Below are 144,179 nucleotides of genomic sequence, written 5' to 3'. Positions count from 1 at the left end.
GCATTCATGTCTCAATAGCCGTGGCTTTGCTTTCTGCCAGGAGGCATTCACTCTTGGAATGGGCCAGCTTATAGGCTAAATCTTTGATTCTATTTTTTCTAGAGCAATCTCCTCCTCCTCCTGTTGCCTTGTTATTCCTTCTCTTCTTGCCTTTTTCTACGCTCTTCTAGTTTGTTCGATTCCTGCTCCACACTTTGCATCTCTCTATTTTCCTTGGAGGTGGATTGAATTCTTCTTATGGGGATTTTGAGAGTGATATATTTCCTCTCCCCTTGGCTGGATGATTTTGAGCCTTGCTACTCAGTGTGATTGTCTCCTACTATTTGATGTAATCAGCCCCGTTGTTTACAAGCTTGCTCTTGAGAGATCTTGTTGGCGATCAATTCCTTAGCTACCTTGTGAATCTTAACAAACACGAACTCATATTCCTCCCAAGTGCATGGCAAGAAGCATACTTCCATTGATAAAGTCTTGTCGAGGAGGTCTATCCTGGCAAGCATGGTGAATGTGGTGTCCAATTGTTTGATGTAGGTGAGAGGTCATCCCTTGTGTTTGTAGCAAGGTCCAAGGCCAAGATAAGGATAGCTCTATGCTTATAGGAGCGTCTAAGGCATGCGGAAGGTTGGGATTTGGTTGGGACTGGATAACTTAGGAATTGATGCATGTGCTGTGAATTGGTTAGCAAAGTAATTAGTGGTGGCCACTTGTGCGATGGGGTGGTCTTGGGGCTTAGATGATGCACTGCTTTCTACTTGGGGAGCCGTTCGGACACTGGGAGTGTTAGATTGAATTGGTCTAGGGGAAACTGGTTGTGGTTTTGGTTGATAGACTCATTGAGGTTCTATGGGTTTTGTGCTTTTTGGGTTAATTGGTTTATCATTCCTCACTGGCTTAGCATTTTCTTGAGATGGGGCCTAGATTGAGGGATTTAGCTACCTTCATAGTAGCCTTGAGCGTGCAACAGGTCTTTGGGCACCCATTGTAGCTTGACCATTCATCTGCTTCAGTAGCACCAACTTTGCCTCCTAGGCCTAGGGTGTGATGTTTCCTATGGTTACAAGTTCATGCGATTTGGCTTCTAAATGATTGTAGTTGGCATTTGGGAACCCATTTGAACTATTGTTCAATGGTCTTGGATGTGGCTCCTTTAGGCTGCGGGCGGTTTGTCTTGGTAGGGTGGGACAAGTTATGACCCCCTCCTTAGATCTTGCACTTAGTTCTTTTACTAATGGCACTGCAGGCTGTGATGGAGCCATACTATTCTTGATGAAAGCCATCACTATCGAAACATTGCCAATGGCAAGGTGAATGCATTGTGAGTCATAGTCAACATTGCAGTGTGATTTTTTCTTGAATATGCATCCTAGCAACGATTCCTTACCAGTGGTCTTAGTGTTAGGCATCACATAGAATATCATAGGAAGGCTTTCAGTCTCAATAGAGACCACTTTTTTGCACTTTTCCAGTAGTGAGTAGAACTGCCTCCAAAATGAGTTGAGTTTAGCATTAGTAGGTTGCAGTTGGGGTTAACCAATGAGGATCCAATGGTCGTGTGTAAGGATATTACAGTCAGCCCCCTCGTCAATAAGCACATCAATGACATATTGTTGAGAAACACGGATCTAGAGCTAGTTAGCTATGGTGGATGCAAATCAAACACACGATACATTATCAAAATGAGAGATTGTAACTCAAGTGAATTAGGTTCCAAGATAGATTAGCTTGGACTCATAAACACAATCTTGAGTGAATCAAATTGATAGTTCCATTACATTGAAATGAGCATCAAGTACATGCTTATATAGCCTTTTTGGATAGTACCACTCTTTCTCTCTGTGCTTATGGGATTTTGGACATCTCTTCTGGAGCATACAACTTTTGTCATCTCTCTTATACAAAGCCTCTTCTAGACATACATCATTTGATTTCTCAACACCCCCCCTCAAATGATGAGTCTCTACCCTTGCTGGCTTTTGCCCCCCCTGCATGAAAACATGGACCAGGAGACTAGCTCTTTGGCAGCCTAGTCAAGTTAAGGCTTGAAACTTTACATATTTGGTAGGGTTTTAACAATATCCACTATGGGAACAAATTCCTTAAAACAGTTTGTCATAGTTGTTGATGGTAGCGGAAGTATTCTTTTTCTTCTTCTTCATTCATGAATTGATTTTGGTGGTGGTTATTCTGCATCTGCTATGCTCTTTTCTTGTGAAAGCATTCACTGGCAATATGGTCAGTTTTACCACAATAATGACATGTCACCCGATTCCTGTTGTCGGTGTTGAATCCTCGACCTCTTCCCTTGGGTCTAGTAGCTCCTCTAGTGTATAAGAGGTTTTCCCTTGAGCTGGTCTCTTTTACATCTTTGCTTTTAAATTTTCTTTCTCCATCAAGTAGTGAGTGCTCAATATCTTTGAGTGAGAAACTCAGAACATTACTTAGACTGGACACAAGGTTCTCATATGGATCCTTGTTTACAATTGCAAGCAGTACGGCTATTGCTTCATCTTCATCAATATTCTTTTTAAGAGTTGCAACTAAGTTTTTAAACTCTTAAACTTATTAATGTGTATGATCATAGAAGCACTGTCTTTGATATCTAGTTTATAAAACTACATGAGAAGTTTTACCTTTGAATTCTTTGCTTGGGTACCAAACATTCTATCCAGTTCATCCCATGCGGTTCTAGCATTTCTTATGCTAGACATATGATGTAGCACATCATCACTTAGTCCCCAGGCAATGATGCCTAGTGCCTTATTATTCATCTTCTTCCATTCTTTGGATTTGAACTGGTCTTCTTCAACAAACCCGTCTTCATCATCTTCCTTCTTGTTATCTGCATCATCTTCAAACAAGTCCCATAAGTCTTTTCACATAAGATGGGGTACATGGTCTTCTCCTTCCAGGCATGGAAGCCTTCACCAATAAATTTTGCTATATGTTCCATTTCAATCATCTTTAGTATGAGGTCTTACCAAGAGAACTCTCGGGCAGTGTCTATCCTTTTTACAAGAAGATAAGGGATTCGATAATTGTGCAAGAAAATAATTTCATGCGGGAAGTCTTACCAATTGGCAATCTTGCTCAATGGCAGTGTCTAATCCCGTACAAGTGCTTCAAATATTGAAGAAATGGCAAAAAATGCTAGTGTCTAAAGAAACTAAGATCACCGCGAATAGCTTAGAGTGTGGGAGAGTTGGTTTGAAACAAGAGAGTGTGAAGAGGGGTATTTGAAAAAGGCTTATTGAAGCCTTAGAGATAAGTCTCTTTAAAGCCTTTAAAAATTTAGTCGTGAATTGTTGGAAGAGCCCGTCGATTTTGCACACGTCGCCGTGAAACACCAGGTTGTAGATTAGCAGGGCAACAAGCATGACTCAAAGGGGCACTTTGTTAGATCCTCCTTCGCCTGCAGCTTGCAACATGGCTGATTACTGGTGCTTTCCGGAGAGAGAACATGCTTTCCCGCCGGTCTCTGTCAAGCGTCCAAGAGGCGAATTTGAAGATGCAGCACCACATGGAGTTGCGTTCTATCCTCGAAAGAGCTTCATTATGGTGAGCGTTTCTCATGGAGAGAGCTGGAGCCTCTTGGGATTGCACTGGATATCAACAGAAATGGGGTTGCATATGCCACAGGCTCAGAAATACCAAGATTAGGAGGGGGAGCAGTTATGGGTGTAGGCACACCTGGTCTTGGTGTTGGTGGCCTGGTCTTGGTCTTGATTGTTTTGTCTTCCTCAATCACAACTGAGGAGTAGAAGAAGAGGTCTGCCCCATCATGTTTGCTTTCCCTAAAGATGATTTTAGGGACATTGAGAGTAGCCCTGCTCTACAGCAAGACAGATCAGTCTAATGTGAGGTAGTTCCAGACTCTCCACCTAACAACCCAAACACCAACTCTTCTCAACTTGAGCTCTCTTCCTTCCTCTCTATTTCTCTGTTCAAAAAAAAACATCCCCTTCAATATAAACTCTAAACTGATCTTCTTGAGTAGCAACACTTTCTTCCTTGAGCTCCTTTGGTAGCACCTCCTTCCTTAAGCTTCTTCTCCTCGTACACACAATGGATGTTGGATGGTTTGAAAGATTGGGATTGGAATGAGCTTGTAAAAGGAGAAGAATGCAGGGAAAATCCTAGAGCATGCACAGAAGAAGAGATTCCACCTACTAGCTTCCTAGCTCGGCCATGGCTCTGATACCATGTTGAGAAACACAGATCTAGAGCTAGTTAGCTATGGTGGATGCAAATCAAACACACGATACATTATCAAAATGAGAGATTGTAACTCAAGTGAATTAGGTTCCAAGATAGATTAGCTTGGACTCATAAACACAATCTTGAGTGAATCAAATTGATAGCGCCATTACATTGAAATGAGTGTCAAGTACATGCTTATATAGCCTTTTTGGATAGTACCACTCTTCCTCTCTGTGCCTATGGGATTTTGGACATCCCTTCTGGACCATACAACTTTTGTCATCTCTCTTATACAAAGCCTCTTCTAGGCATACATCATTTGATTTCTCAACACATATGTCATGTGACCTTGGCTGATATATGTGCAAGTATGTGGGTGCTACTTATTCCTCATCCTCTTCCTCAATCTGGATGATAGTGGCTACTCTTATGTTTATAGGAAAATTCAGCATTAGAGGCTCGTGTGGTGGATGTGTTGGTGTTGATCGATTACTAGAGTTCCTGATCATGATGCTAAGTAGTATTAATGGTGGGGCCCTAATCTCTGGTAGCTGAGATGGTGGCACTTTCTGGGACTCATCGACTACCTTAGTAGCCTATTTATAATCCTCCTTTTCATATGAGAATAGCAGATCTTGATGGTGGCTAGCACATGCATCCAATCCCACTAATCCTCGAGGCAAGGAATTTACTTTAATAGTGGCCCATAGAGATTCCTAACCTATGAGTCTCCTTTCAAGATAGTGAGGATGGTATCTAGGTTGACCGACATGGTTGAAAGGTATCCATCTTGACTCTTACAGCTTCCAATATATTGCCTAAGAATATAAGAACATTGCCCCAATATTCTATCACTCATGGGTTTCGCATCCAAGGTTGGCCTAGCAAGATGTCATAGTCCACTCCCTTCATGACTATGAAGTTCACTGAGAATTGGACTCCCGCTATCTTTAAGGGCCAGTCTTTTAGCACTCCAAATGGTTTGACCTTCATTCTGTTAGCTAGTGTGACATTAAACATTGTGGTCTCTACAGGTGGGTTACCCAAGCCTAAAGACTGCATGGTTGAGCACACTTACTCTAGCTCCCGTATCTACAATTCCCTTTCTTGTAGCATCTCTTAATGCATTGATAGGCAAGATTGTGTGCATCTTTGTGCCTTTCCAAAAGGCATTTACATGCAAAGATGTAGGTACTAAGTTCAAGGTTAAGCTTGGTATGTGCATTATTGCATCGTGGTCAGGCAAGCCGATCACTCCAAGCTCATCATGTTGTTCTACCCACTGCTTCAACCCTTACCACAGCAGCTCTCCCAAAGGTAGCGTCATAGGGGCTGATATTACCTCACGAGAAAGTTGGAAAATGCCTACTACTTGTTAGGCTTTACACTCTTTTGTCAATGATCTTGGGCAGTCTACCCACTTGTGGCGTCTAGGCTCTGTCTATGTGGTGTTACGTGGGGTGCAAATGCATCTCTTGATTTGAACTGAGTAGGCGAGATTGCTGTGCTCGCACTAGAGAGCTCATTGATCTAATATTTGATCATGGATTTTGTATCCTTTAGATACACTTGGGCTTCTCTCACCCACTCCTTGACCTTATCCACTACTTCCAATTGGTGTCTCAGATCAAGATATTCTCCAACCTTGACACTTTCCTTTTCTGTTGTCTTAGGAGCACACGTCTTTGCTTATGAGCCCATGCATTGCTTCCCCTTTGATAATATGGTTGCATTGTATCTTCGTCTTAGTCCTCTTTTTACTTCTTCTACGACTTTTCTTTCCTATTGAAGTTATCTCGAGGTTGCTTTGTCCGGGTTATGAAAGACCGACTTGCTTTGCCTATGCTCGAATCATGACATTCAACAGAATTGGCATGGCTTTGCCATCAAGTGTTTCAACTCCAAACAGTCCCAACAGTACAGATGGCACAATAACCAGACTAGTGGAAGGTTTTCGCCTAGGGCACTTGGTGTACAAGTGTGTGATCCCACACTTAGGGCATCTTAGCTTGACCTTCTCTCGATTGTCTTTCTCCCTATTGGGGCATCATGATGAGATGTGTCCTAGTTAACCACAAGTCTATCATGCGATGGGTTCCTAGTTTTGTCCTCCTAGACCTCTACCTCTTCCCCTATTCAACACCATCGCTGGCACTGGTCTAAAATCCATCAAGTTGGTATGGCCCTCTTCATCATATGAGATGTAAGGGTTTGCATATGCTTCATCCTCATTTAGCTCCTCTAGGTAATGTATTGAAGCATCGCTCCATGGATGGGTCATGATGAGTCCATGTAGTCTAGGTATCCCTGTGGGATTGATGTCCATACTAGGAAAGTGAATGCCTCTATCCATTGACCAGATCTAAGGGACTACCAAAGCAAGTGATGATATTCTCACACAAAAACATCACCATGCTATTACCATCATCTCATTTGAGAGCTCTAGCTTAACATCACTTCGTCACGTAGTCCATACATACCAAGATATATCGGTTTTGTTTCCTTCTAGTTGGCGGATCAATGGGGCCCACAAAATCAATAACCCACTTCTCAAATGGCTTTGGGGGAAGGATGGGTTGTAGTGGCATAGCCCTGGATTTGGTAGGATTTTCCATCCGCTGACAATCATCACAACATTTGCAGTACTTATAGGCATCTTTGTGTAATGTAGACCACTAATAACCTATGAGCTAGCCTTTCTAATTGTTGCTTCTCCTATAAAGTGTCCGCCACAAGGCTCATCATGGCATACTTTTAACATTATCCCAACCTCATCACCCACAACACATCTCCGCAACACTTCATATTTACCTCTCTTGTACAAAGCGCTGCCTAGCAAAGTGTAGGGGGCTGATTCCAATAAAAGCTTCTTCTTCTCTCTGCTAGAGATGCCAAGGGGGTATTGTTGTGTGACTAAGAGCTTGGCAATGTTTGGATACCATGGAACTACTATTTTGACTAGAAACAAGGAAGCATCAGAGAAGTTTAGATCATCATGCTCCTCTTCTTCAGTCTGAGGGATACATGACAGATAATTAGCCAAAACATGGGAATGCCCAGGCTTGGTAACCACTTCAAAATCAAACTCTTAGAAAAAAAGGAGCCATCTCATCATTCTACCTTTAACATCTGCCTTATTCATCAAGAAAGATAGTGCCTCATAATCCACATAAAACTTGAAGTGCATTGACAACAGGTAGTGTTGAAACTTCTCTAAGATGCATACCATGGCTAGGCATTCTAACTCCATCATTGTGTAGTTTCTTTCTTGATCAATGACCTTATAGCTTGTACAGCAGATAGGCTGATCTAGCTTCAAGAGCCTTTTTGGCGCAAGACTGAACCTAATCCTTTGATAGATGCATTAGTGTGCACATGGAATTACCTTGTCCAATCAAGAGGTTGCAAGATGGGTACTTCAGTTAGATACTACTTCAAAGTGTTGATTTTTGAAGGCTTCTTCACAATCAATAGTCCAAGTAAACTCTACATCTTTCCTTAGGAGCTTATGTAATGGGGACTTTCTTTGTTGCAAAATGAGAAAAAAACCACCTATAAAATAGCCCACATGGCCAAGAAATCCCCACAATTATTTGAGGTTAGTTGGAGCTATTAGAGTTGCAATCTTCTCAATCTTCATGGGGTCTGTTGTTGCCATCCCTTGTGTAGAGACAATGTGGCCCAAAAGAACTCCTAAAGTGACTCCAAATATGCATTTATTAAGGTTGAGGAAGATCCCATAATCCCAACATCGATCAAATCAATGCTCCAAGTGTCCCCAATGCTCATGGATTATGCTATAGACATAGAAGTCATCGATATATACCTCAATGAAATCATGTAGGTGATTTTGGAATGTGTCCATCATCACTCTTTGAAAGGTAGCAAGGGTGTTATAGAGCCCGAATGGCATCACTGTGTAAGCACATGTTCCCCATTCGACTATGAAGGATTTTTTGGATTAATCTTCTTCTACTAGCAGGAATAGAGTGCCACTATGTCTAACATTTGGTTTGTGAAAAGAATAGGGAAATGATCCTTCTTTGTCTTGGAATTTAACTTGCAAAATTCCACACATATTCGCAACTTTCGATTCTTCTTGGGTACTATCACAATGGGTGAAACCCATTCACTATTGGTCAATGGATAGATGAACTCAGCTTCAAGGAGCTTCAACAGCTCTACTTTCACCAGGCTAAGTAATTTGGATTCATGCACCTTTGTATTTACCTCAAGTTTAGTGTTAGACCGATGTGTGATGCTGATACATTGTGGGATCAATTCCCTTTAGATATTTATACAACCATGCAAACACATCCAATTTCTCCTTCAATAGTTCGTGTGGACTGATACCTCCTCTTCTGGAAGATTGGTATCTACCTTCAAGTGACATTCGGTACCTTCCACTTAGTAGATGAAGTTTCTATGAACTGCTTCTTGGTATAGATCTAACTCCTTCAAGGGAGTGGTCTTCTCATCTAGTGCTTTGCTTGAAGCAACTTCTTCTTTCCATAGGGACTCGATCAACTCTTTAGGATTCTAAAATGGTATCATAGTTGTTTTAGGTTTTATAGGAGAGTACTTTCCATAGGGACTCGATCAGCTCTTTGGGATGCTAAAATGGTATCATAGTTGTTTTAGGTTTTATAGGAGAGTTCATTATCTCTTGACTTGAGGACTCATCTTTCAACAATCTCTCCAAAAACATCACATAACAGGGACCATCTAAGTTCTGCTTTGGGCTACAAAACTGATGTTTGTTGGAAGGTACATCATCATCGTCCATTCCTGAGAAGGGTAAATTATGATGATAAGAGCCGTTGTTGAAAGAATACTTATTCTAATTAAGCAATTTCTTAAATTTTTTTTGCATATGATGTGATTCATTTACCAATCCAAAGGATACTAGAGTCATTATGTCCAATAGTATGGGAACTTCAGCTTCTAATGCCTCTAAGACTTCCTCATCATTTCTATCCTCTTCTAGTTGGATAAATTCCTCCTCCTCACTTCCCTAATCTTCATGTAGAATTTTATCATCATCCTCTTCTGAGTTTGGCTCTACCTCTATAAGAGCTCTATAGGAGAAAAATAAACTCTCTATTGTATCTTCTACTTCGGCTTCCATCTATCTCTGGTTCTGTCTTTGTCTCTGTCTCTACTTCTGTCTATGGCTTTGCTATAGCCATGTAATAGGGAGAAAAATACATCTGTATCTTTATCTCATTGTCAAAAGCAATTTCAGAAGTCATTCTTGGTTCATGCACAATAGATATTCACCCATCGACAAGGTCTTTCCTTCTTTTGGGAGTCAGCTTATAGTGCCCATTGTCAAGGACTATGCCTCTATTTTCTTGGGAAATATCTATTTGATAGCTTCTTCCTCTGCTAATTTACCATCTATACCTTTGTTGAAGAAGTCTATTAAGACTTCAATAAAGGTGGACCCATTACCTTTTTGAGATCCATACAACTTCATACTACCTTGTTATGTGCGCTTCCCAAGGTCAAGGTTCCCTTGAACCAATGTATTTGTGCTTTTACTTTAAAAATCCATGGTCTTCCCAACAGCAAAGGTATAAGGTCAAGGTTCCCTTGACTTGAACCAATACGTTCATGCTCTTGCTTCAAAGAGCCATGGTCTTCCCAGTAGCAAAGGGTATGAGGTCCCATAGGAATTTGGTATTACCACCAGATAGGTCATCCAATAGTCTTGTCCTACGAGAGTTGTCTTCACATATGGGAGAATGCCCAAGGGCTTAATTCTTCTTTGGTCTGCTAGTTTTATAGCTGTGTAGGCTGCATGCCACCTTGCAAGCCTAGATCCTTCATTATCACATCCGTCATTATGTTTATTGATGAGCCATCATCAATCGATGCATCTACAATGAAACATACTTCAATCCAAATGCTAATCTCTAGGGTACCACGATATAAAAAGGTGTTAGCAACATCCACTTCTTTCACAAGATCTGGGACCTTATTGGACTTAGTGGCAACTATGAAAGCAATCCTTAGGCCACGTCTTATCAATATGCTTCTAAATATCTTTTAACAGAGCTTGGAAATAACATTAACAATTGTCAGAATACTAAGTTTGGTTTGAAGGTATCTACACTAAGTCATACTCTTTGATGGGATCCACATGCTTCTCCAACTAGCTAGAAAATTGGGCAACACCCACTTTCATCTTTCCTCTTTCTTTTAGCAGTAGTGGAAATATCTCCACTTGTTGTTGCTCTTGCGAGTGAATGACCAAGATCCATGGACCGCTTATTGCTTCAATTGTTTCAAGCTAAGTGGCTACATCTCACATAGCTATGTGCACTCTTCCACCCATAGATGTTGTGAGCTTATCTTTGAATCCAATTGAGTGCCTCCTCCCATGAATCTACCAATAGCTCTATGACTCAAGATGCACCCTCAAACAAGCTACATCTCCAAGCTCCAAGCTCCAAGCTTCTATCTCCATAGCCACATGTGCACAATAAGGGAAGAAGATGATGATGAAGAGAGGAGAAGAAGAGCTTCTCCATGGTCTATCACTCTCACACACTCTCTGTCTTCCTCTTTCAGACACACACTCTCTCTCTCATGTGCAAGAAGGAAGCAAGAGCAAGAAGCAAGATGAGAAAAATTTTGGCCACACATAAGAATGAGCTTTTTCATTCATTTCTTGACTTTTATACATGCCCTATCCTCTCCTTGGTTATCCATTCCCTTTTTGGTCTCCATTCCTTTATTATCTTTCCTTCTCCTTCTTATTAGCATAGCCCTCAACCTACGCTCTCATTCTTTACAACTTGCACGGAAGAGAGCTTGATGCTCTTTTACAAAAATGAATTGCAATGGGCATGACTCTTTTCTTGCTAACATATTAGGGTATGCTTATTATTGTGTGCTTCCTTTTACATTTGAGATCTTTTCTTGCATTTCATGTCTTTAGATTTTTTTGAGTATGCATTTATCCTCTGTCTTTCTCTTACCTTGGGATTGTCTTTCATTTCTAATTTTTTAACTTTTCCATCTTGGTCTTCTAAGGATGTAACATTACCCCCTCCTAGTTGGTGGGTGCCAGTCCCATGGCACTTGATGGTATGTGTTAAAATTATAGAGGGTCGGTGTGGAATGGTTCTTGGGACCTTTGGAGAGGTGGGTCACGTTGGGAATGATCTATGAAGTGAGTTTGGGAGGTTACCAATTAGCGAAGATATATGATTGATTGAAGAAGGCATCTGTAGGTATTAGCTTGCCACACTGGATACAATGTGCTTGAAAAGAAAAAGTTACAAAGAATGACAGAGTCTGGTGGTGGCCAAAGATTAGAAGTGGAGTGTTATAGATACAATTAGTGCAAAAGAGAAGGCCACACTGCAAAAGACTATCCCAATTCAACTCCTGTGAAAGCCAACACCACTGATAATAACCAATAAACGACCTAAGAAACTGCCTTCGACTTGGTGGAATTAGAATTTGCTGTAATAGCATGGGCCAAGAAAAGAGAACCCATAGTTTCAAAAGAGAATTCTCCGTCTGCCAAAATGATGAAGTTCAATCTTCCAAAAGAGAAATAGAATAGTACAAAACAAAATAGTGTAGTGTAGAGAAGTCCAGTGTCACAAAAGAATACAGAGACTGTTAGAAGCAGGACTAGAGGTCCAAGAGATAGAGGATGCCAAAGTACCCCTAGTAATTGAAGAAAGATAGATATTGCCACTGCTAGAAAAAAGAGGAAAGATGAAAGTGAATGTTGCTCCATTCCCTAGCCAGCTAGAGAAGTCTGTGGGCCCTATCAAAGAATACGACTTACAGTTTGTTGCTGATGATATCCCCTAGCTGAAAGAAATTTAAAAGCATAATAATAAGAAGATGTGTCCTAAGTATTGCCCCTATAGTTGCCAGTAAGTCATCCAACAAAGCCCTACAGCCCGTGAAAGAAGTGGATGTGGCTAACTCCTTCCTAGATCTTGGTACCCCAAAGATTGGCATTTGGATTGAAGGATGCTTTATTGTAGGTGCATTGATCGATGGTGGCTCATAACTAAATATAATGATGGATGTGACAATGAAGGATGTAGGCATGTAAGGCATGCAGCCTACATAGTGTTTTATTAGACTAGTAGACCAGAGCAGAATTAAGCCTTTGGGCATTCTCCCATATGTTAAGATAACTCTGGCAGGAAGAGACTATTGGCTGACCTATTTGGTGGTAAAACCAAATTCCTATGGTACCTCATATACTATGTTGCTAGGAAGACCATGGCTTTTTGAAGCAAGGGCACAAACAGATTGGGGAACCTTGACCCTAGGTAGAGGACCGAACAAGGTGGTAATAAAGTTGTATGGTTGCAAAAAGATAATGGATCCTCTTTTATTGACAAACTCCTCCAATGAAGTTATAGATTGTACATCAACAGAGGAAGAAGCTATCAAATATATCTTTTCCAATAAAATGGAGGCATAGTCCCTGATAGTGGGCATTATAAACTAGCTACCAAAAGAAGTAAAGTCTTCGTCGATGGGTGAATGCTTGTTGCCTAAACCAGGAATGAATTTTGAAATCACTTCTAACACTGAGATGGATGCATGGATATATTGTTCTCCCTGTTACATGGCCAGAGCAAAGCCAGAATAGAAGCATAGGTGGATATGGAAGGAGAGCGAAAGGTAGAAGCAAAAGCAAAAGATACAACAAAGAGTCTATTTTTCTCTTAAGTTCATTTCCCAACCCGAAACGGAAAAAATGCTCATTTTTTCTCTTAAAAGACATATTTCAGGTTTTAAATTATTTATTATGACCATGTGTAACTACAGGTTCTGCATTTTATCATGTGTAGCCTTCAAACATGATTCATACAAATATTCTTTCCATGCGCACATAATTTAAGTCATCAAACATATAAAACAATAAAATTTTCTTTGTCAAAAATGAGCATACCACTTCTTCGCGTGTTGGAGTTATTATAAATAGCTTCGGGGCAGCCAGCGGATCCACCATCAATCATCCAACAGTGTTGGACATCGCCTCTCAGCATCATCTTAGCCTTGCAGCAATCCATTCCATGCCGGACAAGCATTCTTTATCCCATTTTCTTCTTGATTCTTTACATGTGATCAACCTCTTGGAGAAGAGAGAAAGACTTAGTTTGAATCTCTCTGATCAGGTAGCCAGTTCATGAATGAAAGGCGGTAAATAGAAGTGAAAAATTGTTGAAGTTCATTGTTGATGTTTGATCCATGGCTTACTTTCAGCCAGGCATTGCCCCCCCCCCCCCAAAAAATTGTCATGGAGGAAGAAGGCGTCATTTTGCATGGTGCCGCCATTTTGAAAAAATGAGTTATCATGTGATATGCACAATGCAACGGTAAATGACACACCTCACACTCAAGCATTTCATGATAAAAAACCAACAATGTGAGATGCAAAGTCAATCCTTTGATGATGTCCAATCTACTCATAATTACGACGTTGCTAGAGACTAGCACCGAGTTTCCTCGTGCTACTAGTCTCTCTTAAATTTAAATGGTGATCAGCATGTATGCTATGCATAATTAAATAAAGTATAATTTAAAATATTTCCAGCGACCACTCACTTTTACGATCCCTCTTTTCTCCTACCGTTTAAGTTTTGCATTTGTAGGATAGGTGTGGCATTCATTTTTGTGTATTTTCTCATGTACAAATTGATAAAAACCATACTCTAACATAGAAACAAGGCTGAACCAAGGTTGATTTCTCATACTCCATCCTTGTTATACATTCACAAACATAAAGTATATTTTTCCTTAATTTTCTAGCAAAAAAACTAATTTTTTTCCCTTATCCACTATTTTTTCTCATTTATTTATGCATAAAAATGTGATATTTTTTTATTTATGTTTCTTCACTGATCATATTGACTGAAAAATGGTATTTATCAGTTAACTTCATTCCCAACCCGAAACAGAAAAACACTCATTTTTTCTCTTAAAAAATGTATTTCGGATTTTAAATTATTAATTACGACCATGTGTAACTATGGGTTCTAGATTTTATCATGTGCAACCCTCAACATACTTCAAACATGATTCATACAAATTTTCTTTCCATGCGCATATAATTTAAGTCATCAAACATAAAAAACAATAAAATTTTCTTTGTAAAAAATGAGCATACCGCTTATTTGCATGTTGTGTGTTATTATAAATAGCTTCGGGGCAGCGAACAGACCACCATCAATCCCCCAACAGTGTTGGACATCACCTCTCAACATCATCTTGGCCTTATAGCAATCGGATCCATGCCGGACAAGCATTCTTTATCCTATTTTCTTCTTGATTATTTGCGCGTAATCAGCCTCTTGGAGAAGAGAGAAAGACTCAGTTTGGATCTCTCTGATCAAGTGGCCATTTCAGGAACAGAGGGCGGTGAATAGAAGCAAAAAATTTGCTAAATTTTGTTGCTAATGTCTAATCCATAGATTACTTTCAGCCAGGCATTGCCCCCCCCCCCCCCCCCCCCCCCCCCCCCCGCGCCCAAATTCATCATGGGGAGGAAGAAGGCATTGTTTTGCCTCGTGTCATTGTTTTGAAAAAACAGCCCCCCTCCCCAAAATCAAAAATTTTAATTAGGGGGCTCAATTGGCCCCCCAAAGGGCCATGCCCAAACTTCCTAAAGTTTTGGCCATTTTAACCTTTAAACCCAACCAGCTTCATATCTCGACCATCTGACGTCCGTTTCGAGCTCTAAAAATTTTTGCATGACTCGCTCGACATCCCGAATGGCCAGGGAGTTGTCTCCCTTCAATCCAGTGGTTGAAAATTTTATCAAAAATCCACAACCACCGCAACAGTCGAAATTTTGCATTTCTGTCTTCCTTGGTCTTTAAAATTGTCGAATCTTCAGGTTCCGCTTCCATCGTCTTTAAATTCCTGCCTAAAATTTACACATATTAGCTTCTTTTTTGCACTTCGCATGGCTTTAAAATCTGCTCTCAGAAGCCTAAGTGGAAGCACAAGCAAGCAAAAGTAAGAGAGGTGTGAGCTATGGCGGATGGAGCAAGAGAGCAAGAGAGAGATACTCAAGATGTGGGAGCTCCACCAGTCACAATGTTTGATTGACCTTCCTTTATTCAAATGTCACTTAAAGAATAAATAATGAAGCAATAGTGACCTACTGCTTGCAGTGTTCAAATGTGAGTACTGTCAGTGTAGTAATACATAGGTAACTAGGCACAAGTACCTTTAGCCCCCAACAACCTCCCACTTAAAGGTGAATGTGTCTCGAGTGAAGAGGGAACAAGAAAAAAATGACAAAGTACAATGTGTACATAGAGTACAACAAGATGAGGAATATAGGTAATCTCATCCAACACCCATCAACTTCCTAAGCAAGGCAAAACACTCTATTGAGAGACTTTTTGTGAGTAGATATGCAAGATTTTGGTCAATTGAGACCTTGGCAAGGTCAACAGACTTGTCCTCAATGACCTCCTTGATAAAGTGGTACTGATCCAAGAAAATCACCAAAAAATATTTGTCTAACACTTTCTTGATTTTTCGTACATTTGGAGCTTTGAAATAAACAAGAGAGTGGGAATAACCTCTTGGGAAATCCAAGAAATCACTGGATGAAAATATTTCATGAACCGGTTTACCAAGGGGGTGTGAAGAGTAAAGATCAATGAAGGAAGGTGAAGGGAAAATGTATAATGTGAAAAGAAAAGATATGAAATGGATTTGGAGCCATCCAAAGGGCATGTGAGGCTCATAATATCATGACTTTGGAGCCTTATGATAATTCAACCAAATGGGACCCTTCTTGGAAGCATTAGTGGAAGAAAAATCAGGCACATGATTTTATAAGATTTTTTTAAAATACTTCCACTCTGATCCAAAAAACTTTTCAACATGAAAGTTGTAGCGCGTGAGCTGCAGTTTTGGCTTGTATTTTTTTATAATTTTTTGGAGCTACGATTCAGGAGATATGGCCAAAATTGTGGATGCCAAATTTTTCCAACTGCAATGGAGACCACCTCCCAATTTTATACACATCCATACTTTCTTCCCCACACTTAACACTTCCATAAAACATCATTCATTAGACTCCCAACGCTTTCCCCTCTCTTCTCCTCTCTCTCAAGCTAATAAACCGTTAGAATTCCCCTCCTAAATCACCCTCAAATCATCCTTAATTGTAGTAGTAGTGTATGAACTCTCACTACTCTCTCTCTATTATTGCTAGATATGATCTTATTTTATGAATATTCTCTATATTTTTTTATAGGAGAGCTCTTGGACTCAAGCTATGGGGCAGAGAATTGAGACAACTCACCTATGATGAAGCTTGATTAAGTACAAATTGGTGAACAAAACATCTAGATGGAGCTTTCACATTGGTGGAACCGCCTTAATACAGCTTTTGTGGTGTTAATTCCTATTATATCTTAACTTCCTCCCTAAACACCCTCAAGGCCTATATAAAGAGGCCTTCTCCTTTGTAATTTGCAAGAAGAGAGAGAGCCAAGAGGCCTTCTTCAGCCCTATTGAGCATTCCCCATTCTCTCTCATGAGCTTATGCAATTCCTTCCCTTACTATAGCTTATGTATGCTCTACAATGTAATAAGCCCATGATATTGGTGTCCATATTGTGTATATTGGTTATGTCCCAAGGGTCCTTCCCTTACTATAGCTTATGTATGCTCTACAATGTAATAAGCCCATGATATTGGTGTCCATATTGTGTATATTGGTTATGTCTTGAGGGTTCTCCATCTCTTAAGGTTATTGATTCATCTATTTTTTTGTAGTTCTCTCTCTCTCTCTCTCTCTCTCTCTCTCTCTCTCTCTCTCTCTCTCTCAGTTTTCCTCTCTTCTCCCTCACAATCTCCTCTCCCTCTTGCATAGCGTCCTAGTCCGCTCTTCCATGACTAGGTGGTGCCCTTACCTCATTCACTTTGTGGCAGAAGGGAGTTTGGCATAGTATAGAGGCTGCCATACCAAATTTCTTTCGTCATAAATTGGTGCCCCCGCTGTGAGGACATTCTCATCCATGCGGGACGATACAGCACATGGTGGTGCATCCTCTACAACAAGTGCTCCAAGTGGCTCGTCTTCAACGCCTTCACCAACTCTTTTTGAAGCTAGTCGAACTCCACGACTCCCACAATGGTCTCCCAAGGAAGCCCAAGAAAGGAAGTATGCCTATCGGATGACGGCACGTATGCGGGTAAAAGATGTTCACCTTAGAAATTTCATTCTCTCACAACATAATTATGGTGAGTGTTTTGCAAACAAAGTAAAGGCCCTTCTAGGAGGTCCTCGTCTCCAAATCATCAAATCCCTCTCTCTCTGTGGCCTAATCCACATCAAAGGAGGACAACTATGCATGAACAGTGTGGAGTTTTGTAGAAGTGCAAAGTATGAAGACTACCTTCAACTGTTATTAGCTCGAAGATTGGGTGTGGTTGAAAAGGTGGCCATCACACCTTATGAAATATATGTCACCGAGGATGAACACACTAAGGCAAGAACAATCACTGGTGAGCAAATTCTCCATATAGCAAAGTTGGTGGGCTCCAAAAAGAAACACTCTGGGGAAAATCCTTCATAATTCAAGAAAGTACATTCCCTCTACTCCCTTAAGTAGTCTCCACTCATGAATAATAATAATGGCCCGAATTTCTACACCTTCCACTCTGTACAAAACATCCAAGTTAATGTATGCATCAGTAGGAAGATTTTCTTCCAGTAGCGTCTTGTCATGTACTTTGGGGCTGAAAGATTAAGGGAGATTATTGTATCACCAGAACCTATAATCTTCCCAATGCTAGACTACAATGCATCCTTCAATGTATATATATTTATCTTATTATAATAGTTTCTCATGAATCACCACGAGTTGTATGGACCTATCCGTCCACTTGCTATGCAAACTGTGCATATTGTAGCTAGCATAAAGCTTAGATTCCAAGGCATTATTAGAAGCATATTGGGGCCTAGACGTCTTGCTGAAATCAATGCATCTGTGAACCCATTCATCCTTCTCCTCATAAAATACAACTTAAGTCTAGACATGATCATCTTTGTACTCTACTAAGGCAACATGGCATTTCCAAGCTTCTTTGGGCGCAATGGGAAAAATGCAGTGGATTTTTTGGACAACCTTGAGATGGCTTTCCTTGTCTCTGGGAGGAATGATGAAGCATTAAAGTTGAGGGCTTTTCCTTTGGTGCTCAAGGAAGAAGCTAGAATGTGGTTCCAAACTCTAAATCCGGCCCAAAGAGCTGAATGGGAGGGATTGAATGCAGCTTTCTTGCAGAGATTTCAATAAACTAACTCAGCTAAAGAGTTATGGCAACGGCTTTTGTCCCTCCATCAAAGTGATCCTTATGGTTATGCAACTTATGAGGAAGGATTTTTGAAGCTTTGGGGAGAGTGGTCAAACTCACTGAACCCTGGAGAGAGAGCTCCAAACTGCCTTCAAAAGGATCGATTTATTTCAGGTTTGTACCCCTTGCTCAGGGAGAAGGTAAAGGTGAAATTTTCAAACACTTTTGAAGATGCTTTGAGAATCACTAGGGAAAAGAATCGAAAGATTCTCTACCAAGCCCACGCTAGCCAAGCAGTTTTGGGAAACAACATCACAACTATGGAGGCCTCTCAACTTCCCCCAAATGTATCTAATGCACCAGGCCTTGTTAGAGGTCAAAAAGACATGATCCAATAAATAAACAATCTTACTAATCAACTAGAGGGTTTGAGAGTGAATCTTGTGCAAGGTGCAAGAAGACCTATCGAGGGGAATGATGGGAATCGACCACAAATGCGATGACAAGCAAGGGAGATGTTATGTTACAACTGTGGAGAAAATGGACATGGCATGTATAATTTTCCTCACCCTAGAAGATATGATCACCCTGTTAGAGGTCCTCGACAACAAGCCCTCCTCGTGCTAGGACTCAAGAGCAAGAGCAATCACGACCTGCAATTTTACAACCACCTTATGTTCAAGTTGAAACCCCTGCTGTTCAACAAAATGTTAATGTCATAAAAATAGAGGAGGTGGTCAAGAATAGAAGGCTCCAAGAAGAAATAGCGAGAGGTAAGAAGAAGGTAGATGTAGTAGAGACCATGCCTATCAAGCGGGTACGTGTCCAAAGTGAGGCAAGCAAGGAAGCAATCAATGAGGCAAGTACATCACGGGCACCTAGAGATGAAGGGAAGAAGAGAAAGACTCGAGCTAGGTCTAAAATTGATATCTCCGACTTCCCTTTGGGTTCTCGGACACAACCTTATGATCTGGTAGCAGATGTGAGCTCTCAAGGGCCAAAAATTACTTGGCCACAACTACTTCGTGTCTCTCCAAAGCTACGACGACAATGGTCAAAAATGGTAAGCACGAGGGCAAGGCAAGGTAAAATGGTTAGTGCAATCAAGGCATATGGTCTCAAAGATATAGCGCCTTTAGTGGAGTCTCAAATCAAAGGTCAATGGATTCGAAAAACATACATCGATAGTGGAGCAGAGGTTGTGTCATGACAAAAAAGCTTATGCATCAATTAGGTTTAGAAGTAATGGAATCCTCAACCTTTAGGGCAAAGATGGCCAACAATGATGTGGTCACATGTGTGGGTGTAGTGAAAGCTTTGAGAGTTTCTATTTTTGGAATCACTGCAGCAGTGGATGTTTATGTGATGCCAGTAAAAGGAGAAGGATATCCCCTCATCCTAGGGAGACCTTGGCTTATGGGCATCAGAGCTAGGCAAGATTGGGCAACAGGAGATCTGGAGTTGAGGCCACGTAAGTTGGGTGGGCACGATCAAAAGGTGGTTTACAACTTGAAAGTGGGCATCAAGAGAACCTTGAACTAGAAACATCTGCCGATTAGTGGAGCTCAAGTGGATGTTCCTCATTGGTAGAAAAGGAAGAGAGTTCAAGTGGAGAGAGTGATAGCACTCTCGAAGTTATGGGCGTCACCTTAAAGGAACCTACCTCATCATAAGACAACCCAAGAATCCAAGGAGAAAATGTGTGGGATGCTAGCCTAGAGAAGATGATATCCAAGGATATAAAGGATGAAGAAAGGGAGGGTTATGTGAATGTTCTCAAGAAGCATGCATCATTGTTTATTTCTAATTATACTCACATTACAGGTGTCACTGTAGTGAAGCATCACATCCAACTCAAAGAAGGAAGCAAACCTATAGTACAAAGATTGAGAAGACTGGGAGTTGTGCAACAGGATGCACTGTTGACGGAGGTGAAGAGACTCTTGAATGTAGGATTCATATACCCAGTGGAAGATTCAAAATGGGTCTCCCCAGTAGTAGTGAGGCCAAAGAAAAATGGTAAGTGGCGAGTATGCATAGATTACAAGCCACTAAATGCTGCAACGAAGAGGGACCACTTCCCTCTCCCATTTCAGGATGACATCTTGAATGAAGTAGTAGGACATGAGTGGTATACAGTGTGTGATGGCTACTCTGGATACTTCTAGATTCGCATTTAGAGGAGGATCAAAAGAAGACCACTTTCATTACACCATGGGGTTGTTTTGCCTTTCGGGTCATGCCCTTTGGTCTCACAAATGCCCCAACAACCTTTCAATGATTCATGAATATGGTATTCCAACCTTACTTTGGTAAGTCCATAAGGGTTTTTATAGATGACTTTTGTATTTACAGCTCAAGAAACATACATCTACACAAGGTTGATGAAGGATTTACTCACTTAGCTAGGTTGGGTGGACAACTAAATAAGGATAAATGTCACATTGGGGAAAGCAAGGTTACACTACTAGGGCATGTAGTGTCAATTGAAGGAATTGAGGTAGATCCAAATAAGGTAGAAACATTGCTAGCTCTACATTCCCCAACCTCCATCAAACAATTAGTCTCCTTCTTACAAAAGCTAAGATATTTGGGTAGATTTATACACTTACTCTCTCAGGCCATATATCCCCTGCAGCAAAACTGACATGCCAAGAAACACTTGTATGGAGTGAACAAAGTGAAGGACATTTTAAGGAGATAAAGAAAATGTTGGGGTCACTTCCTATAATCCTCTAGCCTTATTGGGAAGAAACATTCCTTGTAAACCCTAGTGTGGGAGAAGAGGCCATTGGTGCTGCTCTCCTACAAAAAGATCCAAAAACATCCTTCATGAGGACTGTGTATTTTGCCAGCCGCCTCATGAAAGCCTCAGAGAAGGCTTACACCTCCCTGGAACAACTAGTGTTGGCCCTCATGTTTGCAGTAACCAAATTTCAGCCATATTTGCTTCCAAAGAGGTTTGTGATCATCACTGTGGAGGATATGTTTCCCTATGTACTACAACATATGGAAATCTCTAACAAAATAGCAAAGTGGGTGGTCCGACTTCAAGAGTTTGATTATACAATGCAGGTTGAAAAAACAACTCGGGCATGCTTGGCTAATATTTTGACAAACAGGTGCTATGAGAAAAATCTCAGGGTGAAAAGAAAGAACCTTCCACCACCCCCATCCATAAAGACTATTGTAGATGCTTATAGCCTCTACTTTGATGGTGCATACAAGAGAACTAAGGATAAGGCAGTCGCAGGCATCGTTGTTTTCTTTCCTTTAGGAGAGAAAATCTATGGTGAAGGAATCATCTTGGAAGGTGTCCACTCTAACAATGAGGCAGAATATCAAGCTTTAATTCATGGTCTTTGTTGGTGTCTTAGTAATTCAATCGAGAGGTTGAATGCTTTTGGAGACTCCATGCTATTGGTAAGGCAGATGCAAGGTACATGGGCATGCAAAAATACAAACCTCTCTAGTAAAATGAGAGAGGCCAAATCTCTTATGAGAAGATTTAGGGAGGCACAAGTACATCATGTGCCAAGAGACCAGAACAAAGATGCCAACCATCTGGCATCATCAAAGCTGAATGAGTCAATGGTGGGAGCAGTGGCTATCAAACCCCCACTTCGGCAAGGCAAGGAAGACTTAGAAGATATTCTACATCTCTTAGAGAGAGGAGAAGCTCCCAAACACCTGACTAAGGGAGAAAGACAGTGGCTAGCTCGGAAGGATACAAGATATCGCATGGTAAATGATAGTTTGTATTGTCTTGGTAAGGATAGTGTGCTTAGGAAAGTGCCTTCAAAATGGAAAATTGAAGAAATCTTAAAAGCTTGCCATGACGATGTGTGTGGAGGCCACTTTGCACATGACATCACAAGTAGAAAGGTTCTACAAGCCGGCTTTACTTGGCCCAATCTACACCGAGATGTCAAATATTGGTGTCAAACATGTGAAGAATGTCAAAAATCAGGACCACGACGACTCATAGCAAAACCCCAAACCCCAATCAAGGTCTATGGATCCTTTGAGAAGTGGGGAATTGATTCCATAGGGCCTCTACAACGCACTCCATCAAGAAAAGAGTATATTATCATGGGGATAGATTACATGACTAGATGGGCCAAGGCTATGCCAACTAGAAGAATCACTGCTAAGGAAGTGAGTAAATTCATCTTTGACCACATTTGTTGTAGGTTTGGTACCCCTCTTGAAATACTATCAAATAGAGAACCAGGGTTTAGAGCTAATGTGGTGAGTGAACTCATGCAAAAGCTAAATATTCAATGACGACACTCTACCCCTTACTACCCTCAATGCAATGGATTGGTGGAAAAGGTAAATGGAATGATTTGTAAAATCATCAGCAAACAGGTACATTCAAGGCCCCGGGATTGGGACAAGCACCTTAGTGGAGCTCTATGGGCTTACAGAACCTCCTTCAAAACCATGTTAGGGTTCACATCTTTTCATCTAGTTTATGGACAAGAGGCTCTTTTGCCTATTGAGGTGAAATTAGCTAGCCTCCGGGTATTAATTGGCACAGTAGGCTCTCAAAAGGAGAAGTTACATCAAAGATTACTGGACCTAGAGAGGCTACAATTGGATCGTGAAGAAGCCATCAACCACTACTCCCAGGAAGCTGAGAAGCATAGAGAAAAGTTCAACAAGAAGCTAACAGATAAAAACATCAAGGAGGGATCTTTAGTGCTTTGATATGACAATCGCTTTGATAAAAGAAAGGATGGCAAGTTTCTCTACCAGTGGGAGGGACCGTTTTGGGTCACAAAAAATTTCAGCAATGGCTCCTACAAACTTCAAGACATTGAGGGAAGAGTGCACAAGACCAGGGTAAATGGATGGCGCTTAAAACCCTATCACATTAGGGTGGGGTTAGCTCAAGATACCAAAGAGTGTCTAGAGGCATAAATACCTCTAGCTAGGTTGGGGGGGCTATATGATCCGAGAAAATCACAAAAAAATATTTTTCTAACACTTTATTGATTTTTTGTACATTTGGAGCTTCGAAAAAAAGAAGGGGGTGGAAACAACCTCTTGGGAAATCCAAGAAATCACTGGATGAAAATATTTCATGGACCGGTTTACCAAGGGGGGGTGAAGAGTAAAGATCAATGGAGGAAGGTGAAGGGAAAATGTATAATGTGAAAAGAAAAGATATGAAATAGATTTGGAGCCATCCAAAGGGCATGTGAGGCTCATAATGTCATGACTTTGAAGCCTTATGATAATTCAACCAAATGGGACCCTTCTTGGAAGCATTAGTGGAAAAAAAATCACGCACGTGATTTTGTAAGATTTTTTAAAAATACTTCCACTCCGATCCAAAAAACTTTTCAACATGAAAGTTGTAGCGTGTGAGCTAAAGTTTTGGCTTGTATTTTTTTATAATTTTTTGGAGCTACGAGTCGGGAGATATGGCCAAAATGGTGGATGCCAACTTTTTCCAACTGCAATGGAGACCACCTCCCAATTTTATACACATCCATACTTTCTTCCCCACACTTAACGCTTCCATAAAACATCATTCATTAGACTCCCAACCCTTTCCCCTCTCTTCTCCTTTCTCTCAAGCTAATAAACCATTAGAATTTCCCTCCTAAATCACCCTCAAATCATCCTTAATTGTAGTAGTAATGTAAGAACTCTCACTACTCTCTCTCTATTATTGCTAGATATGATCTTATTTTATGAAGATTCTCTATATTTTTTTATAGGAGAGCTCTTGGACTCAAGCTATGGGGCGGAGAATGAAGACAACTCACCTATGATGGAGCTTGATTAAGTACAAATTGGTCAACAAAACATCTAGATGGAACTTCCACATTGGTGAAACCGCCTTAATACAGCTTTGGTGGTGTTAATTCCTATTATATCTTAACCTCCTCCCTAAACACCCTCAAGGCATATATAAAGAGGCCTTCTCCTTTGTAATTTGCAAGAAGAGAGAGAGCCAAGAGGCCTTCTTCAGCCCTATTGAGCCTTCTGCATTCTCTCTCATGAGCTTGTGCAATTCCTTCCCTTACTATAGCTTATATATGCTCTACAATGTAATAAGCCCACGATATTGGTGTCCATATTGTGTATATTGGTTATGTCCCGAGGGTTCTCCATCTCTTAAGGTTATTGATTCATCTATTTTTTTGTAGTTCTCTCTCTCTCTCTCTCTCTCTCTCTCTCTCTCTCTCTCTCTCTCTCTCTCTCTCTCTCTTTCATTTTTCCTCTCTTCTCCCTCACAATCTCCTCTCCCTCTTGCATAGCATCCTAGTCCGCTCTTCCATGACCAGGCGGTGCCTTTACCTCATTCACTTTGTGGCAGAAGGGAGTTTGGCATAATATAGAGACTGCCATACCGAATTTTCTTCGTTAGCACCACACCTCAATGTGCTTTTTCTTTACATGAAAGATCAGATTCTTGGCTGACTGGATAGCACTCATAGAATTCGAATGCAATGTAAGGACCATGTCAATCATACCAAGGTTTTGCCCACCATATGTCCTAACCAAAGAGCCTCCTTGTAAGCCTTAGTGGGGCTACAATATACTTGACCTTTGTAATACAAAGAGCTATGCATTTTTCAACATTTTTGCACCCTAGACATCCAAGAAACATCACCCCTAGCAAAGACTATGGACAAACGGCCTAGCTCACCTTCACATGAGAAGGCAAAGGACAACCAATATGCTTAACATTCTGCATATGAAACTGCTCAAGGACCTTCTGGATATACTCCTTCTATGATGACAAGTAAAGGAGCCCCTGAGAGCGGCATTAGGGGAGATTTGGACTCAAGTTTGAGCCTTTTAGTTTTAGAGAGAGAAAACATCTCAACCAATAGGAGGAGAGCTATTGTTACGATAAAATAGGGTTTTTCCATTTTTGAAGTCTTTTGTCTCATTTTTATAGATTTTTGAAACGAATCGTTTTTATATATTTTTGGAGCATAAATTTGTGGAGGCACAAGAAACAAGAGGTACTGGCACAATTAAAGACATTAGATAGAGACATTTCTTATCAGTCTCGCACAACCTTACAATATCCTAATAATTTTCTCGAAATTCTTGAATAATATACCCAAACGTTTTCCCTCTAATGTAGTATTCCTTCATTTTTTCTAAAAAATCAAACAGTTCAACAAAGTATGTGTTATCTCTTCACATTTGCATATTAAGATTTTCTATTCCATTCTCTCTTTTCACTCAATGTCTTTTTCTGCTTCATCCACTATGCCAATGGAAGCCTCACATCCTCAGTGTCCCTCCTCTTCTATCAGAGTAATCACAATCTATAACAATTTGGAACTTGACAAGAATAGGTGGATTCCTACTACCATTTCTATTGGTAGTTGTATTATGTTGCAGACAAGGAAGAGAAGATTATGTGGAAATGAATTCATTGACACCTACAATGGGAAAATCAAGGATTTCAAGGTCGAAGGATCGAGGAAAAGAATCAAGGAGGTGCTTATATACATGAGTATATGCACTCAAAAACTACGTTTATAGAACTTGCCTATTGACGTGCCACGTCATAGACCAAACTATAAGCTCAAAAAAATTCAACAGAATTGAAATCGAGTTTTTATGTTTCATAAATTTACTAAATTATGCATAGGGTTGTAGATATATATCCATCAAACCTTGAAGACTGGCAACTTATCGAAAGCATACTTAGAATCTTTTATGCCATTCGTGGCTCTATTGGCGAGCAATTGTACAAAGTGACCTCTAACAGGTCATTGGCCAAGGATGGGTTTTTTTTAATGACAAATTTTACAATGAACCATTAAGCATAATAGGATTTGGATCTTTCAATCCTCTTCCACTCCTAGCATTGGATAGTGCCGAGTGGCCAATCCTAGAAGCGAAAACATGTGAATCTTATATATTAAAGATTTATGCAGATATTCAAATATATCTATGGCCTAATGTAGCTAGCAAACATGTGAAGATCACAATCTTCATGCCATTACATGTTTATGTGGATGTTTCTTAATGATAAGAAAGTTCGAAAAACAACATCAATGTTCATATGCAAATCAAAGAAATGTATGGACTTACTAGGTCAAAGTTGGGATATAAAAGAAGTGTGTGGGATTATGTCCAAAGTGGAATGAAAATCTATTGTTTCCAAATATATGATTACATCACAAAATTTCATTTTGACTTTATATTACATGAGATGGCATTATATGAATGGAAAGATCATGGCAGTTGATCAAGACCTACAAGATGATGCTGATAATCATGTGATGATATTAGAGGTTTGGTTGGAGGATGAGCTCTTAATGACACTTAGCGTAAGGTCAAATGACTCTTTATATCAAGTGCAAATGAACCTAACGAATGAGGACCTAAATATCCCTACTTCTTATTTGTTCAAGTGCAATGGTTACAAGGTAAATAGAATATGTAATCTAAAAGCGTAGTACATTGTCTAACATACATTTTTCCTGTTTGCAAATAACGTGAATCACGATGAACCTTATGTGCAGGTGGCCCAGAGAAAAGAGAGAAATATTTTATGTAAGGGCATTCACACTACATAAGTTTTCCTCTTGCCTCAACCTATCCAACTGTACAAATGGAAGTGCAGATGCAAAGTTGTAAGAAGAATGAAAAGTGATACAAAAACTATTTCAATTCCATTTTCCATTATGGCAATTTGATTACAAAAGCTCTATATTATGTACAAGAGGGCAATTTCTAATTTGAATACTATAATGTTGGCATAATGTTTACCACACTAAAATGATGTTAAAACTAGGTAGACACCATTTGATCAGAAATGAAGGGGTTGTCACATACCAAGAGTGCAATAGAAAACTTAAAATTCGATGCAAACTATTCAAAATAGTACTTCTGTCTAGCAGAAATGAGGTAAAAACTTCGGGCATGGCTAGCTCCCACGTCCCTCTATATCAGAATTGTCCAAATAGTCAATGTCATCAATCAACTGCTCATCATCTAAGTCAATGGCATTGCAATGGGGATATGGCATTCCGACTCGGGGTTCTGGGCGTGGAGCTAGAGGATCATACGTAGGTGGTATTGAGAGATTTTGATGAGAAGCACAGTTGATTAGATTTTGATGACACCAAAAGAAGCATAAAAATAAGGCACAAATATGTCTATGTATACATCACATTTCTAGTTTTTGCAAAGGAAATAATATTCATTTTGTTGCAAAAGCACTAAAATACACCCTACATGAAAGGGGGGGCGGGGGGGGACATCCACATCCATAATTAATAAATGGTATACACAAAAGTGTACATGCATGCATTTGCAAAAGGTTAGAAAGAATTGACATGTGAAGGCTAAAGTTTTACGAATACAAATGTATCAAAAAAATCAAAGAAATAATAAAAATATGAAGGGTTGTGTATCTTTTGGGAAAAAGGTGGAGTGGAGTGCATGGCTGATTGTGTGCCTCTTTGTCTCCTTTCTTCCAAGATACACACGCTCTCCTTTTGGATGGTGCCTAATTTTTCTCTCATCTCTCCTATGTGCAAAAGTTCTCCTCTTTTTCTATTTTCCCTTCCCCTTTTATGTTGAACAGGGCCCCAATTAACATGGGCGCAATCGCATCATAAGGAAGATGAGTAGAGGAGTGTGAAACTATGCCCGTGAGAGGCTGCACCCATTGATGTATCATCCGGAGAAGAAGCAAATTGAGGAAGAAGAAGATGTTTCACTTCTTTGGCTCCCCACATGGCCAAAAATCCAATTGTTAAACACCAATCCATCATTGAGCCAATACCAAGAAGAGGAAGGATAAGGGCACCTTCTCCTCGACATCAACAACCGTATTACTGCTTGTCTCTACAAGGCCATTTTATACCAGGTTATTTCAACAAGAAGAATAACAAGAAGAAGAAGAGCATAAACGCACAAGCAGGCACGTCTTTAGCCTTGCGGGGGATGGAGAGAACAAAAAGAAGAAAAAGAAGGCCAAGAGGTCGATGGAGAGCTATGAGATCTACATTTCTGAAGTGTTGAAGCAGGTGCACCCAGACATTGGCATCTCCTCAAAGGCACTGGTTGATGGAGAGCTATGAGATCTACATTTTTGAAGTGTTGAAGCAAGTGCACCCAAACACCGGCATCTCCTCAAAGGCAATGGTGGCATATTTTAAGGGAACTTGGAGAGTTTATGTAGTGCCCTAAAAATGAGGGTACTATGTAACCTCCAATAAGTCATTCCATGCAGCCTACCAAAAATGGGTTCCAAGTTATCCATGAGCCATTTATCTCTCTCTCTCTCTCTCTCTCTCTCTCTCTCTCTCTCTCTCTCTCTCTCTCTCTCTCTCTCTCTCTCTCTCTCTCTCTCACTCTCTCTCTCTCTCTCTCTCTCTCTCTCTCTCTCTCTCTCTCCATTGTATGTGCATTGGGATCCACCAAGCTTCGACTCTTGTGTGTCCGTAAATTTGCAAACCTTCACTTTCTCTCTCTAAAGTTGATAAATTTGCCTTGTGATGGGGCTCCAAATATGCTCGGGCTAGTTACACACCAACCAATGGACACTCACCTTCTATGTCTTAACCAATCAAAGTACTTATTTAAGGGTTGGGCATTTGCAATCCTTTTTTATGCACTAGAGAAGTCACGACCTATTGTTTACCTACTAAACACGTGAACCACTCACCAACTTGTGAATGCTTTAGAATGTACTTTTTATATTTGTAGCTAGTAAAAAAAATGATGATTTTTCACCCTTTGACATAATGTATCCTTTTTGGTGTGTCAGGTTATTGTGCCCAAGTCCACACCAATTCAAAATGTGCATGCCCACACTCTGAGCAGGGGTTGTGGGCATCCATCACTTGGTGTAGTGTAACCAATGGGATAGTGCTTTAAACTCCTTTTGTATGGAAATTCAACATTGTTATTTGATTTACTATACACACACTAGGCCCATGAAGTTTCCTTGAATCCACAAGTGAAGTTGTGGTGCGGTTTAGCTCGGCAATCCATTTCTCCTCTTTCTCTCTCTTCTTTTTCTCCTCTCTCTCTCTCCAATCCCCTATGTCTAAAATTCTTTCTCTCTCTCTCATCAAACGTAAAAAACTCTCTTTCTTCTCTCTCCCTCTCCTCTTTTTTTCTTTTTTTATTTTCTTCTCTCTCTTTTTTCATTCCCTCTTTAAATTTTTCTCTTTTCTTTGTCTTTCAAATGTTATATTTCCTCTCTATATAGTTCTCTCTCTATATGTTCATATTCTCTCTTCTTCTTCTTCTCTCTCTCTGTCTTTGTCCTTTTCTTCCCTCTCCCCTTTTCTTCTCCTCCTCTCTCCTCTCCTTTCCTTCTCTCTCTCTCCTCTTTTTTCTTTTTTTATTCTCTATTTGAAATTGTATCTTTCCTCTCTCTATGATTCTCTCTCTCTCTCTCTCTCTCTCTCTCTCTCTCTCTCTCTCTCTATGTGTTCTCTCTCTTCTTCTTCTTCTTCTTCTTCTATCTCCCTTCCCTCCTCTCTCTTACATTTTATTTTGAGCTTTTCTTCTCCCTCCTCTCTCCTCTCTATTCCTTCTCTCCGTCTTCTCTTTGTTCTTTTTTTCTTTTTCTTCTCTCTCTCTTCATTCTCTCTTTAAATTTTTTCTTTTCTTTCTCTCTCCTTTAAATTTTATATTTCTTCTTTTTATAATTCTCTCTCTATGTTCATATTCTCTTTGTTTTTCTTCTTCTTCTTCTCTCTCTCTCTCTCTCTCTCTCTCTCTCTCTCTCTCTCTCTTCTTCTTCTTCTTCTCTCTTTTCTTTCACTCTCTCTCCTCTTTTTTATTCTTTTTCTCTCTCTTACATTTTATATTTCCTCTCTCTATTCTTCTCCCCCCTCTCTCTCTCCCCCTTCCCCCTTTTCTTCTCCCCCTCTCTTTTCCTTCTCTCTCTCTCTCTCTCTCTCTCTCTCTCTCTCTCTCTCTCTCTCTCTCTCTCTCGTTCTTCTCTGTCCCCCCTCCCTTGCTCTCTCAAAGTATGTGAAAAGCTATCATAAAATTTTTAAATTAAAAAAAATAAAAATATTGAATAAAAAGAATATTTTTTTAAATATTTAATTAAAATAAGAAAAAATAGAGAAATTTTTGAATTAAAAAATTGTAATCCAACTAAAAGAGAGAGAGAGAGAAACTTTTGATTTAAAAAGGGAGAGGAATATCTCTCTCTCTCTCTTTTCCTTCTTTCTCCCTCTCCTCTTTTTTTATTTTCTTCTTCTTCTTCTTCTTCTTCTTCTTCTTCTCTCTCTCTCTCTCTCTCTCTCTCTCTCTCTCTCTCTCTCTCTTCTTTCTATAAATTTTTTGCTTTTCTCTCTTTCTTTTAAATTTTATCTTTCTTCTCTCTATAATTCTCTCTCTTTGTATTCACATTATCTCTTCTTCTTCTTCTTCTTCTTTTAAATTTTATCTTTCCTCTCTCTAAAATTCTCTCCCTCTCTATGTTCATATTCTCTGTCTTCTTTTTCTTCTTCTTCTCTTTCTCCCCTTTTCTTCTCCCCCCTCTTTCCTCTCTTTTCCTTGTCTCACTCCCCTCTTTTTTCCTTTTTTATTCTCTCTATTTTAAATTTTATTCTCTCTCTCTCAATGTGAAAAATTATGTCGAAAATATTTTAAATTAACAATTATTTTTTAAAATATTTAATTAAATATTTTAAAAATTTAAAAATATTTAATTAAAAGACAATGAATGAAAAAGGAGAGAAGTTTAAATTAAAAAGTTTAATCTAACTAAAAGAGAGAGAGAGAGAGAGAGCATACACGTGAGAGAGAGGGAAGGCTAAATTAAAAGGGGGAGGGGGATGAGAGAGGGAGTGATTAAACGTGAGAGAGAGAGAGGGTTTGAATTAAAAAGTGGAGGTTTGGGAGGGGGGGTAGGTTTGAGAAGCCCTCTAGAAGTTTGGGGCTTTCCAAACCTACAACCAAAATAATATAGTAGTAAGATATCTAATTGCATTTTTTTTTAAATGAAGAAAATGATCGTTCAAATTTTGAGAATTCACCACCGAGGACTAAGCTATGTCTTTTTAGTTGGCCTTTTTAATTAGCTACTAAGACTCTTCTACAAAGCTTCTCACGCCAAACCAAGCATCGCAACTCTATCAAAGGAGATCATCTCCCAATTTCTTCATCACATATAAGAATCAATGCGCAACCTTGATAAGTGAATATTTCTTCTTCCAATCAAAAGGAGTTGCTTATGCTACTGTTTTCATGTCAAATGGTGAATTCTATGAATAGATGTGTATATGATGAGGGCTCTATTAAACATAGTGTCTGTTACACAAATGAATATCATACTAGGGACTTGCTTATCTTAATGTTTTCTTGTCAGATGGTGAATTCTATAGATGTCTTACATAGATGCATTTCTTCTCCCAATCAGAGGGACTTGCTTGCATTACTATTTTTATGTCAAATGGTGAATTCTATAGATGTCTTAGAAAATAAATCTCTTCTTCCTATTAGAAAGAGTTGCTTATGTTACTGTTTTTATGTCAAATCGTGAATTTTATAGATGTCTTACATAAACAAATCTCTTCTTCCAATCAAAGGGACTTGCTTTTATGTTACTACTTTCATGTCAAACGATGAATTCTATAAATGTCTTCCATAAAGAAATTCTCTTCTTCCAATCAAAGGGTCTTTCTTTTATGTTACTTGCTTTCACGTCAAATGGTGAATTCATAGTGAATTAAATACAGATGTCTGGTTACATAAACAAAATTCTTCTTCTTCTTCCAATCAGAGGGACTTGCCAATGTTCCTGTTTTTAATGTCAAATGGTGGATCCAATGAATAGACATGTACAGGATCAGGGCTCTTTAAACATGTTGCCTCTTCCATAAATCCACATTGCCAGGGAGAAAAAGCGTTGATCATAATCCTACATTTGAGGTGCATCACTTCTGTCGTCACATGATCATGGCGTTCTAGCCATTGATGCCTTATGCTCTCTGAAGGGGGACATGTTAGGTGGTGTTAGCGACTTAGCCATATAAGGATTGTGGTGGGTGGTATTATGAACGGCAGATTTCTTGGTTCTGAGAGCGCGCTGCGCAAGCTTGCCTCTGAGCCATGGAGTAGCATTCTCCTTGAGCTTGATGACAAGGAAGAAGATGAACCTGTACATGACTACCATTGCGTAAATGGTTGCAAGGTCTGCCCACTTTGACAGCCGCATGTCGATTTGGAAGACATCTGTGACTATCTGCTCCCCTGTGAGCTTGGACAGTAAGGAAGACATGTTGTCAAAGACCAGGCCTAGAAGGTCATTCTTGTATTGGCCCTGCAAGAATGGAAGGGGTGAGGAAATGTTTGCGATATGGGTCGCAACTTCAGACACCGCTGTTGCTAAAGAACTGTGCAAATTGACTGCATACCTGTATTGCCCAGTAATCAAAACTGAGATAGGATAGAGGGTATCTCCACACAGGTTTAGGGATATCTTGAGGTAGACGGAAGTAGCCCGCCACATGCATGAAGATGCCCTGCGATTTTGTGCAGCCCTTGTTCGTTACTGCCCTGCTGCTTATGCATGCATGAGCTTCAACCCAACTAATTGTGCAACATACAACTAAACCATCCATGATCCCAACCAGAGCTTTTCTTACCCATGTCATTCTTTAAAGCCGCATAACATGGTCCACAAAGGAACAATGCCATGTATCTGCATCCGACATGTTGTATCTGACCTAGCTCTTCCATTTACACTACCTGAGTGGTGTTAACCAATACCGGGATAATTGCTCCATGAAGGGTGACTAGACGTTGTATTAGTTGTTTTTAATGGGCTATAACAGAAAGGCATTCAATGTGTTAACAACCACAAGCTTGTGAATACTTGTGTCCAAAATATTTTTGACAGCTATCACCCACCATGAGAATCTCCTCTGGCATACCTTTGGTATAATTATAGCTTTCTCAAATCATTGAAAGGTTCTTTTCTTTGGAAATACATATAGGCAGCAATAGGCCTGTGAGGACTAGTACCATAAAAATGTGGGCAGTCCTAGGTGTATATATATATGGTGGCAGTCCCACTCTAGGGTCCCAGCTGCCTATTAAGCTGCCTGAGCATTATAACGATTGAAGATTCACTTCTTCTGTGTTTTTGTAGCTGCTGTTAAATGCAGTGCAACGCCATGGATGTCTCAGACTATTAAGTGCAGACAAGTGAAAACCTTGTAAAACGAAGGATTATTTAGACTTCTGTTGAGATGTTAGGAAACTTGACCTGAATTCCAGCTCCTGTGTTAGGAAACTTGACCTGAATTCCAGCTCCTGTGATGATACCCATCAAGAAATTTGGAACAATGCTCGCGATAGCCATCATTAAACCCTCTACAACCATCACACAGGCATATAATCCCAAAGCGAAATAGAGAAAGTGAATGAATCCTGGGTGAAGTCCGACCATGAAGTAGCATATCGATGAGGAGACCACTGAGATCAGAAGCAAGAAAGGCATGGAGGAGAGAGAGTTGCCAATCACAAATGCTACCACTCCATAGTGTCCGTTCAATCTCTCTTTTTGGAAAACCTGTTATGTGTCAATCCGTATCAAAGCTTTGATAAGTATTTGTGATCAGATAACTGTGAATGGAAGAGACTGAGGACAAAGAAGCTAAATAGATAGATGTGTGACCTTCATGTCTTCCACAAAGGATGGAAAACCCCCTATGGACATAAATGTGACAAAGCCGAAGATAAATAATCCACATGAACCTCTGGCCTGAATAAAATTAATGTAAGGTTGTCAGTAATAATTAGCAAACTTCCAGAATTTGATGTACTAAACAATGTTACTAGGCCATTGATTACTTCATCTTACCAAAATAGCATCATAGCCGGTTCCAACATTGTAATAGATGGTGCCAACACAGAGATTGACTACAATATAGATGGCAAGGCGCATCCAGTAGTACCCAACATCCCGGGACATATTTGTGAAAGAGCGTCGAGTAAGGGTGAACATCTGCATCCAGAAGCTGGCTTGACTGCCACTGGACTCCAGCAAAGTTCCTTTCTGAGGAAAAATGGGAAGAGTGGGTTGTTAGATGAGGCACAGAAGGCCTCTGCAGATTGAGAACAACCTTTATGGGGTCCATATAGAAACGTCTCCATCTTCACACTGTTGTTGTGATATATATAACGGGGGTTTTCTGTTGCCAGCTTGTGTAGCAATATTGGAGTTGGAAGAACTACGAAGTTTATAAAACAGTTGCTTGAAAGTCTACAGCGAAGGTATTTGCCTCCGAGGTTTCTTGACATTCTAGACATGAATAATCCCCCTGCCTAGTCAATTGGCATGGCCAATTGGAGCTACTGGTGTTACCAGGGACCATAGTATTTAGCTTACTTGGCAGGCTTTTATACTCACAATTTGGGAGAGATCATGCACTTTTGCTGCTGCCTGCATTGCATATTCAGATGTGTGGTAGGCCTCAAGAAGCACTTCAATGGCATCTGCAGTGGTAACTCTATCCAGAGGATCTAGAGTCTCGTGATCCTGTTGATCAGATAATTTCTATGTGAACATTGACTGCAACAGTTAGATATTAGTTTGAAACATTACTAATATTTAAACGTTTTCCTATCATTTTGCAATTCTCGTCTACATGGTTATTGGTTCATGATCATGATAATTAACTGATTCAAATCTAAAGACAACATCATACTTTACTCACTGCACCTTTTTCTGCTAGAGCAAAGTATAAAGGGGTTACCCAGCTTTTACTCAGGTAACTACAGTATATTCTGTGTAATAGCACATTCAAGGTCTTGATTGGCCATGGTTGTTGAAAAGTATGCTCCATGTAAGAAAACAGACCTAATTGCCAAATTATGAGTGATGTGAGTAATGTGTCTTAGCTCATACCAGCAGCCGGAATGAACCCCTTATGGTGGCCTTTACTCTGTCAAAGTCAGAATTGATACACCTGAGGAAGTGATCCGATGGGTTCCGAAGAGTAGGGCAAGGGAAACCGGCACTAGCAAAAAACTGCAATAAACAAATTATTGTTTGCTTATACATTAGAGAAGCTGATGATAGCAGGTGTTCCAAAATATGTTTAGATTTGTATCAGTGAGTTCATACATTGCAAGCTTCTGATGCTTGGCCAAAGTACATAGTCTTTCCCCCGAGAGGAGATACAAGTTGTGAAACAGCTCAAAAACCTCACTGCTGGGTTGGTGGATGGATGCAATCACTGTACGCCCATCCATGGCCAAGTTTCTTATTGTTTGAGTGACGAAGAAGGCAGAGGCACTGCAATTCAATTGAAACTGTGTACAATTAGACTCGTTGTTTCTGTAAATGGAGAAAACATGTGTTGCAAGACAGACTACAGACAACGCTGTCTTTTCCATGCCTATCAAATTTACCAAAACACTTGTCAACGATTAACCATTATGGTTATTGTTTCAGAGTTGTCTAGGACGTGTTGCTTGGTCGTGTAGAAACATGGAGGCCACCGCACCATTTAGAGTGCAAATGAAGGACATGATTTTAGTCAGTTCTCGCCTGTCTAAACCGCCAGTAGGCTCATCAAAGAACAGAAGGCGAGGGCGCATGAGTATCTCAAGTGCTATGCTGACCCTTCTTTTCTCTCCCCCACTTATCCCCCGCATGTGCCAGTTTCCCACCGGTGTGTCTGCACATTCTTGTAGACCCATCTCTGTCATAACTCTCTCCACTATTGCTGCCTTTTCTTGATAAGGCATCTTGTCTGGAAGGCGCATTTGGGCTGAGAAAGTTATATTTTCACGGACAGTAAGAGTTCCAATGAGATTGTCTTCCTGAGTAACGTAGGCCTATGCATCCATGTAAACACAAACAAGGGCAAGAGCTAGTTAGTGAAGAGTTTAAGAACCCATGTCAATGCCGGAAAAAATTAAAGGCTTAAGAATATTATTATTGTTGTTATTATTATGAGATCATCATGCCCAAGTTTTTCCTGGCACTGGCATGGCTCTGATTGAATTATTGAAGCATTAGACGTGCCCCGGCAAAACAGCAGTGGAGCTATGCATCACAATAGTTACCGCAGCACCGTAGCAAAGCTTTCTTTTACTTCCGTTCAAGAAAACATTCCCCGTTTGCACAGTATTTGTGGCCAGTCTCCCTGATTCACATAAGTAGTACCTTTGGTAGATTCAACAAGCTCTACAGACTATCTCACAGAGAAAAATCGGTAATGCTGAATGCAAGGAAACATATGGGGCACTGTTAAAAAAGAAGAGGTACCAAAGCGGCATGGTCTCCAGGTTAATCTGGCAATCAAATTATCAATGATTGTCTTTGTCAAAATAGAGAGGAGTGAAGAAAGTAAAATTTACACAAGATTGTGTATCATGTAACATGCTAAACAAGTTGACTTTTTACTTTGCAGATAAGAGTGACAGTAATGAGTGTCAATGTTCAAAAAGATTCCCTTTTGAAAGATTCATGTAGATACATAGTTTTGGAAGCCTTACGTACATTTTCTTTCAAGATTTGATCTGAAATAGGTCTAATAATTACTGTTCAAAATCAAAAGCTATGATTCAAGAATGTAGCAACAGTCAGCTAGAAGTTGCTTGGGATACAAGCAGTATGACCTGCAAGTGTGTCTAATAGAGTGGATTTTCCAGTTCCAGATGGACCCATAATCGCTGTGAAGTCACCGGGCCCAGCGTACCCAGTTAGACTATCCAACACGGTTTGTGGTTCTCCCTTGTGATTCAACACCTTCACAGTGAGATCATGCCAAGCCAACCATGCTGATGCATCCCCTATGATCTCTGTATCAGTGGTAAGCTTCCATAAGCTTTGGCTCAGAGGACTCAAATTCCCATCAAACCCTGCAAAGCTACTTCTCCTCGATGTATCATGCTCTGCATGGGTAAAGGATATCTGGGATGAAGCTTCAGAATGATGACTAACAGCAGGTGCAGGAGGCACAGCAGCAGACTCGGGATCATGGAAGGCATAGGAGTTGTAGGTTTGGAGCTTACTGTTAGAAGTACTCATGGCTGCTTGGGAGAGTGGCAGTGTCAAGAAGAAGTGATCGATTGATCCTTTATTCAGGCCTAAGAAGTGCTGGGGTTCTGGCGTGGATATGTACTCTGCAAGCTGGGTAGCTGATGGAGTTCCACTTAAGATTGACAACCAGGCAAAAGGATCCTTTTGGCATTGAGTGGATTGATGGGGTTGCAACTACATGCTGGGGTCATTCATGAACTAGAAGGCAATGTGACTGGAATGGATGTCATGAGAGTCATGTCTGATCTTATTGTGCAGTTCATCCATACAACTGGATGCACTTGAATTGAATTACACCATTCTGAGAGTACCCTTTAGTCCATATTAAGGTCGCATTGTTTTGTTCATGCATGGAATTGGATGCAATTGAATTGAACTACACCTTTCTGAGACCCTTTAGCGCATAAGGCGATGGGCATTGTCGGGTTACATTAATATCATACAAGGATTGCAAGATTATGTACGACTCCTCCCCTGATTAATATCAGGAATGACAACTGAATGCAGTTGACTTGAATCGCACCTTTCTGAGACCCTTTAGTCCATAAAGCGACGGACATGATCGAGTTACAATATCATACGAGGAATGTAAGATTATTTACGATTCCACCCCTGTCAATCAGGAATGGCATGTAAGAATATGTAGTAGCGTGCCCTCATTTTCAGGCAATTCCCTCCCTGACGAGGGAGGTGGCATGTACGAAGATGCAGGCATGTGTTCTTCTAATTCTTCTAGTAGTGAGTTCTCTTTTCATGCAGTACTGAGAGCCCATGACGCAGGCTCCTTTTCATGCTGGCGGGGATCCTTTGGCTGGCTGGCTTGTATCATGCAGTAGCAATAAGAGAAGCTCGGTGTCATAGAATCTTCATGTGGGCGAAGGGTATATCAGCATTGAAGAGGCCTTGGAAATCATTTCTGTGCTTTTTCTTGCATGAATGAAGCAGAGGAGTGTGGCAAATTCACTTCATAGTGCAGAAAGTTATTGAAATGACCCCTTCAATGCTAACCAGCAAATTATGTATAGCCAGTGGAGAAAAAGGACCCGCTTGATAAGTGATGTCTATTCCTTATCAAATTTTTGTAAGTAGCCAGCTTTTATATTCAAAAACACTAAAACATGACCCTTATCGGGTAAATCCATATTTTAAAAGCCAAAAATGGCATACTCTAATCAATCTAAAGTACTTTGTGCAATACCATTGAATGTTATATTTTATTTTTATTCTACGGGTCTTGGTGTAACTTTGGTCCCGATTGATGCTCGTGATAACCCACCATTCATGAAAATCCAAAAGAAGGCCAGCAAACGAAGGGTTGAGTCCCAAACCTATACTGTGGTTGTCAATGCCACTTCGTGGCTACGCAACTATATCTTTGGCCCACAGCTTGCTGTTTGAATTATATACAATACAAGCATGTTGATGCAAAAGGAAATGTGTGTCATGGTGCCCTATACAGTTGATAGTCCAATGCAAGGATGGCCTTTGCACCATGGCTGTCAGTGAGGATGAAATCATGGATTTGTGACATGCTTCACAAAGGGTATACCCTGCAACAAGTTTTGCAACAAAATATACACATAGTGCAGAGGGGTGCCAAAGATGGTATATTGAAGACCACAAGAGATATTTTTCTTACATTGCGGGATATTTTAAATATTTCAAGCAAGTTGGAAGTTGTCACTTTGCAAACGGACTTGGATGATGCATGCAGCATGCACAATTGGGTCCTTACCAATAAGAGCCAAACGTTTATTTATCAGCTCTTTGATAAGGCAAAAGGGAATGCGTTTGCACTCGGTGTGCAAACTGATTGGCAACTAGAGATGGCAAAAGTGCATGGGAACGATGGGTTGTTGGCAATAGATGCCACATTTGGAACTAACAAATATAAGGTATAGTATTAGAAAACAAATTTACACTAATTTTTATGTTCATTGAAAAAAGTTAATTAATATTAACAAGAATGGTCTTCTACAGTTTCATCGACTATACACCATCTTGGTGTTTGAGTCTCATCATAATGGCATCCCTGTTTCATGGGTCATTACATCTTCAAGCACCATGGCTAACATTCGAGCATGGCTATTGGCCTTTCGGGATCGAATGTTTGATGCAAAAAAATCATGGCAGCCTTATGCATTTATGGTAGATGATGCACTTGCAGAAATACAAGCTATCAAGTAAGCCATCTATAAAGCGTTCCTCCATATTATTTGTTTATTTATGGCACTTTTATTTTGCATTGTGCATGGGATTGGAGGTTCGTTTGGTGGTTCATGGGATTGGAGGTTCACTATATTTTGTTATTTGCAATAGGGAGTTTTGGCGTGCGAGTATACCTTTGCATTCAGCATGTCCGATGGGATTGGTTAAAGAACTTGATCAAGAAGGTTTCTGATACTTCAAAATGGGCGGACATGTTTAGGGCTCTAGGCCAAATAATGAACATGCAAAGCCAAGTGCACACCGATCACGTGAATACAGAGCAAGAAGCTAGAGATCTGGTGGATGACTTTATACATAGGTATAGGGAGGAGGAGGACTTCATTAAGTACTTTAAGGACTAGTGGATGGCATCAATAGGTCATCATTTGTGGCCTAGTTAGTACTTTTCCCTCTCTTATTTGCCTAATTTTTATTGTTTACTTTCCAAGGAATTTCCAAGGAATGTGGACTTGAGCAGCTCAGAATTCGCCACACTCAAATCAAGAGACAAATGGTAGCATCAACTTCTATATCATGGGATTCTAAAATCACGATTTCTTACAAGATGTAAGACAATTCATGGTCGTGTAGATTGGCTTCTACAAAAGCTATTGGGCCCTCGTCATTCTTATTATTGGTATCAGGATATGTTGAAGGAAGCCAGGTTCAAAAGAAACTTCAATATCTTGGATGTTGTTGCAAGCTCAATGCAACGCACCAAAGGAATCCCAGATGATAATGTAAGGTTCTTGGATGTTAATCACAAGGTTGCCTTGGTGAAGAGCCAAAGTAGAACCGATCTATGGCACAAAGTTGAGAATGCAAATTGTGAGTGGGCATGTTGCTCATGTGAGTGGGCCATGCGTGGCAACCTTTGCAAGCACTAAGCAAAGGTGTTGATGATCGATGGGTTAAATTTTTCCCACGTCATCAAGGCATCCATGGACTTGTACGACTTGTCCAACAAAGATGTACCACGTGAGTCATTCTATTGTTGCTAGAAGTTCCTTGTTGTGCTTTTTAGAATCTAAGTTGCTAAGTATTGTGATTCGAGAATTTTGATAGGTCATGGATTCTAATGCCACATGGACCCAACCGATGTTGAGGACCCACTTCCCATGTCTCCCCATGGGGTTGGTGCAAGTATAAATAACTCTAATCTATCATTGTTAAATTATTGCAATCCAGTATTCATTGATTATTGGAGGTTTATTATTAGGCTCATCGATGACATCAAATGAGGACAAGATTGCACAAATACGCTAAATTGTTGATGAGACACTCTTCTAGTGTGGTAAGTGTTGGGTATGATCAATCTTAGCTTTGACCACCTATAAATATTATGGATGTCTTAAAATAATGTGTGCTTGGCATATGGTGATGTGGAACTACTAGAGTTTGCTTGACGTCTTACTCTTCAAATGCAAATGTTTGTCCAATAAGCAAAGGTTTCGAAGTCGCAACTACCACATCCACTTATTAGTTTGTAGCATGTCAATTTGGGAATTCACTAGTTAGGGCACGTCCATTCTTTGAGGCAAGTTGTCGCAAGAAAGTTTTGAGGTCTAAAGCACAGGTGAGGAAGATCCCCTCTTTCCCAAAGCCTCCTTAAAAAATCAAGGTCACAATGCAAGGCAAATCAGACAAGGCATGTGAGAAGGAAGAAGCAGGGAAGGCTTCAAGTTGATTGATATTTTGGTTACTTGGCACATAAGATGGACAAATCTTTTTATGACATTGACTATCAAAGAACCAAAGGGGGATGATTCTTACCTCATTTCCACATGACCCATTGTGCCAACATCTCTACCCTTGTGCAACATTTAACCATTTGAAGATTTTTTCAATCGTATGGTTTTGGGGTCCTATTTGGACTTACACTCAAGACTAGTCATGAGTTACCTATCTCTAGAATTTGTAATTAATTGAGTTGTGTTAGAGTAATATTCCTCTTTCAACTATTGGATTTTGATCATAAGTTTGTGATAACCTTCTTAGACATTGGAAATTACATAATTAAATCAAGGGAAGATATTACATGTAGATTGGAAAGGATTAGAGATTATAATTGTTCTAACATTCAACCAAATTTTATTTAAGATTGTTGAGAATGCATTCCAAATTTCACATCACAAGTTGATTAGAGGATGTTCAATTAAAATAAGTATAACATATGGATCATGAGTACACAAGTGAGGGTATTAAACTCTTGAAAGATTTTAGTTATGAAATTAGAGTAAGATAATGTTAGCTTTTGAGGTAGAAAATGGTCTAATTAAGGGAGACATTAGCATGACTTAGCAAAGTCCTAGATAAAATAGGGAAATTTGTTTCTTGAGAATCGATTAGTGACTTTAAAGTAACCTTATAACCATAGCAAGATAAAGTATCTAGTTTTTGTAGGATAGCAAGGGCATAAATGGAGTAGAATGATTGGAGGGTTAGGACATTCGCATGACTATGAGGTGAGTCATATCATGCTAAGCTTGTCTAGACATGCTAGATGTCGAGCAATGGCGAGTAGTGCGACATGAGAAATTTGAAATGAGGTTGACACATGATTATGAAATATCAGAAGATAAGTGCTAGCTTCAACATAAATTGAAACACTTGACAACTTGAATGATGGAAGGTGAGCCCTAGACTCCGGTAGACACGGGTTGTATTGATCATGTAGCATACAATAGACTATGGGTACCCAAGTCTACCCAGGTTGTATTGACCATCTAAGTTATAAATTGAATAGACTAGAGCTACTGAATCCAACAATATTAATATAAGGAAGTACATCACAAATTCTATTGAGATGTCAATCCATCACATTAGCAAGGTGAGTCAATAGCCCATGTTTAGAATGGAATTGAGGGTCATAAAAGCCTTCTAACCTCTAACATTGCTCAAGTCCCTAAAGCATCGTATCTAACATCAAAACTAGCACATTGGTTTTTCAAAGGAATACATACATAAGTGCAAAAAATACAATGTGGGCTCCATGAGAACTCCCTCAAGTGTGCATATTGTACTTAAAATTCAAAAGTATGCATGTTCTCAATCAATAAAATCATGTTGAGCTAACCCTTATCATCAGACAAACCATAATGATATAGTACATGCTTAAATATCTAGAGTTACTAACTCTGAATCAATTAATGCTTATATTGAATGCTTACTAAAATTGCTAAACCGATACCTTGATTAGCATTGTAAACACCTCCCTCATGCAAGGACAATGTAGTAACCTAGAGAATGCACAGTTTCTCACACATTGAGAGCCAACAAGGTTGTCCCAAAGAAAGTGCCTTACACAAGAACTGATCCAATACATTTGTGTTTTAGAAAGGAATTGATCCAATACATTTGTGTCTTACACACGAACTGATCCAACACATTTGTGTCTTATACATGAACTAATCCAATACAACTCTATATGGTGGAAAAGAATTTAAAAAAACATTACATCAAAGGCATGATATGTAAAAATTTACATCAAAGGCATGATACCCATAACTTAGATACCCAATAATACGATTTTCAGATCAAGCACCTGTGCATCCCTTTCCATCAGCATACTCATCTCCCTTGTAGCTTGATGAGCACGAGGAAGTGTAGCGAGGAATTGAGGAAACAACATTAACACTGTACCTATGATTGGCAACCACCTGAATCACAAACATAGGCAAATATAGCAACTCTTGAGCATACAGTTACTAGAACATAAAAGCATAAAGTATCTATCATCTGCATGCATCATGTATCAAACCTAACATATTTGATCGAATTATAATATCAACAGGTAATTTGCATCTGTATATGGACAGTATGTAGATGTGAAACTAAGTTTTGGGCAAATATAAACCTGAAACCGAAACTTGCGCAGTTTGCTCCCAAGCATGCCCTAACTGCGCAAAATCTCCTTCTCCAATCCCTTTGCATTGGCATATTGCCAAATCCTTAACCTTCTCTAGCTACCATGATCCTAGAGTATGATTTGTAAAGCTTGTTTATAAGGGCAACTTAATGCCTCACCAATAATAAGAAAAGGCTTTAGGTCCATGATGCAAGCATGTTTACTGTAAGACTACATTATGTAATAATATTTTACGAGTGAGAGTTGGAGAGCTGTGATAGATGGAGCAAGAGAGTAAGAGAGAGACATCGTATGTGGGAACTCCAATAGTCACAATGTGTGATTGACCTTTATTTATTTAATAGTCAATGAAATAATAAAGAATAAAGTGATAGTGATAAACACCTACCACCTGTAGTATTGTATAGGTGTATGGTTATGTAGTGTGAAGTAAATACAGAGCAACATAGACACATGTGCCTTTACCCCTAACAATCTCCCATGGAAAGGTGAATGTGCCTTAGGTGAGGAGGAATTAAGAAGGGGGAAAAAAAGGACAAAGTACAAATGTACATAAAGTATAATAGGATGAGTAATAGATGTCATCTTATTCTACGTCCATTACCATTCTAAGAAATGTTGGTTATGGTAGACTACGAATCACATACATAAAATTGCATCACATTCTCCCTTTGGCCAAGCTTTGAAGCTTTTATAGTCATCCTAGAGACATTTGTTGGGGTATGGGGCCCAACTTACTAACTAGACAGTAGTATAAGCCAATTTCCTTGGATCTACAACTAACTCACATGGCAAACGAAGTACACCAACCCATGCTTAGATCTTACATTTAAGTTTAAGGATGTAGCTCTAGTACAAGAGTGAGTCAATCTCAGTGAGAGAAATGTTATGCAAGATTGAAGAAAGTAGGTAGATAAACCGATCCTCAAGGCCAATCTACATTAATCATGAAATGCTATACGTAGTCAATATACACCCCAAACTGCATGTACTAGCATTGTTTCTCGTTCGACTTTGATATTTTATATTGATGTGCTTCACTTGTTAGGAAGGTCTTTGATTGTTAAGCGTCACAAATCAATATTCTATTTATGATCTCAACTAGGCATGAGAGGCTCTCCTTGAGTAGACCTTGTATTCAAGCTGCAGCATTTGCTCTTTGTCGTGTCGAGGCCAAGCTTGATGTTGTTCATTACGCAAAAGAGGCTGGGGATTACAAGGAGGGGTGCACTTCAAGCTTGGCCTCAACAGGTGTAAAGACAAAGACTTGTGGGTATGAATGAAAAACCTTTGTCTTTACAAGTCTTAGGCACTTCATTCATACCCACAAAGAAGAAGGAACATCTGGCAATGCTTATAGTCAACTTGCAAACACTTCTACATATATAGGCCTCTTTACTTATTTGCATTGAACTAGATCGTGCTTTTACGAGAATATTCAAGCAACCATATTCACACTGACATATTGCTACATCAATTCTCTGAAGTGGAGACCTTAATCCCACTACCACCCCCTTCTCCTCATAGCATCTCTTTTATGCAACAACTTTATCACCTACACCATCTCATTTTTCTTCTTAAAATGAATGGAGAAGACTCCTTTCCTTTTTCACAAGCTACTTGTTTACCAATTTCTATTACACCTTAACATTCTAACCTAAATCCATGTCAAATTTGTAGTCAATGGCTATTAAAGAAACATTTATCACATTGTAAGCCACATCGTTGTATATTATTATCAATGACTAATGTCAAATTAAAATGATTTTTCAAATAGCAATTTCCATGAAAATCACCAAGGTTATGGTGTCTAATTTGTGATCTACCCAAAAAAAATAACTTGTGTAAGTAATATGAGTATTTTATTCCAACCCAATGAACCACTATACAAAGGTCCATTTTGGTTCAACACATACCATGAAACGCCTATAGGCCTTCAAATGTGGAAGCATTTCAATCCAAACTGATGGACCATTATATCTCTAATAGAGGTCCAAGGAGACCACAATCAATGTATTTTTGCATATAAATGCTCATGTGGCATATGGTGGAACTCCACCATATGCCACTACCACTGAGCTCAATGTTTGGCAAGCATAGCAATTGTCGCATGTATTTTTGTTCTTCAAAAAGATGTCAAATTTCCAAACTTTAAATCTCTATCTTGCTACTTTTTGCAAGGATGGTGCATAATCTAAAGTGTAGGAAACAGCTACATAACCTCTTTTCTTACAAGATGCTCATTCATTCAAAGGTCCCCAAAGAAGTCCTTTAAAAAGCATGTCACCGAGGACAACTAAGCATGGCTCGTTATGCTTTGGGGTGTAATTGTCATGCTTCTAGGATAGGTTGCATTCATTGTGGCCTTTACCTCAAGTGAATGCCATGTTATGGAGGGCAATCTAATCATAAAAGACTGTACGTTTCTCATTCTGAATCCCAAGAATTGGTTGTTTTTAATTCATGGAGATAGTTAAGATTTTTCATATCCCATTGTATTTGGTGTTTAAGCATATCTAACATCAAGGCCCAAAGTTACAAGAGATGCTAAATCCCCATAAATCCAAGTGATTTCTTAATCATTCATGTACAAAGTATCTAGCTTTAAGAAGAGAAAATTAGAATTCCAAATCATGCATTATATTGAAGTTCCAACATGGAACCTATAAGGTGTTGTGAATTTATGGTCACACTAGCGTTTCTTGCAAACATTGTCAACTTCTATGAAGTGTTAACTTTAGTAGCACAAGAGATAAAGTCATTCAATTTTTCCATGTCAATTGATTAGTAATGTTGACAAAAAAAGTAATGTGCAGTGAGAAATAGAGGACATTATTGAATGAGCTAAAAACATATTTGACCACCAACTTATTGATAGCTATGCAATGTAGATTGATTGCTATGCAATTTAGTGTAGGTTGTCATAGACTCCTATGTTGCCTATCCTAATACATTTAAGATCAAGGCAAAAGAGTGCTAGTTGTCCCTCTGCTAAGATGGCATTCTTTTATGGAGTGCTAAGTAAGGCACGATTTCATCGAGTTCAAGGCTTTCTTAGGAAAATATGAATTTACCCCAACTTTTATGCTACCCTAAACATCAAGGCGGCAAGTTGTCCCAAAGGTAAGAAAACCTTGTTTTAAGTGATTTTTAGATCAAGACGTTGCTTGAAAGCACATGGTAGGCAAAAGGTCAGTTGTTTTAAGTAAGTTTTAGATCAGATGTTGCTTGAAAATACATAGACCAGATGTTGTCCCAAAAGACAACGCTTTCTGGGAAAACTGAAGCTCCATCATGAAAGCTTTGGTCCCGAGCATGATGACCATGCATGAAATTTGAGAATGCTCTTCTAATTGGATTTGAATGATGCCACTTCCGATCCTGTGAGACAATAGACTATCTACATTCATTTCACCAATATTGCATTTTGGATTGTCAACCAACAAGACCATGTTTTAGACAATTGTGTATGATTTCAAGAGCTGCGATCATTCTGGCAGTATACCTTTTTCTATATAGCATGGCATTATTCAGCAATCTACCCAATGCCCATATCGTAGTTTTGCCACCAAGAGCTAACATCACTTGTCACCTAATTCGAAGGCACCTTTCCAAGCACCTCACACTAGATTTTGCTTTCTGATTGACGCAAAACCTTGAAGCAGAAGAGAGTATTCCATTGTATGTGGCAAATAGCACAAGATAGGTCCACAAAGTCCAAAATATGTGAACTAGAAAGACAAATAACATAAAGGATGTTCTCCTACAGTGTCACAGTGATTTCCCACCACGAGATATATATCCTATGTTATCATCTGTTGAGACATGGCAAAACCCCTCCAAACTGTCAAGAATGTGATGGCAAACACTCCCAAGGTTTCCTGTAATAGCAAAAACACTTTTATAGAGTCGATTAGAACCAGTGTTAAAAGCTTACTGGTCAGAAGGTAAATGAACAATAGATGGAATAAGGTCATAAAAAGGGATGAACATAAGTGAGAGAGAATTGGAATCGGCAGCTGATGACAGCCAAAAACTCAAAACAATGACATATGATGATTCTCTTCAGACCTGAATCATGTTTTGCTTCACCAAGAGACCAAAGGATTTCATTACAGATGCAGATTGAAGCATGACATCATTGTTGATGCAGACTTCTTATTGTACTGGCCCTACCCTTTTCTTAGTCGACCGGCCAGGTGATAATCTTACAGAAATAGCTGAGGAAGTTCCAAAAGATGAGCCTTACAAGTGATAAGACGTCTGGCTGGTAACACACTCTGCAAGTGAGGCAACAGCCTTTACCTTCACACCCATCTTTGATGAATGTCAGTGGAGGCCAAAGCCTCAGTCGAATGGCTGATAGAATTTTTATGAAGCAACAGAGAGCTCCATGGTTTTAGACTACAAAGTCTGTATCAGATAACTCCATTGTTCTGTGCACACCAACAGGCTTAACACCAGGACTGAAGTTATTTCCATCAATATACCTGCAAAAACAAGCAACAGCAGAACAGCTAGTCACTACATTTCTGGATGCAGGACATATGGCATCTACGTTTTATCATCCTGTAAGCTGAATTGGGAAATCTGCTCACATTTCCTTTAAGCTTTGGTGTTGATAAAATGGTTCCGGGATCCGTCCATTCAACATATTGTTGTTGAGATACCTGTTCAGTATAGAGTTGAAAGTCAATATCTATTGCTCCAATGTTTGGTGATATCAGCAACCCCAGATATTCAAACCATTTGCCATGATGCCATTCAGAGTCATCTGTTGCTCACTACAACTAGCAGCTATACAGCTGGATATTCCCCTTTTGAGAAACTTAGCACACTTCCCATTTAAATATCATCACTTACAGACAAAAATCACAGGCCCAAAATCCTGAGTCTCTCATAGATAAAAGAGGAAAAAACACATTTCTTGTGCTGCTAAAAACTTTTCACAAAAGCTTCTGCAATACCTTTCCTTCGTAATAGCTTTCGCTATATGTTTTCTTGAAGGTAATTTCTCAGTCTGCTCTTGTTATTCTTGTTATTTCAAGGTAGAGCTTAGCGCGTAGCATTGTCACTATGCGCGCGGGGGGGGGGGGGGGGGGGGGGGGGGGGGGGGCACTTTGTTTTCGGAATTGGATTTTGTGTGCGCGTTCCCCTCTATGTTAGCCAAGAAAGTGGGCAAGAGCCACGTTCACAATTTTTCTATGCACACATAGAATAGCTCACAAGCCAATAGAGCTTGATCGCACCAAGACCCTCCTCAGTGATCCTATCAAGGAGGATGTCCGATCGAGTGTTTAAGTGGGGAAGAGCCCATACTCCCACAAATGCACTGCGTGAATGTAGGTGTTCAACGTAGTGATGCACCCAGAAGACTTGAACCCACAACCTTTCAAATATGATCCCAAGTATTAATCACTAAGCCATCACCGTTGGGGCATTGTCACTGAGAGCGACTGGAAAGAAGCGTCAAAATATGAGCATCACCCTTCTTTTAGAATCTCTCCCCTAGATGGATCACAAGCCTCAACTCATATATGGAAACAAGAAAATGAATCGGTGGAAATCTTCAGCGAATGATTTACCAACTCTCAGGGGCCCACCTCAATCTTTTCTGAGGTGAAGGCAAGATTATCTACAATAGCTGCATTAACAATTGGGTTTCAGCTGATCTTTGAATAAGGATTTTCAAGTTCTCGCTCTCTTGGAGAAATGCTTCAGCAAGTGAAAAGAAAAGCCTTGTGAAACCCCCATGGAAGAAGATTGAGAAAGTTCGTAGTATATGTTGAAAATTTAACATACTTCCATTTCCTTCTTAAACTTCAGAAAATTCAATTTTCCATCACCCTAATGACTCTTGTCTGACATGTAATAGCAGTCCGTTCTTGTTTCTCTTAAGACCTTTCAAGGGCAAACTTCACCAATGTCATCACTTTCCGCAAAATCATTTGCCAAAAAGATTTAGTGTCAAGTATGAGCGGTAACAAAGAGTTCCCATATATTATTTCAGAACACCATAGGTTCTTATTATCAGCAGCAACAGCAGCTTCCTATGAAGTGTCTTAGAAGCAGATTTATGCTTGAGCAGTCTTGTACAAAGCATCTTTGCCAACAGGTCAAAGACCATCTCAATTTTTGTCCATTGTTCTGGGGATAATAACAACAACATAGTCACCAATACACACGCACGCACGCATCCCCCTGCCCCCCCCCCCCCCCAAAACAGGCACATACATATATTAAAAGAGAGACAGAGAGATGCTCACAGATAGGTCAGCCTGGGTAAGAATGCTAAAGCCTCAGGAACAGGCCCTGTCAACTTATTATGAGAAAGATACCTGCAAAAATATTATACCTGGCATTGTCACTCCACATTTTGACAAGATACTATAAACAAATTTGAAAAGCCATCAATTTTTGTTCCATTAGACTTCATGGTTGAAGCCTGCAAGAAATAGCTTACAGGATTTCCAAGTTCACTATCTGTGCAAGTTGGGAAGGAATACCCCCTGTTAACCAATTATCATTCAAATACCTGCAAAGCAGGCAATCAAAAATCTGAACAATTCAGACCCAAATCAAAAGGTATCACCAAGCAAGGTACAATATAATCTTACTGATACACATTATGTTCTACAAGCCACAAAACACATAAGACTTGGAATTAGACTTGAGAGACAGAGAGAGAGAGAGAGAGAGAATGTGGAAACTATTACGAAAAAAAAAAGAATGTGGAAACTCCAACAATCACAATGTGTGACCAGCCTTCCCTTATTCAATTGTCACTAAAGAGTAAAGAATAAAGTAATAGTGATGGGCACCCACCGCCTACAATGTACAAGTGTGCAGTCATGGTATGTGAAGTAAATATAGGGCAACGTAGACAAAGGCGCCTTTGCTCCCAACAACCTCCCACTTAAAGGCAAATGTACCTCTAATAAGAAGAGAACAAGAAAAAGTGACAAAGTACAAATGTATATAAAGTACAAATGTATATAAAGTACAACAAGATGAGGAATAGACATCATCTCATCCTAAGCCCATCATCTTCCTAAGGCAAAATTTAATGTTGAGAGACTTTTAACAAGCAGACCTATAGGATTCTCGTCAGTCGAGATTTTGACAAGCTCAATAGACTTATCCCCTACCATCTCCCTGATGAAGAGATAGTGTATCTCAAAATGCTTTGTCTTCACATGGATGACTGGATTCTTGGCCAATTGAATAGCATTCATAAAATCAAAATGCAATGCAAGAGTAATCATAATATGAAGGTCACCCACCAAACGGCCTAACCATAGGACCTTCTTACAAAACTCAGTGGCTACATCATACTCTACCTTAATAGTAGATAAGGCTGTGCATTTTTGTACCTTGGACATCCAAAAAACAACACCTCCAACAAAAGTGAAGACATACCGAAAGGTGGACTTCCTACTATTTGCATGTCTTGCATAGTTGGAATTAATGTATCCCACAATTGTAGTATCCTAACCACCATAGCAATGCTCATATCTATAGTGCCTTTCCGGTACCTCATGATACCCTTCACATTGTCCCAATGTCGCCGGCCAGGTATAGCTATATAGCATGCCACAACTCCCACTACAAATGCAATGTCAAGGCAAGTGGCTATCATAACATACATCAAACTGCCCACTATGAATGCATAAGGGATCTTGGCCATCTCGGCCTTCTGCTCATTTAAGTGGAGACAATCTACCAGACTAACCTTCACATGAGAAGGTAAAAGACAACCAATAGGCTTAACATCCTCCATATAAAAGCGCTCAAGGACCTTCTATATGTCCTCCTTCTATGGCGAGTAAAGGTGCCCCTGAGAATAATCGCACGTAATGTGCATTCCAAGAATATGTGAGGCATGCTCCATGTCCTTCATCTCAAAGCTCTTTTTAAGCTAAGTTTTCAAAGCATTCAGCTCATCATGAGCTCTCCCAACAATCAACATATCATCCACATAAAGTATCAAGATAATAAGCCTTCCATCACGAGCCTTCTTCGTATAGAGACACAAATCCATATCATTGCAGGAGTAAGACTACAACTACATAAATTCATCAAACTTGTGATACCATTCTCCAGGAGCTTGCTTAAGACCATAAAGGCTCTTTCTCAACTTGCACACTAGGTGTTTCCTATCATTTTCCTAAAAGCCCTTAGGCTACTGCATATAAATCTCATCATACAAGTCCCCATGTAAGAAAGTCGTATTAACATCCGTTTGATAGAGATCTAGATCTAACTGAGCAACCAAGGCCAATTCTAAGCATAGGGTAGTCATTTTGATTACAAGAGAAAAGACCTCATTAAAATCAACACCATACTCTAGCTTAAAACCCTTAGTAACCAATGTAGCCTTACATGCTGGCTTGGGGTAATCATGGGTACTCTTCAACTTGTACACCCACTTACACAGCAATGCATATTTTCCATTGGACAAAGGAACCAAATCCCAGATATGGCTTTTTAGCAATGAGTCATACTCTGACTGCACGGCCCTCTCCCAAGAGTGACTAGCAGCTCTGCGCATGGCCTCCTCATAAGTAAGGGGCTCTTTAGCAACTATTCTCTTCCTCTCACATAGCATGAGCAGAAGCTAGTGGCAACAGGACCTCAAGCGAGTCTGTCACCATAGCATAGTCCATGGAGGACTCAAATCAATCAAACTGATATCTATCTCTAGTAGACCATCTCAAAACAGGTTGTGAGTCTATACATCCTCTCCAACATCATAATCATGAACCACTGGAGCATTAACTATACATTGTCTAGCTGATTGTACAGTAACAGGAGACTCCTAAAATATCACCTTGCATACCTCAACTACTTGTTGAGGCTACTATATATCTTCTCATAAAAAACATCATCATGGCTACAAATGATCTTCCTAGCCTATGGATCCCCATAGGCAATAGCCCATCTCACCTACATCCCCATAACTAAGAAAGATACATTTCACTAATTTAGGATCTAGCTTATTGTATTTGTCCTTAGAAACATGGCAAAAAGCCTCACATCCAAGGATATGCAAATGAGCAAATGACGAAGGTTTTCCAAACCATACCTCCTCTCAACCTGACAACTAATAGCAGTGCATGGGGATCTATTTATCAAGTATATTTACGGCAATAGTAACTATCTCAACCCAAAGATATTCTGGTAAGCATACTTGGCTAAGCATACTACAGTCTCTCTCCTGAATTATTATATTCATGCGCCCTACAACACCATTCTAGGGTGGGGTGTAAGGGGCAATCAATTGACGCTTAATACCTCATTTATCCCAAAACTACTCAAATGTCTTAGAGACATATTCACCCCCATTATCTGACCTTTGCATTTCAATCTACACCCATATTGGTTTTCAACAAGAGTAAGCTAATATTGAAAGGTAGCCAATACATCTGAATTCTACTTTATGGGATATGCCTAGACCTTATATGAATAACCATCAATGAAAGTCACAAAGTACTTCGTGCCACCTAGTGATGAGTAATAAGGCATAGGACCACATACATCAGAATAAACAAGAGCCAAAGACTCACCCATACACATAATGCATATATTTTTATGAGCAGAGTTGATAGCATATGTTTTATACTTCCATATGTGTACGGATATGAAAGTATAACTAAAGTATGATTCAAACCCCTGAGCTGAATCAAACGTTGCTCTAATTTTTTGCTTTAAAAAGTAGAAATATGTAAAATTGATCAATTGAACCTCGATAGGAATTGTACACATTTCAACAAAGCTTACACTTTAAAAAAACAAGCATAAAAGAAAACTAGATTTGACAAGGAAACTGTATGAATTTTGAGAGAGTGTAGACTATAGAGAACTCAAAACTACAGCACGGGAGAGAGAAAGAGGATGAGGTTGAGCACTCAATAATGAACACACTTCAATATGCATGGGTTGAGCACACACTACCCTATTTTTGCACATGTTGAGCACACTACCCTAAATCTAATTTTCTACATATATTGGCCTAGTTCTGCACAGTGCACAGGCTAACAATTGATCTTGCCGGTTGCACACAAACAGGCCAAGGCACGTAGGCTGCGCATGCAAGTAATCTACAAGGAAAAATATTGAGGCTGCATCAAAAAATGTCACCAAGCACAAAACAACAATTTTGACAAGTTGGGAGCCATTTTTTTAAAACCCAAAAAATGAACAAGTATGAAATGGCTTTTCATATGTTTGCATACCAAATATTACAGGGAAAAATATTGAGACTACACCCAAAAATTTCACCGAGCAAAAAACAGCAATTTTGACAAGTTGAGAGCCATTTTTTAAAACCCAAAAATGGACAGATATGAAATGGCTTTTCATACGTTTGCATACCAAACATATACATGTTGGGTGTAAAGGCCCTTTGCTACTCCCATGTATAAATTTACTTGTACATGTGACCGCACTCTTGTGGGTGTAAGTGTACCGTACCCTAAGTATAAATACATTCTTTTATTCTTTGTGTGTACCACACTAGTACACACCCACCTCGAGTCTCCACTCTCTCTACACTCTCTACTGCTGAACACACCTCATTTCTATCATGCACACTACCTAAGCACTTCCACTCACATTCCCTTTCAAACTGGTATCAGAGCTGCAGCAAGAGTGCGTGAGCAAAGCATATTGCAGATCGTTTTCAGCAAGCAGCTACACATGCATTGAGGCGACACGTTTTAGCAAGTCGTCACCTCCCACAGGTCAGGTCATCAGTTTTCTGACCTGTGTTCACAGTTTGCAGCAGGTGTGACTAGTCAGCAGTCAGCTTTGACCAACGACGGAAGTCAGGCATGATCAGTCCACACCAGCATTTGACCAGCGGTGGCAGGCAGGCAGTACCAGCACTTGACCAGCGGTAGCGGAAACAAGTCACAAGCAGCTAGCAGCATCATTGCGGATAGCTTTCGTCATGCTTCCAACTGCAGGTGGCAACCGACAGCAGCCTGCATGACCAAGTGGCAACCATCACAATGATCACGGCGGCACATTTTAGGCCTTTTCATCAAATTTTTTTATATATTATTTGATTTCCCATAAGTAGGCCCCCTGCTCACTGACCGGGGTTCACGCACATAAGCACAGCACTTAGATTTGTGAAGACTTGTGCCGAGAAATTTGGGCCTTTTCCCAAATTTGATGATGTTCATGCAAAATAGAGATATTTGACCTAGAAATTGCAGACATTGTGTGCATTTGCCCTAGAAATTTTAGGGCTTTTCATGTACAAGTGAAATTTTGCTTAGCTGTGCCAATTTCACTCAAATTTGCGCACATTTGAACCCCAATTTTTGGAGGGTTTTGCAAAATTTGTGAAATTTCTGCAACATTTGCCCGTATTTGACACTCTGGATGATGTATTAATGCAACTGGGGCAGATTTATTGCACAATGTTTGGGGCTTTTTTACATCGGTGATGTATTTTGAGCCAATTTGTGCTTTGACAGTGAAATTACAGCAGATTCACTGCTGAGTGGGAGAAATTTGGACTTGGGATGTCTCAAATGTTGTAAAAGAGCAGCTTCTCTTGGTACGTGTATCGCTAAATGCTCATTGTGCAGTGAAACAGTGATACATAAGGCACTTGGGTTATTGCATTTAGGCATTATAGTGATGTGTTATTGAAGCGGGAGCTGTATTTTATGCATGTGTCAAATTTGGTTCATGTATATGCTGTAATCAGCCCTAGAGACTGAAATTGCAGTATAATATATGCTTCTTGGGCACTTTTGAAAGTGCGAGTTTGAATACTTGCTGTTATATTCAGCAACCTTGGTATTGGCTGAAAGTATTCAGCATTTTATTGCAGTTTTTATTGCTGTAAATGGTTGGCAATGCATACATCTGACACAAAGAATCTTTTTGAGATTCAAGAATTTGATGCCAATGGCTTTGATCTTTGGAAAGATTGTATGCAAGATATACTTTTTCTAAAGGATTGTGATGATGCTTTGGCAAAACATAAACCTATTGCTTTGTCAAATGAGGATTGGGCTAAAATGAATAAGAAAGCCATCACTTATGTCAAAATGACAATCATAGATGATATCTTGGTTGATATCAAGAGACTCACCACTACATATACAGTTTGGGAGAAACTCAAGGCTACATATGAGAATACGACTCCTATCAATCAAGTCCATCTCATGCAAAAGTTGGTCGACTTGAAGCTTGATGAGTTTAAGTCCACCTCACAACATTTAAATGCTTTCACTGGTATTTTGAGTCGGTTACAAGATGCAGGATTGCCGGCTTTTGATCCTAAGCTGAGGGCTATCTTCTTGCTCATGACTTTGCTAGATTCATGGGAAGCATTGGGTGTGTCATTGAGCAACAACCCCAACTTGACATTTGATGGTGTGCGTGGTTTTATTTTCAATGAGGAGATTAAATGCAAGCCAAGTGGGGAAAGCAATGGGTCAACCTATAATGTAAGAGGACGAACTGAAAAGAGATCAAATGTTGTAAATAAGAACAAAAATCACAACAAAAGCAAGGAAAAACAGCAAGATGTCACTTATTATGACTGTGGATGCAAAGAGCATAAAAAATTTTAGAAGAGAGCAAAAATATGTGAAAGAACACTGGTTTATAACAAAAGGTATTGCATACAGGGAGAGCCTGACTTACAAATTACGAAGGGCAGGAAAACATCCTTCGATCCGGATAAGCTCTCGAAGAGTTCCAACAAGATGGTTGTTGCTCACATCTCTGCATGGGAAATCAATGTCAAAACATAGTGACAACTTTAACTTCAAATCTGAAACGCTAACCAGTACTCCCAGAATAAATTCTCTAACAAGTCTAGAGGAGTTAAACTTACAAATGACGAAGATTTGGTAAATTTCCAATCTCTACAGGAATACGACCAGTTAACCGATTCTCATGCAAGTACAAATATCGTAGCTCCACTAGATTTCCAAGCTCTTTTGGGATGGGACCTTTTAGATTGTTGAAACTCAGATACCTAAAGCAGTCAAATGCATAGCTTGTTACTCGTTAAACATGAAAAAACTGAAGCATACAATGTTGAGGAGAACGCACAAATTTCTCAGCTTCTTAAGTTCTCCTATCTCAGGAGGTATGAAATCTTGCAACTTGTTCCATCGAAGGTTCCTGGAAAAACTCAGGTAAATATTTGGCACAGGTAACGAAGGCATAAACCTTGCAGCAACACTACATTCAACATATTGGAGCTGAGAGCAGAAGACACTTAGAAATGCTCACAGTTAGATGTAACTTCTAGCACTCACATTTTAAAGAGAGGACTAATATTAAGCTCCTCTTTACCAGGTAATAGATGTTACAACTAACCATAAACTGTCCCTTACAAAAACGAAAACAAAAAGGCCAAATCAAATCACTCAAACAGAGGCACAGGATTGTTCACAGTGATTAAACTCAGCAGCTTGAATTTGTTCTGTCATGAAAAATTAGCTTTCTGATACAGTATATACACAAACCAATATTTCAAAACATATGCAAATCATTCAAAATCAACCTCATATTCTATATTTTCCTGGCACCAGTCTTGAAAATCAAACATTCGGAATCCAGTGGCATTTATTTCACTTTGTATGAACTAGAATCACTCTGTATGGCCTAGAAAAGATAGATATGTAGCCTCACAGATTCCTGATAGGATGGACAGAATGTCTAGTCCTGAAAGATCTAAATCATCAGGACATATCTATTCTCTTGGCTTCAAATGCCACACTTCCAGCCACATTTCCTTTTTACATATAGCCTCATAACTTATAGGAGAATATATCAATGTTCATTCAAAGCCAATTCTAAATATCGTGTGTCAAATGTCATGGTTAGAAACCCAGTGTCATGAATGGATCTGAGACACAGTTGAAAATTAAAAGAAGCCCACTTACAAAGTCTCAAGGTTTTTCAATCGCCCAATCTGAGGAGGTATTGATCCAGTCAATTTGTTACCATGGAGATCTCTGCAGTATCAGTATAAGATGTAAGGACTAAGACCAATATCAATTAAAAATTTTGTCTAGAGAGCAAACATGACATTGCAAAGAAACTCGCAGAATAGGACTCACAGTCTTCTAAGGTCCAGTAAGTTTGTGACAGCAGTCGGAAATGGGCCAACAATGGACACTCCAAACAGTTCTCTGCTCAACCAAAAACATAATGTGGTCAAATGAATTTTCAAAGTGAAAGGTTCTTGAATAGCTCTCAATTTGATCACAGGTTTACATATAAGGGAAGTAGTAAACAAAATCCCACAACACAGATCAATCATCTTGAAAAACAGCCATCCCATGATGTCTTGCAAAACTCACTAAGAGGCAAAACAGATGAGCTTCTCTATACACAAAACAGAAGACTACAGAAAAGATGCCTCACTCCTGACAGGAGACCCAGACTGGCTACACAATATACAAAAAGCACAGAGAAGCTGCTGAAAAGCTGACTTTGTTTAACAAGCACAATTCACACATTGTATCAGGAGCTTTTGCAAAACAGTAGGAAACCAGATGTGCAAAAGCTGAGGTTCTCAACACTTGCAGGATGCATGCGGCAAGATAACCATGAACACTGTTGTAAGTAAAGAAGAACTCTTAACTACTTACATCAATGCCAGCATAAAAACCCAGCTTGTCTCCATTTTATGCAAAAGTACCCTACCTTTATAGATATTTCCGAAATTACAGACAATCTCAGGCTGTCCCCCACCGTTCTAAAGACTTGAAAACTGCCCAAAATCAAGGGCCATCAAAAGCATCATTTGAAATGGCCCAAATCTGTGGACTTACAAGTTGGGACACCTCTCTGAATGTCCTGGATTCTACCTGCATCTGGTTTCCAGACACATCATAGCACACTCAGGTTGAATAAACTTCGCACTCTCATTGGCTACAGATACCAAAATTGAATACAGGTCCAACTTTAGTAGGATCCAACTGTTCACGGGTTGGTGATTTGTCCCAATCCATGTTACACCAGCTCAAAGGCATTGCTAAGAAAAATTGTTTGGCTTTGGCACAAGTCAGGGGTCTTAGCAGTCATTGCCCAAGAATTTCTTCTGAAATTCCAATATTGAATGAGAATATTCCAGCATTGCATGGGTTCGCCCTCCTAGAGAAGTTAAGTACTGTGCAAGTTGATAAGAGAGGAACCAGCATACTAGACTTGCGAAGACTATCCCTTTTTGCATGCTGGATCATGAACGTGTCAAGATGCTCTCTTTCTCTCTCTATGTGACTGTTTGTTTGTATGTCTATTTCTTGGAATATGGGATATGCCCAAGGCATGTTGGGATTGTCCATACCATGCTAAAAAGCTGCTTCTTCTTCTTCTTCTTCTTCTTCTTCCAGTATGAAATCAGCCTTCCTTCTCAGATAGGGTGGTAAAACTTCATCAGCCACTTAATTACGTCAATTAATAAAAGAGCATAAACTGAAATGCACACTTTATCTTAACAATCTTGGACAATGGACAACCTATTGGCCCCAAAACAGGTGCCCCTTGCAATTTTTCTTTAACTTGAATTGCTAATGGATTGAGTACAAGCTGAAATTTAACAATCTCCTTTGCTGATCGAAAAGCCCCTTGTTGTACAAACAATCAACAAGCAATTCGAGCCAATTGCCCCTTGATTTTCTATAATGAATGACGCTAAGAGAAGAGAGAAGAATGAGAAGAGAGAGAGAGAAGAAGGAAGAGAAAGACTAGAAAACGAGAGAGAAAGACGAAAAAAAGAGGGAGAAGGAGGAAGAAAGCCATGGAAGCTAAAGGAGAAAGTAAAGAGTCTGTTGTTGATTATCCTTGATGCCCTAAACTAGGTCTCTTACACCTTATATACCCCCGTCAGTGTGACTAGGTATCTAACCCCTAGTTCCTATGTATCCTGCTCATTACATTCCATCCTGATCCTCAAAGTTTTTGCCCTCAAAAACAAAAGACAAATGGAGGGACTTGACAAAGTGGCGAAAGAGTGGGGGTGCAAAGTACTATTTTGATCCACATTACAATGAGAAGAGTGGGTGAAGACTAGGGACAACATATTGTCCACTACATGCCTGCTGAGGTAAATCTGCCATAACTTTTGATGGGCTACTCCGAATGGGACATGCTGCATGTCAAAACAACCCATGTAGGAAGCACATAGCTGTAATTCAAGCAGATACAGAACTCATCTAAAACAGTGTGCAGTTTGCAAGCAGTGTGGGGTCAAAAGGGAACATAACCAGCTAGTCTTCAGCCCATTGGGCCTCTTAGAGGTGAGGAAACTCATCCACAATGGTGGTTGGGCGCCAGCAGGCTTCTTCCAAGAGTAGACCTTGCCATTTGATGAGGTATTCCTTACTTGATCGAGATCTCAAGTGTTTATCTCGCTACCCAATGAATGCCTCAGGGATATACTAAATGATGCCTTCTTCGTCTATGGAAGGTAGCTCTTCCACATAGTCCACTCAGGTGCCAATGAAAGGCTTCAACTAGCTGACACGAAACACATTGTGAATCTTGGTGGTGGGAGGGAGCTATAATTGGTAAGTCAAGCCACCAACTCTCTTCAGGATTCAGTAGGGGTCATAGAAACGGTGGGCCAACTTGTTACTACTACCATCCTTGAGAGTGAAGTAACGAGACTTAGGAACTTTCTAGAGGACCAGCTCTCCCTCCTAAAATTCTAAATGCCTTCTTTTCTCATCAATGTGTTGGCATGGAACACAACTAGTCACAAAATCCTTGACATCCCTCCAAAGGCCTTTCCAGTGAAAGCTCTCGACAATCCTATCGTATGTTTTGAAAACACCCAAATAACTAGCATATACTCGTGCAATTTTACATCATCACTAATGCTCTCCACATACATAGTCAAGTTCATAAACTGATTTGTGTGTTTCGGTACTGTGAGATTGCGTCGGCAATCAAGAGTGTACCATCATCGAGCCAACCGTTCTTTTTCCACGAGGGATACAAATACTTGAATCGTGTGCATCTTAAAGTCTTCCCAATTGATAAATCGATGATTCTCTCGATTAATATAGTGCCACCATGTGTGAGCAAAGCATTCCAAGTGGAGTGACACAAATATAATTTTCTAATCATCCGTGCGGGGGTAAATATTAAAATAAGACTTCAATTTGGAAGTCTATTCTTCCAAGTCCAATGGAGATAGGACTACCCATTGTACTTGGTAAAAAGGATCTTGTTACGAAGTTCATTGGGGTCTTATTGCCCATAAAAGCTTTGTTGTCCATACATACCTTGATGTCCATACACACCATGATAGCCATACATACCATGTTGTGCATTTATCCCATGATGCCCATTATAACCATGCTGCCTAATATTGCCGTGTTGCCCATTATTGCCATACTGGCCATTAATACCATGCTGTCCATGATTGGGCTGAGCCATACAAGTGCCATTGGGTCTCCTAGGGAGAGTGTTGGAGCTTCTACTAATGATGGGCAGAGGCCTCACTAAAGGGTTGGCTGCATGGATGATAGGGGGGGAGCTGGGGAGCTCAAGAGAAGCTCATCATTAACATGAGATGGCTCACCAACCTCATAGGTGAAGGGGGAATACCCTTGGCTCCAAGAATGCCCCATGAACCATGTAGTAGCTCCAACAGTGGAGACTGTCATGACTTGCGCTTGGATTTGTTTGCCTTTTCTTGTGCCAGAGTGGTGGCTAACTGGGCTACAAGAGTGGTGAGGTGCTCTAGGGTTTGTTGAGTTTGAGAATTTAAGGGGGTCATTTGCTCAATCGCTAAATCGATTTTAGACAGCATCTAGTGATGATTGGCCACCATGTCATTATGCCTCTCCATGTGATGAAGCTCATGCTGACATAAAGTGTGATTGAGCATGATGTAGGAATCCATATCGGGCATTTCCTCTTGCATATCACCATGATAATCTTGTGCCGAGCTAGGTTCATCGTTCATTGAGGTCGTGGAGTCCCTATATCTCTCTAGACCTCCTCATGGGCCTTGCTTTTGCCTTTTTGTCATGCCATCTAAGTGCAGTCCATAGGACCCACTGTCAATAAAAGGGGCGTAGCTTCTAGTAAGGAACTAGGATTGAGGAGATTTTTTATTTAAATCGAAGGGGAGAAAGCCATCTTTTGAGATGAGCTATCAAACTTTGTGACAAAAAATGAATAGAGAATTTTGCAATTGGATTTTTGTGCCTCTCCTAGAGCGGTCTGCACCTTGTCTACAGTGACCTCAATGCACAAAAATAGCCATATCTTTTAGACCATAACTCCGATTGGAAAGATTTTTTATTTAAATCAAAGGGGACGAAGCCCTCTTTGAGAGGTGCTATAGGGTTTACTCCCAGATGCAATAAAGAATTTACTACAGCAAGCTTTCTTTGATTGTTTCTAAGTGCTTGTGACTAAAACATTGTCTATCACTTCCCACATGCACTGTATGAGTGGCTCATGAGCTGAGAAGCCTAAGCATCATAATAAGCAACATCTTGAGCATACTGACCATGATCCCGAGTACATTGAAGTATCCATTTGCTCTGCCATCACTGCATAAGGAGGCCTCAGTATCATACATCTTACATTCACCACATACATATCAAGTGCCATACATGCATATCTTGTGATCACTGAGAGTGTGTCCAATTAGGGGGTATCTCATTGAGAATGGGGTGAGCGTGGAGTATACATGCATCAACATACAAGTATCAGGCTCCGGATCACCCGAAGGTGGACAAAGTTCTCCCCGAGCCAGGTTTTGCACCCCGTCAGGGCCTTAAGTGGTAAGGGAGGGTCACCTCTCTTTTGGCATACCACCTCGCCCAGCATCGGCCTTTTTCCTCAACTGGAGTATACGTAGCAGACATTTTTAATTAAGAAACCAACATAAGATACATTGGAAAAGAAACATTGGGCCTTTTCATGAGATGCAAGGATTAAACAAGAGCTTGGGTGAGGCTTACCTTGGCAGTCTAGTGACTCACTGGTTGCCATTTACCCTTTTACAATGGCTTATTATCCACTTGCGATCAATTTAGGGCACACATGATCAAGTGTTAGAGTCAATAATAATCAATAAAGAACAGTTAACATGATGCATCGGAAGGCAAATGGAAAACAATTAGGCTACTAATTTCATGTGGATAGCATGCATTCAATAAAGGACTCTTCAATGTGGATAATATGTATCCTTAATCTCTCCAACAAAAGGACTAAGCTCGGCAAGTGGATTAAAATGACAAATTAAGATTGAATTGACATACCTCTTCAGTGCTTGAAGTAGATGGATGAAGCATGATTCCACAATGATCCGGGTTCCTCCATTAAGTCAGCCCAGGTAAGCAAGCACTCCAATGGGTACAATCTTCAAGAGCTTGATGCTTCCTTTGATGGTGGGGGCTCCCATTATAGATCTTGAGCTTGCTCTTCAAGAATTGAAAGCTTCAAGTGGAGCTTTCATGGCTGCCCACAAGAAATCCCTACATGCTGAACTCCATGTCTTCAATCTAAATAGATGAGGTCAAGTATGATTGAAGAAACTCCTAAGGGCTGAGATTTTAGAGGGTGGGGAGCTTGAACTAAGCTTTAATGGCTGATCAAAACAAGGTACACCAAGGTTTGCATGCCTCAAAGGAGGGGGGTCAACAAAAGGAAAAGAAGGGGTACAATCACAGTGGGATGGACCTCAAATGGAAGCTTGAAGGCCAAGGGAGCAACAGCCAAGAAGGGTTTAGCTGAGGGGGAGAGTAGGAAGAGGACAGTCCCAAGCAACATGAAATGCACCGAAAATTGCGGGGTTGGTCTTGGAGGGCTCCACAAGTCAAGACCAACGTATATGCTACTCTACTTGTTGCTAGAGGTACAAGGGATCAAACTCCGGTGATGCCGATGTCTGGGAGGAGGCCCAAACAAGATCTTGAGGTTTCTTGTTCATGGCAACCATAGCAACTTGGAAAGGAAGAGAGAGGAAAGGTCTGAAGTAAAAAGTAACTGGGGTTTTTGCCCTCCTCTAACTCCTGAGTCTCCAACTTTGTCTTGGAATCCCTAAAAGTTACATAGAAAAGAGTGACAACCTACTAAGTTAAACATTTTACCTCCAGATATGTCAAAGGCTCTAGCCATAGCTCTTCCTTGTTTCAACAAAAGCTCTCACTAACTATAGTCTTGCCTATTGTACCTATACTTGTGGTCTAAGTAACTAGGGTTTTCAGATTTGAAAAGGGAACTAGATAGAGAAAGAGGAAAGGGGAAAAGGACCAAATCCCGAAGCTTTGATACCACTTGTAATGAATGAGACTGAGATGAGAGAGAAGAATGAGCAAGAGAGAGAGAGAGGGAAAGAAGAAGAAAGAGAAAGATTAGAAAAGGAGAGAGAGAAAGACAAAAAAGGAGGAGAAGGAGAAAGAAAGCCATGGAAGCTGAAGGAGAAGGTAAAGAGTCAATTCTTAATCATCTCTTGATGCCCTAAACTAGGTCTCTTACACATTATATACCCCGGTTAGTGTAATTGGATTTCTATAACCCCTAGTTCTTGTGTATCCCGCTTGTTACATTTTTTACCCAAGGCTTGTACAAATGGAACCACCAATTGGCCAAATGTTGCCCCAATTCACAATGGATGAGCTAGCATCTAAAACCCCTTACAATTCCTCGACTTTTAGGTGTTGATTTCAATGTATGATGCCCTTGACTGATGGCACAAGTCCCAAGGTGGTTGCTAAACCCTGATTTCTACAAAAATTTAGGGTTTAGAGCAGAATTCTCACTGTTGTCCACCAAATTTGGTTGAGATTTGCTCCAAATGACTGAGAATTACTCAGAATGGTTGAGCACAAACTAGAGAAGGTGAGAGAATGCTAAGATGAGAGAGAAATGTGAGATTCTTCACGAGAAAATACCCCAATGATTGTTGCCCTATCCAAATTACCTATATGTATCGACTGATGGTATTCACATGAACCCTATAAAGGTTGAGGCAATACGACCACGGCCACCTTTGAGGAATGTGCATGAGATCCACAGCTTCTTGGATTTATGTTCTTACTACAGAAAGTATCTACGCAGGTTTGTTGAAATTGCATCTCCATTGCATGCTTTGCAAAAGAAGGATGTGCCATTTAGATGGACAGTAGTGGAAATTTCAGCATTTGAAAAGTTGAAAGAAAATATGACTTCAGATCCTATGCTTGTGTTGCCTGATCTAAGGAAGTCCTTCATAGTTCAATGTGATGTGTAACAGCATTGGGGCTATTCTTATGCAAGACGGCCGAGTTGTGGCTTATGAGAGCCGAATTCTCCACAATGCAGAAAAGAATTTGTAGGTCTATGAGAAAGAGCTCTTGGCTATAATTCATGCACTGTCCACATGGAAACATTATTTGTTGGTGGGGCTGATTTTATAGTACAAACTAACCATTAAACTTTGAGGTACTTTCTGATGCAGACAAAGTTGTCAGAGAAGCATATGAGATAGGCAATTTTTCTCTCTATGTTTCACTTTCACATTGTACATATTGATGGTAAAAAGAATATTGTGGCTGATGCACTGTCACATAAGCCACAAATTTCAGCTGTTAACATTATTTATCACACTAAGTTAGATGCCATGAAAGAGTAACATGTTGTTGACTCAGACTTTGCTAATGTTTATGATCAACTTTGCAATGGCCAAAGGCATGAACACTTGTGCTAAGAGATGGATTTCTAATAATGCACGGACAACTGTGTCACAAAGCAATTAAGGGCCACAGTTATCATTGAAGGTCATGCTTTTCTATATCTAGGACACAAAGGTATTGATGCCACGGTCAAGGCAGTGAAGCACTTCTTTTATTGACCAACTTTGAGACATGATGTAGAACAGTTTGTTAAGACATGCATCGTATATCAGAAGGTAAAGCATTAGAGGCAAAAGACATGGAGTTTGTTCCAGCGCTTGCCTCTTCTAGACAAGCCTTGGCAGAGCATTGCAATGGACTTTATTTTTTAGCTTTCTAAGAAGCCTACAGAGGATGATGGGATATGGACTATCATTTGCACGTTTAGCAAACAAGTCCATTTTATTCCGGTGAGAAAGAAAAATAAAGGCTAATCATATGGCACGATTGTTTTTATAGCACATCTTTAAGTATCATAATATGTCAAAGTCAATCATTAGTGATCGAGACCCTTTGATGACCGGTTTATTTTGAAAGGGATTTTTTGAGAATATGGGTACTACGCTAAAATTCTCATTATCTTTCCATCCGCAAACAAATGATCACTTTAAGAAAGCAAATTCCAGTGTTAGATCTTTTGAGACGCTATGTTTCAGACTACAGGACACTGGGAGCAGTATTTGCCCTTGGTTGAGTTTGCTTACAACAACACAATGCATAGTTCCACGAGCAAAGCTTCATTTGAGGTGGTTGAGGATAACTAGAAGGTACCACCTATTCTACAAACTAAGGATAAGATATTTGAGGTTGATCGTTATGTGGAAAACTTGGATGTAACCTATGCAAAGATAAAATATGCACTTCAAAGATCGTAAGAAAAGCAAAAGAGCGCAGCTGATATCCACAAACGTGCTTTGTAGTTTGCAGAGGGTAATTATATATTGTTGCATTTTGAAAAGGCAAGACTAAAAAAGATAAAAGGAAGAGAAAGATTGTATCCGAAGTTGAGTATGAGATACTATGGACCCTTCCAAGTATTGGAGAAGATCAACAATATGGCATATCGGCTGAAATTGCCTCCACCTTAGCAGATACATAATGCCTTTTATGTCAGCTTGTTAAGGCCTTTTCATAGTCATATGCCAAAGGATATGTCTACTAAAGTTCAGCCTAAGGTTGAGGAGCTAAATGAGATTTTGATACACGAACAGATTTTGACACATAAGGAAGAAAAGGTCAAAGGTAAAGTTTCCAGGAAATACTTGGTGAAATTTCAAAATTATTCACCAATGGATGCCAAATGGATAGAAGAGGATGACTTGCCAGACCATCCTCAATTGTTGCAGCTTTACCTAGATGCCTTTCAATAAGAACCGACTTTAGTTCTCCGACTTTAGTTCAGGCTTCAAGTTCAACAGAGCAAGGGTCCGAAGTATTGCTTGATACTCAAGGGGAAGGTAGCACTTCCAGTCCTCCAATTACGGACAACTCTCATGTGTGTTGAAACTCGGATGTATTCAACGTGCATCCAAGGTATTGTGCTGACAATATATTTGCAATGAGGTCACTACTTAGTGTACTAGTCACTATGAGATGTATGCAGATGAGTATGAGTTTCGCCCAGGCATTAGAACTATACTTTTTCATCAGGTTATGATCAATTTGGCATGAATTTTGCCTTAATTTTGAGACCAAAATACTGATCAGTTTCAGCTCAATTTTTTATCAGCTTGAGAACTGTTTATGGTCACTTTTGGCATTAGTTTTGCATCAGTTTTTGCATTGATTGCTCGTCAGTTTTTGCAATGAGTTTGTGATCAGTTTAGGGTCACATTTGCAGCAGTTTGTGATCACTTATGAAATCAACAAGTGATTAGTTTACGATCAGATTATGCTCAATTTTCAATGGTTTACATCTAGTTCCAAGAACAATAGCATATGTTATGATGCCATTGATGATTTCGCCATGGTTTATGTTTGGTTATGCTATGCTATGATTTGGTTTTGCTAAATGCATTGAGCTCATGAGAAACAAACATGTCACATGTAATCTGGCAATGTTTTTGAGATTCTTTATGAGTCTTATATTATGTTATGATTGGCTAGTAATTTTCAGCATGTGTTGGGCATATGGAATGGTTGAGCAGCAGTGCATAATGTTGTATTAACTATGATGCCTTGTGGAAATTCCAATCCGCTAGTTTGCTTTTGATGCATCTAGTATTGCAATCGAGGATGATTACAAGGATTTTAAAAGGGAGAGTTGTTATGAGGACATATATCTTTGAAACCTCACTTAGCATGTGGATTAATTTTTAATCACATGGTTAAAGTAAATGTTGCACATATGAGGTGTAACTAGGATTAGAGTAAATTTACAAGCCCGAGACCCAAGGAAATCACGAGACATCAAAGGTAAAAGTTGCTTTAAGTTATGCCACACATGTACTTGGCAGTATCTGGTGTCAGTTGTTGGCCTAAGTCATCCATTTGGCCATCAATGTCACTTGGTGACACTAGAGAAGTGACATTTAATGATACCTAACGCCAATCTGAGCGTCAAAGCTGGCATAGAGACACTCGACATGGAAGTTGCCTAGCCAATTTAATTATTGGCCAATCAGATTATTTTTAATGGCACCGAAATAATTATTAGATTAATTTTCAGTATTTAAATATTGAAAATTAATCTTTAATTATGAATAATGCTGAAAAAACCATTTAGGAAGGCTGCCCCTTCTCAATAATGCCCATGCAATTGAAAAACGCCTTTAGAGACTGGAGAGGGGCATTTTAGTGCATTCAACCTGCAAGAGAGAGAAAGAAGATGTTGTTGGTCTGATTTGCAACCATTGGAGGACCTTCTGAGGTAGCCAAGGGCAGGAGAAGACCAATCACCACCAAGTGACAGCATCTACATGCTGTTGAGACAAGGCAGCGGCAATAAATAACCGATTTTCTTCAATTCTTTGCATCTACAATCTGTTGAAATAGGGCAAAAATAGTAAATGACCCTTTTTCTTCAATTCCCCACGAAGAAAGCCTGAATTTTCTCTCTCCTCAGCATTTTCTCTCATCTCCCAACCTTTCAATAGCCTTGCTCCGAAGATTACAGCATTAAGACCACCAAAGGCCGAGAAATTTCAGATTTCTCTGCTGTAAACCCTAATTTACAGCAAAATTTAGGGTTTAGCAACAGCCTTGAGAAGCATGCTAAAAATCAGAAGCTCCAAGACTTGGACTCAACAGGACTGAAGCTGTTTTCAGACAAATTCAGGTGGAGAGACTAGCAAATCAATGAATTTGGGGCATTTTCCATGTCCATCAAAGCCAGTGAAGGCTAATTGATTGCTCAAATCAAGGGACAAATCAGATTGAAGACTTGCTGGTAATTTTGGACAGTAAGGGGAGTTGGAATACTGAAAGGGATTGGGAGAATCCCATTGTACATCAACTTCTTCAATTAAGTTAAAAAAATACCGAAAGGGCCACCAGTTTTGAAACCAACAAGGTGTCCATTGTCTAGGATTATACGTTAATTTGCATTTCTCAGTTTTATAATAAATATGTCTATTATAACTAAGTTGTAATCAGGGAATTACCACCCATTCATGAACGGAAGGCTAGTTTCAACTAGCATCAACCTCCTCCTCTCTCCTCACTAGCAAACACACTGAATCAGCCTCTACAGTCCCCAAATAGCCTTCTCTCCCATTGCCTAGGTAATTTTGCCAAGTGGTAACCTACTAATCTCATTTTTCCACAATTTCTAGCCAATTAATTAATTCTCAAAATTAATTAATTCTAAAAAATTGTTTCAACCCTTTTAACCCTATCCAAAATTAAATGTGTCTATCCATAAGTAAATTAGCCAGGTCATTTGCAAACTTGAGTGGTCTCCAATGTCAATTGAACCTTACACTGGCATTAATTAATTAATTAATGTTAATCCCTAGTGTCACCACTAGCACTTACCGGCCAAATGAGTGCCCTAGGGTCAAAACTAACACTAACTAGCAACTAAAGCACAACTACCATAACTTGTCATAACTTTTGCCTTTGACATCCACTGACTCCTTAGGATCCTTGGCCATCACCCATGAAATAATAGCCATGTGCATCACATGTGCCTTAAAACCTTGCACATTTGATTATTAAACTAATCAATTGTTACTAGCAAAATTAAAGAATCTCAAAAATTTCACGCCCTTGTGACAAACCTTCCCCTTGAATCCCTATAATCATCCTTGATTGAGTTGCATTGTGCCAAAGAAAAAGCATATTGCACTGGAGCTTCTATAAGGCATCACAATCATAACATTGGTGACTATTGTCTAACCATGTCATGTGCCCCAAAAACTTGCTGAAATTTTCCAATCAACATAAACATCAAATAACTGAAAAGCAGTACATAATTGTTGCTAGAAACCCATTGGATGCATCCATAACTTATGTTTCTCCACTATTCTGACTTCACAACCATAGTAAAGTATAAACTCAATGCACACCATGGCTAAAATTGTCAATGGTATTCACTCACATGCTGTTGTCCATGAAACCAACTGTAGTCTAACCATGTCATGTGCCCCAAAAACTTGCTGAAATTTTCCAATCAACATAAACATCAAATAACTAAAAAGCAATACATAATTGTTGCTAGAAACCCATTGGATGCATCCATAACTTATGTTTCTCAACTATTCTGACTTCACAACCATAGTAAAGCATAAACTCGGTGAACACTATGGCTAAAATTGTCAATGGTATTCACTCACATGCTGTTGTCCATGGAACCAACTGTAGACCATTGAAAATTGAGCATAATTTGATTATAAATTGATCTGAAAATTGGTTACAAACTACTACAAATGTGATTGGAAGCTGATCACAAACTAAATGCAAAAACTGATGCAAAACTGATCCAAAAGTGAGTATAATCTGATCTCTAGTTGATGAAAAACTAAGCTGAATGTGATTAAAATTTTGATCCCAAAGTGATCATGAACTAATGTTGAATTCATGTCAAACTGATCATAAACTGATGCAAATGTATAGTTTCAATACCCAAGTGAAACTCATACTCACCTGCATATATCTCACAGTGACTAGTACACTAAGTAGTCACCTCATGGTAGACATACTATCAACACAGTACCTTGGATGCATGTTGAATACATCCGAGATCCACTATATATATGAGCTGTCCATAACTGGTGGAGTGGAAGTGCTACCTCTGGAGCCCTTGAGCATCCGGCATTGCTCTAGACCCTTGCTCTACTGAACCTGCTATTGAAGCCGAACCAAAGTCAGCTCTAATTGAAAGGCATCTAGGTAAAGCTACAACATCTAAGGATGGTCTACCAAGTCATCCTCTTCCATCCAATTTGCATCCATTGGTGGATAGTTCTAAAACTTCACCAAATATCTCCAGCAAACTTTACCTCTAACCTTTCTTTCTTTATGTGTCAAAATCTGCTCGGTTACCAAGATCTTCTCTAGCTCCTCAACCTTAGGCTGCACTTCAGCACATACATCCTCTAGCACATCACCACAAAAAGGCCTCAACAAACTAACATAAAAGGCATTGCATATCTTTTTCAGCCTTGCCTCAACAAACAATATGAAAGGCTGAGTTTTGAAAACGCAAGCATATTTAGTCTGCAAAATAGGTGGTACCTTTTTGCCATGGAGCTTTGCCAATGGAACTGTGTTAGGGATTGGCATTCCTTGGACACACAATTTCAGATTGGAGCAGTTTCTCCAAGCAGTCCACATGGTAGTCAATCCGTAAAGCAAGCAGCAGGGAGCACAAGTGCCACGTGGCACAGTCCGCCAGATTTCCTGCAGTCGACACGTGCGGGTCGGATAGTTGCTGTCCCATTGGCTGAAACCTGCATTATTTTTTGCATTTTTCCCGGCCTACTTATTGGCCCTGATTTCAGCATTTTCCAACAGTTGTTTTCACAGATTTCAGGCTACAGACCGTGCGTGAAGACTGCCCTCAGGGCTGCCATGTCAAAGTGCAGCGATACAGAAGCGTAGGACAAAAACTAAGAGAGAGTGAACACAGAGAGAAGAGAGAGAGAGAGAGAGAAAGGAGAGTGTAACGCAGAAAATCTAGTGTAGTATGCTGTATAGGAATTCAGAAATATACACGGGTGCAGAGAAAATATTTGCATGTATCTCCACCTTGAGGACCTTGATCTCCGTCATCCCGGGTGCTCTCCGTCTCTGCAGTCTGTCTCCGTCAGATCTCACGATCAGAATGTGATCAAGTGCTGGACCAGTCTGCTATAAATAGCAGAAAATAATCACGAAAAATGGGCAGAAAACAGGTCGGCTGCAATTAATGCAGCTGACTGCCCAGAAAACTATCTGACTACTGTTGTGTCACGTGGCACCTGTCCAACCTGCTGATGTGGCTCCTGTGCTGTCCATACTGCTGACATGGCCAAGGAATGGCTCTCTAACACCCCCTCTCAAATCCTGGACAAGGCAGAAGACTGAGGGATCTGGCGAAGAGGAGCCTAGGGAAGCACCTTCGTGAACAAATCTGCAAGATTATCCTCCGTCTTGCAGTACTCCACATCAATGGTCCCATCCAAAAGCTTCTCCTGAATGAAGTGATGCTGAATCTCAATGTGCTTTGTTCGGGCATGGAATACAGAATTCCAGACCAAGGCAATGCAACTCTCATTGTCGCACCGTAGAAGAGTAGGATGAGGCTAGAGGCAGCCAAGCTCCTCCAACAATCTCCGAAGCCACACAACCTCACATGTGGTGGAAGACGTAGCCCAATACTCCGCCTCAGTAGAAGAAAGGGCTACTGTGGGCTGCTTTTTGCTACTCTAAGAGATAACACTTGTACCCAAGGTAAAACAGTAACCTATAGTAGACCGCCGGTGGTCCACATCGCCAGCCCAATCCGAGTCGCTCCAACTTGCAAGAACAAGATCTGAAGTATCTGTACCGGCTGGATAAGAAATCCCTAAGTCAAAGATCCCTCTCAAATACTGAAGAATCCTTAGAGAAGCCTGCCAATGCAACTGTTTGGGTTCACTCATGAACCCCACCAAAAGACCCACAGCAAAACAAAGATCAACATGAGTGTTGAGAAGCCAAATCAAGGACCCAATCAACTAACTATAGCGGGAAGCATCTGTCACGAGAGAATCGGAGTGTGAAGTGTGTTGGGAATAAAGGCCCTCGTGCCTTTATATGTGCTCAAGTGTGAACACACCCTTAGCACTTGTACTTACATATATATATCTATCTAAAAAACCTAAAGAGATACACTCGTCATTGTATCCACAAATTGTGCACACTCTCTACTATGCTCTCTCTCTCTCTCTGTCTCTCCGCGCCTAAGAAACAACAATTGTCTCGATCTTCATGCCTCATCGTCACTACAAACTGGTATCAGAGCTACGGTTGAGGCATTCATACTTCTCGGAGTTTGAGCAAGAGTTGTCACAAGCGAGCAGGTCGTGAGGTCGTTTTCTGACCTGACAAGCAGGCATGAGATAGTCAATCGTCACGCAGCTGACGTGTTGCCAATTAGACAGGCGACTGGAGAGAGCTGTAGGCGTGAATCAGGCGACGCTTTTTTTTCTACAACGGGACTGGAGACGAGCTGACAAACGATGCCTGATGGACGGCACCTGCAAGGCATTTGACTTGTGCAAGAAGCGTGACGGGGCTATCTACAAGCGTCACGAGGCAGTTGGTTGCAATTGATGAGACGATGGCGCTGACGAACAACCAGGCGGCGACCACAGACTGTCACCACGAGACGAGACAACAAGTACCAGGCGGCGACCTACATGGCGGGTCAACGGACCCATCGTTCAACATTTTTTTTCCTTCAAATTTCCTTTTTTCTTGAAGTTCCCCTACTAAGGGTTCACGCATGGAGGCACACCTTCAAATTTTCATGCAATCCAAGCCCAGAAATTTGGGGCTTTTTCCGAATTTGGGAATCTTAACGCAAAGCTGGACAATGACTTAAAAATTGCAAAGTCGGTACACATTTGCCCGGGATTTTTTTGGGGATTTTCACATTTTAGTGAAATTCTTTCAATTTCACTCAAATTAGTGCACGCAGGACTTGGAAAATTTGGGGATTTGTCCAAATTTGATGCGAATAAGATACAACAATGATATCTGTCTCAAAAATTGCAAGAATTTATGACATTTTGTCCCCGACATTTGGGGCTTTTCATGTACATGCACAAATTGGGCTGAAATTTACTTAATTTCTCGACATTGATGCACATTGGATCCCGTGCAATTTGGGGCTTTTGCATTTTGGGCAAAATTTGTGCACCATTTGGTCATTTTATGTACATTAAGCTCAATTCCATGCAATTAGGACATCTATCACTTGCAAAATTTGGGGGTTTTGCTGAAATTGCTCTATTTTGGCAAAATTGGCATGTTCTATGCATGGCAGAGAAAATGCAAATGTGTGGTGACGCTTTGAGCACAAAAATTTTGGGGCTTTTGACCGTGCGTGTCAAATTTTATGCCTGTGGGTACATGTACAACAGAAATTGCAGCTAAAATTCGGGGTTTCTCATGTAATGTGATGTAAATGCCCTTGGAACAGCTGTAACCAGTTGTGGAATGCTGTAGCACATGGTTTGGTGCTTCTGAAAATTTATTTACAGATCTGAAATCTTTGCTTCTACATGGTCATTTATTGCTGGTTGGTATTTGTTTGTACCTCGGTCACTTGGGTGACAATTTGGGCCTGCATTTGCTGATTTCTTTATCACATTTGGGCTGAAAATCATGGCTGGCAGCAATGACAGCAGTAATCTCATGCACATAAAGAAGCTTGAAGGAGCACATAACTTTGCAGTTTGGCAAAAACAAATCTACAATATCCTATTGCAAAAGAAGCAGGCAAAGCCGATTAAAACCGAAGGGGCAAAGCCCGCAGACATGGAACAGGAAGATTGGGATGAGTTAAATGAGCTTGCACGCTCAACCATCGAGCTATCAATTTCTGATGCCTTGCTGTTTAACATTGAAGGTTTGGATTCTGCATATGCTATATGGACTAGACTGGAAGAACTATATGCACAAAAGAGTGCCGCAAGCAAAGTGTATTGACTGAAAAAGCTTATGGATTTGCATATGAAAGAGGGTACATCAATGTCTACTCAATTGAGTGAGTTTAACTCCATTTTCAGCCAGCTGGTTGCCTTGAAGTTCTTGATTGATGAAGAATTTAAGGCTACGTTCTTGCTTTGTACTCTTCCAAAGAGTTGGGATACATTCAGGACTGCTATGAGCAATTCCAATGCGATTCTTTTGTGTGCTGATGTAGAGAGTGCTCTACTCATGGAAGAAATGAATTGGCAGAACCATGCATCCAGTAAGTCTTCTAGTGCTTTGCATACTAGGGGCAAATCACAACAGAAAGGCAAATCTGATAGCAAGGGACACAGTAAATCAAGTGGCAAAGATGTCGAATGCCACCATTGTGGTAAGAAGGATCACTTTAAACGTGATTGCTACAAATGGAAGAAAGGGAAAGAAAAGGGCAAGAAGACAGATGATAGCAAGGAAGGGAAGAAATAGGATCAACCCAAGAAGAGCAGTGTCAAAATTGAAGAGGTGAATGTAGTCACTCATGATAGTGAGGACAGTGGGAATGACGTACTTTTGGTCTCTTCACACTTTGGTGCACATGCTTTACTTGCAGATACAGATGAAGACATCCATATCTGAATTCTCGATTCACGTGTTTCCTTCCATGTCACCCCTCATCGAGACTGGTTCTTTGCGTATACAGGGGGTCGACATGGTGTTGTCCATCTTGGGGACAACTATGCATGTGACATTGCAAGTATTAGCAATGTGCAATAGCAGTTTCAGCATGGCTCTATCTTCACACTTTAGCATGTACAGCATGTACCTCAGCTTAAGAAGAGCTTGATTAGCACAGGGCAGCTAGATGATAATGGTTTTCATACCACCTTTGGTGATGGAAAATGGAAGATTTGTAAGGGATCTAGAGTGATTGTCAAAGGTTGTAAAAGTGATGCCTTGTATCCTCTCCATGTATCTAGTGTGAGTGATCATGTTGTTGCCGTGACTAAGCAACCAAGCGTTTCTTTGTGGCATGGCCGATTGGGACACATGCATCAAACAAGAATGAAAGTGCTTTCTCGTTTGGGTTACTTGCCTTGTCTTTGTTATGTTGATTTTGAGCATTGTGATCATTGTATTTAATAAAACATGCACAGACGTCTCATAAAAAGTCTATTTCATTGAAATCTCCCCTCTAAAGTTAGTACATTCAGATGTATGTCAAATGCCAGGATTATCTTTAGGGGGAAAAATATTTTGACACCTTTGTCAATGATGTTACACGGAAGGTATGGGTTTATCCTATTCGTAGCAAGGATGAAGTGCTTGACAAGTTTAAAAAATTTGGTTGAAAATCAAACAAATAAGACACTCAAGTGTCTTCGCTCTGATAATGGTGGGAAATATGTGTCGAGAGCCTTTCAGGCATTTTGTGACAGCAAAGGGATAAAAAGGGAGCTCACTGTCCCTCATAATCCACCCCAAAATGGAGTTGCAGAGCATATGAATCGGACCATATAGAATAAGGTCCATACGATGCTATCTCATGCTGCATTACCCCATGGTTTTTGGGCAGAGGCTGTTATGATAGCCGTACACTTAATTAATCGGTCACCAAACGGGGGGGAGGAAGTTCCCCAAGAAGCGTGGTCAAGCAAGCCACCTTCATATGCTCACCTGAAAGTGTTTGGTTGTGAGGCCTTTGTACACACTCGTAAAGAAAAATGCAACAAGCTTGAGCCAAAGTCCTATAAATGCATTTGCCCAGGATATGGTGACGAGGGTGAAATGGAGTATAGATTGTGGGATCCCGAGAAAAGGAAAGTAGTACGCAGAAATGATGTTATCTTCCGGGAAGATCGCATGCATAAACAGCCCAAAAGACTGAGGAGGTCCGTAGGGTTGTATTCCGGGAAGAAATACCTTTTGGACAGAAAAATGTGCCCGTTGTACAGCAACAAATACCTGCTGTAAATGAACCTGTAAATGCAGAAAATAATGCTGGAAATGATCAATCAGCTATTGCCCATGATAATGAGCCACTACATATGCAGGAATAGCCAAGACAGCAAGCTATTAATGTTGATTTGCAGGCTAAAATGCTAGGACAGCGAGCTGAAAATGCTCAACCAGCAGCAAACAATGATCATTGGGTTAGGAGATCATCTAGGGCTACTGGACAACCTGATAGATTCATTCCTGGTGCAAATAATGTGGCTGATTATGTCATGTTGACAGACTGTGGTAAACTGTCTTGCTTCAAGGAAGCAATGGACAGACACGACATAAAGAAATGGTATAAAGCCATGCTGTCAGAAATGGAATCTCTGGAGAAAAATGGCACTTGGGACTTGGTGTAGTTGCCTAAAGGGCAGAAAACACTTCCATGCAAATGGGTTTACAATATGAAGGTCACTTTTGGTTCCTCACCAAAGTACAAAGCAAGATTGGTTGCAAAGTACAAGCAAGAGCATAGAATTGACTTTGATGAGATCTTCTCTCCTGTAGTCAAAATGACTATATTAAGAACCATTTTGGGCTTGGTTACAACTGAAGATATGGAGCTTATACAGATGGATGTAAAGACTGCATTCTTATATGGTGATCTACATGAAGACATATATATGCAGTAGTCTCAAAGTTTGTGGAAAAAGAGAAAGAGAAGATGGTATGTAAACTCAAAAGAAGTTTGTATGGGCTGAAACAAGCACCAAGAGAATGGTATCATAAATTTGATACATTTATGCAATCTCAAGGTTTCCATAGAAGTTAAGTGGATCACTGCTTGTACACTAAGAAGGCAGTAGATGGCAACCTGATTATCTTGGTTTTATATGTTGATGGCATGCTGATTGCTGGCAGGGATACTCATGCCTTGGATTCACTCAAGCAAAGTCTTTATGGCAGCTTTGACATGAAGGATCTTGGTGATACAAATCACATTCTTGGTATGCGAATACTCAGAGATAGGTCAAAAGGATTGTTCTATCTATCTTAGCAGGAGTATATCTCCAAGGTTTTGTAGCGTTTCAATATGGAGGGGGAAGGGGGGGAAAACAATTGGGATTCCATTACCTCCATATGTGAAACTCAGTACAGAGGACAGCCCTACATCTGATGATGAGAAAGCTAAAATGGCAAAGATACCATATGCTTCAGTTGTTGACAGTTTGATGTATGCTATGGTTGCTACACATCCTGACATTGCCTTTGCAGTGGGAGTGGTTAGCAAATACATGGCAAACCCTGGCAAAAAGCATTGGGATGCAATGAAAGGTATTATGAGATACCTCAAAGGCACAAAGGAGTTGTGCATCTGCTTTGGAAAGCAGAAGGCATCTGTTGTTGGCTTTACGGATGCAGACTATGCTGGTCATCCGGATTGCAGAAAGTCCACTTCTAGGTATGTGTTTACTTTCACAGGAGGAGCAATCTCTTGGATCTCCAAGCTACAAAAGTGTGTTGCATTGTCTACTACAAAGGCAGAGTATGTGGCTGCCACTAAGGCATGCAAGGAGGCTTTATGGCTTTCACGTCTGGTGGGAGAGCTTGGCATCAGAGAGTTACCTGTTCTCCATTGTGATAGTCAGAGTGCTATCATGCTAGCACCGAATCCTGTCTTTTATACAAAGACAAAGCACATACACGTGAAGTACCACTTCATTAGAGATGTACTTGACAGCGAGAGCATTGAGCTTATCAAAGTGCATACAGATGATAATCCTGCAGACCTTCTCACAAAGGGTCTTCCAACAGAGTGGTTTGCTCATTGCCGATAGATGATGGGAGTTGGATAGATATATGTATTTCAGCTTTGTACATACCTAGACTTAGCTAATTATTTTCTCCTCTTAAGGCACATTACCTTTAGGTGGAAGGTTGTTGGGAATAAAAACGCTCATGCCTTTAAATGTACTCGGGTGTGAACACACCCTTGGCACTTGTACTTATATATATATATATATATATATATATATATATATATCTAAAAAACCTAGAGGTACACTCATCATTGTACCCACAAATCGTGCACACCCTCTACTCTACTCTCTCTCACTCTCTCTGTCTCTCCGCACCTAAGAAACAACTGTCTCGATCTTCATGCCTCCCCATCACTACAAAGTGGCCTTCCAATTTGGATCCATAGGAGTAGAAATGGTCCGACAAGTCTCCATCTCAAAAGTTACCAAGTGCTGAATATATCTCTGCTAAGAGATGAAAATCCCCCTTTGAGACTGATAAATCTCGTGACCCAAGAAGAAATGAGGAAGCCCCAAATCCGTCATCTCGAACGTCTGATGTAAAGCTAACTTGGTCTCTTGCACCTTCTGTGCATGATCTCCTGTCAAAATCAAATCATCAACATACAATACAAACAATACACGACCAACCTTGGAAGTGTGCACATAAAGCTACGGATCGGCCGTGGAGTGCCGATATCCCAACTGTGACTGAAGAAACGAGTTAATCTTCTCGTTCCATGCACGTGGAGCCTGCTTGAGGCCATACAAGGCCTTCTTCAACCTGTAAACTTGCCCATCCGAGGATCCAAAGCCACGAGGCTGCTCAACATAGATCTCCTCCTGCAAGTCACCATTGAGAAAGGCCGACTTCACATCCAATTGATAGACATGCCATCTCCTATGGCCAGCCAAGGCAAGAACAGCTTGAATAGTCGCCATACGAACAGTGGGGCCAAAAGTATCATGGAAGTCGATGCCAAGGCGCTGAGCAAAACCTTTAGCAACAAGGCGAGCCATCGCTAAGGTACTTAGTCTTGAAGACCCACTTGACACCAATCACCTTCTTGTGAGAGGGACGAGGCACAAGAGACCAAGTATCATTCCTCTCAATAGCCTCCAACTTGGCTTTTATAGCCTTCCGCCAATGATTAGACTACTGCAAAGCCTCCTTCACTGAAGTGGGCTCTCGATCCTGCATAACACAGATCATCAAACAATAGTTAGAGCACACAAGCTCTAAAGAATGTGCCAGATTCCTCCGTGACCTCCGCGGTCCATCCTACGATTCCCACTCCTCAGGGACCCCCTTGATCCCTGAATCTCGGAGTGTGTCACGGGCCCAACAAGGAGGAGGCCTGACCCCTCCCCGGCGCTCTCCATCTACTAAAGACTCAAGAACATCCACCGGTGACAGCTCCACTGGGATGGCCGGTGGAAGAGAAGACTCTGAATCGAAAGAAGAATCTCCATCAAGGGGCTTTGGCTCCAAAGGAACTGTCTCGAGAGCTCAACTCTCCCCTGGATCTCCAAGAACAGCGTGCTCGTCACCCGCCTCTGTGGCCGGAACTTCCACGAACCGTACATCTTGGCTCGTGTAGACATCCCGCTTGACGGGATCAAACAGACAATAACCTTGGGACTGGGAGCTGTAGCCAACAAAAACCCGTCATTGGGAAGCCGCCTCAAACTTGTCACGCTGTGTCTTCAAAATGTGTACATAGGCGTCACACCCAAACATCCGGAAATAAGAGACATCAGGCTTAGTCCCAAAGTAAGCCTCAAAAGATACTCATCCTGTCAACAGCTAAAGTGGGAGATCGATTGAGGATGTAAACTGCAGTAGCCACGGCCTCGGCCCACAGAAATTGAGGTGTCTATCGATGATCCATCATGGTGCATCCCATTGTGATCACACTTCGGTTCTTCCGCTCTAAAATGCCATTCTCTTGAGGAGTATTGGTGTTAGCAAACTCCTGGTGAATACCCCTATCTGCACAAAAACAAGCAAACTCATTAGACATAAATTCACCAGCCTTGTCTGAACACAAGGTCTTCAGTCGCCGGCCAAATCAGTGCTTCTCAAAGAGAAGCCAATCCTTGAAGTGAGAGAAAGCCTCTGACTTCAATTGCAAGAAATAGACCCATGTCATCCTGCTGTAGTCATTTACGATCAACATAGAGTACAAGCTCCCCTTCAAGGACTCAGTCCTCATCAAACCACAAAGATCCGTAGATACAAGCTCCATAGGTAAAGTAGATTGCCGCAAAGCTTTGTTGGGAATCGCATCTCGATGCAGTTTTCCATGAATGCAGAAGACACATAGCTGATGACTCACCACTATGTCTGGCAAACCTCGGACAAACAATCCTCACGACGCCTTCCGAAGATACTCATAGTTCAAGTGGCCAAACCAAGCATGCCATAGCTTGAATTGTGTTTGCGAAGTAAGAAGAAGAGAGGTGAGAGCCGTAGAAGACTTCAGTTTGTAGATGTCATTCTCCTCATACCCTGCAGAGAGAACCTTGCTCGATCCACGATCAAGAACTCGAACAATATCACTGTCAAACTCCACCAAGAGGCCAAGAGCACAAATCTTATGGACCAAAAGTAAATGATATCCCAAGCCTGGGACATGTAACACCTCGAAAGAGTGGATACCACCACGTCCATCTAGAATAAGCTGTATCTTACCCCGCGCAGCAATAGATACAGAAGAGCTGTCCCCAATGCGAATCTACCCACGCGAAGGTTATAAATGGACAACACCAACGAGAGAAGGAGTCGTGCCGTGAGGCACCACTATCCACGATCCACTCTCAAGCCTGGGCAGCTATCATCGCAGCATCAGAAGCCTTCACTATAGAGTCCTCAATGACTGCTAAGTGTAGAAAAGCAGCTAATGAGAGTGCAGCCACCACTCCAGGAGCCGTCGTGTCCTTCTTCTTAGTATCCTTGTCTTTGTCGGGGCAATTCTTCTTCCAATGACCAATCTTACCACAAATGTGGCAGGTTGATTCCTTCTCCTTGTCCACGTCCATCTAGAATAAGTTGTATCTCACCCCATACAGCAATAGATACAGAAGAGCTGTCTTCAATGAGAATCTGCCCACACAAAGGTCATAAATGGGTAACACCAATCGGAGAAGGAGTCATGTGCCGTGAGGCACCACTATCCACGATCCACTCTTGAGTCTGGGGAGCTGTCATCGCAACATCAGAAGCCTTCGGTGTAGAGTCCTCAATGACTATTAAGTGTAGAAAAGCAGTCAATATGGGTGCAGCCACCGCTCCAGAAGCCTTCGTGTCCTTCCTCTTGGTGTCCTTATTGTCTTTGTCGGAGCAATTCTTCTTCCAATGACCAGTCTTACCACAAATGTGGCAGGTTGATTCCTTCTCCTTATCCTTCTTAGATTTGTTGTCCTCCTTCTTCTTCTTTTGGTCCTTTCCCTTCTTCTGAGAGGCTTGACCAACCAAAGCCTCCGATTTGGAAGCATTATGTCCCTTCAATTGTTCCTCTTAGTCCAAGACCATAGCAACCAACTCTTTCCACCGAAGAGTCGACTCCGGCCTGATGCAATAAGAGCGGAATAAAAGGTACTGAATCGTAGCGATAACTAGGACAACAAAGTGATCGCCATGTCTTTGGAGGAAATAGGCTTCCCCACATTTTGAACCTACATCTCAAGTTGCCGAAGCTTGTTGATGTATTCCCGAAGCGAAGAAGACTTATTCATGGACAAGGTCTGCATTTGCACCTCCAAAGAAACCCTCTTTGAAACCAGCCTTCCTTCTTGAAATGGGTGGTGATAACCTAATTTAAGAGTTAATTACAGCAATAAATAAATGCACATAAAATGAAATACACACTTTACCATAACATTCTTGGACAGTAGACTCCCTGTTGGCTCCAAAACTAGCACCCCTTGCGGTATTTCTTTAGCTTCATTCAATTGGAAGGAGTATAACTTGAGATTCTTCAATCTCCTCCTGCTAACCAATTGCTCTTGCTGTCATAAATGACCAGCAAACCTTTTGGGTCATTTGCCCCTTGATTCACCCAGGACTTCTTCTCCAATTTGACCATTGGCTGGCCAAATGTTACCCCAAATCAATTCAGGATGGGCTGGCTCCTGAAATCCCTTGATAATCTTCAATTATCAGCTGCTGATTTCAGTCCCCTGAGCCTTCAATCTTTGGCACGGATCCCAAGGTGGCTGCTAAACCCTAATTTCTACTGTAAATTAGGGTTTACTGTAGAAATTACAAATCAGCCCACCAAAAATGGTTGAAATCTCCTCCAAAAGGCTGAGAATGGCTGAGCATAGGCTGAAGGAGATGAGAGAATGCTGTAAAGAGAGAAAATTTTGAGATTTGTCGCGAAGAACTAATCAAAATCAGCTGTTTCCCTGCTGTACCAGCCCCAAACAGATGCACCAACAATAATAGGAGCATCAGAGACTGTGATCTTCAAGAGAAAGTGCATCAGCAGCAATTGCCAGCTTCCCAAGGTCAAGAATATACAATCTCCATCACCAAAATGGTCTCCAATGGCTGGGAATTGGCCCCAAAAGCTGGCAGCAACAGTCCAACAGCTCCAAAATGAAAAAACGAGATTTCCCTCTCCCTTCAGCCCTATTTAGCCTTTCCTCCACTTGCATGGGAAAGTTTTGCTAAGTGGCAGCTTTCTTAATCCATTTTCAGCAATTTCCAGCCATTAATTAATTTTCAGAATTAATTAATTCTGAAAATTAATTCAGCCCTTAATCCATGCCCAGAAAATTGACCTTGCCCATCCAAAAATTGATTGGCTAGGCCATTTGCAACCCAAAGTGGTCCCATGCATTAATTGACCCTTGGACAAGCATTAATCTATTAATTAATGCCTAGTCCCTAGTGTCACCACTCACACTTAATGGCCAATTAATGGTCCTAGGGACAAACTAACACCAAAATTCACCTAGAATCTAACAAGTGTAACTTGTTACAACTTTTGCCTTTGACACCCATCTTTTTCACAGGGTCCTTGGGCCTTCAACTGTAAAAAAGTAGCTTGCACCTCACATGTGCAACACATGTACATCTTTTAATTGCACATTTGATTAATCCTTTAATCAAATGTCAATTAAACATAAGCAAAGCATCAAATTTTCACGTCCTCGTGACACTCTTCATCAGGGTCATCCGGTTATACATCTGGTCGAGCTCCAACCATATCTCTCAAGCCACCGTGAAGTGCTCGATGTGAGCTATCACAGCTGTAGCACAAGACAGAAAAAGAGAAGAACAAATCCTGGCATTCAATTTGTCCCATTGAGACTGAGCTCTCGTCAACTCCGCACGAGCACTGGAAGAGAGTTTGGACTCATCTATCACTGACGGCCGATTGATTGCTCCTTCACAAGCTCTGCCAAATCATAAGACTCCAGAATGGCCAACATCATCACGCACCAAATGCGGTAATTGTCACCATCAAGCTTCTGATCTGATGGAAGAGCCGGTAGGACAAGCACCTTCTTGTCCATGATCGCCTAGAACTCCAAGTCAGTCTTTGAAGACATGTTCACATCTAATACCTATACAAACACAAAAGGCAGCCCCCTCTGACGGTGAAAACGCAGCCTGCTAGGGCTCTTTCCTCCACTTTCCGAAACTTCTTCAGCAGCCGGAGGCGATGAAAAGGTAAAATCTGTAGTGGAAGACCTAAAACACAGCCTTCCTCCCCTTCAAACAGCAACAACCTGTAGCAAATTCACCAACTCAACTCCTTTCCTACACGCCCACACTCACTTCAGCCTTGATCTAATGCGCAGCCCTCCCGCTCGCCCTCGAATGCTGGAAATGCAGCCTTGTGTCGCGCTGAAATCTCCTCTTCAGGTAGGTTCAACACTCATTCAGTCCATCTTCACTGCTCTGATACCATGTCAAAGTGCAACGATGCAGAAGCGTAGGACAAAGACTGAGAGAGAGTGAACATAGAGAGAAGAGAGAGAGAGAGAGAAAGGAGAGTGTAGCGCAGAAAATCTGCAGTGTAGTACGTTGTATAGTAATGCAGAAATATACACGGGTACAGAGAAAAATATCTGCATGTGTCTCTGCCTTGAGGACCTCGATCTCCGTCAGCCAAGGTGTTGTCCATCTCTGCATCTATCTCCGTCAGATCTCGCAATCAGAATGTGATCAAGTGCTGGACCAGTGTGCTATAAATAGCAGAAAATAATCACGAAAAATGGGCAAAAAAAAGGTCGCCTGCAATTAATGCAGCCGAATGCCCAGAAAACTGTCCGACTGCTACTGTGGCACGTGGCACCTGTCCGATCTGCTGACGTGGCAACTTGCGCTGCTGACATGTCCTGCTGACACTCCTGCACTGTCCGTACTGCTGACGTGGCCAAGGAATGACTCTCTAACATGACGGAGACTAAGATCTTTGAGGTGAAGACATATGCAAATATTCTCTCTACACCCATGTATATTTCTGCATCCTTACACTGCATTCTTCACTACAGATTTTCTATGTTTCACTATTTCTCTCTCTCCTCTCTCTCTCTTCACTCTTTGTCTTGGTCATTCGCTTCTGCATTGCTTCACTTTGACATGGTATCAGAGCATTGAAGGACTGACCTATCTGAAGAGGAGATTTCAGCATGACACAAGGCTGTGTTTTCAGAGCATTGAAGGATTGACCTATCTGAAGAGGGTGGGCCCATCTGAAGAGGAGATTTCAGCATGACACAAGGCTGTGTTTTCAGCGTTCAAGTGCAAGCAAGAGGGTTGCGAATCAAATCAAGGCTAAGGCAAGCGTGGGCATGCAAGAAAGGAGAAGATTTGCTGAAGTTGCTATTGTTTTTTTGCTGTCAGAGAAGGAAGAAGGCTACATTTTGGGGAGCAGGCTAAGAGAACAAGCGCCCCAACAGGCTATATTCTCACTATGAGAGGAGGCTGCTTTTTGTATTTTCTGTAGGCATTGTAGGTGACGATGTCTTCTGAGGCCGAGACAAAGTTTCAAGCAATCGTGGACCGGAAGGTGTCAGTTTTATCGACTCTTCCATCATATCAAAAGCTCGATGGCGAGAATTACTGCATCTAGCGGGTCATGATGCTTGCCATTCTAGAGTCCTATGATTTGGCAAAGCTTGTTACATAGGCTATTCATCGTCCTTCTTCGCAAGACGAGTCCCAACTCTCTTCCAGTGATAAGGTGGAGTTGGCAAAGGCTCACGTACATTGGAATAAACTCAGTGCTCATATTTGCTCGTTTTTATTTATCTCATGTACTAAACCTGTTACCTCTCATATTGAGCATTTGGCGATGGCCCGAGAGATACGGCTAGAGCTTGATCAGATGTACAATCGGATGACTATCATGAAGCGAGTTTCTTTGGAAGTGCAAATGCTCTTCTATCCAGGAGCATGTCAACAAGCTAAGGCAACTTTCAAATGCAAGTTCAAAATGCAGGGAAGGTGATCACTCTTGAAGACATGGCGATAACTCTTCTTTCACGATTACCACCCTGTTTCAGTGGTTTTTATTCCACCTTAATTGCTTCAGGGCGGTCTAAGACTCTTCGGTGGGAAGAGCTAGTTCCTATGGTCTTGGACCAAGAGGAGAGATTGAAAGGGAGCAATGCTTCTAAATCTGAGGCCCTGGTTGGTCGGTCCTCTCAAAAGAAGGGGAATGACCAAAAGAAGGAGAAGGAGGAAAAATCTAAGAAGAACAAAGAAAAGGAGTCTACTTATCACATGTGTGGCAAAACAAGTCATTGAAAGAAGGATTGCCCTGACAAGGAGAAGAAGAGAAGCAAAAGGAGGAGAAATCTTCAAAGGATTCCGGAGCGATGGCTGCTTCCTCGTTAGCTACTTTCCTCCACTTGGAGGTGGTTGAGGATTCGACCCTAACGACTTCTGATGCTGCGTTGACGGCCCCATACACTCGGGAGTGGATTGTTGACAGTGGTGCCTCTCAGCACATGACTCCTTCTTCAACAAGTGTTGCTCATTTGCGGCCTTCGCATGGCCAGATTCTCATTGGTGACAGTTCGTCTATTCCTATACAAGGCCAGGATCATGTGTCTTATTCCAAATGGACGAGATAGTGCCCATACATCTAAGGTACTTTATGTGCCGACCTTGGAGTACCATCTACTTTCTGTGCACAAGATTTGTGTCCTCCGCCTTTTGGTCGATTTTGATGTGGATTTTTTTCGGATTCTTAATCAAGGATCAAGACAGGTTCTTTCTTTAAGTTATGAGGAGAATGGAGTCTACAATTACGGTCTTCTTCTGCCTTGACTTCTCTTCTTCTTATCTCACAAACTTAGAGCGAGCTTTGGCATGCTCAATTTGGCCACCTCAATTATGATTACCTTCGGAAGGCATCCAAGGGACACCTTGTTCGAGGTTTACCATATATTGTGGTGAGCTAGTAGCCTTGTGTATCCTACATCCATGGGAAGTAGACTCGTGACATTGTTTCTAGCAAGGCTTTGAAGCGGTCTTCAACACCCCTGGAGCTTGTTTCTACCAATCTTTGTGGATCGATGAGGACGGAGTCTCTTCGAGGGAGCTTGTATTTTATGCTAAGTGTGGATAATTACAGTAGGATGACCTGGGCTTATTTCTTGAAGCTGCAGTCAGAGGCTTTCTCCAACTTTAAGGATTGGTTGCTCTTTGAGAAGAACTAATCAGGCTGAAAGCTAAAGACCTTACGATCGAATAAGGGCAGAGAATTTGTTTCTACTGAGCTTGCTCATTTTTGTGCAGATCATGGTATTCACCAAGAGTTTGCCAATACAAACACCCCTCAGGAGAATGGCATCTTGAAGTATGATCGATGGCCCATACCATGATGAAGCATCGTCAGATACCTCAATGTATATGTGTTGAAGCTGTGGCTACCACAATTCACATCCTTAATCGTTCTCCTACTTCCACTGTTGTTGGTATGATTCCATATGAGGCGTACTTTGGATCTAAGCCAGATGTTTCTTATTTCAAGGTTTTTGGGTGTGATGCCTATGTTCACATCCTGAAGACACAGCATGACAAATTTGAAGTAACATATAGCTCGCAGTCTCAAGGCTACCATTTGTATGATCCTCTTATGTGAGATGTCTATATGAGCTGTGATGTTCGGTTCATGAAAGTTCCAACCTCAGAGGCCCTATTCTTGGAGATCCCGGTGATAGTTTGGCACTAGTGACTATTCCTCTAGATCCTATGCCTCTTGAGGACTCTTCTTCGAATGAGGAGCTTAGTTCTCAACCCCCAAATTCACTGATCACTCCCCCGCCGTTGGTGGACCTTCCCGAAACTTCAGTAGATAGAGAGCAACAAGGCGAGATCCGGCCTCCTCCTCATTGGGCTCGTGACACTCTTCATGATGCAAGGATTGAGGGGGTCCCTCAAGAGTCGTAGCTGCTGGATGGCCCATGGCATTCTTGGCAAAACCAAGCACACCGCACTCAGCTTGTTTACACTAATTACTAATTGATAACTCGTGTCATGCACGATTAGGAGCCCACTTCCATGAAGGAGGCTTTATAGCATGATCATTGGCAAAAAGCGATGGAGGGGCTCGGCTCGATTGAAAGAAATGGCACTTGGTATCTCTTGTCGAAGCCTCCTCATAAGATCATTGGAGCCAAATGGGTCTTCAAGACTAAGTACCACAATGATCGCACATTGGACAAGCACAAGGCCTGATCTTGTTGCTAAAGGTTTTGCACAATGCCCATGCATTGATTTCCATTATACTTTTTCCCCTACAACTCTGATGGCCACTATTCGTGTAGTTCTTGCCTTGGGTAGCCATAGGAGATGGTCGATCTATCAACTAGATGTGAAATCTGCCTTCTTGAATGGGAAATTGAAGGAGGAGATCTATGTTGAGCAAGCTCCGGGCTTCGGTTCTTATGATAGTAAGGTGTACAAGTTACGGAAGGCTCTCTATGGCCTTAAGCAAGCTCCCCGTACTCTAAATGAGAAGATTGACTCATTCCTCCAAGAGAAATTAGGATATCGGCATTCCAAAGCCGACCCCTAGTTGTATGTACACACCTCAAGTAGAGGTTGTATATTATCCCTTATGTGGACGACTTGATTGTGACACATGACCATACTCAGATGGTCAGACAGACGAAGGCAGCACTTCATGAGAAGTTTGAGATGACGGATATTGGACTTATTCACTTCTTTCTATGTCATGAGATCTATCAAACTTCGAGAGGGATCTTTATTTCCCAACAGTGGTATGTACAGGAGCTCTTGACTATGTGTGAGATGAAGGGATGCAAGTCTCTCTCAACTCCTATGGATCCAAATTGGAAGGCTATAGCTTATTCCAATTCTCCTTTAGCGGATGCTACCTGATATAGGCAATTGGTTGGTTCCTTGATATGGCTTCTTAATACCCATATTGACTTATGTTATGTTGTAGGTGTGTTGGCTGGGTTCATGAGTGAACACAAGATGGTCTATTGGTAGGTTGCTCAAAGGATTTTGCAGTTTCTACGAGGAACTCCCGATCTTGGATCTATTATCCCGCTGGTACAGGTGCTATGGACTTGGTACTTACATGTTGGAGTGATTCAAATTGGGTTGGTGATGTGGATCATCGAAGGTCCGCAACAAGTTATTATTTACCTTGGGTATTGGTGTTCTTTCATGGAGCAGTAAGAAGCAACCCACGGTTGCCCTCTCTTTGACTGAGGCGAAGTATTTGGCGCTGTCTTCTACTGCATGTGAGACAGTGTGGCTTCGCAAGCTCCTAGAGGAGCTTAGCTGCCCGCAAACAAGTCCTACTATTCTACAATGCAACAATAAGAGTTGCATTGCCTTGGCCAAGAACCATGTGTTTCATGCTTGGATGAAGCATATTGAGATCTAGTACCATTTTATTCAAGAGAAGATCCTGAATGAGACCGTTTTCCTGGTCTATTGCAAGACAAAGGACAATCTTGCAAATTTGTTTACCAAGGCGCTTCCCCAAGCTTTACTTCGACAACAAACTTTTGTCGTGTCTAGGACCTGAGAGGGAGTGTTAGATCTTGGTCATTCGCTTCCACATTGCTTCACTCTGACACTATGCACCATATTGTTGTATGCAAACTCAACCAATAGCAAATACTGCTCCCACTATGTCTCATGGTCTGATACATAGCACCTCAAAAGATCCAAGACCGTGGAATTTGCCTCTTCGAACTGACCATCTATCTGCAAATAGAAGGATTATGAGAACTTCAGCATGGCATCCATATTCTCAAACAACCCCTTCCAAAATAAATTGGTCATCCGAGGATCTCAATCACTGACAATTGACTCTGGCACACCATGATACTTAAAGATGTGCTATAAAAATAATTGTGCCATATGATCAGCCATTATTTTCTTCCTCACTAGAATGAAATGGGCTTGTTTGCTAAACCTGCAAATGGTAGTCCATATGCCATCATTCCCTATACGTGTCCTAGGGCTAGGAATCTCAAAAATAAAATCCATTGCAATGTTTTCCCAAGGCTTGTCTAGAATAGGCAAGGGCTGTAATAAACCCTGCCTATCATGCTTTACCTTCTGACAAAACATGCATGTCTTGACAAATTGCTCTACATTATGTGTGACATTAATGTGACATTAAAAGTGATATTTAATGTCACGTTAAGGTCATAAATATGGAATGTGACATTAAGGTAAATCTAGGGGAACGTGCACGAGAATGACCGTCCGGGCTCTTGGGCGCCCGAACGGGGTTAAGGGGAGCCTAGAGAGTAAGAGAGTCCAAGAATAGTAGAACTCCCGAGAAGTGGACGGCTCGCAAAGGAATACGAGGAAGAGGTGCCAGCACTGATCTAGGCGTGGTTGGGAGGAGAAGAATCACTCATGCTCAAGATTTTATCATCGTTTTCTCTGTCTTCCTGAAATCATCTATCATTGGTATCAGAGCCTATGGTTCAACGACCAAATCAGTTGTTCGTCAGATCGTCAGTTGTTCGTCAATAATCCGCCAGGTCGTCAGTCGCCCGCCAGGTCGTCAGTCGCCCACCAGGTCGTCAGCTCTTCGCAAGGTCGTGTAAGTATTAGGTGCCGTGAAAACGCGACGGGCCGTGGAGAAAAAGAAAAGTGAGACGTGCCACGTCACATTAATGTGACATGTTACGGGCAGGAAAAAAGATCAGGTGTGGGGTCGCGAGGACCAGGAGTGGGGTCGCGAGGACCAGTCGTGGGGTCACGACTGCAGTAGACGGAGGTGAAATGTGAAACGTGACTTTGTCACGACTACTGTTGACGGATGACTGCGACTGCTGTGAGATGGACATGACTGTGACTGCTGTGAGAGGGACAGAAGAATGTCATACACGACTGAAGTCAGGAAATTGAATTTTCAGCATGACTGCTTTACTGCTCTAGTCTGGGAAGATAAAATTTGTTCATTACTCTTCAGGCTTCTTTCCAAACCAGCAACCACAGCCTGCCATTAAAAATCAGGGAAGTATTTTACTTTGTATGCAAATTTCTTATTTTTGCTTTCCAATTCCAGTGTATTAATGGCAGAAAAAGGGAAAGAAAGGGTAATGGAAAGCTCTAGTTCTGGGGACCAACCTATGGTAGATCCCCATGAACCAGAAATACAAGAAGAACAATGGGAAGAATTTTTTGCTACGCGAGAGCAATTCGATGATCTTACTGCTCGTGTGCAAACTCAGGGGGTTCAAATGGAATTTTTAACTCAAACACTTACTGAAATAAAATCTCAATTAACTTTATTGTTGGAAAGAGATAAAAATAAGATAGAAATCTCAGATGTCCCATCTTCATCGAAAGATTTAGATGTGACTATGCGAGATTCTAAGGAACCCCAACCTTACCATAAATTGAGGGATAATCCAGTTCTAAAGGATATGAAACCACCTCAATTTTACAGGGAGGAAAAAGATAGGAATAAAGACACAATCTTTAATTTCCTCCAAAAATGGGAAGATTTACATAAATTAAAAAATACCCCACCACATCTCCAAGCACTGGAGGCTAGTTTAACTTTGGGGCCCAAAGCATATAAGTGGTGGCGAACTTTAAAGGAGGCGAATAAAATACCTGAAACCTGGGCTCAATTTGAATCTGTCTTTTTGAAAGAATTTCTTCCTGAAAATGAAATGGAAAGAAATTGGGAAGATTGGGATTATGTCAGACAAAAGGAAAGACCCCTGCTGACATATTTGGAGGAATATCGTGAGATAATCCTCAAACTGGAAGGAATAGATGAATTCCAAAAAACAAGAGGATTCATTAGGGGACTAGATAAAGCCTGTAAAAAGGAAGTAAAACGGAGTTTACCTAAGACGCTGGAAGAGGCAATTAAATTTGCATTAATTCATGAAGATAGTATGCGTCCAGGTACACTCACTAGTCTCACTGATACGGAGCCCAAGTCTAAGAAATTGGAAACCTCAAAATTTGTGGGCAAATTTAAACGGAAAATGCCATTTTTTAAGGGTAAAAAACAACCTTTTGAAAAGAAACCATATATGAGGCCAAAGTTAAGTCCTGATGACTTTGATAAAGCCAAAAAAGAAAAGTTGTGTTTCAATTGCCTATCCCCTAACCATGCTGCTTGGAATTGCCCTCAAAAGAAAAAGGGGGAAGACAAAGGAAAGGATAAGGACAAGGGCAAGGGAAAAGAAAAACAAATCCATGTAGTGCAGACCTTAGAATTAAAGGGCCATGAAAAGTACAAATCTTTAGAGGTCTTGCATATGGATGTACAACATAGGTATTGTATGTCAACTTCTATGTGGCAGCCTACTTTTGGGCCACATGATTTACTTAGAGTACATGGATTGATAGCTGGAAAAAGGGTTAGAGTCATGATTGATGACTCTGCCACACATAATTTTATAAATTATGCACTTGTCTAAAAATTGAAACTTCCCCAACAAAACAGTGAGCATCAATATGTTGTCCGTATGATGCAAGGCCAAGACAATAAAATATGGGATACAATGGTATCCAATTTGGAAATTGAGATTCAAGGATATAAAGATAAGCTGGATTTCCAAATAATGAACATGGAAAGAGCTGATATTGCTCTAGGGAGGGAGTGGCTATGGGGATTGGAACCATCCTTAAAACGTAGCTATCACCATAATACACTGGAATTTGAAAGGGATGGTAAGACTTTTGTCATTCAAGGTGAACATGAAGTATCTGATAATCCTTTGCTTTGTTCTACTGAAGTTCAGAAGCTGACAAAGAATGAAGTTTGTGAGGTATATATGTTATGGTCTCTTCCTGTACAGAATACTTTTACTTTCTGTAATATAAAGCAACAATTTTCTTATGTTTGTGAGTTGAATGTTAATAATGAATTGAATAGTTTGTTAGATGATTTTAAAGATGTGTTTCCTTCTGATTTACCAAGTGGCCTTCCACCAGATAGGGGTGATATAAATCACCCAATTGATATAAATAAGGATACACACCCAATTTCAAAACCACCGTATAGGTTAAGTGAAACACAATATCAAGAAGTTGAAAGACAAATTAAGGATTACCTGGATAAAGGGTTTATTCAACCCAGTAATTCACCTTGGGCTTCACCAATTTTATTGGTAAAGAAAAAAGATGGTTCTATGCAACTTTGTGTTGACTATAGAGCACTTAATAAAATAACGGTGAAGAATAAATTTCCTATGCCCAGAATGGAAGATCTTTTTGATCAATTGCAAGGGGCAAAATTCTTCACAAAGATAGATTTAAGATCAGGCTATCACCAAATAAGAATTAAGGCACAATATGTTTCCAAGACGGCATTTCGTACTAGATACGGGCATTATGATTTTTTGGTACACTAATGCACCAGCTACCTTTATGAAGCTGATGAATAGTGTTTTACGGCCCTATCTAGGACATTTTGTGATTGTCTTTTTGGATGATACCTTGATCTTTAGTAAATCAAGAGAAGAACATTTGGAACACTTACAATTAGCATTCCAACTGTTAAGAACACATTCCCTTTATGCGAAGAAAACTAAATGTGAATTCTTTGCACAAGAGGTCAAATATTTGGGGCATATTATCTCAAAAGAGGGAATCAACATGGATCCAAAAAAAGTAAGGGCAATTATTGAATGGCCACCTCCAAGGAACCTGGAAGAGCTGCAGATCTTCCTAAGTTTATCTGGATTTTATCGTAGATTCATTCGAGATTATGCCAAAATAGTTGTTCCAATGACAGACCAACTTAAAGGGAAAGGAAAAAGTTTTAATTGGGAAACACACCAAAATGAAAGTTTTCAAAAACTTAAGGTAGCTATTGCTACAGCTCCAGTATTATTAATAGTGGATCCCAATAAACCATTTGTGGTTGAAGCTGATGCCAGTGATAAGGCAATAGGCGCGGTCTTATTACAAGAAGGTCGACCAGTTGCTTTTCAAAGCAAGAAATTAGATCGTGCAAAACAGAATTATTCTGTTTATGAGAGGGAGCTGTATGCAATAGTACATGCAATGAAGAAATGGAGGCACTATTTGTATGGTGCCAAACTTTTGATTTTATCGGATCATGAAAGCATTAAGTGGCTTAATGATCAACCGGATTTACACGGGCGTAAAGCCAGATGGGCCGAACTCCTCCAAGAGTTCGACTATGAGATAAGATATAGAAAAGGAAAATATAATATAGTAGCTGATGCACTCAGCAAAATGCCCATCATTAATGAATTGAGTTTTACTCAGTTCACTTCCAATTTGCTTGAATTTTTAAAAGGGAAATGCCAGGTTGATCCGGCATATTCCAACATATGGAAAGCAATAAAAAATGGGGATCCAAATGAAAGTGCTTCTACTGAGGAAGGAATATCTGAGGATGTTCAACAAGGAAATGGAGCATCAGGGGTTGCTCAAACTGGATTCAAGTGGAAGAATTTTACCATTGATAATGGTTATTTACTCTACAAGGGTAGGGTATGTGTCCCAAAAGATACAGAAATAAGGCGCTAGATACTCTTTGAGTGTCATGATACCCCTAGTGCGGGACATCCAGGAGTTAATAAGACTTATAGTCTTATTAAAAGGCAGTTCTATTGGCCTAGAATGAATAAGGACGTCCTTGACTATGTGGTCAAATGTAATAAATGCCAGGTTAATAAAGCTGAAAGATTAAAAATGGGAGGACTTCTCCATCCATTAGAAATTCCTTCGGGAAAATGGGAGAGTATCTCCATGGACTTTATTGTTGCTTTACCTAGAACACAGAGGGGGCACGACTCTGTGTGGGTGATTGTGGATAGGTTAACCAAAATGGCTAGGTTCATTCCAACTTCAACTGATGTTAAAACACCAGAATTGGCTAGATTGTTCGTAGAGAACATATACCGATTGTATGGCCTTCCGGCAAATATAGTTTCTGATCGGGATAGAAAATTTGATAGCCATTTTTGGCGTGCGGTATTTAGGAAATTGGATACTAAACTTAGCATGAGTACGGCAGATCATCCGCAAACAGATGGGCAAACTAAAAGGGTTAACCAAATTCTTGAAGATATGCTTAGGGCATATGTAAGTAAAAGGCAAACTAATTGGGAAGAGTATTTACCGATAACAGAGTTTGCATATAACAGTGCCAAGCACTCTTCGACTGGAAATAGTCCATTTATGTTAATGTATGGGTTTCAGCCCAGAGCTCCTTTTGCAGTAGGACTGCAAAAGGAAAAGGTTCAGGCAGCTACAGACTTTTTGGAGGATATGAATAGTATGTTAAAATTTGCTCAAGAAAATATTAAAAAAGCTCAAAATCGAGCTAGAGCATATACAGATCCTCACCGAAGAGACATCTCCTTTGAAGAAGGAGAATTGGTCTATCTTAAGGTGCCTGAACAAACTAAAACTATGAAAAAGGGACAATGTCCAAAGTTTTCACCAAGGTATTGTGGTCCTTTCATAATACTTAAAAGGGTGGGAGAATTGGCTTACAAGCTCCAACTACCTGTTGGTAGTAAAATACATCCAGTTTTTCATGTAAGTAAATTAAGAAAGAAGCTGGGTGATTTGGATAATCTAATCTTAAATGATGCTATTGAGGAGCTATTCTATGACCAATCTAATCCACATGAACCAGAAAAAATATTAAATGTTCGTAATCGACGAACAAGGAATACTATTTATCAGGAATGTTTGGTTAAGTGGAAAGATTGTTCAGAAGAAAGCTCAACATGGGAGCGAGTAAGTACTTTAAAGAAAAGGTTTCCCGATTTACAATTAGACCTTCCAAGTATCGTTTTCGAGGACGAAACCGATTCTTAAGGGGAAGGAAATGTGACATTAAAAGTGATATTTAATGTCACGTTAATGTCATAAATATGGAATGTGACATTAAAAGTGACATTTAATGTGACATTAAGGTAAATCTAGGGGGAACATGCACGAGAATGACCGTCCGCGCTCTTGGGCGCCCGAACGGGATTAAGGGGAGCCTAGAGAGTAAGAGAGTCCAAGAATAGTAGAACTCCAGAGAAGTGGACGGCTGGCAAAGGAATACGAGGAAGAGGTGCCAACACTGATCTAGGCGTGGTTGGGAGGAGAAGAATCACTCGTGCTCAGGATTTTATCATCGTTTTCTCTGTCTTCCCGAAATCATCTATCATTATGCCTCAAAGCTTGCCAATAAAGCAAATGCTCCACTGCCTTGATTGTGGCATCAATACTTCTATGTCCTACATACAGAGGAGCATGACTTTCAATGATCACTCTAGACCTCAACTGCTTTGTGATATACAATCATCCATGCATCATCAAAAATCCATCTCTTAGCATAAAGTGCTCATCCCTCTTGCCACTACAAAGCTGATTATAAACATCAGTAAAATCCGAATCAACAGCATACTGCTCCTTCATGGCATCCAACTTAGTGTGATAGACCATGTTGAACGAGTAAAATTTGTGGCTTACGTGACAGTGCATCAACCACAACATTCTTTTTACCATCAATGTATACAATCTGAAAATGAAACAAAGAGAGAAAATTTGCCCATCTCATATGCTTCCCTAATAACTTTATCTGTGTCAAAAAGTACCCCAATGTCTAAAGGTCTGTCTACACTATAAAATCAACCCCTAACAAGTAATGTTTCTGCATAGATAGTGCATGAATTACAGCCAAGAGCTCTTTCTCATAGACCTATAAATTTCTCTCTACACCCTAGAGAAGACAGCTCTCATAAGCCACAACTTGGCCATGTTGTATTAAAACAGCCCCAATGTTGTTTCCACATGTATCATACTCAACCACAAATGACTTCCTTAGGTCGCGCAACACAAGCACACGATCTAAAGTCATCTTTTCCTTTAACTTTTCAAATCAAAGGATAACAATCGGAAAATCTCAAAAGTAGCATGGAGTACTTGTATCTTACCTAAAGAGCAAGGGGGTTTAGATATCCCAGACTTAGCAAGCCTGGCTAATGCATTGGCCGCTAAATGGATTATTAGAAGCATTCAATTCCCCTAGGAGGACTAGGCCGTGCTCCTACACAAATATGTTAGAAATTTTGCAATCAAAGATTGCCCGAACTAGAAGAATATGTTCGGGTCATCACTACAATATTTTCCAAGATGCCTCATAATGAAGAAACCTTCTGCCTTAGCAAAAACCATATGGGAAGGCTAGTTCAAAGTTGAGCCATATATTGGTATCAAACAAGCCCCTAATCTCATCCTTCTATGAGTTGGCCTCAATTCCATCTTGTTTAGCATGCATTATGGCAATGTCCCAAACCAACACCTAATGACAGCAACACATCTCTACAAGAAAGATATACAACTATGAGAAGATATTTGGGACTTCCGCATGTCAATGGTTAGAACCCTGAGCGATAGCACACCATGCATTGGCTACTACATATCATAGGGAGTTGTGCCATACGTTCTTGTATGCAGCCCTTGTCCAACCATTGCATGAAAAATAGTGCTATTACCAAAGTATCATGGCTGCCCCATCATTGCATGTATGCCCAGCTGTCCAAAATCCATTGGATTGGTACTACCATGATGGCCTTGTATTTGCACACCTTGCCTTGTAGGTGCCAACTGTTTCTCTTCATTGGCCTCTTTGGGAACTTCATGTGAAGGATTTGGCACTACCTTCAATGCACCTTGGTGTCTCAAAGGTGTAAAAGATGACTTCTTCTTACCCTTGCCGTCCTTCTTAGGAGCATTCAAAAATCGGACAAACTGAGCATCCTTTGCTAATTCAGCAAAGAGATTTGTTGCTATTCTCATCTGATTCTTAAAAACTAGTCATCAAATTCCTCTTTCTTTTCATGGTCATCAGCCTCACTTTGCCTTGAAGGCCCTACATCTTACCCAACAGCAACATTTTCAAGTTGTTATCCATCATGTGAACCTTGTCCAAGATCAAGCATTACATTTCCTTTATCACCATGTGAATGTCCATACTAAGAGACATTATCATTGCTTGATTCCATCTCGTTATATAAAGACATCACTCTAATTCCTCAGTTGAGCACAAAATCAGCACTAGCACCAAAGCTTCTAGCTTGCAATCACGTGCCTTGTGCCCACCAAATCAAAGGATTGAGTGGTGTCCTAGCAATGGAACCATGAAACCAACCTTCCTTCTTGGATAGGGTAGTAAAACTTGATTAAACACTTAATTAAATAATCAATAAAAGAGCATAAACTGAAATCCACACTTTACCTTAACAACTTGGACATTGGACACTCTCTTGGCCCCAAAACTAGTGCCCCTTGCGGTATTTCTTTAACTTGAATTTCTAATGGATTGAGTAAAAGCTGAGATTTTACAATCTCCTTCGTTGATCCAAATGGCTGAGAACTATTGAGAATGGCTGAGCACAAGCTAGAAAAGGTGAGAGAATGCTAAGATGAGAAATCTGAGATTCTTTGCAAGGAAATGCCCCAATCTAGTTGCTGTCCTATCCAAACTATGTAGTCGCCGGCTGTCTAGGCTACCTAGAATGGTTGTCGCCAGCACTCCAGCCCTTGATGGGTCTTCTCTTGCTGTCACCTACCTCTAGAAGGCCCCAAATGGCTATAACCTGCAGCAAAATGCAGAAATCTGCTCAGGAAAATGACCACATTAGCCTCCTTCTCTCTCCCCACCAACATACACACCAAATCAGCCTCTACAATCCCCAAACAGCCTTCTCCCCAATTGCATGGGTAATCTTGCCAAGTGGAAGCCTACTAATCCCATTTTCCAGCAATTTCCAGCCAATTAATTAATTGATTCTGAAAATTAATATCAACCCTTCTAACCTTGCCCAGAATTAAATCTACCCATCCATAATTAAATTGGCTAGGCCATTTGCAACCTTGAGTGGTCTCTAGAATCAATTGACCATTAGATTGGCATTAATCAATTAATTGATACTAATCCCTATGTCACCACTGACACTTATTAGCCAAATAATTGTCCTACGCTCAAAAATGACACCAACTAACAACCAAAGCCGCTAACATAACTTGTCATAACTTTTGCATTTGACATCCACCAACTCCTCGGAACCTTGGCCATCAACCATGAAATAACTACCATGTGCATCACATGTGCCTTAAAACCTTGCAAATTTGATTATTAAATTAATCAAATGTTACTAGCAAAATTAGAGCATCTCAAAAATTTCAAGTCCTTGTGATACATTATGCCATGAGACTCCAACCTTTGCACAATCGATTCCTTGCCTTGCTTCCTTAACCTATCTTGTGAGTGTGGGTCCACCTCTCTCAATCGCATTTTTAATGGTCTAATCCAAAAGTAAACTATTCATAGTGCCAATAAATCACCAATCAAGTGATGAACTAAGGGAACCAAGACACATTAATGTGACAACTAAGGTAAATGCTTGACTTGCCATGTACTTCAAACCTTATATGAAGGATTGAAGCCAATTACATGAATTGTGAGTTGCAATTGCTATCATATGGCTATCTATGCTAAAGCACAAAGCCTTATCGCACTGATTATAAAGATCTTTAGTAATTGGAAGGTTAGCCAATACAATGTTCTTCACTTCTCTTGAGTCTCCATGATCTTAACTAGTAAGCTAATATCTTAGGTGTGGGTTTGGCTTCCTTTTTTGTAAGATTTTGGCTTTCTTCAGCCCTTAAAGCATTCGTGCAATTGTTGCCTCCTCAAACACAGAGTTGATCTTAGGTTGGAACCTTTTTGGGTAGGCTTCTAGCCTCCGTATTAATGCTGTGAAATCCTCCCTTATCAATTGCACTATTTGATTTTCAATCCTTGGGATGGCACTGGGTGGTAGTACCCCATGGCAATATCACCAAACATCGGGGGCATCCTTTGGGTGTTGATGTTTAGCTAAAACAATTGCTGGAATAAATCTTGAGAAAGTTCGAGAGGCTAAATATGTTTACTCAAAATCCAAGGCTTGGCCACTCCTACCTTGGAATACCACTTCCTTGAATGCTCTTACCAATCCATTTCATGTTGTGGAGAAATAACTCCTTGCATAGAGCTATTTCTTGGATTACTTGGAGTCATTTTTGCACCCCAAAAAGCATGGAGAGTGAGGCTATTCTAGATATGGAGACCCAAGGCTCTTCATTGGTCCCTTTTCAAAGACATATGCATTGATCATCACCCTTGGGTCTTAATTATCTATTTCATTCTAGAAGACCGGAGTCTCATACATGGTAATACCAACATACATGCCTCGTAATGGCATATTCCTAATATTGATACCCACTTCTTGACATCATCCTTCTTTTCGCAATAAATCAGTTGTTTTGTTCTTGGTGGCTCATTCTTCAAAAGGTTCATTGGCATCTAGCAAAGGATCAGTAGGTAGCTAATTTCTTTTAACTGAAACTTTTGGTTACGTAGCAACTGCTTTCTTGGGATGGGAAACTAGACAACCGGCCAAATTTTAATCCTATTGCACAACTTGGTTTTGCCTTTTGTTGTGATATCACTTTGGTAAGCCATGGGATGCTGATATCTTTCCGTACAACTAGGATACTTTTTCGGATTCCTCATGGATACCATGATTTATGGGGCCAAATTGAGAGAGTGGTGCAGCCTATAAAGCCCTTTCTTACACTTGACTCTACCCATCCTTGGCAGGGTTGGAATCTTGCCTACTATCTTAAGCTACAAAAGGCTTCGGCTAATCAAGTGCATCATCTCATGATTAAGGATCAGTCACCAAAGCCAATTTAGTTTGGGGTAAGCATAAATCTAAGAACTAGTGGAAGACAATGGTGATGGAAGGTTGGCTGAACAAGACCCCCTTCAAATGCAAGGGCTTTCTTTTGGAGAGTACTCATTGGTAGACTTCCCCTTGCTTCGGCTCTTTCAAAGCAACGAATATCAAATGGCAATTGCTTCTTTTGCATGATAAGTGCGGAAGCCTCATGCCATAGATTTAGCTCCTACCATTTAGCCAAGACAATCTAAACTCTCTTGTAGGATATTTGGAGAGCTATGGTTGGCCTGTCATTAAGCCCTTTGTTAACTAGATTTGTTATAGGGTTTGCAAATTAGAAAACGATTAAGTATCACCTTGTGAGAACTTGATAGGTTCTTGGATACCGAGTCAGGATGGCCTTAGGCCAATACTCAGTTCTCCTTGGGTTACTCCGCTCAGCTCCCTCCTTTTTACATGCTCGAGTATAAAAATCTTGAAAGAAAAATGTGTTAAAAGAAAATTTATAACAACCAAGCTATATAAGTCCTCGCCTAGTAGGAGTTCCTGGTCTAGCTATCCTCAGTTGAGTCCATAGTTTAGACCACCACCTAGGATGACTTCTTTGATAGTTCGGCACATATCATCTTATCAATCAACATTTCCCTTATATCATAGCATCTCTTAACTCTTATAAACAAAAGTTGATACTATACACACCTAGTACATGTTGCTATAATGTTGGCACAAGTCAACAAATTCATTATCATAATGAGTGCTTGTATTATATTATATCAAATCATAGAAGGATTACAAAAGTCATATCACAGGAAAGATACAAAAGTCACAGCAAGGAAGTGGAAGAGATCGTTGTATGCCAAGAAATTAAATCCTCCGTGGGAAGAAAATCAACATGTTGAACAAGATCTTAAGGCCAATGTAGAAGACCCTTGATCATGGCAATATGTCCCTAGATGCTCATGGAGGAGGTGAAGATAGAAACATTTTGGATGGAGACGAAGAATCCATCCTCGAGCCTTTGCAGTAACTACATTGCCTCGTCTTGGTTTGTTCTTGTGCTTTCTTCTTTTCTTTTGTTTGTTTTTCTTGAGAATGAGATGCATTGAGGGAGAAAGAGAAGAAAAAGAAAAAGAGAATGAGAGAGAGAGAGAATAAAGATGAAAGATAACAAAGAAAGAGAGAAAGAGTGAGAAAAAGGGAGGGAGAGAGGAGAATGAGTGAGAAAACAATAACGAGGGGGTATTGTAAGCGTTCAAGTAGCAAGTCGAAGCGACTTCACCATAGCCAGATCATGAAGTTGTTGACAGCAAGTTCTAAATTTCTAAATGATCTTATTGAATTGTGGTCAATCAAGTGAACCTTCAAGTTCCCCCCACCCCCGCCACCCAAAAAAAGGGACACCTCTTTCAAAAAAGTAAGTAAATGCTATGCCATCAGGCATACAAGTAGAGTGTCCTCGGATCTATTGTGAAACTTCCATAATATGACAATGTGTTTTCATCTAAGCCAAGACCAAATAAGTGCTAGTCTACACCATAGTGGCTTCCTCACATAAGAGGACTCAAAACTCCAAGCAGCATCCAGCCAGCATGGTTCTCCTTTTTTACCGCAGCTCCAACTAGCTTTGGATCGAGATCTTTACGATTATTTCAATGCACTAGCAATAAAAATCATGGCATAAACTTCCACTTCATATTGCATGCTCCTGCTCATAGTTATATGCTTCAACACAACTTTTTTCGTGAAAGAGGAAGAAGAATATATGACATAATGTATACTTACAGTTCGCTTATGACACGATATCCGCCTTGATCTGCAGGAGAACATGTGATTCCAGCCCATGGAGCAGTATCGCCATCTCCACAAGGATCATCCCCAACCCACGCATACACCACTTTCCATCCAAGAGATGCCTTGATCTCATTAAGTGCTTTTACTGTCGCATTCAGGAAGAACTCAGGTGCAAATGAATTGCATTAAGATTGCACAGAATGCAAGAAGGCTAGATACATTAGCACAGCTGGACTATGGTACTTTCAAACACCATTGTGAAATGTCATGATCTTAGGCAGCAATGCCAGCCACAAGGCACAGCCCATGATGCATCAATTCTCGAGCAAATGCTACAATTGCACAGAATGCAAGAACTCTAATCACATTAGCACAGCTGGACAATGCTAATTTCAAACACCATTGTGAAATGTCATGATCTTAGGCGGCGATGTCAGCCATTGACAAGGCATAGGCCATGATGCATCAATTCTCGAGTAAATGCACCACATCGGACACAACGTTACGCATCGGAAGAGAAATGCATGGAAGAACAGCTTACAATTGACAAGGCACAGGCCATGATGTATCAATTCTCGAGCAAATGCACCTCATCGGACAAAATGTCACGCATCGGAAGAGAAATGGGGAGAAGACAGCTTACCATCGCGCTTGAGAGTCTTGGAGAGAGAGGTCGGAAGCAGCACGAGCAGCAAAACGCAGCAGAGAGCTGCCCTCGCGGGACATTCCATGGCTCTGATAGAGTCTCCGCGACTCTTTGCAATGTACTAATAAGAGGGGAAGACGCTTTGCAATTTTCCAAGACGAAGTAAAACGACAAAATTAACTAGTTGGGTACAGCACAATTTATTTATAAATCATTATTTTAAATTGGTTTTGCGAAAGATTTGTGAGATGGCGAGTCCACCACACGAATTAATAATTAATTGATGACTTGGGCGCTGGGAGCGTGCAGCCACGCGCAAGTAGATTGACTATGTGAAGTGAGGCCCGTTACACACCGGTCCGCGGCCGCCCACGAATACTAAATCCGGCCAATGAGAAGGCCGGATTTCTAAAAGAGGGCGCCCCCCTCTTACACACACATGGCGCCCGGCACGTCGTCTTCAATGCTCCCCCCCGTCCCCTTTCTGCGTTCCGCAGGGCGGGGGAGCTCCCCCGTCCTGTTCCGTCCTCGCCTTCTCTGGTCCATCGCGATTGGCCGGAGCTCCTCTGTTGGTCCCATGGTGGGCTCCACGACAGAGTGGGCTCCAGGAACCATCCCCGTTGTGCTGTAGGAGCCCGTTCCCGTTGCAGGTTTCCGTTGTAGCAGCCCGTTTCCGTTGCTGCCGCCATGCTCATCTGACAGAGAGCTCTCTATTTTCTGCCATGGGCATGGGCTCCAGGTAGGTGCACCCTGTGGCCATTGACACACAGGGAGCCGTTGATACACAGGAGCTTCCCTATGTTGCCCGTTTCACCACATGCATAAATGTATACATCGTGAAGGTTCATCTCTCTGTATTTTTATGGATTCATCATCCCTCTCTTCGCATGAAAATGTTCACATCGTGAAGGTGGGAAGGCATATTTCAATCTGATGCATCCAGCCAGGTCTCTCTCTCTTCTAGAAACCAGTTCAGGGTTTAATCATGGCCAGTTGCTTGCATGTAATTTAACCAGTTCTGAGTTTAATCATGGCCAATTTCTTGCATGTAATTTGTAGGCTTCGCAGGTAATTCGCAAGCTTCAACTGAGGGTTTTCTCATATCTCTGGCTCGAAGGCAGGGGTCTTTATCAGATCGGTACTTCACAACATTCACAGGTATGCTCTCTCTCTCTCTCTCTCTCTCTCTCTTTGATTGCCCTGGTAATCATTAGTTATGATAAGAGCATTAGTTATAAGGAAGGTATGATATATAAAAAATAAAACAAGGCACAAGGAATCTGTAGATTGTGTAAGTCGGATGTTGAAAATGCCTTTGACATATCCATTTTGTCTATAAGATAGCACTTAGGGCTTTTAAGAAAATATGAACTACCTTGAAGGCTGAGGACATCTTTACACACATAATGTTTTGTAACACTCGAGAAGTAGAACTTAATATTTGATGAATACATGCCTTCTCATTGGCCGGATTTAGTATTCATGGGCGGCCGCGGACCGGTGTGTAACGGGCCTAAGATTTGATGAATACATACCTTCAGGACTCAACCCATACTCAAACCACTAGGCTATAACCCCATTGGCTCTCTTGTCCTTGAGAACCACTAGGTTACAACCCCATTTACAATCTTAAGTGTAAAAGGGTATGGGCTTGAATGGGGTACACACTGGTTATCCATATATAAAAGGGTATACTTTAAGTGCATGTGGCTCTCGGGTTTAGAGTATCTATATGAAGTCTCGAGTGATCGTCACTCGAGTCAAGAGCTATCCTACTATTTTGGTGGACTTGAGTTGAGCACTTTAGAGATGTTCACTTGAGCACATGACTTGATTGTGTTGTGGCTCCTCTTATCTATGGTAGTACTCACACCCTACAAGAAAAATGTGCTCTCTTCTTGCCTTTTGCTTGATTGGTCTATGTGTGCGAAGAGGAAGAAACATTAATTTCTTTTGGATTCTATGCCATTGCACGTAATGGGTGTAATTAAACTTTAAGTTAAATTACTCAAGCAGCAAATCTGATGGTGATTGTGCAAAGGTTGTGGTTATACGGACAAGTAGTGGTTGCATGGCCTTAATTATTCTTTATTGGAAGTAGTGGCTGTTATTGGGTTGAAACATGATTCACTAGGTACTTGGGCTAAATTACTTGGCCTTAATTACGTTGCGATGAATCCTTTCTTAGTTCCGCTATATATGTTTGGCATCTATTACAGGTTGACAATGGCTAAAACATCTTGTCTATTTGTACATCCCATCATTTTGTTTGAATCAATGTATATGTATAACGTTTCCTTTTCTTTATTGTTCTTTAACCATATTGTTTGATATATGTTCATCGTTGCAACGAATCCTTTTTTAGTTCCGCTATATATGTTTGGCATCTATTACAGGTTGACAATGGCTAAAACATCTTGTCTATACATACATCCCATCATTTTGTTTGAATCAATGTATGTGTATAACATTTCCTTTTCTTTATTGTTCTTTAACCATATTGTTTGATATATGTTCATCATTGCAATAAATCCTTTCTTAGTTCCGCTATATATGTTTGGCATCTGTTACAGGTTGACAATGGCTAAAACTTCTTGTCTATACATACATCCCATCATTTTGTTTGAGTCAGTGTATATGTATAACATTTCATTTTCTTTATTGAAATCAATTATTGAAATGTAAATTTAAAAAAATGGAGTGCATTATGTGAAGAACAATAAACTTGTCTATACCTCACAATCAATTATTGAAATGTAAATAAAAAAAATGGAGTGCATTATGTAAAGAACAATAAACTTGTTTGTCCATTCACATAGTGTAAATGATGAATCAATTTTCATGCGTAAGGTGGACGATTGGAATGGATTCTCAAGAGAGCACTCCCATGGAAGAGTATCACCAGTTCGTGTCTCAAATGAGCCAAGATGCAATATCCAATAATGACTTCATGTACTTTTCGAGCCAAAGTGTGGGTGTTCCAAACCACATGCAAAGCCACACCGCCATTGGCAATATCCCTGTAAATGTGTTTCCAAACCGCCCTCCTTTGATCAATCCTCGTCCTCCTCAATTCGTACCTTTCCAACGACCAAGACAATTAGGTATAGAGAGACCCACAACAGTACACAATAATGTATTTCTTCGTCCAGTTGCACATAGTCCTCAACATGGTCTCTCAGCACCACGACAACAAGAACCACAAGCAATAAGTTCTTGTGATGCCAACCAAGACTCATGTGAAGAGGTTGACTTGGTTCAGGCCCAAGAACCAATGGTTCCATCTTCTGAGAATGCCACCAAACAACGTCCACGACGAACATCATCGGAGTCTGATGCTCCTAAACCTCCTAAACCAAAGAGGGCGTGGAAAGGAAAGAATCAAAACGACGGTCTTGAGACACAAGATCATACAATAGCCACAAAAAGACCATTTGTGCAATGGAAGGATGCATGGACAGTACAACTCATTCACATCCGAGGATCCATGAGCGTGGAGTTCTCAAAGCCACCGAAGCAAGGAGTGGATATATGGTCCAAGGTTGCCACCCAGCTAGCATCGCTATTTCCAGAGTTTGACAAAGATGGTGAGGCATGCAGAAAACGTTGGGGACGCGTTTATGAGTCATACAGAAAGGATAAGGCCCACAATGCCATATCAGGCAATGATCGCAGAATCATTTGTCAGTGGTATGATATTGTGGATGAATATATGTGGAATCGTGCCAATGTTGTTAGCGATGCACATGCCTCTTCTGTTGGTGGGTTGTCTTCGTCAGAAGACAATAATACATCAGTCTCCAATGATCAAGGTGACCACACCCAAGAAGACATTGGCTCCAATGAGCCTTCGAAGATTGTGCATGATCAAACAACCAACCAAGGAGCACGCAACAAAAAGGGTAGAAAGATAGAGGAGTCTCTCAGTGACATGGCTACCACCGCCCGATCAATGTTAGCCAACCAAAAATCAAACCTTGAGGAAAAAAAAACATTTGAAGAGCGCAAGCTCGTTATCATGGACACACTTGCCTCCTCAGTATCTAGTCTATTAGATGTAATCAAAAGTCTTAAAAAGGAATGACGAATTCAATTGTAGATGAATTTTGAACTTTTTAAAAAACAAGTTTTTTATTCTGCCTTCACATCTCTCTTCAAGTGTCTCATAAGGTTTCGTCTAATATTTTGACAGGTGAATGGACGACGAAAGTCTTTTGATAATGTGTGTCATCGGTGTTGTAGTTGCTGTCATAGGAATGTTTCAACTTTTGTTGAGTGATTTGGATGACGGGGACGATGATAGCATGCTATTGCATACTTTGATGGAGTGCATGGCTCGAGGTTACGTTGCACGTCGAGCCAGGATAGGTCAGCGAAGGCACGATCGACGGTCATGTTGGGCTTATCAAAGACCACAAACTTTTATGGAGCAGGGGCTTATGGGGAGTTATACAAACCGAATGTTTAAAAGCAGGTTACGAGTTAGCAGGAGTACATTTGAATATCTCGTCGCGAAATTAGCACCACAAATGCGATGCAAGAATACGAACTATAGAAGGGCAGTACCTATGGAGAAGCGGGTCTGTGTCGCTCTGCATCGCTTGGCAAGCGGCTCAAGTTTGGGACTAATAGCCGATTTATACGGAGTCTCAACTTCGTTTACACAACTGGCTGTTTTGGACTTTTGCGATGCATTGGGTGCTTCTGGGTTGCATAGTATGTATGTAAAGTGGCCTTCCCCACAACAAATGCAAAAAAATGCTGGTGCATTTCAAGCCCTTCGAGGCATACCATATGTTATTGGTGCAGTAGATGGTAGTCATATACCCATAATTGCCCCAAGGGAGAACCATGAAGATTATTTTAATATGAAGGGCTTCCACTCTATTATTCTACAGATAAGCGTGGCTGCCAATTGTGTTGTTTGGGACTATGACGTTGGCTGGGCAGGTTCTATGCACGATTGGAATGTTTTTCAATGTTCAGAACTAGGAAAACGATGCACAAACAAAGCTCTGGGACAATACTGTCTACTAGGCGATTGTGCTTATCCTGCACTCTTTTGGATGCTTCCTCCTTTCAAGGGTAGTAAGGATGGGCTATCTCTGGAACGTTATTATTGGAATTACATACAATCAAGTACTCGTATGCCGGTTGAAAGGGCATTTGGCATCCTTAAAGCGCGATTTCGTATATTGTTAAAGAGATGTGACATGCTTTTACAAAATGTCCCAAAGATGGTGGCAGCATGCATTGTTCTACATAATATATGCATTGTGCATGGAGATGGTTTTGATGATGCATGGATACATGAAGCGACAGCAAAACTTGATAGAGAAAGTAATGCGGCTCATCAAGACATGGACCAGCAAAATAGTTTGAGGAATGGATTAGCGGAGGTTGCTATGCTAACTAACACATGTACCACACAAGCAATACAAAGAGCTCAAGCAGCAGAGCCAACACAAGAGGCAATCCATCTTGGGGGGGCATCTCGAAGAGATAACATTGCTCGAGCCATGTATCAAGAGAGGGAGAGCGCAAATGTGAGAACAATATTTGGTGATTCTGACTCTGCGGAGGAGATGGACGACGAAGACAATGGTGAGTAAACACAATCACATCCAAGTAAGTAATTTTCAGCCATCCTTGCATGTTTTTTTTAAGTTTTTTGTCATCCTTGCATCTGCAGCGCAGGTGGAAAGGTGGAAAGAGGGGTGGTGTGCTAAAAAAATTTCCCTCTTTCCACCTTTCCGCAGAGAGCTCGGTAGAGCCATGCCTCAACAACATGGCAAAGGGGTTCAACTCCCCTGCTCTCTTGGAAGCGAGTGAGCTTCCAAAAACATGAATAGTAGTCACCATAGAAACAAATATATTGGCACAGAAAGCAACGACGCAATAAGGTCATAATCTTGGAGTTCTTTGGTAGGAAAAACCTCAGATTCATGTTTTCAGTTTTTTTGGTGACTTTTTGTAAAGGTTTATTAGTCGATTTAAAGTGTTTAATCAAGCATTCTAAAAATAATTATTATGAGAATGATGATCAACATTCGTAGCGCCCCTTCATTCTCACATACAATTCAGGAAGTGTTCGCTGGTAGGTGGTGGCCGGTGTGTAAACTATTGTGGACGGAAGATGGACGGACACTTATTGATAACGAAAAGTGTCCACTGCCCAGTGTGTAAGCAGGTGGCGGACAGGTGACCGCCCAAGTCAAATTTTCCTGTGCCTACAAACTGGGCACAGATTGGGCGGGCAATGGCGGTGTGTAACCACCCTGAGAGGCTCTTCACATACATGCAAGATTGACCCTGGCTTTATTGAGCGAAGACCATTAATCTTAGCCAAAATTTCAAAATATAATTAGTTAAAGCTAACAATTCTACATAGACCTTCAAATGATTTTGTACTGTACTGGAAAGAGAAGGCGAAAAACATTGAAAAGCATCCAAAGATATAAGATATTATAAACCATTCAAATTAGGCATTCTTCCTTATTGACAAATTCATAATTCATTCTACATTAGCATGTTAAAACCTTTTAAGGAAATACCACTAGTAACTTCGATTGTAGACGATCCTCGATTGTTAAAAGAAGTTATAAAAATTTTGATACTGAAATTATCATTGACCATGACCGAACGAACCACAACTAGAATCTGAATCAATATCACAAGCATTTAGTGAAGTATAGAAATCATTATGTTGAAGTATCCTCATGGATTTAAAAGTCACCATTCATAATCACATTATTGTTCTATGAACATATATTCCTCGCATGAGGCAATGTTTCATGAAAATCCATGGTTACCTTATTTACATAGGAAATGTGCAAATTTATCGCACGGCGCAGCACTAGTACATAGCTGATAACCGTGTGGTTTTTTTAATTTTATCAACTGAGGGCAATTGACTTTAACCCCCAATAAGTATTATGGAATTTATCAAATTTTACTATGAATATAATATGATTTACTATTTATTTATTTTTATAAAAATTTTATTTGTCACATAATCCATGACATTGTGCAATTGTACATGTGCATCGTGTAACATTGGTTGCATTATCCATTGTAGATAGATGAAAGTCCAAACAATGTTATGGATTTATGAAATTTACCAACATTTACTGTGAAAATAAGATGATTTTTACTTTGTTTATTTTTGTGGATTTTGTCTATTTACCACATGATCCATGACTTGTTGCATATGTGTATGCTTGTGATTGTCAAGAATCGAGTGGTGGAAGAACTTGCTTGAGCTATTGCGCCAAACATACACTATATATATAAGAGAATGCTCACTTAAGAACACAAGAAGAGAGATGGAGGCCAAAACATTTTCTTGCTAATTTCTTTTTCTTTTTTTTCACACAATACAGTGTACACAAAGTACTGATAAGATACAACATAAAGGAAAGTGGCCTAATAAGTCAAACAGTGTATAATTAACTATACTAATCAATTGGTGCTATAACTATGCCAGATATAGGTAGGTGTAACAAACCAAATATAATAAGTGATAAGTTAGTGGCCATGTGAGCATCATAATAACCACCGACATGCTAAGTGTAGACATGCGAACCTATCTAACTAGGAGGTTCATCATCAATGTCTACACATATTGAGCTTGCCATCTCAACACGGTCCCTCGAGCTCAATTGTATCTCTATCAATCCAAGTAAACTTTGAAATTTTCAATGCTTCTTTGCACCCAATGCCTTTGTGAAAATGTCAGCTATTTGATACCAAGTCAACCTCTCCTACAAGTACCTTCTCTCTCACAAAGTGATAATGCACCTCAATATGTTTTGTCCTAGCATGGAACACTAGGTTCCTAGCTAACTATATGTTGCTTATCATGTCACGATGAATGACAAACGGACCATCTCCCTATACATCTAAATCACCCAATAACTTTTGTAGCTATACCACCTCACATGCTGCCATAGCAACACCTCTACACTCCGTCTCTATACTTGATAAAGTAATTGTAGATTGTTTTTTGCTACTCCAAGTAATTATTATACTACCGATGGAAAAACATGGAATCGCTGCTAGATTTTCTATCAGATATGTTATGAGCCAAATTTACATCTATGTATAACCTTATATGCCTCGTAATGAAGTCCATAATGCTAAGTGGACTTCGCATATCTCAATATGTGTCTAGTTCCTTCCAAATGAGGCTTTCTAGGCATCTGCATAAACCAACTGAGAAGGCCAACAACATAACTTAAGTATGGCCTTATGATAGCCATGTAAATCAAAGTCCCTACAATCCTCTAAACATAGTGGGGTCTTCTATCTCATTCCCAATATCAATACTCAACTTCACATTTTGCTCCAATGGCATTGAAAGAGGCTTACACGCTGTCATACCATACTCGATCAACATATCCAAGTCATATTGCCTTTGGGATAGTCATATACCATCATCACATTTAATCACCTTATTACTAAGAAAGTACATGAGCTCACCTAAATCCTTCATCTCAAACTTCTATGTCAAAAGGTCCTTAAATTATGCAATCTCACTGTCACTATCACTTGTAATATTCAAGTCATCCATTTAGATGACTATGATAACCAAATATGCATCTCCCTTTTTCACATAAAGTGAGTGATCAACATCAGAGATATAAAAGCCAATGTTAACAAGATACTCTCAAATCTTGCCAAACCATGCTTTAGGTGCTTGCTTAGCCCATAAAGTGCCTTCTTTAACCTGCACATATATGTGGAATGCTCTAAATTCTCAAAACCTACTCGTTGTTCCATATACACCTCTTCTTGCAATTGACCATGCAATAAGATATTCTTTATATCCATTTTCTATAAACTCCAACCTTTGGCTACTACCAAAGCAATCACACATCTAACAGTTGTCATCCTAGCAACTAAGCTGAATGTCTCTTCATAATATATGCCATATGTTTGAGTATAGCCTTTTGTAACCAATCTAGTCTTATACCTACTAATAGATTTATTGCCCTTAGACAATGGTACTAGATCCCAAGTCTTATTGGCTTCTAATGTAACAATCTATTTATCCATTGCTACATCCCAATGAGCATGACCAATAACATCCTCAAAGCGAGTGGACTCAACATCCTCGACTACTTTTATCATATAAGCATAATGGTAACTTACATAATCTTCAAACCAAATGTTTTAATAGAGTATATTACCATGTTAGACCCACGTACCACTAGATCACTTAGTAGAGCCATTATATTATCATGTGCTCTCTTTACATCTAGTATCTTGAATGAAGGAATACCAAGCTCATCATCTAAACTCTTTGAACCATTGGAGTCTCCATCAAACCCTAAATGACTGGTAAATGCATCATTATATCTAAACACTTTTTTCTTCATTGTCTTTACCTACAACACTAGTAGATGTACCTGAATATGTGGAACTCCTCAACCTCCCTAACTAATGGCTAACTGTAGATATAGTATCAGACAATGTTTCTAGTCTACTAAGGCTCAATGATTCTTACTTTTCTTTCTGCACATACCTATTGTAATCATCATCATTATCCAATGCATCACCACTAGATGCATACCAACTACTCATCTCATAAAAAATAACATTATTGCTCACTCTAAACTCACCCATGATAGGGTTATAACAATGATATCCTTTCTTCTCTAAAGAGTATCCAATAAAAATATATTTTTTAGCATTTGGATCAAACTTCTTTCGTAGCTCATCTAGCATATGAACATATACAATACAACCAAATACTTTCAAGTGTAACACATCAAGATTCTTGCTTGTAAATCATTCTTCAAGGGTCATCCCATGAACTGTAGCTATGGGAATTCCCTGTATAATATAAATAGTAGTATGAATTGTTTTAGACAAAAAATATTTTGGTATATTCTTTTCACCTACTATTAATGTTCATGTGCAACTTCTACAATATGCTTATTTTTTCTTTCTACAACCCCATTTGGTTACGGAAAATACATGCAAGTAAATTGTCTCTTTATCCTATGAGACCTCAAGAAGTCACTGAACTCGTTAGAGATACTCTTCCCCTCCATCTAACCTCAAGCACTTAACTTTCAAGCTTGTTTCTATTTTAACAATAGCTTTGAAAGTTTTGAAGTGCTCAAATACATCATCATTTTTCTTCATGAAATACACCCATAGCTTTCTTGAATAATCATAAATAAATGTAACAAAATATTTGTTGCTACTAAGAGATATGTTTTGTGTAAGCCCCCAAATATCCATATGCACAACATCAAGTATATTCCTACGTACATCTCTATCATATGAAAAATGTTGTCTTGTCTGCTTGCCAAACCTAACATGCTTTATCCACTTTATGAAATTTTACAACTCTAAAAGCAAGCAACCATGTAATCAACCCTTTGGTTTCATTAATTTTAGCCTTTACACATTTGCATGTCCAATACATTTATACCATATTTCAATGTATGCGACTACTCCTTTGCCTTTAGCATACATAATAGCATTTATAGTAGGAATTCTAACATCTAATGTGAACATGCGGCCAACTCTACTTCCTTTTGCAATCAACCTACACTTATCATTAAAATATTTCACAAATGATTTTTTAATATTTAATTGAACTTGTAACCCTTACTCTATTGTCCAATCAACTGATACTAAATTCTTTGTGATACATGACATATATGATACATTTGATAGATTCTTTGTCTAACCATCATACAAGGAGGACAAGGGAATCTTTTCAATGTGCGAAATTAGATGGTATAAGCATCTATACATAACACAGATTTTATAAAGCTTGTATCTCTCCAAACCATTCAGCATGACTAGCCATATGATTAGATGCATCTAAATTAACATACCATACATTATCATGTGCCCCCTTTCTTATAACAATATTCATCATATGCTACATAACAAAGAGACACTCATTTTTATCTTCAATGCATACATCATCATGTGTCCCCTTTCTTGTAACAGTATTCATCATATGCTACATAACAAAGAGACACTCATTTTTATGTTCATTCTGTTGTGAAGACAATGCATAGTTTCCTTGCTACCATTTACCATTGTAGATATCATCCTTCTTAGCATAATAATGGGTTGCAATATGATTTGTTTTGCCACAAAAATGACAAACAATATTAGAATTTCTAGAATCTCTGTTTTGCCATTCACCTCTTTATTTAGAGATCCCCCTGTCTCTAAATTTTCCACAGCCTCATGAAACCTATATTTTAAAGAATTGTTGATCTATTATGGTTTGCTTGTTATCACTAGACATTCCATACTACATCCTCTTAAAGAGGATTTTCCACATCTCCTTCCTAAACTTGAGTAAAATGCATGGGCATATTCACCAGTTCTTTTAAATGATTCACTCTATATATCGATCTCTTTAGTGATCATAAGAGAGACTAACTCATTGAAATCTAAAAATGGCTTACGTACATACACAAAAATAACAAATGTTTTCCAAGTCTTTTCATTATTAAGACCACCCAAAGTAGATGATACCCAATCATCATCATTAAGCATTGCATCAATCACTGCCAAAGCATCTACGATACTCATCACCTTCAAAACATACTCATTGACAAACATTTTTCATTTCTTTAAAGTATTTAGGTATTGGTTAAGCTAGATCTTCTATGTCTTTGTATTCATATAAAACATATTTTTCAGTGTGGTCTATGTTAAGTGTAAACTTTTTGTATTTCTGATATGCCCCAACATAGTATTATCGATGACTGTAGATAGCCAATACATCACCTTTTTGTCTTTTGCATTTCATTCTTTCCACACCTTTAAATCATTTGTAGTTGTGCAGGATTACTTAGCTCTGGCTCCTTTTTTTCTACATGAAACGAACTCGATAATGCCTTTACCAATAACAAAATTTTGTCACATGAAACTTCTATGATAGATAATTACTTTTATCAATCAACAATTGAGTCTTCTGTAATCTTTTACAACAAGTACACAACAATACATTAAACAACCTCTTTTACTAACTGGTCAACAGTACATGTAATCTGCAACCTGTTTGTTGATAAAACTTGTGTTTTCTTCTTAGCAAATATCTCAGAACTTACAAATCTAAAATTTGTAACCTATGCATCCACTTTTGATTGATATAATCAAAATTATGGTATATTCTAAAACTATTGTCCGTAACCTTACGAGTCTTAAACGCAACTTGAAACGGCCTTAGATGGCCAAAAAAGTAGCGGACCAGCCCTAACATGCCAATTTACAGACTATACAATGCTCTGCTTGCACACCAAATCTCATAGCAATGTGAGATTTTTGCTCTGCCCTACTTTCAATGCCTCCACAAGCTCTATCCAAGAGAAAGAGCGGAAGAATGAGAGAGCTTCTTACTTGTTGCTTGCTTGCTCAAATCCTTACTTCTTCTCCTTCACTTCAACCTTCAAAACCAACCTTTCTCAATGGTGCCACTCTAATATCTTATCAAGAATCAAGTGGTGGGGAGACTTGCTTAAGCTGTTGCACGAAACACATACCATATATACAAGACGAAGCTCACTCAAAAACATAAGAAGAAAGGTGGATGCCAAAACATTTTCTTGCTAATTTCTTCTTCTTCTTTTTCACACAATACAATGTGCACAAAGTATAGATAAGATACACCATAAAGAAAAGTGGCCTAGTAAGTTAAAGAGTGTATAACTAATTATGCAAATTGACTAACAATATAACTATGTTAGTTGTAGGTAGGTACAACAAACCGAATATAATAAGTGATAAGCCAATGGCTATGTGAACATCATAATGATCATCGATGTGCTAAGTGTAGATGTGCAGACCCATCTAACTAGGTGGTCCATCATCAATGTCCGCACGTATTGAGCTTGCCATCTCAATGGTGACGTTGGTCACATTATGCCTCGTAGATAAATAGAAGGATACTAATGTGCTTTGTGTTATGGTGGTGAGCAAAACATTAGATAGAATTATGCATAATAAATATTTTGTGGAAGCACATTTTAATGCATAGGAATTAATTATAGTGAAATGCTTCATAGAGTGGAATTATAGTATTTTTGTGCACTTTTAGCACAATTTATTTATTTTGACGTACTTATTGTGCAAAGCCTATAATGCTTCATTATTATTTTCTATAAACCTTACGCTAGATTTATTAGATAGGAGTTAGAAAATATTGTAGCACGAGCAAGGAATTCATGAATGAAAATCAAGAGCCCAAAAAAAGATATGTTTTTTAATGTTATTTTTTAGCACAAAGCTTAATACATATTACTAGGTGCTCTGTGCTCCTCTTGATACTATACGCTAGCTTACGTGGTTTGGTGCTTCATGCCAAACTTTGAAGTACCACTGTTACTATTGGTTAATCCATTTCACATCTTGATGCATGTCTTACATGGTAATGTGATTCATGGCTAGTTGAGTCCTTAAGAAACAAACCATTAGAGATCCCAAAACCATTGTGAAGCACTTGTATTATAAATAGTTGATTTAGTGCACACATTTCTCGGCTTGATGCATGTCTTACGTGGCATTATGATTCATGTTCAGTTGAGTCCCTAAAAAATAAACCATGAAAGACCCCAAAACCATGCCACAAACTACTAATTTAAGATTCTTAGAACACAAAAGCTTTCTTAATAAATTAAACATTCTAATCTTACTATGCTTCTAGTTCCCTCCTTGAAATATTGTATGAAAAATCTAAAACCTTTACTTGCATCTATTTTTTATTCTTTCCTAAGTTAGGTTCCCTAATACCTAAACACCACAGAGAGAGAGAGAGAGAGAGAGAGAGAGAGAGAGAGAGAGAGAGAGAGAGAGAGAGAGAGAGAGAGAGAGAGAGAGAGAGAGAGAGAGAGAGAGAGAGAGAGAGAGAGAGAGAGAGAGAGAGAGAGAGGTCTTACCTATCGTTAGTCTATTAACAATACGCTTGATTTTCTTGCCAACATTTGTTAATTGATGAAGAATTCCTATGTTATAAATTAAAACATGTGAGGCTGAGAACAATCCTAAACACTGTCACAGTAGGGGGTTGGGTAAGAGGCACCTATTACCTCAATAAAGGGATATGGTGATCCCTATTATTAATATTATTAAATTTTAACTTTTTAGGTTTGGTGGAAATGTTGGCTATTGCCATGTGCAATCCACCCAAAAGTTCTGCATAATAGATAGTGAAGATGTAGATGGTGCATCTTGATTAGTGTTTCCATTCTAAATAGCTCGTGGTTTAGTTTAGAAGTTTAGTTGATTCCATGGTTCCCCTTCTTTTTTTGACACCTCATGTTGTATGTATGCAACTAAGCACAACATTTTGGTAACCTTTGTATGTGTTGTATAATAAAGTATTAGTTCTCCAAGGCTCAACATTTTAGAACAATATAATCTCTTTACGCATACATAGTACAATTGGTTACTTTCAATGCTATGTGTGGAAGACACTTTAGGGTACTTGTCTATGTATCTCTTACTCTTCACTTAGTGCCTTAACTATGATTTTCATTTTTTCGTGGAAGAGAGTGTGGGGGGCTGTCATGTGGCATTTGCCCCCATCCCCGCCCCTTAAAAAATAATATACATTATAACATAGACGCATACATCACAATAGATACATATATATATATATATATATATATATATATATATATATATATATATATATATATATATATATATATATATATATATATATATAACATTATATATATGTTTATAATGTCACAATCTCGAGCATCATTACGTAAGAAGTCATCAATTACATAGAAATGTACAAAAATTAGTACATTTTTGCTTTCATGAGCCATCATTACGAACATATTGACAAATTGTCAATTTCACCAACCATCCTTGTGTAATGAGCCGTCGGATCATTGCTCCAAACCTTTCAATTTATAGCATCCTCTAGGGTTCGTGTTTTGCTCCACTTTGCTTATGGGATGGATTGTAAGGGAAAGCAAAGTGCAAATGTTCATGGGCAGAGCTATGACACGTGGTTGTTGTCAGAGATGTTTTTGCCCACCATACCTAGTGTTGACACATGGCCCCACCCTAAAACCTTTGCTCAATAATAGTAAGAGATAAATACATACATGTGGGAAAGGTGCTCATCCATGCTTAGGAGGAGATTGTACCTAATCTTGTATCATGCAATCTTTGTTTCTATTTTCTTTCTTCTTAAAATTATGTTTCATTAATTTTGAATTAATAATTTGTTGTTATATGGTGAAGGATTTCAACATGTTTTATTGGGCAATCAATATATCATCCAATAAGAATCAATACTATTAAACTATCATCTCTAGTCTTTCTACTTATAAGTAGTAGTATGTCTCACTTCTCTTATAGCCATGAGAGTGCATCAAACTTATTGTACCATTCCCATAGGGCTTTCTTTAATCTATAAATACTATTTTTTAGCTTACGAACTTTCATTTGCCATGTTTCACAAAACCTCATACTATTGCATGATCCACAAAAACTCTTATTTAGCTTGCAAAGAAGCTTTTTTTTGCCATGTTCCACAAAACCTCTAACTACTACATGTAGATCTCATCATCAAGGTTATTGTGCAAAATTGTTGTCTTTGATATCCAATTGTGCATGGTCAATGAGGCAAACACTATATGAAGAGTAGTCAATTTCACCTTAGGTGAAAAGATCTAATAAAAGTGCATGTACATGTAACCTTCAATTTATAGATCCACTTAGATGGTAATACATTTTTTCCATTGGGCAAAGGAACCAACTCCTAAGTATTTTGTAATGGAATCCATTTTAGACTACATAGCTAACTTCCACTTAAGTTTATCATTAAGAGTCATGGCCCCTTTATAATAAGATGGCTCCCCACAATTTGTCAACATCACATAGTCAACCCCAAGTTGAAATTTCTTAGGGGGACGAGAGATATGATTAGATTTGCACGGCACAATTGACTGACTTGGAGTGGGAATTTCAACCTTTACGCTACTTTCCTAAGGCACTATAAGGCTCTCAACTTACTATTCCATTAAATCGCCCTCCTTTCTACTCACTAGCAAGAGCACCACTTAGGCTCTCTTTCTACATACTTGATACACTAACACTTGCCCAATGTGGCAAAATAATAGGTAGCATTACATTCTAGAAAGTAACATTTCTTGTTTCCACTTCCTTAAGAGGTTGCTTATGCATCTTTTTCTCTCATTGAAGATCACATTATTATTATGGATAATCTTTCTATTTTCTAGATCCTAAAGGTAATAACCTATATCACCACTTTATCTATATGCCAAAAAGATACATTTAGCGAATTTTGGCTCTAACTTGTTGTGCCTTTCCTTTGGTACATGCATATAAGCTTCAGATCCAAATGCTCTTAAGTGATCATAAGAGGACTTCTTGCCCAACCATGCCTCTGCAAGAATGTCACCATCCAAAGTAGTATTAGGGAAGTTTTTATCAACTATATAGCAATTTACATTGTCTCAATCCCAGATCCTTGAGTAAGAATTCACACTATAACACTATTTTTGGGCAAGTTTACAATGTGCAATGAGTTCCTTTTTTATACCACATACTTCAACACTTCAACAAAAAATTTAAATTCATGAGAGGTGTATTTTCCATCATTATCAATTTTAGAGACAAGTCTTTTACCATATTGATTTTTTGCAAAGTGCCATACATATTTGAAAAGAAAACAAAGTTGCATCTTTTTTATCCATAGTAAAAGTCCACATTATTGTAGTTACATCGCCAATGAATGTGATGAAAGTAAATGTCCCCTATAGACTTTATAGGCATATGACCAAATGTATTATTGTGCACTAAGTTAAGCTGCCAACTCTTTCTTCGATTTCAATTTTTCTTCTATGCTAAATGTGCATCCTTTCCATATATACAAGGGCTCACAAATAGAAAGATTAGAAAATTAGGAGAAGGTAAGTAATCCAAATGAGAAGACAATTTCATTTCTTTTCTAAACATGTGTCCCAATCGATGATGCCACAACGATACATTTGGGTACTCAATTATTGCAATTACATGATTTTTTATAGTAGATAATGACAGGAATACAAAGTGCCACATTTGGCTTCTTTAATAGCAATAGATGATCCCTTGTGGACTTTCCATGATGTACTCCTAAAATTAGTAGAGTACCCTAAGTCATTTAGCTAACCAAAACATATCAAGCTCTTAATAAGCTTAGTTACAATGTGTACATTTTGAAGAGTAAAGATGTAGATCCATTCTAAATAACAATCTACACATCACTTGCACCAATTATGTCACATACATAGTCGTTGCCAAGATGCATTAAAATCAAGTATCCAATCTTGAGCTAATTATGCCAATCTATTGTAACTAGCACATGTGTAGAAAGAGTAGAAACAAAGAGCACTTCACCATCAACATTATGTGCAATCATTGCATTTATTTCTTTAATATTCACCTTTCCTTTATCTTCTTTCTTGTAAACATCCTTATCCTTCTTCTTCTTATCTTTTTCCTCTTACTTCCATTTGTAACAATTCAATTGATAATACTTGTTTTACATAATGGAAGTATTCAATGTCTTTCTTGGACTTAGATTTGTTGTATGACTACCCATTGTCCTAGTTCTTGCCTTTATATTATTTCTTGTCTCAAGTTTTTCTGGAGTTGCCAATGCCTAAGCATTGCCATGATATAGACGAGCACAACAAAAACATGCCTTAACTTGATCTTGAAACTTCAACTTTTGAGCTTGCATTTAGTTGAGTATGATGTTACATTTATAAATATGGGAGTTAATTGTAGTTTCCTCCTTTCATAAGTCATGTGTAGTGGTCTCATTCACAACTATAAAATACATACATTTTACTAAGTGTAACCTACTCGTGGATTTGGCTAATGCATGAAGCTCCAACCAATTCTCTTTAGATATATGCATTGATCTTGAATCTATGTCAATTATGAGCCTCAACTACTTCTTTTGAATAAGGACATCTTGGAGAGACTTTTTTCAATAGCAAGTATGAAAGATTCCAAGGATTCGTGCATCCTCAACTCTTTTCAACCTTCACAATTCTTTGCTCCTTTCATAAGTTGAAGTTAGTACCATCAAACTTCTGATGTTATACAATTCCTTGTCTTGTGCAGAGGATGGGGCCATTTGCGGAAAATAACAACTAACTTTCAATTAACAATGACTAGAAAATCAACATACTATACCACAAAATTGGTAGAACTTTTGCAACACATGTTCAATATAAATAGAATTGAGAGAAGATACAAAATGAACTACTATTGATTAACAATGAATATGTACGATCCAAACATGTTGAAAATCACAGTATATAGTCAAAACATTCTACTACATCAATACTTCCCCATAGATGTAGCAACATAACAACATCCAATTTGACTAATCTCCCTGAAACTAGTATAGTACATCATAGAACAATTTTCTTGCTCATTCATGAGAAAATATCCATACATAACATGATTGTATACACAACTCAAAAATTGCTATAGCATACATATCAAAGTCTCTAATCTAGTAACAGTTGTTGCACACAGTAGTAACTATAACAACAAACTTCAACATTGTGTAATATGTCATCTGCAACCTATGTCAAACAACCCATCACTTGAAATTGCTTATTTCTAACAATCTATCTCACTAGTTTACCAATTCTTGGTAACCTACATACAACATCCATATCATAAACCATGTATGCCTTGACATCTTTTGCAGGTTCTAAACAATCTATCAAAATTGTAGAAAAAGATGAAACAGTTTGTGCAACACTTTCAAGTAAAAAATAAAGCTTGAAATAGTCTTAGATAAAAAAACAAAGTTGATTAACCCTTTTTGGGCTTACTCTAAGAATTCATTGACATCTTCACATATGTCAAATCAAATTTCAAATGAAGACTATGAATATTTATGCTAATGGCATTAGCTAGAGACTCCCACCCACTTTGATACTAGTTTATCAAGTTGCAATGAGAATGGAGATTGCATGTGCTTGTGTGTGTGTGTAGAGAGAGAGAGAGAGAGAGAGAGAGAGAGAGAGAGAGAGAGAGAGAGAGAGAGAGAGAGAGAGAGAGAGAGAGAGAGAGAGAGAGAGAGAGAGAGAGAGAGAGAGAGAGAGAGTCTATGAACTATTTTTGTAGTGTCTCTAATAGCTTTTTTGTGAGCAATGTGAGCAATGTGAGCAACACCTTATTGCTTTAACACTTAAATAATAAAGAATGAGTATATACATGTATAGTTAGGGTTAGTGAGTAACATGGGTTTTTGCCACATTGACATGTACCCCGATACTAATAGTCTATCATTACATAAAAGAAGATCACGTGATTGCCTCAATTCAAGATCCCAATGTAGGTGGATGGATTTGTGTACTGATGGTTGATATGACTTTAGGAGAGTCTCATCCATTAGCAAATATGCCTTATAGTTTGCCCTACTATTGTGGTGTCAAAAGGTGGGAGAGAGACAAACAAATAGATAGATAGGCTATGACATCATCAACTAGCAAGAAATATAGCCTATCATGTTCTCCAACATAATACCCTTTGAGAAGTTAACTAAATGCTCTTAGTTTTTAAGCTTCTACCTGAATCTAGCTAAGCTCTATAATCATAGTGATCCAAGTCTCAATCACCCTTTGACATGTTGACTACCACAATTACCTAGAGTTGTGCTACATTTGTCCTTGCTCTAAGATCACCAAGAATTAGTAAGCTTTCACTTTGGTGGGTTGCATGCCAATAGTACTAGTTTTAACACCTTGTCTCACTAAGTGGTGGATTTTGTGAATCTTCTTCTCCCCTCTGGTTGATCTTCTACTAGCACATTGAGATTCAAATATCCATGAATTCTTGGTAAAAAGGATGCTCATTGAATTGCTTTCATGAGGCAAATGAAAATCCAAATCATTGATATATAATAAAGTCACAAAAAAGTTAGGTCACTGGAAGCTTTTCTTTTGACTCTCATCTTGTAGTAGATTTTCTACTCTAGATATACTATAGGTGTAGCCCACAAAAATAAGTCTTGAGACTAAGGTACTATGCCATGTTGATAAAATCATGGAGTAGCTTCATGTAAACTAGATTTAGTCATATAACTCATTTGAAAATATGAGATATAGGGAATAATGTGGATGAGATGCATGTCATGGTAAAAGACCATCCAAATAAAGTAGCACTCTCAAATAGTGGGGTAGGGACCAAATAGAAGCTAAAATTGACTATGCATATAGGATTGAACCAAGGAAAGGAAAGGAAAGGAGAGTGAACTCCAACTAAAGGTGATGATCCTATGACATACGGAGGAGTCCTACTGGAGCTATAGAGGGAGAAGATCAATATGTTGTAGTGGTGGGCAAGGAATATAAAAGGATTGAGAAGAGTAAGAGGTTACTAAAGCCCCAAGAAGGAGTTGTTGTAAGTTTTAGTTTGAGGTGTTCTTAGGTCAAATTGCATTTTGAGGCATGATCCTAGAAAGATGTTCCCTTCTTTACTTCTTGTATTCCCATCTTATACCGTTTGGATTACAAGGATTCTCTAAATTTGAAGGAGCTCTTATAGACTTTCTACAACTTTCTATCAATTGAGTTTGTCAAAATGTCAAAGAGTAGCTTGAGATGGGGTGTATTGAGTTGAGTTATTTCTTTATGCATCCCTAGTCTTGTTAGTCAAGAAGAAGGATGGCTCTTTCCATATATCCATTGAGACTATAGAGATGAACGAGATTATAGTCAAGAACTGATATCCTATGCCTAGGATTGATGACTTTCTTAATGGGATGAAAGGGGCATGGTAGTCTGCCAAGATTGATTTGGGATATGGCTATCATTAGATATGCATGAGAGAGGGTGATGAGGTGAAAACAACATTTAGGATTGATCCTGGCCTTTATTATTTCTTTGTGATGCCTTTTGGATTAGTGAATGCCCTGGTCACATTCCACAGCCTTATGAATAAAATCTTACATGCCTTCCTTTTCAAGTTTGTACTCATATTTTTTGATGATATTCTTATTTATAGCAAGTCATGGAAAGAGAACTTGGCACATGTCAAAAGGGTATTTGATGTCTTCAAAGAGCATAGGTTATTTGCTAAAGAAAGAAAGTGTATATTCATGCAGAGATCTATGGAGTACTTGGAGCACATTGTGAGCAAAAATGGTATATAGCTGGCCTCAAAAAGGTGCAATGTGTAAAGGACTGGCCACACCCTCAAATACCACTTTGTTACATGGTTTCCTTGCTCTATCCTCATGTTATGGGAGATTTATCAATCATTATGCTACAACTGTAGTACCCTTTTATGACAGATCAATTGAAGAAGGAGCCATATTTTTTAGATGCTATAGCTTATCATAGCTTTAATAAACTAAAGGAAATGCTTACTTCAACCTCTATCCTCATATGCTCTGACTTCTCAAAAGAGTTAATCATTCTGTGTGATGCTAGTGGCAGAGGTATAGGTGTTGTGTTACTATAAGAACATGGTGTGATTGCTTTTAGAGTCATAAGCTTGATGAAAAGGAAGTGAAAATGAATATCTATTACCAATGTTGGCCATCATTCATGTTGTTAAGAAATGATACTATCACCTCTATGGTAGCCAGTTTAGAGCGAAGAGTGACCATCAAGTCCTCTAGTCTTTAGGACTCAACCTACTTTGACTCCTAAGTAGAGGAGATGGCTGGCAACTTTGCAGAATTATGATTTTGATATCTCTCATACTAGGGGAAAAGTCAATGTAGTAGTTGATTTACTATCACGGATGTGGACACATAGAGTTTCATCCATATCAGAGTTGCACAGTGATTGGATTAAGGAGATCCAAGAAGCCTACTTATTGCTACATCAACTAGATTTGCAGAGTTTACAGCTCTAGTCCCTTGAATGGGAGGCCAATACCCTCTCGCCATCATCTTGTACTTGATAAGTACCTGCCATGGGTGGAAATCTTTGCCATCAAATTTACGAATTTGAGGGCAGACATCAGCATAGGTTGTGGCCATTGGGAAGGTCTTACCACTTGCTAAGAGAAGGGCAATGTCTAGTCCCTTACAAACTTTCCAATGAATGTGGAAGCAAATCAAGGACACTGTTACAAACATTTGATATTCAAAATTGCAATGAAGAGAAAGGTTAAAAATCATACATATGTAGTACTTCAAAAATATGACTTTGGTGGTCCTTTCTTATGTGCAATCTTCTTCCGAGGTTTAATGGTGTTTTTAGGATTCAATTATGTGGACCTAGACTGGACTTCTGACTCCTCCTTGTGGTATGATTTAGTTGATGAAACTTGTGTTGGACAAGGACGGTCTATGATTTCAATGCTTGTTGTTGATGACTTCGAGGAGAGTACAATGATACTCATCTTATTGACCAAGGTATTTGAAGGAAACCACACATGATATGCAGCAAGCAACACAAGTTTAGGATAGGATGGTCTATGTGTTTATAGTTGTACACATAACCTTACAAAATGAAGTAGAGCATTTAATGATTTTAAATTTTTGATGAGATACTCAGATTTTTGAGTAAATACCAACAACAAAATGATTGAGCAATGTGCTTTAGTGCTTACAAGCACTCATCTCTTAATTTATGCTTCTAGAGATGGTAGATGTCGGTCTCTTTGATGAGCTTAGTGATGCCTCTCCAAGTGAAAGAACCTTCGAAATGAAGTTCCCAGATTAGTAACTAACTCTGGAAGAGATAACTCAGTGATTAAAATCATTGTTAGTGACAACAGAAGATGAAAAAAGGCAAGAAGGTCAAGCTTTCAAGCTTGTGGCTATGGTTGCCATGAAACCCACAGTTAGGGTTTGACTCTGTGGGAGCAACATGAGAAGAATTTCAGGAAACCTGCTTGGGTGGAGATAGCCCACTTGGGGGGCTATCAAATCCCCATGGTCGCCGCCATCATTGCACTTGCTATAGGCCGCGCTGCTACACGAACTGCTCGATTGTTAAGAACTATGCTAATCTGATGATTTCCTCAATGTCATCTTCCACGATGCCCAATGTTGCTCTTTGATGTGCCAAGATTGGTCATCTTGTGTCAGGAAAGAAGTTCTTAGTTGAAGCCAGGAGCTGAAATGCTCTCCTTTGGCTTCCCCAGGTCCTCCAAGGTTAGGGGGTCAAGCTGGCTACGGAGTTTGAAGGTCCAAGATGAGGGAAATGAAGATTTTCTTGTGCACTTAGTGAGGCTGAGTTTTGAGGAAGCTGAAAGGATCAGAGGAGGCTCTGATACCATGTGGGAAAACCAGAGTTGCAGCAAGAAAAGTGTGCACACGAGGGAGATAGGAGCTCAAAGTACAAGAACAAAATCTTGTTTACTAAGTTGCTCAAAGTACAACTTGGGTACACTCTATCTCACACTTGATAGTGACCCATAAGCTATTTATATAGCCTTTTCCTAGCTAGGGTTAGGGTTTTCCCTGCCCCTTAAGTCCATTTACATCTATCAGCCCTCATATACCCTTGCTTAAGGTGAATTCCCATGCCTATATTGTAATAAAAGTATGGAACAATATATATGTGGGAGTAGATAGGCTCACCAAAGCTACCACTTTTCCCCCACTAAAACTTAGTATACTACATCTCAAGTGTCCACTCAATTTATGGAGTATATATTTAAGTTGCATGGGTTATTGTAGGTTATAATGCATGAGAGAGATGCTAAGTTTATGAGTAACTTTTGGTAGGTAATTTTCACATCTATGGGTACCGGGCACTTTTGCCATGATGTACGGCATAGTTGGGATATGTTGCTCCATTTGGTTGAGTTTACATATACAACAACTCCACTCACTCTAGCATTGGAGTTTCCCCTTTTGAGGCACTATATGGGTATAATGTTCCCCTCCCTATGGTATTGTTCACTAAAAAGATAAACCCTCAAAGCAAAGAGGAGTTAGAGTGCATATGTGCCTTGCTTTAGCAATGTAAGGTAAATATTTGGAAAGCATAAGATCATATGAGGCTTTATCCCGATGAGAGCAGAAGGCATACAGAGTTCCAAGAGGGAGATTTGGACCTTTTGAAAGTGTCGAAGTCTCGTTATTCCACTCTCAAGGATGTCAATTGTAACAAGATGGCCCATAGGTTCTATGCACATATAAGATCATAAAGCGAGTTGATGACTTGGATTATCACTTAGAACTCCCTCCTCAACCAAGATTCACAATGTTGACATGTACTCGATTGCTCCTAGGGAAAACCCACAGAAGCATACACGGTTGATAGATGCTAAGGAGTGCTAGATTGATTTTTATTATATTAGTGCTAAATTTAGCCTTTGAATTTTTTGTTTTCAAAAGGAAGGCTATAGTCTTAAATAGAAATCAAAGGTTCCATGAAAGTTAAAACCTTCAACTAGCTAGAAAAGCATTTTTCTAGCTTCTTTGTCTAATCCCCTATGGGTTTCTTAGGTGGTGTTTTCCAGATAAGCTTGGCTTTTCAAAGTTTGTCATGGTTTAAGTTTTGAGAAATTGTTCCTTGAAACCCTAGGAAGTTTTTCTTAGAAAAACTCGATCCATTCTTATTTTTGTTCTTTAGTCTATGTTTGGATGATAAGTGTGTTTTATTCCTTCCATATTTCTCATAAACACACTATTTACATCCAAATACAACTAACTTCCTTTTAAAAAAAAGTAAAAGAGTTTGTTCTAGGCAACTAATCTCCTAAATCAAAAATTTCCAAAAGGAATATAAATTGAAAAGAAAGTCCATGGCATATTTTATATAGAATTTCCTAGTGAGTTTGGCATGTTTAGTTCTTTGTTTTGTTTTCTTTTGTTTTTTAAAAATAAAAAATTTCTAGGGTAGCACCTTCTCTTGCAAAGGGTTTATCTATGAGCCTATTATGCTTAGAGACAAGGAAACTCCCCAGACATTAACCCATATGGTTCATTATAGAATTCTAAATAATCATTAAGGGATCATAAGCATCCCTTACTGAGAAAGACCCTAAGTTTGTCCAATAGCCTCCCATAATGCTAGCAAAAACATTCATTGATCCACCACCACTCTTTTCCTTTTTGTAAAGAAAATGTAACCTATGATTTGAGCCCACAATTCTTCCTTCAAAGTATTCCCAATATAAGGTTTCACTTTCAATGCTAAGAAGGAACTTCCCCATTTGTTTTGATGATCTCAAAGGTATTGTTGATTTTAAAAAAAAGCAGATGGACAAGTCTCTCCTATAGCAATAGTCTAAGCTTGTCTAAGAAAGGTAACTTTGTAACCAATTAGAGATGAGAGTAGGAGTAACAATGCACTTGGCTCATAGAAAGTAAGAGATGAGAGGGAATGTAACTCAATCCCTCTACCTGTAAGATAAAATCTTAGCTCCATCCCCCTAAAGTAATGTTAATCTAGGTAACTATCCTATTGAAATTGGAGAATCATGTGCTAAAAATCTATATTTAATGTTAGGAAAGCTACTTGACTTATTGGGTCCACTAGTGCCATAGGAAATATGTCATTAGGATCGAGGCCTCCCACTTTCCTTGATGGGATTTTTTCTAGTTATCTAATTAGTAGAGTATGCTACCACAATGTTTGAATATCTTAAAAAAACTTCTTTTTATTATCTCGTTAAATAGGGTTCATTAACACAACCTTTAGCACATGACAAACACTTCAGAAAACACAACTTTATTTCATAAAATCATCACTCCCTAGAGTGGTATACAATCCATCTTGTGTAACATGCTCTCCTATCAGCTGTCCAAGTACGTTTTAGCGGTCCGTCAAGAAACGAATCTAAGCATCGCTGCCCAGCACTCCCATGGAATGTTCCGGGGTTTGTCACCTAGGGTTTCCCGAGTCCGCCTCGCAACAGAACGTTCGTGTCCAAACCCACTAGGATCGACTTGAAATCTAGGTCCCTAGTGGTCAAGGTCTCCTAACAACATTCTAGCATCGGGTCTTGGTCATCCCACTTTTCACAGAGATACCCAATCCAAAGTAGATCCATGCCGCACTTGGTTCAAAGAGAATGGGAAACAAGAGGGAAACACTGCTCAACCTCTCTGCCTATAGGGAGTAGTCCCATTCCGGTCCCCTAAAATGGCATGAATCCTATTCTAACTTAACAATACCTGTAGGTCAAATGATGGTAAAACCTTGTGAGAAGCCTCCCAATTCTCTGGGACCACCCTACTGTAGGACCGGACCTGTTAGGGGTTCTGCCCACCCGCTTTCCTTGATAGCTTTAATTTTCTAATTAGGTCATATCACATTTATGTGTAACATTTAAAATCAGCTTCCTTAATTAAGCCTTTTAGGTAATAGGGCTCATTCACATAATTTATAGCACTGACACGAAAATAGAGCAAGCACTCCTTTTGATAAACAAGTTCCTTAACTTATCTTCTAGTTAATCTTTGTCTCCTGCCCATACATGAGAAATTATGTCTAGTTAATCTTTGTCTCCTGCCCATACATGAGAAATTATGTATCCCTTGTACCCTGCAGAAGTACCTGGTCCAAATCACATGGCACCACAAATTCCATGCTTTATCTAGAATAGGATCTTCCAATGCCACAGACTTTGCAATCTTCAACTCTATTCCGGAGAACTAGGCAAGGGGTGTCCAGAGCTCTAATTGACCCCAAGCGGCCTAGGAGTGAGACACAATTTCAGTGGTTGGCCTATTTACCGCTCGTCCTTCAGCTCGTGAATCGAGTAGTGCCCTCTCGGGTTGAAACATGGTGTGACCTTGGAAATAATATCATCTTTCAAGAGAACATTCCTTTATTCCCATGGCAACTTGTCATCACAGACCCCTGCCATGAATTTACCATCAATCACAGACACTTGGAATAATCATCCGAACCACAATCCAACAATTAGTTGAATGCAAAAACATTTAGGGTGTTGTTCGATCAACCAACAAAAACAATGGTATTCTTTTTCAAATATTGCGAAAATAGTTGCGATAACATTTCCATCGCATATTTGCTCTCCCCCTTGGGAATCAAAGAGCAATACTATGTAGAAAATTTAACTTGACTTTATCTTCCTTTTCCCTAAGGCAAAGAATGCGAGACAAATTTGTAACAATGCAAGACTATCTTCCAATGTAAAATAATCCCTGAATTATTGTGCGAATTGTAATCAACTCATGGTTTTTGGCAACACAAGACAACTCCTTGACCATTATTTTATGTGAAACCTTCATAGGATTGGATGCAAAACTTTAATGCAAGATCATTTCATGTACCATTGATGTATGTTTCATATAATCTAATTTCCCCCATGCATGTACCATCTATGTGCATCTGTGAACCTTAAACAATAGTGTCCTTGGGTAAAGTCGAATCGAAGTCTTATCGATGCTTGATACTTTAGAATCCTATATGCTACTTACATTATGCATGGATTTTAACGCATAGCAACATGAAGCAATCTACTTCTCTTGATACATGCACTTCACAAACTCCATCTTCAAATACTTGAGATGAAATTTATCCTTTTTAGTGTCCTATTCTTGTACAGCATAGTACGGCTCTAGCGTATGGCATGCGAAAATCAAGCAAGCATCCATCAATTTGGAAATACATTACTTACGACCGGTATCACACTTGGATTGGCAGTGATGCCCTTGCATGAGGCTTTGTTACGGATTGTGGAATTTTCTCCCGCATTCGACATCCTTCACTTTGGGGCCATTCCCCAATCTTCCTCAAGCCTAGGCGCACCCTTTGCCGTAGGGTTTTCAATAGCCTTTTGCTCGAGAAGGGGGGGAAACAATTGGGGGGAAGTTAGCTTGCAGGGTAGGGAATACACTAAGAAAAAGAAAAATGCGTGTGGCCACCCTCTAAGGATGGGAATAGAAGGAGAACCTTTTGGAGGGTTCTCTCTCTCTCTCTCTCTCTCCCTCTCTACCACACCTTCTCTCTCTCTCCCTCTCTCCCTCTCTCTCTCCCTCTCCCTCTTCGTCATCGTCTTCTTCTTCTTCTTCTTCTTCTTCTTCTTCTTCTTCTTCTTCTTCTTCTTCTCCCTCTCCCCCTCTCTCTCTTTCCCTCTTTATCACCCCCCCTCTCTCTCTCTCTCGCCCTCTTTCTCTCTCTCACCCTCTCCCTCTCAACGTGCAATTCATCTAGGCCTCCTCCTTCCCTTCCATGGGGGGGGGGGGAGGGGGGGGACGTGGAGTAGTGGTGGTGGTGGTGTTCACCCCACCCACCAACTACCCGTTGGCATGGCGGGCTGGTCGAGAGGGGGACTAGTCGAGGGGTGGTAGGCCTGTGGCCTCTCCCTCCATCAGTATCATCATCATCGTTATTATCAGCCTCTTCATTCTTTTCTCTGTTAGCTTCCTCCCCCACGTCATCATCAATGGCATCCTTGTCCACGTCATCACCCTCTTGTTTGCCATCTCATACTTCATCTCCCCCCTCCCTCCACCCTGTCAAGGTCGACAGGGGGAGCGTAATAAAAATTCAATTAATTTTAATTGTTAAAAAGGGGGGAAATTCCTATGCGGGACATGATGGGATATTACACATCTTGATAGACATTTTGTGCCTAGGATAAGACCTTCTAAACTTGCAAGTTTGGGCTATATGTGATCGCACTCCTTTTGCAAATAATAGAGAATTTACTAGCTTAGAGTACCACTAATCTTCCATAATCCTCATTAACAAGGCACTTTTCACTCAACCCTTTTCCCTGTTAGGCACTAGTGATCCATACCTAACGAATGCCTACCTCCCACATGAGCATAGGATCCTTACCCAAAGGTGAGTTTCTCGGTATTGTTTGTGTAGAATGCTAAGGAGAATTTGTCCAGGAATCCCAACATCTTAAACCACCATAATCTAGAATGTGTTCGTTTGGTTATAAGCACAAAGGCATAAGATATTGTATTTTATCACATATCCAAATTCAAATGTAGCCATGACTATAAAACAATGTCTTTAACACACTTTTACATATGTCATACATAGAAACTACCCTTTTGATATCTTGTGTTATCTTCTTAGGGAGAAAATAAATATTCTAGGTTTATTTCAACAATTTGAAAAGTCCTTTCAAGTAGGTTACAACCAAATATAATTTGATGAAGCAAAAAAACCATTGTTACATGCTTTCAAATTGAGAATTTCTAAAAATAATTTAAAAATATCATAAATATGCATAGTTTTTGTCCTAAACTTGATTATTATCATCTGACCATCCATTTTGCATAGAATCACAATAACTTTAGGTTAGTGTGTGACCATCGTGTCTTTGTACATGTGTTTCAGAGCTTCTTTGGTTTGTGATTTAGCCGAGGGTTGAGCCTCAAATTTAGAGACTACTTCATTATTGATGAAAGCATGTGCAACCTCTACATCTCTTTGGGGGCATAGGAATTATATTTGAAGCACGATCTTCACAAGAGCTCATGAATGGTCTTTAAAATATAGGTCTACTATAGCTTAGTGGTGGAAAATCAAGGCTACAATAGTATCCATGAATTTTCTTAGTTCATTCTAATGTCATTGGGGTTTGCGTGATGACCTCCAAGGCTTAATACCTAGAAAGAAGGGCTTGAGTAAGTAGAGAGAGGGTAGAAAACAATGTAAGTAGACTTCATTGTGATGTATTACTTGATGCTTGGAAGAAAAGAGAGAGAATGATACTTTGTGAGATGTTAGTGGAGATTGCACTTAGTACTGATCATGAAGCTTGGCATACATAATATGGTTTGAATGCTTGTTGCGAAGAGTAGGACAAGATGCTCTTGGGGTTCGATTTAACTTATAAAGATGAGAATCAATGGTTTCTTACCCAATATGAAAGGTTTATATGGATGTTAGGAGAAGCAAAGCCCAACATGAATTTCTCTCCCCCTTACTTTTTTTACTCTATTGTTAAAATAGGCTTAGCTACTACACATCTTCTCCCACAAGCATGCCTTTCTTTTTAGCTCCACTACTTGATAATGAAAAAATAGTCATGCCTACCCAAGGGATTCTAGTAATGCAACTTAATAAAATTGTGAGTAAAAGGAAAATATCTCTAAGAAATTGAATCCTAAGGGAATCCCTTGTATAATGGGAGGATTATCCTGACAATATTGAATGACTTCTATATAGTTTTGATCAAAATCAAGTGCATAACTTTGATCAATATATCCACCACTATCATGATAGAATCATATCCACTAGCAATCCAACTAGAAAGTCCATACTTATTGATTCCTATTTCATATGTGGAATGTCTAAGGAAGGCATTTGATTCTTTTAATCTTAACCTTTTGACAAGTTAGGCATTGGGATACATATCATAGAATATCTATTTTCAATCCTAGCTAGTGATAGCTTTGCAAATTGCATTAGGAGCTTTGGCATAATTTGATTGTCTAGCATTTGGACTATCATGAGCCTCCCATAAGATTTTGGCCTTTACCTCTTGTCCTTTTGAGACACAAATGTGATCTTTACAATATAGATAACCATTGCTTGCATGATGGTCCTTTACCTTAGCTCCTTTATTGTTAGAATTGTTAGAAGTGGCCATGTCATAGGCTCACGAGCACCTACCATGGCCTAATTTATGATCACTCTCTTTATTCTTTATTTGGTAATTAGCTAGCCTATTTTATGGTAGGACTGTTGAGAAACATGAATCTTGAGCAAGGTTAGCTATGGAGGTTGGAAGTTAGAGACAAGAAGCATGTTGATATGGACTAGACACACTGACTATTACTCAAGTGAATTGGGTTCCAAGATAAATTAGCTTGGACTCATAAGCACAATCTTGAGTAGACATAGACAAAACTGAAAGTACAAAGTACAATAGCATTCATATTCAGATGATTGTCAAGTACATTCTTTTATAGTTCCAAGATGGTATCACTTTTCTTCACTGTGCCTATGGGATAAAGGCAACTCTTCCTAGATTGAGCTACATGTTCCTTGCCTAGTCGTTCCATACAAAGAGGCACATATGGATGTGATTGCATATTTCTCAACAATGACAACTCCTTTATTTTTGTCTATAAAAGGAGAGAGTGTGGCCAAAATCCATAGTCCATCCATTCATGTACTTACAAATTCTTGGTGTGGAGAGTGGGAGCTTGTGGAGTGTGTGAGCTAGCACTTGACCATTGTACTCTTGTCATAGTAAATTCCTATTCACAATACATCTTGTGCATTGTCTCTTTCATCAATCTTATCTTCCGCTACGTGTTTTGCTCTTCTAGCATGGTAATAGATATTTAGGTTGTACAAAAGATCTTCAAGGTTTGGTAATGGATCTTCAAGGTTTGCTAGAACTTCAAGGTTGTACAAAAGATCTTTAAGGTTTGCTAGAGTCTTGCTTTCATTGCCATGATTTGCATTCGCCTGATTGACATCAACCCTATTAGCTTATGTGAACTGTGACACCTATTTAACAGTACATGTGCCTACTGCCATATCACCTGGTTACTTGTGCATGCCTTGGCCCTGCTGATTTTGCATTTTCTTGTATGCAGTGTTGATGATTGTGAATCCCTACTATAATTAACGTGTGGTAATATGTGCTGACCTTGCATGTGTTGTTGCTAACTATCATAGGTGGTGGGTAGTTCTCATTGATGGCTATTTGAAGGTCGTGGTTGTCATTGTTGATTGTGGTAATTTTTTGCATTGTTGGTGATGTGTATGACAATTTTTGCTGATTGTCTTATTTTGTTCCTAATGTCTCTGTGTTTTTCATCGCGTACGAGCATTGACCCTACATTTTAATGTAATGACATGTGTTGATATCAACCTTATTGTGTTATCATCTCTTGGCTAGTAGCATGACTTATACCAGTCGACTTGTGTTTCTTTGTTGGTAGCACATCGATCGTTGTACCATTTCTATATTGTTGCCACTGCCATGCTTGCATCATTCGATAGCATGTTACTATGCTTGTGGCTTGCATTGACTATCCATGCATTTGCTCTACATTGATGCTACATTGGTTGGATGCATGCCATTGTGGTTAAATCGATTGTCATCAATGAACTCTAGCATGTTGACCTTGCACTCTCACCATCATGCTGACCTAAGCTTGCTAAGGTTACTTCTCTCTAAACTTTGTATGTGTGTTGTATTGCTCGATTGTGATGCACATGATCTATGGAGTTGACCTTTCATTGTTTGACATCTACAACACTAACCTTGGATTTTATGGTACCTTTTTCTTTGGTTTAGTGGTTAACCGTTCCTACATATGCTTTGTCCCAATTTTTCAAGGGTGATTGAGCTTAAATCTTTGCAAGCATTCACACTCATTTAGCTACTCTCTCCTGACTAAGGTAATATGCAAGTACTCTTCTTTCTTTTGTCACTTCATTATGATTGTACATGTTTCCTTGTGATTGCGAGATTCACTATCCTAACATAACTTATGGAGATGTGGTCGAGTGTTTCTATACTTCTCAGCACTCTTTAGAGATAGTGTCATATTACTCCAACCTATGGAGGTGTCTCTACTTCCATCATGATGTGTCACAATGGCAATGATGCACATGAAGGTAAAGATATGAAATGATGTGATATAGTGTCACATATGAAAAGAAGGAAGATACGAAAGACATGTTGCTACTTTGTGTGGTGGATATCATGGTCATGCTTGATAGAGCACATGATTGTGGATATGTTTACATCATCTTGGTTTACTTGGGGCCTACAGATGACTCAAGTGGACGATTTTTCTTGGCTCTAGTGATGCTGCATGCTCACGCATACTCCTAGACAGAAGGGGAAATTGTGTGGGTTTAGAGAGGGCATGTTGATGCTCTTTCATTATTGGTGGATTTGGTGTGTGTCATCAATTTCACATCATCTGGAGATCCAAACCTTGGACTAGTGTGCCCAGTGCCATATTCATGTTGGGATGAGTGACATGATGTGTTCATGTAGTCTTGCATGAGGGGACCCAAAGGGCATGCTAATACTCTAGCTGGCGGAATCTTGGTGTCATAGTGAGTTATCCACAGAGCTTGTGTAGCTATAGGAGGTTCAAGGTGTCTAGGTTGACTACCTTAATTTCAAAGAGGACTTATGGCATTTAGACTTCTTCTTTAGGGTGCTTTCTTATGAAGGTGCATCTAGTAGAGTGCATATTTTTGGAGTCTCCATGGTGTGCATCCTGCATATTTTTATTCATTTCTTGTTCACCTGTGCTTTGAGAAAGGGTGTTAGAAGAGGTCATATCATAGGTTCATGGGGACCCATGACCTAATTTATGGGCACTCTCTTTATTCTTTATTTGGTAATTAGCTAGCCTATTTTACGATAGGATATCTCCTTTATTTTTGTCCAAAGGAGGGAGTGTGGCGATAGTCCATTGTCCATCCATTCATGTACTTGCATATTCTTGACGTGGAAAGAGGGAGCTTGTGGAGTGTGAGCTGATGCTCAATCATTGTACTCTTTTCATAGTGGTTACATCTTGCATATTTTCTCTTTCATCAATCTTGTATCTTTCATTATTCCACTACATGTATTGCTCTTCTAATAGAAACTTCCCTTTGTAAGTACTTTGGCCTAAAGCATTTCATATGCCTTATCCTAAGAAATGGCTTGCCATATAAGCTCTAAGATAGGTTGTTAGATATTGATAGAATTCTCGGACTTCGTATCTCAGCAACACTATTGAGAAATGTTTTTCAACTTAAGGTATTTACCATGACATTATCGTTGCTCAGATAACATTTGATCTCAAAATTAACTCTTGCAATGTTTCTATATATCTTATTTGGCTTATGTTTAGATCAACTTTGGTGAAAATCCACTTAAGGCTCTTATGATTTGTTAGTAAAGTGAACCTTCCTTCCAATTGATAGTGTCTTTATAGTGTTAAGGCATGAATTTGTAATGTGCATGACTGAGGAGCCCTCAATGGCATGATTTAGTGGTCCATCAAGAGACTTTTCCTAATCCACATTGCTCAGTACTCCTTAGAATAGCATGGGGTTTGTTGCCTAGGCTCTTTGGAGTCCATCCCACAATGAAATGTTTTGGTAGTAATCCCTAAAGATCTTGGCCTAAATTGAGATTCCTAATTTGATGCTAAGGTCACCTATTAGCTTGGGCCCTTGGGCCACCACATTCGTAAGTCAACTCAAGTCGAAGCAGATAAATGTTGCACTTAGTTCATAGAGGTGAGTGAGAAACAAGGGGAAGTGATGCGCATTGACCCTCTATCTAGAGAGTATAGTCTCAACTCGGTTTTCCTAAAATAGCATTGATCAGGGTCTACATTAGATAGTGCCTTGAAGGAAAACTCTCAACTTACAAAGACCATCCACCTGTAGGATGGATTTATTGAGGATCTTGTCCAGGATGGATTTATTGAGGATCTTGTCCTCTTTCTTTTCTTGGGGATTTGTTTTAGTCATCTAGTTATCCTAATAACACATTTATGTTTGATGTGCAAAAGCAACTTCCTTAGTTATCCATTAAACATTGGTTCCTTCACAGAAATCATGGTCACTGATACAAAGATAATGTCAAACAATCCTTTGAAAGTAATTGCAAAACAATATATTTATGTTTCATTTTCTTTAAGGTACAATGCCAACCTAGCATTCCATCCCTTAATCCAAACACATGATCCACCAATCCACCCTTGTCTAGCATCATGGCCTTCTAGGAATTCTATCTAGTGTCACTTAGAGGTTGGGCAATTCCTAGGAATATAAGGGGTTTAGTAGCCAGAGCCTTCCTAGCACTCTCATCTCCTCTTGTTCAAGGGTTTCCTATAGAGAGACCTCCCACATCTAGGGTTGGTCCTAAGCTCCAGTGCAGTCAAACATCCCCTTGGTAAAGGGCCCTTGCCAGTGACCTTGGGGTAGGTTGAGTGTGTAGTCAAAAGTCCACCCATGGGGACACAAGAACTTTGTATAAATACACAATTAAGTAATCAACTTATTAACAATAAATAGGAAAAACAATCCTTTCTGATAGCATCAGTTCAAATAACTATTTTGAATGTTCCATACAAATCAACCAATCTATCTTGGCTAGGAAGGAAATCCCTTTTCCCCAAAACAACATTCATTTTCTACAAAAGAAACAAGTCAATAACTAAACAACAACCTTTGGATACTTTGTAAAGGATGATGTAATTTGTGACAACTTATTCTTCATGAGAGTACAAGTACAAAATTACACATATTGCACTCCTAGAACCTAGATCCCATGTTAAGATACACATCTCTAGCTTTTCTTTATATATATTTTCCCTTTACCTCCCTCTCTTTATTCTCTTCTCCTTCTATCTATCTATCTCTTCCTTCTCTTCTTCTTCTTCTTCCTCTCTATTCTTCTCTTCTCCTCCTCTTATCTCTTTTCCCATTTTCTCTTCCTCTTCCCTTCTTTTCCTCCCCTTTCACTAACTTTCCATCTCCTCCCACTACTCCCTCCCTCTCCCTCCCTCCCTCCCTCCCTCCCTCCCTCCCTCCCTCCCTCCCTCTCTCTCTCTCTCCATCTCTCTTTTGGAGAGATACAGAGGTAGAGGCAAAGAGATAGCGAGACATGGTGGAGAGAGGAATGTAGGTTACACATGAAAGTTACATCCTAAACACAAAGGGAATCGAAATTTCCACTTTGAATAATAAAGTGCAAAATATGTTAATTTCTAAACAAAAAGAGAGTAGAGAGGAAGACAATTGAGAGAGAGAGAGAGAGAGAGAGAGAGAGAGAGAGAGAGAGAGAGAGAGAGAGAGAGAGAGAGAGAGAGAGAGAGAGAGAGAGAGAGAGAGAGAGAGAAAGAAAGTTATATTAACGTCTTCTAAAGACCAAAACTGGCCTATGAGACAAACTGTGCTACAACTGATGAGGTCCAGCTATCCAAAATAAAAGTGCTGAATGAAAATCTAAAAACTAAAAACTGAAAATACGGTGCTGTGAGTGTGATAAGTGTCGTGTATGTGTATGTGCGTATGTAGCTCTGGTACTCTAGATTATGGCTACAAAGGGGGAACAAATGTCGGCTGTGATAAAGTGGTGCGATGTGTATATGTAATAGATGCAGGGAGATATACTATCCTGGGATGTAGTAGCAGTCGTCGAAGTCGCTAATAGCAGGTGATCCCTCCTGGATGCAGGATGTGGTACATCGGCGGTGGAGAAAGAGCAAACTGGAGATTTGAGATCCAATGTGTCGAGTGTCGTCGGATCTCAATCTGCTCTGTCGATGTAGATCAAGAATCCTTTGGATCTCCTGTCGGTGTGGCTGTGGGGTTCGAAACCCACGGATCCTCGTGCGGCGTCGGGTGCGCTGGTCCACAGCCTGCTGTAGTGTGAGCCCGGAGGTCTGGCTGGAGGCTGGTACAGTGGCTCTCACTCTGTCTGTCTGAAAGAACTATGTAATAGTCGTCTGGGTGGGCCCCTCTTTGACTGGGACCCGCTGTGTGCTCTGCTCTCTGATGTGCCATGCCTCTCCCAGAAAACGGCCAAATGATCTCTGATCCATATCAGTCATACATCCCTGGGGAGAGAGAGAGAGAGAGAGAGAGAGAGAGAGAGAGAGAGAGAGAGCAATGATAGAGAGTAGATAGCAGAGAGTAGAGATAGAGAGTGAAGAGTGAAGAGAGTAGAGAGAGTAAAAAGAGAGTGGAGGGAGATGATGAGTAGAGAAAATGAGAGAGAGCGAGAGTAGAGAAAAGAGAAAGAGAGAGTAGAGAATAGTTTGAGAATTGAGAGAAAGAGATTCTAGAGAGAAAATAAATCAAAGAGACGATAGAGAAGAAGAGTAGAGAGAAAGAGAGAGAGAGTGGAGAATGGACAGAAGAAAGAGTGAGCAGAGAATAGTGAGAGAGTTGAGAAAAAGAAAGTTAGAATGACAAGAGAGTAGGGAGAAGATGTAGAAGGAGAGTAGAGAGAGAAAAAGAGGAGAGAGAGGGAAAAATAGAGAGCATCTATTATCAAGCTCTTGTAATCATCATGATTCTAAGAGACCAAAGACAAGTTTCTATTGTGTAATTTATAACTCTTTTAATCACCATGATTCTAAGATACCAAAGACTAATGCCTAGTGTGTATGACTTGTTGTACTACTTTGGGACTTTGACACATTCTCAAGTTTTTCTTGTGCAAACTTTTTGTGTGGCAATATTAAAAAGTATTAGTATAATGTGCATATCCATAAGTTTAATTTTTTGTATGCGTGTGTGTGTGTGTGTGCACGTGCACGCGTGTGTGTGGGATTTTCTTTGTCTTAGATAAGGCTTAATAACAAATTTAAGTTAAGCTTTTAGAATTTAAGATAATTTATCTATTACATGTTTAAAATACTATCTTTTTGGTGTTCAAGATAATACACTATTGTGAAATACTACTTTTGGAGTGATGCAACAATGTATTGCCTTTAAAGTACAATGTATAAATTTGTGTTAGAAATGTTCTAATCTTTTAAGACCATTCAATATGGAAAATTGAATAGAATATAAAATATTATATAAAAAAAAGGGAGATACACAATAAAGTTTGTTTGATACATCATACAAGTGTAAAAAGGGGTTCATATGGATCTTGCATACCCTATAGATAGGGGGTTTTCCAAGATTCCTCACATGCATGTGACGTGTATCCTTTACAAAAGAGTGAACTCCTTGAGAGCCCCACTACCCAAACATGCCTCCTCCTCTCTCTAAATTCATTCTTTAAACCAAAGGGAGCAAGGGACCTTGGCCTCGTATCTACATTCATGAAGGCAAGTGGGAGAGCCATGGGCAACCCCCCCACATATCACGCACTCCTCCCTATTGAAGGATTGGGAAAGCCATCCAAGTAGCCCCCTATTTTTATTCTTTATCTAATGAGAAAAAGCCCTAGCTTGGTTCCCAAGCCATCTATGAGTAAGGGGATAGTGAGGACTACTCGTTGCCTAATTAAGGGTTGGAGAATAACCCCCTCCCCCAAAATTAGTTTTGTAAATAAAGAAGGGACCCATTTATCTTCACATGCATACATGGAAGAGGAGGGGGATGCTATCTTGGGTGGCCCCTTGCTCACTTCACATATTTTTAAGAAATGATTCCTATGGGCATGAGGGGGAAATAAGGTAGGGAGAGGCACCTTGTTATTAGGGGGAGGGGGGGACATATTCTGTTTGAATATGCGCATGGGCTAGCCCCCACCTACCTAACAAAGGACTCAGTGAAAGAGGAGGAGTGAGGGGGGAGCCTACCCAAATTCTTATTAAGATGAAGGGTGGGAAGGAGCTGCCTTAGCCCCCCACATGTTGCCATGCATATGCAAATGCACAAGGGGTCATGGGTGATCCCCCTACTGCCTAATGTAGGGCCCATGGGGGCACTTGGGTATCCCCCCCCCAAAGAAAATCATTTTTTTAAAGGGGGGTGGGGGAAGAGGTCATCTTGGACCCCCATCCATCTAGATTTGTGCATATAAGTGGGAAGGTTATGGGCAATCCCTTACCTACCCCACATCTTTTAATAAAGAACTCAAGGAGGGGGTCACTTTTTGGGCCCCTCCTTTTTAAATTTTTATTTACAATTAAGGGGATGGGGGTTGTGCCCCTACCTGCCACCCATCTATGTTTGGTCATACAAGTAGGGAACCCATGGACAAGTCCCCATTTGCCTAACTATTGAGCCGCTCCCCCTCAAAATTTCATTTTTGAAATGTAGAGAGCTCTTTTTCTTTCTTTTTTTTGGGGGGGGGGGGGGGGGGGGAAGGAAGGGGGGTTCACCTTTGTCCCCGTGAACTGTCTACATTGTGCAAGACCCACCCATAACATACCTCCATAAAAAAGGACCATACCATGCCTCTTTTTCTTTCTTTTTGTGAGTAGGGGGGTCATGGGCAAGCCCCACCCGTAACACACCTCCATAAAAAAGGACCATAAGGATGCTCACCTTTAAATTATTTTATAATTAAGGGGAAAGGCATGACTATCATGGGCTTCCACACCAATTTGCATTTGCATAGATTGGCAAGGGACCTATGGGCTCATCTCCCTCAAATTCATTTTTAAAGATGAAGTGGGCATGGGGCTTTCCCCACATCTTTGTGATAAGAGACTCTATGCATGTGTGTGTGTGTGTGTGTTGGGGGGGGGGGGGGGGGGGGGGAGCACCCCATTAAATCATCATTGTAATGAAGGGGGGCCCTTGACTTTATTAAAATTCCAAAAGAAAAGGGGAGAGGGGAATCCCAATTTTTTATGTGAATTGAAATGGAAAGGAGGAACAAAAAGATGGTTTTAATTTTTTAAAATTGAAATTAATGTACTTATCTAGTTTGTGATTGTTTCTTGGTTGGGAGATTGTTCTAGCCTTTAAAAATAGACATGACCTACCAAAAGAAACATAGAAATACTAAAATTTTGATATTAAGATACATAGTTATTATTTTAATGGTAACATTGTTAATTAAAAGTATAAAATTTAATATTAATGTTTAATATATTAAATGTTATCATGTAATAGAAAACATACAAATAATATTAAATACTTTTAAAAATAAATATTTATAATCAAACCTGAGAGTTAAACATACCATTGTGCATGCAACTTGTGAGTCAAACCATAGGCTATGCTCATGTCATAGTCTATGAGGCTTACAGCCCTTAAAGCTTCCCCATTAGGGTGTTGCGATTCTCCATTTACCCTCCACCAAGCCCCCCTTATCCGTTGTTGCATATTAGAGGATAAGGTGGGTTTAGGGTGGTTGGAGTGGGGCAACTTTCCAATCCATTCATGGAAGAATGTGTGAGAGGAATCAATGTGGCTTTCATGGAGAAAGCAATGTAGCTTTCTCTTAAGCCATGCCACGAGGGAAAGGGGAAGGAATGGATGGGGGAACAATGTGAAAATAGGCATAGAGAGAGCCTCACCTCTTTTATGGACTAGGAGAATGGGGATAAGAGGATGACTTTTCTCTCTTGAGAAATCAAAGTTGCAAATGAGAGAGATAAGAAACCCCAAGACCTTATGTCTCTTTTCCCATGAGAAAATAGAGGGAAACAATGCTACAAAAATAAATGGTGTAAACATGTAATCATAGAAGCAATTGTAAAGTTGTTATCTCTGGGTCCTCTTAGATTCTCAATAGTTACCTATTCAAGAGAACATTGTTGGAGTTATTGCATGATTTACAGAACGATGTAGACTCTTTGGCATGGATATTAAAAACACACTAGCAACTTTATGGAAAAACGTTTAGGATGGCATTTTCAACAATTGTCAACTTCTTTACATTGATTAGTCTAGTCAAGAATTCAAAACATTTTTAAAAAGATGTTATATTTTTCAAATAATGATAAATTTCTACTCTATTTTCCCTTAGTAAAATAGAGTGATAGGAGAAGCCGCTTGCACCCCTACTGCTCAAATTCAAATTCTTAATCTTTTTTATTCTAAAAACCATGATCAAACAAAGACAAAATAATATTCTAAAGAGGAATTACTAGTTCTAGGGGTGCGCCTCAAAGAATGTAAGCACCATGTGTGATCAATGACAGAGATATTTTATTTAGTAAACTTTAAATGATTACATTTATAGAAGGGTTTAATTAATTACCATTTGAAAAAATATATAAGTTTCTTAAAGAAATATGAGTCATTTTATTGACTTATAGCATGCAAGGAAAGGGTATTTTTAATGCCCTTTGAATGCACATGGTATGGATGATTTCTTATAAGTGCAACCCCAAGTATTGGTTGAGTCCAGTGTTCTTACTACATTCATAGTGCAAATTTAAGCTCTATTTGTCTTTCGGCCTTCAAATGAGAGAATCTTCTTCAACACACTAGTGGTTGACTTAGAGATGGATGCCTTGCCTCATAGCACAATAGCACATCTACTTGTGCAGAAGGATATGATGCTGCCTTGGATATTCCAAAGACAAGAAGTTGTAGGTTTTGTTGCATGAAATTTAAGGGCCCATTTCGTCACATAGATCCCACACTAGTACAATGATGTCCTTGTCCTTGTTCTCTATCAACTTCAGAGTTTGGATCCAAAATGGATAGAGCTTGCATAAGAACATGTATTTTCATGTTAGAGCTTGCATAAGAACATGTATTGTCATGGGCATTCAATTCAAACAGTGCTATGTGCAAGGGGTATCCTAAAAGTGAGGAAAAGATTATATTATATGTCACTAATATAAGGATGTGGTGATATACCTCAAAACTTGTTCTTCTACATCATATTACATGTTACTACTATAAGGATGTGGTGACATGCCTCGAAACTTGTTGTTATAAGGCATATTACAAATTTTCAAATGATGCATCATGTGCTTAATGTTGCAAGTGGGAACTCATAGCCATGACCTAAGATTGAGGACTTCAATGGTAGCAATAGAAAAAGTCAAAAGTCTTGTCAAGTTTGTGTTTCAAGTGAATCACCACATTGGGCCTAGGAACATTCAAATGATCATGGGTATAGGCAATTGATCTCAAATTTACTTAGA

General features: G+C 39.8%; 1 protein-coding gene and 1 pseudogene across 1 annotated transcript; both read right to left on the bottom strand.

The window, feature by feature from the left end:
* Nucleotides 1-32,273: 32,273 nt before the first annotated feature.
* On the bottom strand, nt 32,274-37,519 carry LOC148010935 (ABC transporter G family member 11-like; annotated as a pseudogene).
* Nucleotides 37,520-47,555: 10,036 nt separating this feature from the next.
* LOC148010934 (Leucine-rich repeat (LRR) family protein) lies at nt 47,556-102,899 on the bottom strand. Its single transcript, XM_087671500.1, has 11 exons — nt 102,743-102,899; nt 102,091-102,244; nt 57,707-57,778; nt 57,530-57,601; nt 56,691-56,762; nt 56,470-56,613; nt 56,277-56,357; nt 50,071-50,142; nt 49,874-49,945; nt 48,206-48,277; nt 47,556-48,097 (listed from the first exon to the last, which is right to left on the bottom strand). The coding sequence occupies exons 1-11, from the start codon at nt 102,828-102,830 to the stop codon at nt 48,007-48,009; spliced, it is 990 nt and encodes a 329-aa protein (XP_087527626.1). The 5' UTR covers nt 102,831-102,899; the 3' UTR covers nt 47,556-48,006.
* Nucleotides 102,900-144,179: the final 41,280 nt, after the last annotated feature.

This window comes from Lygodium microphyllum, chromosome 29 (genome assembly GCF_053477565.2).
Source record: "Lygodium microphyllum isolate KBCC chromosome 29, Lygodium_microphyllum_v1.1.10, whole genome shotgun sequence".
NCBI lineage: Eukaryota > Viridiplantae > Streptophyta > Polypodiopsida > Schizaeales > Lygodiaceae > Lygodium > Lygodium microphyllum.
This window is presented reverse-complemented; position numbering and strand designations above follow the sequence as displayed.

Excerpts from the sequence above, each read along its gene's own strand:
- LOC148010934 (XM_087671500.1), bottom strand. The coding sequence starts at position 102,830 with ATGGAATGTCCCGCGAGGGCAGCTCTCTGCTGCGTTTTGCTGCTCGTG. Across the intron at positions 57,779-102,090 it reads TATCGTGTCATAAGCGAACT|AGAACTGTTTGGAGTGTCCA; the intron begins GTAAGTATACAT and ends TTGGTTGAGCAG. Across the intron at positions 50,143-56,276 it reads TTTCCTGCCCTTCGTAATTT|GTATTTGAATGATAATTGGT; the intron begins GTAAGTCAGGCT and ends CCTGCTTTGCAG.